We start from the raw sequence: 115,966 nt of genomic DNA, 5'->3' as shown, positions 1-115,966 counted from the left end.
GAATTCCAATTGCAGAGACCTCAACAAATGCACTTATTTTCTGTTGCTTAAGGAAGCAATGATCATGCTGAAACCAGAAATTGCATGTCAATAAATCAATGTCAATGCAAAAATTGAGTTGCACATTTGCAGTCTCAACTTTCACTTTCAAATAGGCCATTTTTACTTAACATAGATCAAGACATTTTCATGATTCACTGGTCTGAAAACATGTGGTAATAGAGGAAATTCTTCTCTATCACAAACCTAAACCAATATCGAAACCAATGCTATGTTTTCTACTTGTGAAATTATATTAGAACCAAATTCCATGCAGAGACCTCAGTGGCCCTGGAGGACAGAGATACTTCAGGGTAGTGAATGTACTCTGTTGTACTCTGTAAAAGGCTGTAGGGTTGGATCTACATTATGGTATACTTGCCCATAATCATGCACTGAATATCAAAAAATACTCATCACAGTAAAAAAAAAAGGACTGAACAACATGTTTACCTTAAAAATGCAGGAGGAAAACAATGGAATGAAGTTTTCACTGGTCTTTTATACTTCTAAACTCATTAAATTATGTAGAATTTTATCACTTAATTTTAAAAAAATCTTAGTAGCATATGTTAGCTGGACAGGGAGTTTGTTTAGACTTACATGTATGCATGCAACATGCCCCAATCTCACAAGGTGGGGGCACTGGTTCATATTACAAATTTATAGTTTCTTGAGGAACTTATATAACAATTTCCATAGTGGGTGCATGAAATCACATTCTCAAAAATCCTACGTAAGTGTTCCCTTACATTCTTACCAGCATTTGTTATTTGTCATCTTAATGATAGGCACTGTCGCTGGAGTAAGATAAAATTCAATATCCTTGTCTTTGCATTTCCTTTATGCCAAGGGTGTTGAGCATCTCTTTGTCTATTTTCATTAGCCATTTATACTTGTGATATTGAGAAGTGTCTGAGTTTATTTCCCATTTTGTTAATTGGCTTGTTCATTCTTTAGGAGTTTAGTGTCCAGAGCATCCTCTATATTCTGGTTACTAACCACTTACCAGATGTTTCATAAAATATTTCAAGAAATCAAGTCCCAGAGTCTGTAGTACTTAGTGTGCTAAGAAAGTATGTACCAGAAACATTCAAATTTCTTACATTTATGTTTTGTAAGAGAAAGTCAATTAACTATTCAATTTAGTGACTGAAATAGAACAAAAAGCATGACAGGTACAGAAAATAGAGATGAATGAGAAAGTTCAAGTTCTAAGTAAGAATTTATTTCAGTCATGGGGTCATGAAGGTAGATTGAGGGGAGGCTTAAGGAGAGCTCTTTGTGGGGCCTTTAGAAAAACAATTAGATAAAAATTTTGTCTTGCTACATTTTCCTTTTTCCCTTCCTCTCCTTGCCTATGTCCCTCATCCATTTAACCATGAACTCTCACTGCCATTAACCTTTTCCCTGCCTCCTATCTATCCATCCATCCATCCATCCATCCTTCCATCCTTACTTCCTTCAATGTATCCACCCACGCCTACCTTCTCTTCACCCCTATATTTCAGAGTGTAAATATTGTGTTAGTTCATTTAAAATTGCACAAAAGAAACTAGAAAGGAATGCAACTGAGTGGAACATTTAAACATTTTGCAAGAGCTGGTGGCTGGTGGCTCAGGCCTGTACTGCTATCTACTCAGGAGACTGAGAATTGAGAATCACAGTTTTGTGTTTGTGTGTGTGTGTGTGTGTGTGTGTGTGTGTGTGTGTGTGTGTTTTGTCGGTCATGGGGCCTGAACTCTGGGCCTGGGTGCTGTTTATCAGCTCTTCAATTCAAGGCTAGAACTCTACAACTTGAGCCATAGTGCCACTTCTGGATTTTTCTGCTTATGTGGTGCTGAGGAATTGAACCCAGGACCTCATGCAGGCAAGGCAAGCACTCTACCACTGAGCCACCTTCCTAGCCCTGAGAATCACTGTTTAAAGCCAGCCTGGGCAGGAAGGTCCATGATAGTCTCATCTCCAGGTAACAACTAAAAATCTGCAAGTAGAGCTGTGGCTCAAATGGAAAACTGCTAGCCTTAAGACACAACATCAGTGACAGTACCTAGGCCCAGTTTTCAAGACACAGAACTGGTAGAAAAAAACGATACATGGGAACCAGGTGCCAGTGGCTCACACCTAATCTTACCTACTCAGGAGGCTGAGATCTGAGGATCACAGTTTAAAGCCAGCCCGGGCAGGAAAGTGTGTGAGAATCTTATCTCCAGTAAACCACTAGAAAAATGGACGTTCAAGTCCCAAGACCCACCATAAAAAATATACATAGGACTAAAATAAAATATTCTCCCAGTAGCCTCATAAAGTAAATCAAAAAATGAGGATTCGGTGTTTTACAGAGCAATACACATTCAACTGTATTAATAAAATTTCTAAAATCAAGAAGAAATATAAAAAATAAATTCATTAGAAACAGTTTAGTCATATCATCATAAAAATATTGAAGATGTTTCAAATATAAGGATTTCTTATACTAAAAATAAATAAATGCTAAATAAAACCACCTCAAAAGGCAACATTCACACATCTTTTTGGCTAAATAATAGTTATATTCCCATATGAGTAAAAGTAATAAAAACTCACAATTGCATATTTAATCATAGTATAAGCAATATAAAACAGAAGAAAGAGGAAATGATGAATAGGAGAGAATAGAAAGAATTGCCATATGTGACCGTATGTGATAGTTATGTAATTCTATAAACTAGAATCCAATAAGTTGTTTGAAATATATTTTTCTTAATAATTTATTTGAATTGTTGGAGATAAAATTTCAGGCTGTCTATCTTAATACATTATAATATAACAAGGAGATGTTATATATGTATATTTAATAAATGTAATATTTATAATTTAATGGTTAATTAAGGAAGTATAAATTGAAAAATATTTCCAATCATGGTTGAGAAAATCATTACTATTTTGCCTCTATACTTTCATCAAATATTAGTCAATAAATTCAATTCATTGTGAGACTAAATTTAGGAGAATTTTCATAGAATGCAACCAGCCATTCCTAGAATTCTAAGGACAGTGGGGAGAAAGGGAAAGATGAAACCAAAGAGACTCAAGACTATTGTAAAAGGCAATTTTGTAAATAGTAATGTATAACTATTGAACAGAACATACTCCATTAGCATATTAACATACTGAACTTTGTTAAGAACAAAAATATTAATGAATTACAATGGTAGAAAGGCAGACATTTATTTAAACATATGGAAAAGAAATTGGAGATGACATTAGAACAAAGCTACTATATTAATTAGAAATGGTAATATTAAATGCAGACTGAGGCTAAATTTCAAATATAGATGATTTACCCAAACTAGAGTGCCCCCTAGGCTGCCTGGGATCTGGACCAGTGCTCCTAGTGGCACCGATCAGGAATACAAGATTGCAGCATCCAGATGCAGAAATCTTCCACAATCCCAGGACCCTAATCAGTACACACAGTGACACAGATCAACTTGAGTCTGCAGCACCCAGATGCACAAAACTTTCATAGCTCTGAGGTCCTCAACAAGTGCACACAGTGATACAGATCAACAACATGAGACTGCAGAAACCAGAGGCAGAAAACTTTTATAGCACTGCTGGTCAGCCCAGAATAAAGATCAGTAACTGTGAGTATATCCTGGAGGGTCCCCTCCCATGGGAGACCAACACTGCTGGTTATCCAGAACTCTCCCTTTCCCCAGAGAAGGGACACTATACTTGAAGAAGGAAAAGAGACAAGAAGCCTTCCTTATCATCCCCTCCCCTGTCTGCTTCCACCTGAAGACCACTGGGACTGATACTTGTTGGGCACTAGGACCTTACATACTCTTCAACCTTGACTGCCAGTGGAAAAACCTGAGCTTCCTGAAAGCCAGCAAGGATAATGTCCCCCCATATCCATTGGGATCACATCCCTTCTGAAGCCCATCCCCACTCTGTAGGCCTGAATTTAGCTTTTTGCCATTAAGTGTAATGCTAGTTGTAGGTTTGTCATAACAGCCTTTATTAAATTGAGGAATGTTCATCATTCTTTAATAGAGAAAGCAATTCAAAAATTCATATGAAATAATAAAAGACCCTGAAAAGCAAAAACAATTCTTAATAGAAAGAACAGTGCTGGAGGAATATCAATATCAAACTTCAAACTCTATTACAAAGCTATAGTAATAAAAATTACTTGGTACTGGCACAAGGACAGGCCTGAAGACTAACGGACTAGACTGAAGACTCAGAAATGAACCTGCAGACCTATGACCACCTAATCTTCAATAAGGGAGCCAAAAAATAGGATGGAAGAAAGACAGCCTCTTCAACAAATGGTGCTAAAATTAGTTACACACTTGTAGAAAACTAAAGCTAGATTCTTATATATAACCCTGCACCAGAATCAATTCCAAATTCCAAGGACTAAAGACCTTGAGGTAAAAGCAAATACCCTGAAAACAATACAGGGAGGAATAGGAGAAACTCTAGGGCTCCTTGGCACAGGTCGAAATTTTCTTAATAAAGACCCAGAAACACAACAAATCAAAGGAAAAGTTGGACAAATGGGATTGCATTAAACTGCAGAACTTCTGCATGGCCAAGGACATAGAAAGTCCACAGATTGGGAAAGGATCTTCACTATACATACAACAGACAAGTATCTAAAATATACTTAGAACCCAAAAAATTAAACCCCACAAAAACAAATTTTCAAGGAAACAATCAGCCCATTAATAAATGGGCTAAAGGCTTAAAGAGTGACTTCCCTGAAGAGGAAATAAGAATGGCCAAAAGACACATGAAGAAATGCTGAACATCTCCAGCTGCAATGTTTATTGCAGAATTATTTACCATAGCTAAGATATGGAACCAACCCAGATGCCCTTCAGTAGATGAATGGATCAAGAAAATGTGATATGTATACACAGTGGAATTCTATGCCTCCATCAGAAAGAATGACATTGTCCCATTTGTTAGGAAATGGAAAGACTTGGAAAAAAATATATTAAGTGAAGTAAGCCAAGCCCAAAGAAAAATAGGTCCCATGGTTTCCCTTATTTGCAATAACTAGTATATGTCTGAGACAAGCAGAAATGGTCAGATAAGTTGATGTTATGTGAAATGAACCCCAAGATAAGGACTCAAATGTTTTTTCTTTCTTGCTATTGTTTCTAACATATTTATAAGATGATTTGTTTGTTGCTTTGTATGTCCCTCCTCCATGGCATAACTTCATAACTCCATAACTCCATGGCATAACTTTCACTGTATTTGATGTAGGTATAATTTGTGGAGGGGAAGGGAAAAAACAAATTGTTTAAATAGGGATACAGGTTGACCCATTGCAACAATAAGATGTACAAGATGCTATGTTGAAAAACGAACTTTAAAATTTAGGGTTGGGGGGTGTGTAGTTGTGGAGATAGGAGAGAAAGAATGGTAGGGGTAAAACAAAGGAGGAGACAACAATGCTTGATAAGAAATGTACTCATTACCTTGTTCATGTAATTGTAACCCCTCTGTGCAATATTTTCACAATAAAAAACTTACTTAAAAATAAAGAAAAAAAAGAAATAAATGCAAGTCTAAACAACATTGAGATTTCACCTAACCTCAGTTAGAATGTCCATAATCAGTAAATCTTATAACAACAGATGCTGAAGGGGATGTGACTAAAATGGAATGCTACTACACTGTTGGTGGGAGGGTAAACTTGTTCAACCACTCTGAAAGCAGTGTGGAGGGTCCTCAAAAGACTAAATATGGAGCTCACCTATGACCCAGCAATCCCACTTCTAGACATTTACCCAAATGATCACAAACAAAGCCATATGGAAGCTACGGTTACAGCCACCTTTATTGTAGCATTACTACCACAGCTAAGATATGGAACCAACCCAGATGCTCCTCAGTATTACCATGTTCACTGTAGCATTATTTACCATAGTTAAGATATGGAACCAACCTAGATGTCCCTCAATAGAGAAATGGATCAAGAAGATGTGATACACACACACACACACACACACACACACACATACACACAAAATGGAATTTTATGCTTCTATCAGGAAGAATGATATCACCCCATTCGTAAGAAAATGGAGAGACTTGGAAAAATCATATTAAGTGAAGCCAGACCCAAAGAAACATAGATTCTATGGTTTCCCTCATTTGTAATTATTAGTATATGTCTAGGATAGTCCTAGCAGAGGATCACAATAACTCAAAATCTGTATACATATGATCATATAATATGATGCTAGTGAAATGAACTCCAAGATATGAAAACAAGAGGTTTTACTTTATTGCTGCATTCTTAAATGTATTATGTGAAGCTACTTCTTTTTTCTTTAGTTGTTTTTTTCTCTTTATGGTTTATCCCCTGTTGTCATTGTATTTGATTTTGGTACCCTGGGTATTGTACATACGTTTATCTGAATTACAGAAGGGAAGGGGAACAACAAACACAGTGAGACAAAGGACAAAGGGTGAACCAACACAACAGTGATACTCACAGGACAATATGTTGGAAATGAACTGTACCACTTGGCGGGGACTGAGGGGGAGGGAAAGTGGGAGAAAAATGAGGGAAGAGGCAACAAGTTCGACAAGAAATCTATGTATGTAATTGTAACCCTTCTGTACATCACCTTGAAAATAAAATTAAGTAAAAAAGTATATAATAAAGGTATGGCAAAAAATATTTCCATTCCAAAGTGAAAATATTGGGTCACCTAAAGCCCAAATCAGAAAACGCTCATTTTCTGTCACCCTAAGAAGAAGGTTGTCGCAGAGAAAACATTCATACTTGTGTATTAATAAGTATCCTGTTAAAAATGTCTCTTGGAGTGTCCATGGCTTACAGTTGTAATCAATGCTAGCTACTCTGGAGGCTGATATCTGAGGACTGCACTTCAAAGTCAGCAATGGCAGCAAAGTCCATGACACTCATATCTTCCATTAAACACCAAAACAACCAGAAGTGGAGCTGTGGCTGAAGTGGTAGAGCACCAGCCTATTGTGAAAAACTTCAGAGACAGCAACCAAGGCCTCAGTTCAAGCTCAGGACCCACAACAAAACAACACAAAAACAAGCAAATACACATCTACAAAGTCTGAGTATCTGAAGACAGCAATATGTTAGGGCAGAGAACGCATCCGCCCATACCATTCTCAACATTCTGCACAGCTGGATCCCCATTTCTGAGGAATTCTGAAATGTGGGGTTACTAATTGGTAGCTCTAAGCTGCAAGAGCTGAGAGGAAAACCTGAGACTGAAATACAGATCCCATATACTCGTTTATTCCCCTCAGCAAGTCCAAAGGCAAGAGCAAGCTTCCTCTGAGAAACCCATCGATCACCATCACTGCTTTAAGGAGATGCACTCTACGTTCATGGAACTTAGGGGTGAGGGCTGCAGTCAGCTAGGAAGTTGCTTCACAGACACAAGACAGTCTGCTAGACTCCTGGCTCAAACTTGTAAGTCTTCAAACTTGCAGGCTCAAGAGGATCATGGCCCTGCTGGGACAACTGAGCTCTTATCTCACTTGACCCCGCACCCCAGTGAAGAGACCAAGGGGCATCACAACCATTTCTGGTTCCCAGAGCCTGTCCTCCATGATCCCAGTTTCCTATCCATACTTGCCACTGCCTTCTTAGCAGTTGATGTATTCCACCCCAGGGCTCCTGAAGTCAAGGCTGAAACTGAATATCCAGGCTGCACCATCTCAGCCTTCTTTAAGCCATAGAGATAAGGCCCAAACATGGCAGCAGATGCCCATCCTTACATCAGCACTCCTCATTGGACAGTTTTGAAGTCAAGAAGAGTGCTCCTGATTGGTTTCTAAATTTAGTCCCATAGGCTAACCATTCCTACCCAGGCCAAGAATTCTATAAGATTCCAGCCACAGCTCTTCCTCCTCTAGGCAACCTGGACCATAGTTTTACGTGTTTTTTTTTTTTCTCTTGTAAGTAGAGCCTTATGTTCCTGTACCACAATCTTCATAATCCTCATGTAGTACAGATGACACATCTTCATGCTTAGTGTACTATTTCAGATGGAGCCCTCCTAAATTTTGTCCACATCAGCCTCAAAGTGATTTTTCCCCCTACATGCATCTCCTCTGTAGGTGTTACAGTGTATCACAACAGCCTAATAACATAGTTTGAAGAGCCTGATATTATCAAGGACAATATCTGGAATGAAATTAAAAAGTTTCTGGAACAAACCATACACTATGGGAAACAGACAAAGCAGAAACAAGAAGAAAGCTTAGAGTGATCAGTGTCACATCAGAGAGTAGGAAGATCTCAAAAGCAAAAACAAAAACATACTACTGCAGAGCTAGGGACTAAAAAGAAAGAAATGGTAAGCCTAAAATAAGTGGAAGGAATGAAATAAACATTAGAGAGGAAATGAACCTCTCCTCTGTTTCCCTCACTTTCCCTCTCGCCTCCTCTGGCCTCTCCAGCTCATTTGTCATCAAGAACCAGGGATAAGGGGAAGAAGGAATCCTACTCCATTATTGGTAGGAATGTAAGCTAGTACACTTTTGACAGTAGTTTAGAGGTTCCTCAAGACACTAAACATAGACCTTCCCTAATATCTAGCCATACCACTCCTGGGCATCCATCTTGAACATCATGAGCCAGGGTAGAATAAAGACACCTGCATATCCATGTTCATTGTTGCACTATTCACAATAGCCAAGATATGGAAACAGCCCAGATGCCCCACAATAGATGAGCAGAATAGAAAAAAAATGTATCTATAAACAATGGAATTTTACACAGCCATTAGAATAAATAAAATAATGTCATTTACAGGGAAATGGATGGAACTAGAATAAATCATGTTAAATGTGATAAGCCAAGTTCAGAGAGAAAAACAGTGCGTGCTATATCTGATATGTGGAAAATAGAGCTAAAAGACAGTAAGATATGATAAATTATACAGGATTCTAGATACAGTGAAAACAAAAGAGAATATTGTTGAGATAAACACAAAGTCACAATACCTATGTGTCTTTTCATATTAACATATAATTGTATATATTATGTTATATACATTATTTTACTTATAAATATATATAATATATGTAAAATATATACATTATATATTGTATTTATAAATTATATGTAATCTGTAAGTTATGTTTTCTCTATACATTACATATAATGTGTGTATATATATATATATACATATACATATATATATATGTATATGTGTATATATATATCCAAACAAATGAAGATATGGAAACGAGACTTACACAGTGAAATTTTTAGAAGCTGCATTTTGGAAGATGGAATATTGGAATCTTTATTACACAGCAGTCTGTAAACAGCCCGTTGTTACAAAGGCCAGAAGCTCCCAAATACACATAACACAGTTAGGAAATAGACCAGAGAGGAAAAAAAGAACAAAAACAATACCAACAAATCAATTCAACTCTAATGGAGAGCTGAATTGGGATGCCATGATGAACCAAGATGAGTCAGGAGACAGGCATAGGACATGCTCATGGAGAAGCACGTGGCATGGTATCCCAGTGCCTATGCTGTTCCATGCCTAAATAGGGTCAGGCCAGAGGGCCAGGTCACAAGACACTTCCAGTCCCAGGCACTGGACTGACAGGTTCAGCAACCTCTCAACCAAGTGTCTGCACCTGTCTCCAGGGTTCCAGGTATACCTATCACCTGACTGGTTTGGGGAGTGTCACCCTCCTCCACCATGAAAACAAGATAACATCTGCATTTTTCTGAAGCAGAGCCCTTCTAGCTCACCTTGAGCTAGGCATCTGCATTTCAAAGGATGGCTTGCTCACCTCTGGACCTTGCAGTAGGGTGGACATCTCCCCATCTTCTGCCTAGGCACCAAGATGGTTGTAATGAATTTATTTAGGTTCAGTCTCCTTACTGCAAGACCTCTCTCCTATTTCTAAATTTGTTTTTTAATATACATTTTTATTGTAAAGATACTGTACAGAGGGGTTACAGTTACATGATTAAAGAAATGAGTACACTTCCTATGAAGCATTTTTACCCCCTCCTTTGTTTTTCCTCTTCCCTCCCCACCTCCCAAACTTCTCCTCCCCCCCACTAAAGCTGTAAAATTTATTTTCAACATAGCATCTTGTACATCTCATTGTTACAATTGGTCAACCTGTATCCTTATTTCAACATTTTACTGTAGTAGGAAGACCCCTACTCAGGCAGGCAAGCCCACCTAGTCATCCGGAGTGACAGAGCCCACCACAACAAAGTTGTTAATAAAGAAGCAACTTTATTGAGAAGGTACCTACACTGACCAGCCAGGGCCGCAGCACAGGTTCGGGAGCTGATACTGTGACCCTGAGCGGCCCCCATTATTTGTTTTTTAAAGGCAAAATCCATAAGTTTGAGCCTGGTCATGCACAGGTGACCAATGGGATCATAACACACACAAAGGATTGAACAGTCAAACCAGACCACACACCAATGTTGGCCAATAGGTGGAGTTTACAGTAAGCATGTGCAAAAGGCAGGGTTTACCATAAGCACGTGGTGTCACCAGTTGGAGCCAGATTACAACCTGTTTTATGGGTCAGTCCTTAACTAAACAATCAAGATGGGTTAGGTTGTTAAGGGGAGGGGGACCTAGAGGCATTCTTTCCATTCCAAGAACTGGGCTGGTTGGAGCCAAGGTTGAGTTAACCTTGTTTAGAGGTTCTTTCCCCCCTAAAATCCCTACAACAAAGGCAAAGCCTGGAAAGAAGCTGTACTAGCTTGAGTCTCCTCTCAGGACCTACTTCACTCCCCACTTTGATTTGTTCCTGAGTCGAATCATTGACTCAGTTTTTCCATTGGGATGGAATCATATGGAGTTCTCATTACCATTAATTTTATGGCTCCAATCCTCTTTTGTATGAATGACATTAATGCATTAATTACACAAGGGCCACTTTAAAGCATCAGGAGAATAAGAATCAAGGAGGACAGCAATAGCTGAAATCAGGGTCATCATCCATGAAGACCAACAGTTAATGTCAGAAGCAAGAGGAGAACTATGCCAGCGAGGGCAGTTATTAGGGCTGTCGCCCATGGGGACCATGAGAAGAGAGACTGATAACATGATTCAGTCCCTCAGACTCTTCTAAGCGAGGCCAAACTTTCCCTAATACAAAGGCTACTTTGCTTCATGAGAAGTCCAATCCCTGGCGATTTCAGAGAACTACCTCTGCCAATGAGTCTACCTGGTGGCTCTAACTAAACCAGCATCTAGATTGCAGTAAGGCATACAGATAAGACAAAGAATGTTCCGCATCAGTGCACCAATCCTGGCTCTATGTATAGCACAGCTAACAATTTTATACCAGCTTTACTCATAAGCTCCAATTTTAAAACACACTCATACCATTTGCTACATACTTAAACTTACAAACATTTTAAGACAACCCTTACTTTTTAAACCCTTTTTTATCCAGATTGTGCCTAGAGTTTAAAACTGTCCAATTTTTCCTGTGACTCATGGAATCAAGTTATCTCAGAACAGCCTCAAGGCAACACTGGGGTGGAGAAGCTTGCTAGATTTTAAGGCTAAGAGCAGGGCTGGGTCCCATTCCCTTTGTTACCTACATTGATAGCACACACCCAGTTGGAACCAGGTTATTACCATACCAGAGCCAAACTAGTCTGTGATCCTGAAGTACCTAAGGCAGGCCAGTGATATCCTTGCCTCCAATATCCACTGTGGGAGTAGAGAAGGTTACTGGATATCACTAAAAGAATGCCCCCCAAGATCTTAGTTTTAGCAGTTTTCAACCAGGAAGCAGTCTTGGGTGGTGGAATCAGGCAAGAGTTCAGTCTACTTTTACCACGGTGGAGGTGGTCTGAGTGACTGTAGATTTCCTTCAGATGACTGTCAGGCTGTTGTCGAACTTTCCCCATTTGGGTGTGCAGTAGCAGCAGCAGCAGCAGCAGGGTCTCTCAGTGGCTCCAAGGGACTGTCACACCTTGTGCTGGGCTGCAAATTCCTACACAGACTGGTTAAGGATACATTGCATAGGCTTGGCAGGCTTTGACCCCGTTGGTTTTTAAGACTGTTTAGACAATAGCCCAGGACAATTTACCAAAATGACAACTTTTTTACTAACCAGATATTTTTGTAAACAGACACAGAAACCTTAGTCTTGTAACCATCTCCCACAGATGCAGTCTCCACACTTGCACACCTGTTAATACTATTCTTTATGCCTTTTAAAAAAAGAAATTATTTTATCTATTTTACATTTCTCCAAAACTGACTCTGGACCCTTGATCTTAAAAAGGGTTGATGGGCAAAGGTCCATCTTCTGTAACTTCTTCAAGCTGAATTCAGCGGCGTTGATCCTACCTAGCCAGGAACCTATAACCTTAGCCTAATTTACAAAGAGGCTATTAGGGTTAGATGTCATTAAGAACAATATTTTGACAATTGCATAGACCTTTCCTCCAGCTACAGCAGTGTTGTAGCTTGTTTAGCACTTTGGTTTGCAAAAGCATCTTTCTGGATGGCTTAGGAATGTGATCTCTAGTGACCCTAACAATGCCTAAGTTACCTGTGCAGGCCTTCAGACAGATGTCAATAGAAACACACTCTCAGGTTTACAAACTTTTTCTTGAGCAGATGAATTTCATGTAGCTGGTGTCAGCTCAAAAGTTACTGTCAATTAGAGCTTTTGACACATATAGGGGTTGAGATTTAAACTATCCCTCACATTTTATAACTTTAGCTTTTTACTACTACCACAGAGGATGGCAAGTTCCTGTCCCCTACAATGTAGATTTTCATGGACATTAGGCATGCTTACAAACTATCTTCCCATGACCTCCTGGCTCTGACCAATTTTTGAAGGGCCACACACAAATGACTCTAGGATCTGACATTATTTCTGCCATCCATGCAGTGGCTTACTGCCTCTGGATGTTCCACCATTGCTTTCGTCCCAGTAGTGTCTTCTCCACACTGGGATAAATGCCTCATTGGCATTTCCCTTAGCTGGTCGCTGGACTTGAACTTGGGGCCTGAGTGCTGTCCCTCAGCTCTCCAGCTCAAGGCTAGCACTCTGCCACTTTGAGTCCCAAAACAGCTCTGCTCACTCTTTCATCACTCTGCTGGCTGATTAGAGGTGACAGTCTCACAAGGACCTTTATGTGCCCGGGCTGGTTTTGAACCAGTTTGCAGATCAGTGAGTCTCATAAAAGGCCACTTGACTCCAATTAAAAGCAACAAGGTGGTCAATATATAAGTAGCTTTTAAGCATGCTCTTATCTGGAACTTAAGAGCCAAAGTTACATCTGACAAACTTGAAAGAATCCTTTGTGCTTTGCTCTGGGCTTGCTGGAAACTGTTAAACAAACATATAAGAACAAACTGGAATAGCAATTATTTTGGTAATCCTAATTTTTCCTTTGTGCACTTTGAGGCAAATGTTAAGAACAATTTTACTTTTAAAACTTTATATCCAGAAATCCATTCCTAATTTTTAAGTTTCTGATTAATCTCTGTGAATATTTTATACTTTAGTTTTCATTTGCATTTTGAAAAGATCCCTTGAAATTTTGAGGCCAAGTGTCACTCATTGTCTCTTGGCTGCTTGTTTTAAAACAGATACACTTTAAAAACTTTTAAACTCAAGTGACAACTTTTCCTTAATGCAAGAATTACAATCACCATCACTGTACCAAGAAGCTAGACTTAATACCTTTATGGATTTTAAAAACATATTCTAATTGTAGAACATCATTGAAAGCAAGTCACATTATACAAAAACTTTTTTTGGGGGGGGGTCCGGTTGTGGAACCTGAACCCTGAGCCTGGGCGCTGTCCCTCAGCTATTCAGCTCAAGGCTAGCACTCTACCACTTGAGCCACAGCGCCACTTCCGGCTTTTTTCTTTTTGCTTATGTGGTGCTGGGGAATCGAACCCAGGGCCTCATGCATTGCAAGGCAAGCGCTCTACCACTGAGCCACCTTCCTAGCCCTATACAAAAACTTTTTAACCCTCTTTTTCAGGCCTTTTTAATGTTAATTTTAACACATCCAAGGGGCAGTTTTAGCAATACTAATCAGATCATCACATCACTAATTTTAACCATCATGTTTCCAGTATTTATCTGCAGGAAAAAGGGATAGCCACTCAGCCCCTCCTATGGAATGGGCAGGCACCCAATCTGACTCTTTAGGGTAAGATGAAGTGCGTTTGTGCCAGCTTGCCTTCTTTCACCATGTGTGGGCTCTTTCCAGGGCCCATCCCACCATGCATGACCAGCTGAACTGCACTTCTGCCTGTTCATCCCTTACCTCTAAAGACAGGTCTTCTGTTGGTTCTTGAATGAAATACAGTTTTAAACAGACAGAACAGTTAATGTCTTTGATAGTATTAAACTAACCTTTACATTTAAATTTCTAATATTTATCCCCAAGTTTTAGCTTAGGGAACTAAATCCCAAGCAGCCAATGCATTTTTGTTAAGCCAGATAACTTGATTGTAGTGTAAACAGCCTTATGTATTTTAAAATATTAGATTTTAAAATATTAGATTTTCTAATTTTCAAGTTAAAGAATCCTTAATAAGCCTTTTAAAACAATGAAGATTCTTTAAAATATTTGGTAATGTCCAAACCTCATAACCTTTTGAATTCTAAACTTAAATTCACCCAATTATTACAGCATGCTGACAATTCTTATCTTGAACATGTTCACACTCATACAAAACACTCACACAGATCTTAAAGGGCGCAAAAATCAAAATCAGTTGTACATATGTTTTCTAAAATTTTTAAACAAAAATTAAGACAATAAATTCAGCCTGAGGCTTGAAAGGGACCAAACTAGTCCAGCAACCCTCTACGCCTCACAGGGAGGGGAGCATAGCAGGTCATGACCAAGCTTAGCTGGAGGCTGTAACTTTTATTCCCCCAGAGATGTTCAAATAAATAACAAAAACATAAATAAACACAAAAACCAAGGATCCACACTTAAAACTGGTACCAATTTTAAAACAAAACTAGACAACAAACAAAGGCTGAGTTGGGGACTAATGGGCCCCCAGTTCATCCCTACCAGAACTCTGTGCTGTTCTCACTCAGCAAGCTGAATCCAGAGTCTGCTAAGTGAGCTGGCCATCCTCACCCAGAACTTCCCCACCTCAGAAAACAGTATAAAAAACACACCGAAGTAAACAAGACAGACAAGTGGCCACAAAGACAAAATCAGGTCTCAGTGAATGAGGCAACATCTCACCACCATTCACAAGTGGGACTCAAACCCCCTCTACTCATTCCAGAGGATTTTTCTTTTAGATTCTTGCAAACGTTGACCCAGTGGACTTCCAAGGCAGAGGAGAATTCCCAGTCATCTTGGGGCAAGGGAAAGAAATCCCTAGTGGCCGTCCCCTCAGACTGACAGGTTCTCCCCATGCTCAGAGCCCCTGAGCCAAGGCCTGAGGCTGAGATCTAACTGGGCCACTTGCAGGTGGTCAGTGGCAGTTTCACAATTGACAAACAAGATACAAAAGCAGAACCAGCAGTTTTTGTTTTTGTTTTAAATGAACTAGGACAAGGTCTAAGGGTGTCCCAGGAGTGGACTCACTTTGTCCCATATTTTTCCTGTAAAGTCAATCCAATTACAAACATGGCAAGCAAAAGCAAAAGCACAATGAGACACAGACAGACACGATTATACACAGAATGAGGAGGGATCCCAAAACCAAAAGTTACTTTTTTTTCTCAACCTATTTTCTCCACAAGCAAGCCCCCGTCCAACTAGGACTGCTAGGACTGGTGGAATTGGGTCCAGGCATCCTTGGACCTCCTCAGCCATAGGAGACTCTGCTGTGTCCAGCCTGGCCCTACTTTTGGCCTCACTCTGGTGCCTTCTCTACCTAGGTCTACAGCGCTTACTTCGAGGCTTTTCTGCCCACACACTGTCCTCCCAGCCAGGGACTTCAATCCTCCTCAGGGGAGTGGCTAAGAGCTCTATCCCGGACGAGCCCCCATTAAATGTAGTAGGAAGACCCCTACTCAGGCAGGCAAGCCCACCTAGTTGTATGGAGTGACAGAGCCCACTGCAACAAAGTTGTTAATAAAGAAGTAATTTTATTCATAAGGTTCCTACACTGACCAACCCTGGTCACAGCACAGGCTCGGGAGAACTGGGCTGGTTGGAGTCAAGGTCGAGTTAAACTTGTTTAGAGGTTTTTTCCCTCTAAAATCCCTAAAACAAAGGCAAAGCTTGGAAAGAAGCTGTACCAGTTCGAGTCTCCTCTCAGGGCCTACTTCATTTATATTTCCCTTCTCCTCCCCAAATTAGAAAAATGCATATACAAGATGCAGGGTACTGGAATCAAATACAGTGAAAAACAGGGGTTATACCATGAGGGAAAGAACATAGAATCAAAAAAGTAATCACACAGAACATTATAAGTACATCTCATAAGCATCATCTTATATGGTCATGTGTGCATAGCTTTTGACTTTGTCTGCTTTCCTAGACATATACTAGTTTCTGCAAATAAGGGAAACCATGGGACCTATGTTTCTTTGGACCTGGCTTACTTCACTTAATATGATTTTTTTCCCAAGTCTTTCTATTTCCTAACAAATAGGACAGGGTCATTCTTCATGATAGAAGCACAGGATTCACAGAAAATATGGTATACATATATATATATACACCATATTTTCTTGATCCATTTTATCCACTGAAGGGCATCTGGGTTGGTTCCATATTTTAGCTATGGTGCATAATGGTGCAATAAACAGTTATGCCGGTCTCTTTAGTATGCCCTAGTTTGTGATTGTTTGTGTAAATACCCAAAAGTCGGATTGCTGGGTCATAGGGAAGCTTTATGTGGAGTCTTTTGAGGAACCTCCATACTGCTTTCCAAAGTGGTTGAACAAGTATACACTCCCACCAACAATGCAGTAAGGTTCCCTTTTGTCCACATGTTCTCCAGCGTCTGTTGTTATTAGATTTCTTGATTATAGCCATTCTAACTGGGGTGAGGTCGAATCTCAATGTTGTTTTGATTTGCATTTATTTCTTTTATGGCCAGAGATGTTGAGCATTTCTTTATGTGTCGATTGGCCATTCTTATTTCTTCTTCAGAGAAGTCTCTTTAAGTCTTTAGCCCACTTATTAATTGGGCAATTGTTTCTTTGAGGATTTGTTGTAGGAGGAGTTAATATTTTTGAGTTCTAAATATGTTTTAGATATGAGAACCTTATCTGTTATATGGCTACTAGTGAAGATCTCTCAATCTGTGAGCTTTCCGTTAATCTTGCTAGATATGTCCTTTGCCATGCAGAAGCTCTGCAGTTTAATACAAACTGATTTGTCCAACCTTTCTTTGACTTGTGTTTCTGAGTCTTTATTAAGAAAGTTTCTGCCTGCGCCAAGGGGACCTAGAGTTTCTCCTGTTTCTTCCTGTAATGTTTTCAGGGTGTCTGCTTTTACTTCAAGGTCTTTAATCCATTTGGAACTTATTAACCCAAAGGTTTGATAAGTATTCCCTTATAATGTTCTGGATCTTGGTTGTTTCTGTGGTGATGTTTCTATTCTCATCTCTAGTTTGTTTATTTGGGTGTGTTCTCTTCTTTTTCTGATAAGATTTGCTAAGGGTCTGTCAATTTTGCTATTTTTTTCGAAGAACCAACTCTTTATTTTGTTGATTTTTTCTATATTGTTTTTAGACCCCAATAAATTTGGTTATTTTTATTTTTTTATTTTTTTCTGGTTCTGTCTCCTTTTCCTTATGTATGATGTGTTCAAATGTATAGGAGGGTTGTGGAGAGGTACACAACTCAAGGGGAAAAGGGTGAAAAACTACAGCACTGGAACTCATTGGATACTCGTGAAAGTGAACTAAACAAGTAGTGAGTGGAGACAAGAGGGAGGGACTGGGAGCAAGTGGGTGAAGAGAAGTAACTTTATGAAAGAAAATGTACTCAATACTTCATGTAATTACTCATGTAATTGTAATCACTCTATACCTAAAATTAATAAATTAACTTTAGAAAAGAAGAACTCAATATTAATCTAGGTGCCAGTTTATCATACCTGTAATTCTAGCTCTTCAGGAGGCTGAGATCTGAGTTTCACAGCTCCCAGCTATCCCAGGTAGGGGAGGGAAAACTCATCTCCAATAAGCCACCAAAAACACAGCCTTGGCTCAAGTGGTACAGCCACTGAAAAAACGAGACTGGGTGTAAGTAACATAGCTTTGTTCTCACACCCATCCTAATGCCTTGCTGGATGGAGGAAGCTATCCATACAGCTCTGAAAAGCCTAGAGGAGAGTGAGCCCATTTGGTTTAGCCTTTGGTAAGAAAGCTTTGCTATGGAGTATGCTGTGATTTTGCCATGATAATCTCCCTAAATGGACTATTTCCCTATATGGAAACTGTAAAGCATAACTCCTTATGTGGAAAAGGTTAAGCTGACCATTGAACTACTTCCCTAGATGGAAAGTTCTTCTGGTACCTGATCATTTCGATGTATGTTCTGTTTCTGTTGGATTTGGATCTCCACCCCAAACATGTAGATTTTGTCTTTTTTTTCCTTTTCTTTTATCATAAGGGTGATGTGAAAAGGGGTTAGAATTACATAAGTAAAGTAATGAGTACAGTTCTTATAGAACATTGTTCCCTTCTCCCTCATTTTCTCCCACTTTCCCTCCTGTCCAAGTTGTAAAGTTTATTTCCAAAACATTGGTTTGTGAGTATTGCTGTTGTATTGGATTACCCTTTGTCCTTTGTCTCACCAATTTATTAGTCCTTTTTCCTTCCCCAAATCAGATAAATAAATAAATACATATATAATGTATATATATATATATATATATATATATATATATATATATATATATATGACATAGGATACCAAAATTTAAAAAAAAATCAGGGACCACAGGGAATAAAAATAGGAAAGAAAAAATGAAGGAAAAAGAAATAACTTCACACAGTACATCTAAAAAAATGAAAAAAATCCCTCTTGTTACCATATCCTGGAACTATATCTTCATTTCAGTAAGCATAATTTTATATGGTGATGTGTACATAACTATTGAGCTATTGTGTTCCTCCCCAGCTTGGGGTTCATTTCACTTAACATCATCTTATGTGGTCATATGTACATAGCTTTTGACCTTTCAAGGAAATAAAATTTTTAAAAATGTGGCTTCTTTGTTTCTCACAGATTTAGTTCATGTACAACACCACAAATTTAGCAAAAAGTGAAGAGTCAGTGCCAAGACCTTGAGTTCAAGCTCTAGAACCAGCACAAACACACACGTGACCCCCAACTATCCAAAAATAGATACAAAGGGTGTCCTTCCAAAGCCTTGAGATGGTCTTCAAGGCCTGTAATAAATGAAATAAACCAATAACGTAGAAATACAGATGGGCTGAAAAAGAAGAAAATGTAGGCTAATGAATAAGGCTGGATGAAACAAATGGAAAACATTGAACATCAGAAATCCACAAAAAGTGTTTTAGAGAAAAATTATGCAAGTTCCACAGCAGCTGATATTACATTGATATAAAAATTTTGATGAATATGTTCATGGTGATTAATTATGTGTTGAAAATAAACTAAAGGACTTAGAATAATTTACTTTTAAACATGTGTTCATACTTTTACACAACAATGTAGAAGACATGGTAAGTAAATGATAAAAGCTCTTTTATACTGATGAATACATGAATTTAGGTGCCTCTTCTAAATAATCAAATGGTACCTTGCAAAAGTCCATGAGAAAATATATATTAGTAGGGATATATATACATATGTGTATACACATCTCAAAGTTACCTTTTAAATTTTTCATTGGATAGGATTTAGAATATTCTGAAGAGATGGTAACCTGCTTTTCCATTAAATAAATTATCATAGAGGAGAAGCTCACATGATGAGGATGTTTCCTTTATGAACCTTGAAGGTTCACAGCACATTTTCTTCAGCATTTAAGAAATCTATGGAATATATTTCATACTAGGTGAGACATATTTGGGTACTCAACAATCTCCACAAGTGAAGTTCACTTATGAAACACTAGGTAAAAACTCTCAGGGATCCCCTGGTTAAAATGCCAATGTTGTGTTCTCTGATACTCAAAATGGCCTCGAGGATTTTAAAGTATAGATGGAATGATGCTGGGAAAATTTAATTCCTTCCATGTGTTACTGAGATCATATGTAAATTTCTTTTCTGTTTTTTTTTCTCATTACTTAACAGGGAGGTACTAGATTACATATCAGTGATTGTGAAGAATTTGTAAACTTTGTTTAATATACTATTAATTCTTAAATACATGTAATGGATAACTAGTATATGTCTGAGACAAACAGAAACTGTCAGACAAGTTGATATTAGGTGAAATGAACCCCAAGATAAGGATTTCAATGTATTTTTTCTTTCTTGTGATTGTTTCCAACATATTTATAAGGTAATTTCTTTGTTGCTTTGTATGTACCTCCCTCAGGGTATAAGCCCTACTTTCACTGTATTTGATGTTGATATAATTTGTGGAGGGGAAGGGAAAAAACAAACTATTTAAATAGGGTTACAGGTGGACCCATTACAACAATGAGATGTACAAGATGTTATGTCGAAAAATGAACTTTACAACTTTGGCAGGGTGAGGGTGGGGGTGGGGGGTGGGAGTGGTGGTAGGGGGTGTGGAGGTGAGGGGTGGAGAGGGGAAGGGATGGTATGGGGAAACAAAGGAGGAGGTAACAATGCTTGATAAGAAATTTACTCACTATCTTGCCCATGTAATTGTAACCCCTCTGTATGATATTTTCACAATAATAATAATAATATAGCCAATGGCTCACACTTGTGATCCTAGCTACTCAGGAGACTGAGATCTGAGGATCTTGATTGGAAGCCTGCTTGGGCAAGAAAGTCCATGAGACTCTTCTCTCCAATTAACTAGAAAAAATTTAATAAAAAATAAAAATAATAAGCTGGAAAAAATGTTTCTAACTTAGAAATTTCTCTTCTGGGAATAGTGGAAGTCATTGCTGGCTGTATGGAGCCTTCTAGTCTGGACAAGGCATGTATGTCTGCCTGCAAAGATCCCACATGCATGTCCACAAATGGATCACATGTGCTTATCCAACTTCTTCACTTATTGACATCAAACCTTCTCTCCCTATGGCCACAGTTATGGCTAGCTTCTCTTGGACACTATAGATAGCTCTCTTACGATATATTAAATTGTGACTTTTTCTTGTTTGTCCATCTCCAGGTCTTAATTTCAACATGACATATTCAAACTACATATTGAAACAATATTAGAGATGAAGGAAAAATAGAACCTTTGGTAGGTAGTAACTTCTTGAATAGAAATTCAGTAGTTCAGCAAATAAGAACAAGAATTGACAGATAGGGTTGCATCAACCGAGAACTCTTCACACTGTAAATAAAAAGTCATCAACTAAAAAGATGCCAACTATTTAGCTCAAATGCAATTAATACCCTAAATAAATAGGAAGCTCAGAAAACTACATTCCTAAAGAATAAATGACCCAATCAACAATTTGAGAAATTAATTTAAAGATTCTTTTCAAAACAAGAAGTCAAAGGGCCAATAAGCACATGAAAAAATGCTCGATATCTGTGGCCATGAAGGAAAGGCAAATCCAAATTACCCTGAATTTTATCTCACTCTAGTCAGAATGACTAGCATGAAGAATACTCATAACAGCAAATGCTAGTTAGAATGTGTGGGAAGCGAACACTTATACACTGTTCATGGAAATGTAAATTCATGCTACCATTATATCAATCAATATGGAGTTTTCTCAAAGAACTAAAAGTAGACCTCCTATGCAGGTCAGTTATATTACACTAAACTGTATATTCAAAAGAATGTAAGTGAAGGTACAATAGTCACACTTGGACACCCAAGTATACTGCAGAAATATTCACAATAGTCAAATAATGGAAATAGTTCAATGCTTTCCAGAATATTATTAAAGAATATGTGATTTATATACACATTGCTTAATGACAATGAAAAAGGAAGTCATTTTATTGGTATATTAATCAACAGAACTTAAAATTGTCATGCTAAGTGAAGTGAACCAGGTTTAGAAAGGCAAAAGTTTTGTGTTTTTTCTCAAATGTGGAAGCTAGATCTAAAGACAGACATATATGTATATAGGGCCCCCACACCCAAACATTTGTATAATTATGAGAATATTATGATGAAGGGAAGAGGAAGATAGAATTTAAAGAGTGAGTAATAACAAAATACATGACAGAGATGCTGAAGATGGCACAACTATACTCACTGTAATCTCTTGGATAACAGGTGGTAGGGGAGGTGAGGAAAGAGGGAGGAATACGTGGAAATAATGAGATTGAAGTATAATCAGGTGTGAAATATACATCAGATCCCTTCTTTTTTTGGGGGGGGGGTCCAGTCGTGGGGCCTGAACTCTGGGCCTAGGCGCTGTCCCTCAGCTCTTCAGCTCAAGGCTAGCGCTCTACCACTTGAGTCACAGCGCCACTTCTGGCTTTTTTTTCCTTTTGCTTATGTGGTGCTGAGGAATCGAACCCAGGGCCTTGAGCATGCAAGGCAAGAGCTCTACCACTGAGCCACCTTCTCAGACCGACATCAGATCCCTTCTAACAGTTATTACACATTAAAATGAAGGACAGACGTGTAATTGAGATTGTATCCAATTGTGGGCATTATGTAGAGGTGGGGGATAGTGAATGGAGACAGTGAAGGAAGTGGACCAAAGTCAATGCACTTAATATACATGTATGAAAATGGAAAAATGAAACGCGCTGATGTTTTTTTTTTTTTTTCCGTCGGGCATGGGGCCTGAACTCTGGGCCTAGGCAGTGTCCCTCAGCTCTTCAGCTCTAGGCTAACACTCTTCCACTTGAGCCTCAGCGCCACTTCTGGCTTTTTCTGCTTATGTGATGCTGAGGAATAGAACCCAGGGCTTCATATATGCAAGACAAGAACTCTACCAATGAGTCACCTTCCCAGCCCTAAAATTGTTTTAATATGAGAAGTGGATGACAGTATCATGGAGGGTTTGAAGCTCATCAGAGCAAATTGCATGTAGTGTAGAAATGTCCAAATGAAAACTTCTACAATGAGTAGATATTACTAAAGAGTATTAAACTAAGTGTTAAAATTCTATTTATTGTCACAAATATTAAGATGATCAAGACCAGAAGCAACCTCATTAGCAAATTGGGTATTCTCACTAGAGTGACAAGTTTGCTCAGATCCCCATTAATTTTTCAAAAGAATTGAATAGAAAGTTTGGAAAGTTTCTGTGAATCCCATAAACTACATTTCCATAGTTTGCCCTAAAAGTGGCTTGTTGAACGAATGTGGTCCATGGCAGAAAACATATCAACATCAACAAACCATGACATTATTCTGACCTTAATTTATGTTCACATGCAATTTCTGTTCTGCCCCATATGTTAGGATTACAGACAAGTGTATACAGGAATACGTTCAACAGAATAGCCTGGAATAGAATAAATTTATTGCACTTTAGAGCCATTGCTATAGTGCTATTGAGAGCTTTGCTTAGATTCTATGTCTAATATATTTGGGTGGTAAGAAGTATAGTATATATGGTTTTTAGGGGAGTAAGAGTTTTTTGAACAGCCATATTTCTCAGAAAAGCATAAATAAAACACCCAAGATGGTGGGTGTGTCAAAGCTTCATGGCAGTATATTGATCCATGTACTCAGCAAGTCCAGTGGTATTGCTAATTATGAAGGTCAAAGTTCAGGATAAAATTCTGCAGCTCAATTTCTGCGCTGACCATGGGCCATTACTAAATTCAACAAGATCATTCATTCTCCAGGCAATCACAGATTAATGCATTTGTGGAGACTTCTGCGTGGGATTCTTATTGAAATGGGCCTGGGTCAATCAGCAGTGTTCTGTGGCTGTTTTGGAAATTGGGAGTGTGAGATATCTTCTGAGTGTGATGCCCTAAAGAGCTGGGTTGATATCTCCTTGGCATGAACCTTTGTGAAACATCTCACCTTTCATGTGACATGGCATCTATTGATGCTTTCCAGTTGCATCATATCTAATAGATTTCATACAAATCATTTGCTACTCCAGGCTTGTGACCAAATCTAACGAGAAAACTTTATCCCAGGGGTCTCAATCTCTGTGGTCTTGGATGAAATCATAGCACCTGGAGTGGAGAGGACAACTGGAAAACATGTTTTCCAACTTGTGTTTATTTCCTGGTTGCTGGGCCTTAGATGCAGAACCTCAGGGCTGAGAGTTCTCCAAATTCCTACTGGGAAATGCTGAAGGTTGCAATGACAGCTGAGTAGACATCCCTGCTAACAAAAAGGCACATATACACATAGACACAAATACAAGCTATATATCTCCTCCTGATTCCATGGGCTTCACTTCCAGCCAGAATTCCAGTGTGGCAAATGCTTCAATGATGTTTCCTTTGATTTCCACACTCCTTCTGCTCCAGCTTCCACTCCTTGTCAGCTCCTTAGAAGGCACTGCCTGCTTTTCTAGAATGAAGCGCAGGGCACACATGGATGGAGATGTGATGATTGCTGGGTTCTTCCCTCTCTACACTTTGGGAACAGATCACAGTAACAGTGATTCTTCCCTTGATGAAGCAAAGAAGCAGTAAGTAATACCTCCATAGTTTTAGTTCCACTTAATCTTTTGTTCTTAGGTTGGGAATGTTCGAGGAAACTCTGGGGCTCACAATCATGCTTTCTGTATCCTCTTCCCCAAAGAGAGGACTCTGCTTTCTTTCCATGTAGTTTCTCCTTTCCAAGGTCATAAGCTCTCCACTTTATTCCATAATCACTGTATCTCCTGCATCACAGCTGTCTCTGCAAAGGATAAAGTGATGTTATTACAAACAACCTGAGGTAGTGGCACGAGTTCTGCAGTGAAAGGAGGCAGATACACTTCCTTGTCCACAGGCCAGTGGTCTGAGAAGTTTTCTTTTGTACATATGGGTTGACATATTTTGATGACTTTGTAGACATGCATTTTATTGTTTTAAAACCAAGCACTGTGTAATAATTAAATAAGTAAACATCAGATTCAGAGCATGATCCAGGTGGTGCCGGGCAAGGCACCAGTTGGATTACCCTCAGTGAGAGAATTATATCTGCTCAACAAGAGTTTTGCTTTCCTTGTGCACCCGTGTGCACACTCAGGTTTCGGATTGCGGGGGAGGGTCTCAGTAATAAATGACTAAGGAGAAATTCTAGCAGGCAATTTGATTCCTATTGCAACAGAATGTCACTGCCTATAGCAATAGCTCCCACCTCTTTTCCAGTGCTGATACAAGAGTAGATTGTCAGGTGGCTGGATGCATTTGGAGGCAGAGATGATAGGATCAAGAATTCTTTCACTGCTTTAGAATATAGTTGTAAATGTCTTTATCCTTCATGCCATCCCTAGATATTTGTCTTTCTTATGGGCAGCTTTTTTTTTCTGTGGTGCTTGGGGCCTTGTGCTTGCCAGGATGGTATTCTGCTGCTGAGCTACACACCCTTGTTTTTCTTATGTTCCACTACTTTTCCATGTTCAGTTGTTTTTCATTCCCTTAATACCTTTAAAATAGGGACACAGAGGTTTTATCTTTGTTGCTGTTGTTTTTAATGTACTTACAATGTGCTCTGTGATTTTTGGTTCTTCCCCCATGTTATTACCCCTGTTTTCACTGTTCCAGTGTCCTGCGTCTTGTATACATATTGGTCTAATTTGGGGAGTGGAAAGGAAATAACAAAATATTGAAACAAGGATACAGATAGACCCATTGTAACAATGAGATGTACAAGACAATATGTTGAAAGTGAACTTTACAACTTCGGTGGGGAGGAGATGGGGTGGTGGGGAGAGGATAGTAGGGGACAAAGGAGGGGGTAACAATGTTTGATAGTAAATGTACTCATTACCTTAACCATGTAACTGTAACCCCTGTGTACAGTATCTTTACAATAAAAATATAAAAAATATATTTAGTGTCTTTTTAGTGCACTTATACAGACACATCCAATCTTAAGGTTGAAGCTGATGGATGTTTCTCAGCTACTTAAAGATATGCAAGGGCTCCTGTGGAAATCAGAGAAATCTGGCCTTATTATCCTATGATCCAGTTTATCAAATAAATGTTTGTTACTAGTTAGAGGTCTTTATGTGTCATATATGAAGTCCTTGATACAGATAAATGCAGCAAGGCAATTGGATGTCACTGTGAGAAAGAGATTAACTCAATGCCACACCAGTAGATGTTATGGCAATATTTTTCAATTTTTATTACAATATGGTACTTTCAATAACTGTCTGTTTTCTTTGTTTCTATACAGTATGTCATGTATTTTGATTGTCATCACCCCCATTATTTGTAACCATATATTGTCTCATCAAACATCCTGTTTCTCCTCCCATATCTGTAATTTACTCACTTTTTATCTATTTTTCTCAGTCTTTGCAGAACATTTTACTTCTGAAGACTTTTTTTTGAAAGAGAAATCCAAGAAAATAAATTGGTACATGCATAATTATCCTACAGTTACTCTGGTTATCTCTACAGGTATCTTTGGGCTAGTTTCTTTTTTTCTCTTTTTTTTTTGGGTCCGGTTGTGGGGCCTGAACTCTGGGCCTGGGCACTGTCCCTCAGCTCTTCAGCTCAAGGCTAGTGCTCTACCACTTGAGCCACAGCGCCACTTCTGGCTTTTTTCTTTTTGCTTATGTGGTGCTGAGGAATCGAACCCAGGGCTTCATGCATTGCAAGGCAAGCGCTCTACCACTGAGCCACCTTCCCAGCCCTGGGCTAGTTTCTTTAAGAATGTTTCTTACTGAGATGTTTCTTTTTTAATATTATTGTAACTATGCTTTACAGAGAGTTAAAATCACATGAGTAAGGTAATGAGTATATTTCTTATAGAACATTATTATCCACTCCTTTGTCTCCCACTATCCCTTCCCTCCCCCACTTTTCTCCATACCCCCAAAGTTGTAAAGTTTCTGACATAGTGTCTTGTGAGTATCATTGTTGAAATGGGTCATCCTGCGTCCTTGTTTCAGCATTTTGTTATTCTCCTTCCTTTCCCCAAATCAGATAAATGTATATACAAGACACAGGGTACCAAAATCAAATACAATGACAACAACAATAAACCAATAGAAAAATAAAAATGAAATAAAATAAGAAGAAAGAACTGATACAGTACATTGGTGACAACAAAGTCAACAACTAAAAAAAGTCCTGTTGTTTACTTGCCTTGGAATTAATTTCAATTATCATCATTTTGTATGGTCATAAGTACGTAGCTATTGAGCTATTATGATAGTCTGCCAGGACTATCCTGGACTTATTATTACAAACGAGGGAAACCGTGGAGCCTATGTTTCTTTGGGTCTGGCTTATCTCATTTAATATGATAGGAAACAAAATATGGTATTTGTACTCATTATTTGTTTACTTTGCCTGACAGAATGATCTCCATTTCCATATATTTTCTAGCAAATATTGTGATTCCATTCTTCATTGGGGCTGAGGAAATCTCAACTTCATATATATAACACTTATATTATCCATTCATCTCTTCTTGGACATCCTGAGTTATTCCATAAATTGGATAGTTTGTATACAATAACATCCATGTTTACACATATATTCATATAGATACCTGAGCTTGATATGTTGGGGTAGATAGCTAGAAGTGATATAGCTGTGTCAAATATCAGCTCTATTTTTAATATCCCCTGGCATCTTCATTGCTTCTTATTTCTACACATCTTCACAAAAATTTGTAATTTTATGTTTTGATGATAGCCATTCTGAGTTACATGATAAGACAATTCAGAATACCTTTGGTTTGAATTGTGCTGATTGGTATAATGGTTTGATATCTTTTCTGTATTGATTTCCTATTTGTCTTTTTTCATTTGAAAAAAGTCTTTCACTTCATGTTCCTATTTCATGGTAGGATTCTTTGTTGTCCTGGTGTTTAAATTTCAGTGTCATTTTGTTAATAAAGCCCCATCATATGAATAGGTAACATAGGTTTTCAGCCATTTATTTGGCTGTGTTTTCACCTCATGAAAATATTTCTTTTGTTGCACTGATTCCTTAAAACTTTAATTTCTTTTAAATTTTGGGGCCAGTACTCTTGATATGTTTGCTCAAGGTTGGTGCTTTACCAATAGAATCATAGCTGCACTTTCACTGTGCTGCTGGTTCATTGGAGATGTCTCACATTACTTTTCTGTCCAGGCTGGGTTTAAACTGTAATAATTGCAGGTGTACATCTCAATGCCAGGCTGTCTGAAACTTCAATTTCATGAAATCACATTTGTAAACTGTGCTGAGGATGGGATTCTTTGCCTTGTGAGTGAAACAAATGATTCCACCATCATGCCCAGTCAAGAGCATAACTTTTTCTATTATTTTATGAAGTATTTGTATCTTACCAGCAAGCATTCCTGTGTCTATATCTTGAAGTATTTATATTATGATGTTATCTGCAATTTTCCAATCCTCAAATTTCCTATTAAGAATTGTGATGAATTTTGACTTTTATCCTTTTGTAAAATCTGAAAGGTAAGATCTAGCCTAAGCATTTTTCATATGGATACTCATTTTTCACAGTGCCACCCTTACTAAGGGTGTTATCTTCCAACAATGTAGGATTGGACAATGTCTGTATGAATTAGATGAATGTACTTAATTGGGAGTATTTGTAGGTCTCCTATTTCTTTGGTGTCTGTATTTATGAATGTGCAGTTTTTATGTTATTATGGCTCTCAAGTATAATTGGAAGCTAGTGACACATTAGTTCAGCATTTGGTTGTTTGCCTGTGGAAAGCTTTGAAAAATAGGAGATTCTCTTTTTTTCTGTGAGTTATGGGATTGTCTTTCTTGTTTCTGTGCTGAATGTGGTAGGAATTTGGATGAAGATTGTTTAGGTCATTTCAGGAATACATTCAAATTCCCTTTCAAAAAATCACAAACTTGGGCTGGGAAGGTGGCTCAGTGGTAGAGTGCTTGCCTTGTATGCATGAGGCCCTGGGGATTCCTCAGCCCCACATAAGCAAAAAGAAAAAAGCTGGAAGTGGCGCTGTGGCTCAAGTGGTAGAGCGCTAGCCTTGAGCTGAAGAGCTGAGGGACAGCGCCCAGGCCCAGAGTACAGGCCTCACCACCGGACCCCCCCCCCCCCCCAAAAAAAATCACAAACTCCAAAAGGGCTGGGTGGATTGTTGGCGTGGTGTTACTGCTGCATACCAATTGCAAGCCTCTGACTTCAAACAACAGCAGTGCTAAGGAAAAGTTTAAGATATATATGCACACATACATAATATGTATATCTGTTATAGTACATTATATATAATATTGTATGTAAAAAGCATAGTATATATATTACTCCATATATTATATACAAGATAATATATAATGTGAATGAATATATACATATGTGTATATATTCATATTGTAATACATGTGTACAAATATATAATATTTTGTATATACATTTATATTATATGTATACAAATATATAATATATACATATAAACCTGTATAGCAGTGATGGATGTTTGGGTTGTTTCTTTTTCTCAGATATTTTCAATGATGATATAGAGAACACAGGAGTGCAGATGCCCCTTTGCCATACTGATTCTAAACAGCTATGACTAACATTACTGAATCATGTAGGAGTTCTGATTTCTATTGAAGAAATCACCACAGTTTTCCACAATGGCTGTATCAATATATTTTCTTGTCACTAGAGGGCAGGCACGTACATTTCCTTAACTCTTCACTAGGCTCTTAAGTACCTGTCTGACATACATTAGCTATTCCTACTCTTTTTTTGTGTGTGTGAAAATAACGTACAGAGGGGTTACAATTACTTGAGCAAGGAAATGAGTACATTTCTTATCAAGCATTGTTGCTTCCTCCTTTCTTTCCCCTTACCATCCTATCCTATCTCCACCCACCCCCGTCTCTCCTGACCCCTTCCCTCCATTCCCCAGTGATCCCCCCACCCCCGCCAAAGTAGTAAAGTTCGTTTTTCGACATAACTGTCTTGTACGTCTCATTGTTGCAATGGATCCACCTGTATCCCTATTTAAACAATTTGTTTTTACCCTTCCCTTCCACAAATTACACCAACATCAAATACAGTGTTTTTATGGTTTTTTTTTTGTTGTTATTTATTTATTGGTTGTAGGGCTTGAACTCTGGTTCTGGGAACTGTCCCTCAGCTCAAGACTTGAGGCTAATACTCTACCAGTGAGTCACAGTGCCACTTGCAGGGTGACTCTTGAAGGCAGCAGATAGAAGCATCTTGCCAGACAGTTTATGTTGCTTACTTGGAGAGTAAAGACCATTAATATTGAGAGTAAGGACTGAGAGATGTTTGGGAGTTCCTGCCACGATATCCACCTTCTTAAGGGCTTCGACAAGTGGATTCTTCCTATGGTTCTTGGATTCTTAGTTTGGGTGCAGTTTTTTGGCCTTTATTGTGGTCTTGTTGGTTTTCTATGTGTAGGACATCTTGAAGTATCTTTTGTAGGACTGGTTTGGTGGAGATATATTGTTTCAGTGTTTCTTTGCTATGGAAGATTTTATTTGATCTTGGGTTATGAAAGAGTTTAGTTGGGTACAGTATTCTTGGTTGATAGTTGTTTGTCTTTAGGGCACAGCATACATCATTCCAGGCTCTTCTTGCTTTAATTGTCTCTGCTGAGAAATCTGAGGTGATTCTAATTGGTTTCTCTTTACAGATGATTGATCTTTCCTCCTTGACAGCTTTAAGGATCCTTTCCTTGGACTGAATTGATCCTGTGTGGATTATGTGATGGTGACATGTCCTGTTCTGACCTGGTATATTTGGGGTTCTAAAAGCTTCTAGTATCTGAATAGGCCTATCTTTTTGTATGTTTGGCAAGTTCTCTGCTAGGATCCTGTTAAATATATTTCCTAGGCCACTAACTTCTCTCTCTAGGTGCTCCTCTATTCCCATTATCCTCAGATTAGGCCTTTTGATGGTATCTTCCAAATATTGAATAGATCTATCATATTCCTTGGATTTGTCTTGGATAGTTGTATGGTTTTTCTCTATAATATCTAGGCTGTCTTCAATCCCCGAAATTCGATCTTCTGCATGGTCTAACCTATTATCAAGACTTTCTACTTTGATTTTTATTTCTTTTCCTTCTAATTGGTTGGCTTTGATTACTTCAAATTCTTTGTGGAGCTTTGTTTTAGATCTTGTATAAACTTCTTTACTTAATTTGGTGTTCAGTGTTTATTCTCAAATCACTTAGTTGATTGGTTATGATTTCCTTGGACTCCTATTCCTTCTGTCGGGCTCCATTCAGCATTCCCTTTGTGGTCTCCATGAATTCTTTCAGCTATGTGTTTATGGATGCCATGAATGCCTCTATTGATCTTTGTCTATTCTCATCCCTCTCTCGCAATTCCTGTATTACCCTTTGATTAGCTTCCTCACGTTCAAGCAATTCCTGTCTTTCTCTTTGACTGTTCTCACTCTGCTCTTGCAATTCTTTTATTTTTCTTTGACTGTTTTCCACCTGCTCATGCAAGTCCTGCATTAATCTTTGAGTAGCTTCCTCATATTTAAGAGGTTCCTGTATTAACCTTTGGTTTGCCTCCTCTCACTCCCTATCATGCTCACACTGAGTCCTTTGCAGGTTTTCAATCTTCATTCACCATGTTTATCAGTAGTGTTTGTAGAGCTTTTTGAGAACTCTCCCTGGATTATTCATGAACTGTTCTGTCACCTGATTAACATGAGTGGGACTTGAGATACCTGGACTTGCCATTTTTCTTGTTTACTTTTCAGCTTGTTCTGCCTTTTGTATGAAAGTAACTCCAATTTTGTGTTAGAATACTACTTTAAGGCAAGCATCAACCAGAATCTTGTAGTTGCACAGTCAAAATGGCTGCAGATACAATCTAGTTCAACAGATACAATTTATTCAATGTCAACTATGCATTAATGGGCTAAGAATAGCAAAGAAGGATTTGGAAAGCCAGAAATTATTAGGTTTAGGGAGAAATGTGGGGAAAAATAGGATTAGAGGGATGTGTGGAGGTAAGAGTGAATTTAACCAGGTCCTAATCTCAAAGAGGAAAATGGATTGTGCAGAATGATAGGAGAGAGATTAAAAAAAATAAGAAAAATGGAAAAACAAAAATTTAAATTTAAAAAGTGAAGCATTTTAAAATTATGTAAATATAAAGAAATGATAATGAGAGAAGAAAAAGGAAAAGAAGTATGGAGCAGAGGGATAGATAGGAAACATGAAAACCTAAAAACTAAAAATTCTTAAAATTGGTTACTTTAAAATTATATAAGTATAAAGAGACAATACTGTTATGAAAGAAGTTAAGCCTAAAAGTAGGTGAATTGAGTAATAAATTTCTGGATTAAGTATGTACACAACGGGGGATAAGGTCTAATAATGGATGATGAGGATGGGCAGAACAGTAATTAAGACACCCAAAAAAGTAGGAAACAGAAAAAAATGACAAGAATAATAAAAAGTACCAAAAAGTCAAAAGAGATTTTAAAAAAAGCACGCACGTGCGCGCGCACACACACACACACACACAAAATAAAAATTATGAGAGAAAAAAAAGCATAGTAGAAAACAATTTTAAAATTTTTTATAAAAAGGTAGAAAAGAGAGTTCTTTGATTTTTTTTGGGGGGGGGAGGGGGAATGGGAAGATCCTGTATCTCCCCTGTGTCCCTAACCAGTTTCTTGGTGGAGTCTCTGGTCTGCTTGTGGTGTTTGCTTTTCTTGTGGCTTGATTGGTTTCTTCAGTCAGTTTGTTTGAGCAGGCAGAAAAATGCCCTGTGTTACTCAGGGTTTTGTGATCTTCCTCCTGTGCTAGTTCAGTTGGAGGGAGATCTGCTTTGAGTATCACAAAAGAGGGGGATGGTTGTTTCCTCTAGTTTGGAGATGCTGTGATGAGGCTAGGTTCTGGGTAGGGGTGAGGCCTTTCAGCAAACAGTAGCTTTTCCTTGAGGAGCTAGCTCCTGAGACATTCTCAGAGCCCAGCCTGGAGCCATTCTCAGGGGTTATGTTTACTGAATTTCAATTGATTGTCTAGGCTGCTGTAGGGAGGGGCAGCCTCTGGCTCTGTTAACCCAGTGAAGAAAGCCCCTCCTCTGGGGGCAGATCTTTCTCTGCCTGGGCGGGATGACTTTCCCCTGGGTGAAGCTGAGCCTGGCAGATCAGGCCAGGTTCCTGTGACCTGCTAAATGATTCTTTTGTTTTCCTCCTAGGCCTATGTTGGAGCTAGCTGCTCAGCAGGGCCTTTGTCAGTATCAAAGATGGAGATTTCCAGTGGTAGGAGAGGGGTGGTCTTCGCTCCTCAGCTCCCTGAGGAGTAAGGATGTCAGGGCTCTACTCAAGCCAGAGTCTTGCTTCCTGGACCGTCTCTGGTCTGCGATCTGCAGGATAAAGCTATCTGCTCCTTGTCAGTTCTTGCTGGTGTTGAGTAGAATTCACTCGCCTGCCCAGTCTGGTGCTTTTGTCCTGGACTCTCTCTGTTGGTATGGTGTCTATGTCCCCTGCCGCAGCCACTGCTGCTGCCATATTGGCAGCTACCAGCAAGTGCTCAGATATGTCTCCTTGCCTGGATTTTCCCACTCTGGCCAAACTCTCTATACTATGATGGCACACATGGTGTGATTCTCTAGCCTAGGATTGTTCACTGGAACACTAAAATTGCTTTCTATACAAGAGCTTGTTTAGCTCCAGCTTCTCCTCTGCCATCTTCCTCCCTTGATATATATTTTTTTAACCTTATTTGACAGGAAATATCTTGATTTCTCTGCTCTTACAGGATAACTTTGCTAAATACAGTACACTTGGTGGATATTTTATATTGTGACCTGCAGCACTGTAAAGATCTCCTGTCCTAACATCCTTGTTTGTGTGAATTTTATTGAGAAGTAAGTTGTTAGGGAAACAGGGGCACACATATTTTATGAGTTCCTTTTCATTTATAGATGATAAACTTCTATGTGTATTTTCCAGAACTTTGTTGAATATGAGATGGTGGAGAGTTCAATTAACTTTTGATCTTCCTAAGTTTTTTTTTTGTCTGTCATGGGACTTGAACTCAGAGCTTGGATGCTGTCCCTGAGATAGTTTGCACAATGATAGTACTCTACCATTAGAGTCACAACTCCACTACCAGTGGTTTGCTAGTTAATTGGAGATAAAAATCTCGGGGCTGGGAAGATGGCTCAGTGATTGAGTGCTTGCCTTGCATGCATGAGGCCCTGGGTTCGATTCCACATAAGCAAAAAAAAAGCTGGAAGTGGTGCTGTGGCTCAAGTGGTAGAGCGCTAGCCTTTAGCTAAAGAGCTGAGGACAGCGACCTGGCCCAGAGTTCAAGTCCCACAAATGGACCCCCCCCAAAAAAAATCTCATGCACTTTTCTACTAAGGCTGGCTTTGAAATCTAATCCTGATATCTCAGCCTCCTGAAGCTTAAACAAGTGAGGCATTAATGCCAAGGATATTTGGATAAACATGGCTATTTGTATTTTTGTCTATATTAAGAATTTATATTCTGTATTATTTACTTGAACAAGAATTTTACTGTACTCAACCATTTGTTGATCACTTGCGGAACTAATATTTGCTTTTTAAATACTTCAGTCTTTCTCTCTTTCTTTTTGGGTCCTGGTGCTTAAACTTGGGGCTTGAGGGCTGTTCTTGAGTCTCTTTGTCTCAAAGCTAGCATTCTACCACAAGAGCATCAGCTCTTCATCTGCCTTTTTTGGTAGATAAAGAGTCACAGGGATTTCCTGCCCAGCCTGGCTTTGAAAGCACTCTTCAGATCTCAGCCTTCAGACTGGCTAGGATTACACTCAAGGCTACTGCTCTTACCATTGAGCATCAGCTCCACTTGGGAGTTTTAGTTGTTAACTGAAGATAAGAGTCTCTTGGCTTTACTGTCCTGGGCTTGCTTCCAACTGTGATTCTCAAATCTCAGCCTTCTGAGTAATAGCATTATAGATGTGTCCAGAGACATAATTGCCAATTTCTAATATCCTTCATAGATTCTTTCTTGCTTTCACACTTACATTTTTACTTTTGATTTATTCTTTCACATAAGAGCTATTAATATTTGTGCCTGAATTTGAACTCAGGGCCTTAGTTTTTTTTTGCTGAAGGTTGGTACTTTATCACTTGAGCCATATCTCCACATCTTTTTTGTGTTTGTAGGTTAATTGAAGATAAGGGTGTCCTAGTCTTTCCTACCAGGACTGAGAAGGGGAGATATCTTTGATTCTTTTACTTCCAGTAACCTTTCCTTTTCAATATCTCAATCACCATGTTTTGTGAAGAAAGTAGTCATCATCAAGGCATTTCCCAGCACTGAATTTCACCATGGTGGCTTTGAAGCAGTGATTTCAGCCTACGGCTATATTTTGTTACAACTTTCTTCCCATCCCCCAATTTGGAGGCTTATCTCTACCTGAGGAGTTTCTTGGAGTGTAGTGGAGGAGAGAATAACATGGGAAACCACTTTCTGTTGCATTTTTAAAGCATTGCATTTGCTTTTTAACATACCTCAGAATCAGGATCTCTTCTGAGGTTTCCGCTTTTTTTTTGGTAGCTAATGTAGAAAGAGTGTGTCTGAAAGGAAAACCATACAACACCTAATATAACACCTTGCTCTGCTTCTGAAAGTTAATCTTAAACTGAGACATTATTTAAATTATAATGGTCTTTCAGAAAACTATATAAAAAAGACTTATTATTTTTTTTACAGATGGTGCTAGTTACCCAAACATTAAAACCAAAGAATATTTGGTATCTCAAGAAGATGGTTAATGTATGATATCCTTTTTTGGTATGGTAACTATGAAAGACAGAAAAATCAAGCTCTGTGGAATTTTATATGCACATCAAATTACTAATACCTCATAAAAGGTGTAACTTTTCAACATATTTAATTTGTAGAGAAATAAACATTGACTCCACCAACGTCATTGCATTGATTTGAAGAAGTTTTGGATTATTCTTGATGAATTTCTTATGTCTCCTGTGCAGGTTTGTTTTCAAGTACTATCAGCTTGTCCTGGCCTTGGCTTTTGCTGTTGAGGAAATCAATAAGAACTCCGATTTTTTACACAACATGACTTTGGGATTTGATATTTATAATGCTGATTTGAAAGCTTGGTCTGCCTTTGAGAATCCTTTTATTTGGCTTTCTGGCCACAAGAAGATCCCTAACTACACCTGCATGGCAGAAAGAAATTTTGTAGCAGTACTTGCAGGAACATCAGGAATGACATCTGCGGAAATTGGAACATTGCTGGAACTCTACAGATTTCCACAGGTGAAGAAGGGAGGAATGTGTAAAGATGTCTGCTTTGGTTCCATTTTGAGATGTTATAAGAGAAGGATAGGAAAGACATAACATAACAGCCTATCCAATTTTATAATATCAAAAGCTAAGTACTCCAACATACTGTGTTACCCAGACTCTCATTGTTCAAGAGAGGATGGAGAAGTAGGAGAAATCCAAAGGATGACTATGAGCCTAGGGCTTGTTGAATAATTTTGTAGAAAGCAATCAGGAAGTGGGAAATAACTAAAACATGTGACGTTATTGAGTGAATAAAGTCAAGCATATTAAAGCAAAAAGGATGCATTTTCTCTCCTTTGTGGAAGTTGGTTTTAAAATTAAAAAATATAATACAAAGGATATATGAAAATGCATAGGTGACCTAAGCACTCATACATGATTAACCTGACAAAATTATGGTATACATAAAAGTGAATTTCCATGGTGTAACTACTCTGGACTTTACAACTAGGAAATTAAAGATGTCATGTGTGAGGTGTTATGATGTTAAAAGGATGGTGGAGTGTTAGAAAAATAGAGGAATGATGGCAAATACAGACAGAATATTGAAGAATATATGTAAAAATCAAACAAAGAAACAAGGGAATGTGTTGTATTGCTATACAGATGGAAAGAATAATAGAAATGATGGTACTGATCAGTAGGCATTGTAGATATAATTGACATGTTGAATTGAAAAATCTTTGTACATTGGTTTAAAAATAGTTTACAATCTAATTTTTAAAAAAACTTCCAAAACTTGGACCAATCCTACCACTCAATTCAACCTGTTCCTTTTTTTCCACTTTATTTTAAATTGTTAAAATGTCGTACACAGGGGATACAATTACATGAGCAAGGTAATGAGTACATTTCTTATCAAGCATTGTTGCCTCCATTTATGTTTCCCCTTACCATTCCTTCCCATTTCCCCCTCACTCCCCCACCCCTCTGTGTGAAAGTTGTAAAGTTCATTTTTTTGACATATATAAATCAAGACTGAGGTTGTGATGTATAGGAAATTTCTTACATGTGAGCCTACAATTTTCTTTCCCATTAGCTTACCTTTGGGGCTTTTGATCATGTCCTGAGTGATCATGGCAAGTTTCCTTCTCTCTATCAAATGCCCCCAAAAGACACATCACTAGCTATTGCCATGGTCTCCTTACTGCTTCATTTCAGCTGGAACTGGGTGGGGCTATTGATCTCAGAAGATGAGAATGGTTTATGGATCCTTGCAGAACTGAGAGAAAAGATGTACAAGAACAGAATCTGTATAGCCTTTGAGTATGTGATCCCAGGCAGTAGTCTGGCACAAGTATTTGATATGATGGCAATTCAGAACCAGATTAATAAATCATCAGCAAATGTACTTATCATTTATGGTAATAAAGAATATCTGCTAATCTTAATGATATTTCTTGGGCAATTTTTAATGACAAGCAAAGTTTGGCTCTTGAACTCAAAGTGTGATTTATCCATTGGAAGGAAGTATTTCATGTCAGGTTCATTCCATGTACCTCTTATGTTGTCACGTCACCATGGAGATATATCTGGATTCACAGATTTTATCAGGGAAGTCAATCCTTCCAAGTACCCAGAAGACTTTTATCTTGCTAGGCTATGGTTTCTCTTTTTTAACTGCTCCCATTTTGAGTCTGACTGTGTACTGTGGAAGAACTGTCCAGATGATTCTTCCTTGGAATGGTTGCCTGGGCAAATTTTTGACATGTCCATGTCTGAAGAGAGTTATAATACATACAATGCTGTATATGCTGTGGCCCATGCTCTTCATGAGATGCTTCTTCATCAAACAGAAGAAGCAACAATGGTTAATGGGAGATGGATGGTGCCTTCTCCTGCACAGGTAATGCCTTCTCTCTTGGATTAGACAGATCAAAATGAGAGTAAATCTGAACAGGTTCAATTTTTTTCCAAAGGCCCATCATAAAGTACTTTCTAAAATATTTGTAAGGTTACTCCAGGCCTCCGTTCATTTGTTTTTTTAAACATATTATTATTATTATTATCCTTAAGTAGTTGTACAAAGAAATTCCCATTCTACAAAATTGCATATGAATACAAGCTGTCTCACAACATTGTCACCCATCGTTCCTAACCCATCCTTTCTCTCACATTTTTTAAAATTGAGATTAGATGATTACATAACTTTCACATATTTCACAGTATTGTGGAATAGTAATATTTGTTAACATCACAAACACATGTTCATGTGTTCTTAAAGAAAAGATTAAAAGTTGAAAGAGGAAATGTGTTTTATACTGCCATCAATTCCTGTATTACAAATTACCACAATAAGCTCACAGTTAATAATTTTACTATCAACTTTTTCACTAGAAGTTTCTTAATAGCAAAGGATGATCTGTTCTTTATGTACCCAGTTATTCAAATGACATTGTTTCTAAGACAGTAACTTAAGGGATGGGTGATGTTGGGGAAGATGAGGAATAATGATGAAGGGGTGGCATTGAAATGCTTTGTTCTTACAAACTGACTTGTAAAATTTTAAGACCTTTTTATGATACATAAAGATAATAGTAAAAACTTCATAGATAAATTCCACATATTAAACATTAATAACTTAACTAAACTGAGTGCCAATGTTTCCTGCCTATACTCCTAGCTGCGCAGGAGGTTGAGATCTGAGAATCACTGTTGGAAACCAGTCTGTGCAGGAAAGTCCCTGAGATTTTTTTTGTCAGTCGTGGGTTTTGAACTCTGGGCTTGGAAGCTGTCCCTGCACTCTTCAGCTCAAGGCTGGCTCTCTACTGCTTGAGCCACAGCTTCTGGTTTTCTAGTGTTTTATTGGAGATAAGAGTCTCACAGAATTTCCTATAGGGGCTGGCTTTGAACCGTGATCCTCAGATCTCAGCCTTCTGAGTAGCTAGGATTACAAGGGTGTCTCTGAGACTCCTATCTCCAATTCACCACCAGAAAACCAGAAGTGGCTTTATGGCTCAAAGTGGTAGAGTGGTAGCCTTCATCGAACAAGCTCAGGAACAGCACTCTGAGTTTCAATCTCACAACTGACAAAAATTTTAAAAAAGCAATGTCATTAAATGTGCACAAAAATAAATGACCTGATTTATTCCATTTTAGTATCATCTATTTAGCTAACAAAAATTTCTAGGATATTCATAAAATTCTCAGTCCTGCCAAACTCCTAGGCGTTTGAGATTTGTCTCATTCATGACTGTTTATGTGGAGTGGTTTCTCTTGAAAAAATTCATTGTAGTAATCAGAATTCAGAAACATGATATTTTGTTCCCCTATTCTTTTATTCTCCTAAAGTATTCTTCTGTTAAACTTCATTGGATATGTGTGTTGATATTGAATTATGAAGTAAGGATTAAAGAGATTGAGAGACTTGGCTGAATTCAGGATTTCTGTTTCAGCTCTTAGATTCTGTTCACCATGGGATAATGTATCTCTTTTAGATGCACCATTTTCTGAAGAACATCCAATTTTACAATCTCGCTGGAGACCAAGTGATTTTGGATGAGGAAAGGAAATTAGAGGCAGAGTATGACATTTTAAATATTTGGAATTTTCCAGAAGGTCTTGAACTCAAGGTGAAAATTGGGAAGTTTTCTCCATATGCTCCTTATGATCATCAACTGTCTGTATCTAAAGATATGATAGAGTGGGCCATAGGAGCTACTGAGGTGGGTTCAAGGGAACACAAACATTAGAACTCAATATAGTAAGCAAAAAGAACCCCTAGATATTATGTCCATTGTGCTCTCTAATGATCTAATAATGTGAACTCCTGACAGTTGGAAAACAAATAGGAAGATATGATGGTCCTGGGGCCTAGCATGTTGTTAAACTTTTCAAGAGTATTTTATTCTTGTTTCCATATTTCTATATTTCACAAAGCAGTAGGAGAAAATTTATGCTATGAATTCAAGGAAGTTTCTGGAAGTTGGCTATGGATGTCTTACAATTAGGAACCACAATTGCTAAAGGTTCCACAATTCTCAGTAGTGGCATAGGCTGAAGGTCAAAGCTATAGCTCAAAAGTTTTTGGGATTGTGTTATAAAATGTCAAATACTATCCAATCAATGGATTGGCTTTAAGCATGTAAAATAATTATGGTTAATATTCAAATTATTAAGAACACTGGTTTTTTTAATGTCAGGTATTATTCTGAATAATGACGAAGTAATATTTGCTTTTCCTTAGACTCCTCACTCTGTTTGCAGTGAGAGTTGTGTTCCTGGATTCAGGAAATCATTTCAGGGAGGAAAGACTGTCTGTTGCTTTGATTGTACCCCTTGCCTAGACAATGAGATTTCTAATAGAACAGGTAAGTCTCTGATTAATGATGAAATTCTCTATCTTCCCAGTATTCTGTAATGTATCCAAGTCCCTGGAAAGGTTTTGTATTTGTATTAGAGACCCAAAATCTTCCTTCTTTGAATAATTTAATGATAGCAATTGATATTGTTCCTTGAAATAATACAACTAGTGGACCTTAAATTATGCATCAGATTTAATTTTTCTGGGACATTTTACACGTTTATCTCGAGAAATGAGTTTTGATAAGTTAATGTTAGACAAAAAGAACTCTAAGATAAGGATTCAAATGGTTTTTCTTTCTTGCAATTGTTTCTAACATATTTATAAGATGATTTCTTTGTTGCTTTATATGTCCCTCCCCCACGATATAACTTCTGTTTTCACTGTATTTGATGTTAGTATAATTCATGGATGGGAAGGGAAAAAACAAATTGTTTAAATAGGGATACAGGTTGACCCATTGCAACAATTAGATGTACAAGATGTTATGTTGAAAAACAAACTTTACAACTTTGGCAGAGGGTGGGGCTGTGTGGGCAGCTCACTGAGGGTACGGGAAATGGGAAGGGATCAGAAGGGGAAACAAGAGGGGAGGCAACAATGCTTGATAAGAAATGTACTCTTAGCCTGGGAAGGTGGCTCAATGGTAGAGCACTTGCCTTGCATGCATGAGGCCCTGGGTTCAATTCCTCAGCACCACATAAGCAAAAAGAAAAAAGCCAGAGGTGGCGCTGTTGCTCAAGTGGTAGAATGCTAGCCTTGAGCTGAAGAGCTGAGGGACAACACCTAGTCCCAGAGTTCAGGCCCCACGAACGGACTCCTTCCCCCCCCCCCCACCAAAAAAAAAAAAAAAGAAATGTATTCATTACCTTGCCCATGTAATTGTAACCCCTCTGTACGGTATTTTCATAAAAAAAAATAGAAATGGATTTTGAAAATTTTTTATTGTTATTGTAGAGTAGATTTACAGAAGGGTTACAGATACATGAATTAGGTAATGAGTACAACACTTTTTGAACCATGTCTCACCTTCTCGCACTCTCTCCCAGTTTTTTCTATCCCATCCCCCATCAACAAGTTGTACAGTTCATTTCTATATAGTATCTAGTAAGTACCACTGTTCAATTTGTTCACTCTTTTTTTACCTTTTCTGTGTCCCCTGTTACCTATCCAAATTCAGACTAAAAAATCCAAAAGGAAAAGAAAGCAAAAACAGCCACAATGGCAAATAAACAATAACTCTTTTTTTATTTTTTGGAGTTCATTTCATAAGATATGGTTTTATAGATCATATGCATATAGTTCTGAGCCTTTTTCAGCCACTCTATGCATATTCTCCTTTGTATTCAGTGAATGTGTAGAGTCCATGAAACTTCTCCATTAAGGTTAAGTATAAATTCTTATTAAATGCCGAATGTCCATGATCTTCCAAATTACATTTGTGGCACAAAGGATGCATAAATCCTGTACATCTTAATTTATCTTCCCAGAACTGTTATTGCTATAGAGAAAGTGCTTAGAAAACTGAGTTTTGTTTAACTATTATACACAAGTGTTGTGCATATCATGACTTTAGAGCTTTAAAGAGGGCCTTGATTGTCTGGTCCCACTGCGTCATAAGATGAATTCAAGAATGTACCACTGGGTTCCTATTAATGTTTCAAACAAACACATGGTGAAATGCAAGCTATATTAGTCACAATTTTGAATGGCAGTTGCAGACTTGTGTGCACATTGCTGAGAATTTATATTACAGACAGATGAGGAAGTCAGAAAATTATTGTTAGTTCATTAAAATGAACAAAAATGTCTTATTTCTAATATGTGTGGAAATCAGTCAGAACAAAAGAAAATGTCATATGAATTAATTGTGTTTTCAGGTTTTTGGCCAGAATATTAGAATACTATAACAGATGTTGCTTAGATTTTATGATAAATAAATGAACTTTTAGAAACATATAATTAATTTATTTCCCACCTAAGAAGCAGTGAATAAGAAAATAAGACTGAAAAAAGGGAATATGAGAATGATGATGGAGTTACGGAAAAGAGACAAAAAGCAGTTTCTTATATTATTTGATAGTATGTACCTTTATGATACTAAGAACTCATATGTTTGATTTACCTCTAAGCAGAGATTTCTTAATTTCCATTGAGTAAAAGGAAGTGCTGAAAAGAGAAAAATGGTAATTCTGCATTCTCACTAGATATGGAGCAGTGTATGAAGTGTCCAGATCATCAGTATGCCAACAAAAAGAGAACCCAGTGCCTTCCAAAAGCTGCAAGTTTCCTGGCTCATGATGAACCCTTGGGCATGGGCCTGGTCTGCATGGCCCTTTGCTTGTCCACATTCACTGCTCTTATTCTTGGGGTTTTTGTGAAATATCAAGACACTCCCATTGTTAAAGCCAATAACCTGGCTCTCAGTTACATCCTGCTTATCTCCCTCATCTTCTGTTTCCTCTGTTCCTTGCTCTTTATTGGCCATCCCAATACTGTCAGTTGTATCCTGCAGCAGATCACATTTGGAGTTGTGTTCACTGTGGCTGTTTCCACAGTGCTGGCCAAAACGGTGACTGTGGTTCTGGCCTTCAAGGCCACTTCTCCAGGGAAAAGGATGAGATGGCTGCTGGTTTCAGGGGCTCCTAACTTCATCATTCCCATCTGCACCCTCATCCAGGTGACTCTCTGTGGACTCTGGCTTGGAACCTCTCCTCCCTTTGTTGACACAGATGCACACTCTGAACATGGCCATGTCATCATTCTGTGCAACAAGGGCTCCCTTACTGCTTTCTACTGTGTCTTGGGATACCTGGTTTTCCTTGCCTTGACCAGCTTTACTGTAGCTTACCTAGCCAGAAACCTGCCTGACACATTCAATGAGGCCAAGTTCCTGACCTTCAGCATGTTGGTGTTCTGTAGTGTCTGGGTCACTTTCTTGCCTGTCTACCACAGTGCCAAGGGGAAGATCATGGTGGCTGTGGAGGTCTTCTCCATCTTGTCCTCCAGTGCAGGGTTCCTGGGCTGTATTTTTGCCCCCAAGTGTTACATCATCCTGTTAAGGCCAGATAGAAATTCTCTCCATAGCTTCAAGGGCAAAATGCATACTGGGAGAAATGAGCCTTCTTAAAATAAAACTCAGGGGTTTGCACTTTTGGGCATTTACCCAAATGACCACAAACAAGGCCACACTAAAGCTACCACCACAACTATGTTTATTGCAGCATTATTTACCATAGCTAAGATATGGAACCAACCCAGATGCCCCTCAGTAGATGAATGGATCAAGAAGATGTGGTATATATACACAATGGAATTCTATGCCTCCATCAGAAAGAATGACATTGCCCCATTTGTTAGGAAATGGAAAGGCTTGGAAAAAATTATATTAAGTGAAGTAAGCCAGGCCCAAAGAAACATAGGTCCCATGGTTTCCCTTATTTGCAATATCTAGTATAGGTATGAGTCAAGCGGAAAAAGTCAGAGAATGTGATGTTAGGAAAACGAACCCTCAAATATGTATTTTAATGTTTTTGTTTCATTCATGCATGTGTTTCTAACGCATTTATAATATTATTTCTTTGTTGCTTTGTATGTCCCTCCCCCACAGTGTAACCCCCGCTTTCACTATATTTGATGTCAGTATAACATGTGGAGGAGACGGGGACAAACAAGTCGTTTAAGGATTCAGGTGGACCTGTTGCAACAATGAGAAGTACAAAATGTCATGTCAAAACCAGCTTTACAATGTCGGTGGGGGGGAGGGAGGGGGGGGTATGATTGGGTGGGGGGGAGGGGGGAGGCTGGGAAGGGAGGTGAAGGGTAAACAAAGGAGGAGGCTGCAATGCTTGGTAAGAAATGTATGCATTTTCCTGCCCATGTAATTGTAACCCCTCTGTACAGTATGTTTTCAAATAAAAAAAAAAAAACAAAAACTCAGGGGTTTGGTCAAATGCCTAGAAGATCTAAACTAAAGCCACACTTCTTTTCTAATCTTTTATTAGTTTATGTTGTGAGACTCATTTCAATGAATATGTGAATCTTACTCATTTCTATAGTGGTAGTAAAGCCCAAAATTATAGCTGTTCTTCACTTAATATAATTTTTTCCAAGTCTTTCCATTTCCTAACAAATGGGGCAATGTCATTCTTTCTGATGGAGGCATAGATTTCCATTGTGTATATATGTCACATTTTCTTCATCCTTTCATCTACTGAGGGGCATCTGTGTTGGTTCCATATCTGAGCTATGGTAAATAATGCTGCAGTAAACATAGTTGTGTTAGAGCTTTAAGATGGTTCTTGTTTGTGATCATTCAGGTAAATGCCCAAAAGTGAGATTGCTGGGTCATAGGGGAGCTCTATGAGGAGTCTTTTGAGGAACCTCCATACTACTTTCCAAAGTGTTTGAACAAGTTTACGCTCCCACCAACAATGTAGTAGGGCTCCCTTCTGTCCACATCCCATCCATCATGGTTTCCCTTATTTGAAATAACTAGTATATGTCTGAGACAAGCAGAAATGGTCAGATAAGTTAGTGTTAGGCAAAATGAACCCCAAAATAAGGACTCAAATGGTTTTTCTTGCTTGCTTTTGTTTTTAACATATTTATAAGATGATTTCTTTGTTGCTTTGTATGTCCCTCCCCCCATGGTATAACCCCTATTTTCACTGTATTTGATGTTGGTATTTGATTTGATTTGTGGAGGGGAAGGGAAAAAACAAATTGTTTAAATAGAGATACAGGTGGACCCATTGCAACAATGAGATGTGCAAGACCTTATGTAAAAAAACAAAATTTATAACTTTGGTGGGGTGTGGGGTGGAAGGTGGTGGGCATTTAGGGCAGGGATGGTAGGGGGAAACAAAGGAGGAGGCAACAATGCTGGATAAGAAATGGACTCATGGGATGGGAAGGGGCAACAAAGGAGGAGGCTACAATGCTTGATAAGAAATGTACTCATTATCTTGCCAATGTAATTGTAACCCTTCTGTACAGTATTTTCACAATAAAAAATAAAAATTAAAAAAGAAATGTACTCATTACCTTGCCTATGTAATTGTAAATTCTCAGGACAGTGTTCTCATAATAAAAAAAATTTAAAAAAAGAATTGTACTCATTACCTTGCTTATGTAATTGTAACCCCTCTGTACAGTATTTTCACATTAAAAATTATTTTAAAATGAAGCACATTTTTCATAAGCATATAAGAAATGTGTGGAATATATTTTATACTAAGTGAGAAAATTTCAGGGACTCTACAATTCCCACAAGACAATTTCACTTATGGAATGCCTGGATACAACTCTCAGGGATCTTTAGGTCAAACAGGCAGTCTTTTGTTCTGCAAACTATGGGTGGAATGATGCTAGGAAATGCAATTCTCTCCACAGGTTATTGAGATCATATATAAATTTATTCCCTGTTTCTTCTCATTACTTGACAGACATGTACTCGATTGCATATCAGTGTATGTGAAGAATGTGTCAACTCTAGTTCTGTTAATATACTATTAATTCTTCAATACATGGAATGGAAAAATGTTTCTACCTTAGAAGCTTCCATTTGTGGAATAGTGAAAGGTGCTGAGGGCTACATGGAGCTTGCCTTGATCCCAATGCCTGCAAAGACCCAACAAGTGTGTCCACAAGGGCATCATCTCCACTCAGTGGCATCAAAACTTCTCCCTTTATGACCACAATTATGCCATCTTCTTCTGGACATTATAGGCAGCTCTCTTAGGATTACTACAATGTGACTTTTCATTCTTTTTCCATCTCCAGATCTTAATTCAAACATGAAGTGTTGAAACTAGTAAAGATGAAGGAAAAATTGAACCTTTGATAGTAACTTCTTGAATAAAACATCAGTAGTTCAATAAATAAGAACAAAATTTGACAGATGGGATTGTATCAACCTAGAAGTCTTCACACTGGAAAGTTAAAAGGTATTAACTAAAAAGTTGGCCTACACAGTACATTCAAAATACAATGAATAAATTGAATAAATAGGAAGCTTGGGAAACTAAACTCCTAAAGAATAAAAAACCCAATTAACAATTTGGCAAACAAATTTAAAGATTCTTTTCAATAAGAAATCAAAAGGGCCAATAAATACATGAAGAAATACTCTACATCTGTGGCCATGAAGCAAAGGCAAACCAAAATGACCTTGAATTTTATCTCACTCCAGTCAGAATGACTATCATGAAGAAACACATAACAGAAAATGCTGGTTAAAATGTGTGGGAAGCAAATCCTTATTCACTATTTATGGGAATGTAAATACATGCCACCATTATGGAAATCAGAATGGAGTTTCCCCAAAGAACTAAAAGTAGATCTCCTATGCCAGCCAGTTATATCATCCTAAATTGTATATACGAAATAATTTAAGTGGAGGTACAGTTGTCACATTGCACACTCAAGTATACTACAGAAATATTCACAAAATATGGAAACAATTCAAATGCTTTCTAAAATATTCACAATCAGAACAAAATATTTTTTGGTATTGTAATGCAGAAAATTGTTGAGTATCATGTTAAGTGAAGTAAGCCAGGTTTAGAAAGACAAAGGTCAGCCAGGCATTAGTAGCTCACGCCTGTAATCCTAGCTATTCAGGAGGCTGAGATCTGAAGATCGCGGTTCGAAGGCAGCCAGGGCAGGAAAGTCGGTGAGACTCTTATCTCCAATAAACCAATAGAAAACCAGAAGTGGCGCTGTGGCTCAAGCGGTAGAGCACTATTCTTGAGCTGAAGAGAACAGGGACAACGTCCACACCCAGAGTTCAAGCCCCGCGACTGACAAAAAAACAAAAACAAAAGACAGAGGTCACATGCATTTTCTAAAATGTGGACAACAGACCTAAAGACAACATATATATTTACTTAAGGAACACATACACATAAATAGACATTTGTGTAATTACGGGACTCTTTGAAACGTTTACGAGGAAGGGGAGGAGATGATCAAATTATAAAAGATGTGTAATAACAAAGTGCATATGTGGCTGAAGGTAGCTGGAGAGATGAGGAAAGAGGAAGTAATATGTAGAAATAATTAGGTGTGAAATACACAGTGACTCCATTCTAACAGTTATTATACATTAAAATGAAGGACAGGAGTGTAATTGACATCCTATCCAGTTCTGGGCATTATGTACAGATGCAAGGGCAGTGAATCGAGACACTGAAGGCAGTGAACCAAAAGCAATGTACTTACTATATGTGTATGAAAATGGAAACTGAAATCTGCTGAAATTCATTTAATAAGGAAAGGAGTGGGTGAGACTGTCACGAAGAGTTTAAATCAGATCAGAGCAAATTGCATATACATGTAGAATTGTCCAAATGTAACTTCTACAATTAATAGACACTGATAGAGTATAAAAATAAGTGATAATATTCTATGTATTTCCCTGACTACTAAAATAAATAAACCAGGGTCAACCTCATTAGCAAATTTGATATTCTCACCACAAAGACACATTTTTTCATATCTCCATTAGCTTTTCAAAAGTATTGAATAGAAAGTACAGACAGTTTCTGTGAATCCTGTAATCCACACTTTCATTGTTTGCCTTACTAAAAGTATGCTGTACTATATGAATCAGCACATCATTAGATTGTTCTGTCATTTGTTTATGCTCACATGCAATTTCTGTTCTATTCCATATGTTATTCCCGGCAAGTGTATCACAGCATGTATTCAACAGAATAGCCTAGTATAGAATAAATTCACTGCACTTCAGGGCCATTGCTATCAGGCTATTGAGATCTTTGCATGGATTCTATGTCCAATATATTTGAGTGTTAGGAAATATACAGGTGGTTTTGATAGTGGAGAAAGGCTTATTTTCACAGGCACAGGTTTTCAGAAAAGCATAAATAGGAACAAGCAAGGTGGTGGATGTATCAATGCTTCATGACAGTATATTGAACCATGTACTCAGGATGTCCAGTGACATTGCCAGTTGTGAAGGTCAAAGTTCAGAATACAATTCTGCAGTTCAACTTCTGCACTGACCATGGGCCATTGCTGAATTCAGCATGGTCATTCGTTCTGCAGGCAATCACAGATGGACACATTTGTGGAGTCTCCTGCATAGGATTTTCATTGGATGGACCTGGGTCAACCAGCAATGCTCTGTGACTGTTTTGGACATTGGATGTGTGAGATGTCCACTGAGTGTGATGCCCTAAAGAGTTGGGTTGACATCTCCTTGGCATGAACCCTTGCCAACCATCTCACTTTTCATGTGACAGGGCATCTATTGATGCTTTCTAGTTGCATTATATCTAATAGACTTCATACAAGTAATTTTATAATTCAGTCTTACAACCAAATCTAACAAGAAAACTTTATCCCAGAGGTCTCACTCTCTGTAGTCCTGGATGAAATCATAGCCCTTGGGGTGGAGAGGACAACTGGAAAACATGTTTTCCAGCTTGTGTTTATTTCCCTGATACTGGGCCTCAGCTGCAGAACCACAGGGCTGAGAGTTTTCCATGTTCCTACCAGGAAATGCTGAAGGTTTCAATGACAGAAGCTGAGTAGACATCCTAGTCAATAAAAGAGGCATATATACACATAGACCCAAATACAAATATATCTTCACCTGAAGCCACGTGCTTCACATCCAGCCAGCATTTAAACTTGGCAGATGCTTCAGTAATGTTCCCTTTAATTTTCACCCTCCTTCTTCTCCTGCTTCCACACCTTGTCAGCTCCTTAGAAGGCACTGCCTGCTTTTCTAGAATGAAGCGCAGGGCACACATGGATGGAGATGTGATGATTGCTGGCTTCTTCCCTCTCTACACTTTGGGAACAGATCACAGTAACAGTGATTCTTCCCTTGATGAAGCAAAGAAACTGTAAGTAATACCTCAATAATTGTAGTTCCACTTAATCTTTTGTTCTTAGGTGGGGGAATGCTCGAGGAAACCCTGGGGCTCATGACCATGCTTTCTATATCCTCTACACCAACCTCTGATCAGGAGATGAGATGCACTAGAAGTATGTTTTAATTTGTATGTACTATGGAATGATTTTCTGCTTCCAAGGTGGAAGAGAGGACTCTGTTTTCCTTCCATGTAGCTTCTCCTTTCAAAGGTCCCTTTATTCCATCATCACTGTATCTCCTGCATCCCAGCTGTCTCTGCAAAGGATAAAGTGATATTATTACAAACATCCTGAGACAGTGGCATGAGTTCTGCAGTGAGAGGAGGCAGATACACTTACTTGCCCACAGGCCAGTGATCTGAGAAGTTTTCTTTTGTACATATGGGTTGACATATATTTTGGTGACTTTTTAGACATACAGTTACTGTTTTAAACTAAGCATTGTGTAATTATTAAATTACTTCACATCAGATTTAGAGCTTGATCCAGGAAGTGACTGGCAAGGCAGCAGTTGGACTACCCTCAATGAGAGAATTGTATCTGCCCAAGAAGAGTTTTGCTTTTCTTTTGCACCTGTGTGTACGCTCAGGTTTTGGTTTGCTGGCGAGAGTTTCAGTAATGAATGACTAAGGAGAAATTCTAGCAGACAATTTGATTACTATTGCAACAGATGGTCATTGTCTATAGCAATGTCTCCCACCTCTTTTCCAGTGCTGGTCTGAGAAGGGTAGACTGTCAGTTGGCTGGACATATTTAGAAGCAGATATGATAGGATCAGGAATTCTTTCACTGCTTTCAAATAGATTTGTAAGTGTCCTTCTCCTTCATGCCATTCCTAGATATCAGTCTATTTTATGCTTAGCTGTTTTTCTATCGTGCTGGGTTTGAACTTTGGGCCTTGTGCTTGCCAGGATGGTTACTCTGCTGTTGAGTTTTCACCCAGTCCCTTGTTTTTCTTATGTTCCACTGCTTTTTCACATTCAACTGTTTTTCCTTCCCTTAATACCTGTAAAATATGTTTAAGTGTCTTTGTTAGTGCACTTATACAGACACATTGAATCTTAGGTTACAGTGGATGGGTGTTTCTCAGCTACGTGCAGATATGCAAGGGCTCCTGGTGGAAATTATAGAAGTCTGGCCTTATTATTCTATGATCCAGTTTGTCAGATTTATGTGTATTACTAGATAAAGGTCATTATGTGTCATCTATGAAGCCCTTGATATAGATAAATGCAGCAAGGCAATTGAATATCACTGGGAGAAAGAGATTAACTCAATGCCACACCAGTAGATGTCATGGCAATATTTTTCAATTTTTGCTACAATATGGTACTTTCAGTAACTATCTGGTTTCTTACTGTGTATCTTTATTACATGTCATAAACTTTGATTGTCGTCACCCCCACTATTTGTAAACATATATTATGTCTCACCAAATATCCTGTTTCTCCTTCCATATCTGAAATTTCCTTTTTCTTTTTTAATGTATTTTTTCCAGTCTTTGCAGAACATTTTATTTCTTTTGATTTTTTTATTGTGAAAATACTGTACAGAGGGGTTACAATTACATGGGCGTGATAATGAGTACATTTCTTATCAAGCATTGTAGCCTAGAGAAAAACCAAGAAAACAAATTGGTAGATGCATAGCTTTCTTACAGTTATTTCGGTTATCTCTACAGATATCGTTGGGCTAGTTTCTTTGAGAAAGTTGCTTTGTGAAATTTTTAAAAAATGTTTTTATTGTAAAGATGTTGTATTGATGATTACAGTTACATGAGTAAGGTAATGGGTACTTTACTTGTAGAATATTGTTACCCTCTCCCTTGTTTTTCTCCCACTGTTGCTTCCCTCCCCCACATCTCATCCCCTCCCAGACTGTAAAGTTCATTTCCCACATAGTGTCTTGTGAGTATCATTGTTGCAATGTGTCATCATTTGTCCTTGTTTCAGCATGTTGTCATTCTGCTTCCCTTCCCCAATTCAGATAAATGTTTATAAAAGATGCAGGGTACAAACATCAAATACTGTGACAACAGGGATAAACTAATGGAAAAAGAAAAATGAAATAACATAAGAAAGAACTAGATTCAGTACAGGGGTGACAACGAAGTCAACAACTGAAAAGAGACCTGTTGTTTCCATGTTTTAGAGTTCATTTCATATTAGCATCATTTTGTCATATGTACATAGCTATTGAGCTATTATAATTCTCTGCCAGGAGTATGCTAGACATATACTAATTATTACAAATGACAGTAAACATGGAGCCTGTGTTTCTTTGTATTTGGCTTACCTCACTTAATATGCTACAAAACAAAATATGGTACTTGTACTCAATACTTGCTTACTTAGCCTAACAGAATGATCTCCATTTCCATATATTTTCTAGCAAATGTTGTGATTCCATTCTTCATTGCAGCTAAGGAAAACTCAGCTCCATATATAGAACACTTACTCTATCCATTCTTCTCTTGTTGGACATCCTGAGCAATTCCATAAATCAGAAATTTTGTATAAAATGACATGCCTGTTTACCCTTGCATCCATGTAGAAAACTGAGCTTAATATGTTCTGATAGATTGCTAAAAGTGATATAGCTGAGTCAAATATGAGTTCTATTTTTAATATCCTGCAATATCTTCATTGTTTCTTATTTCTACATATCTTCATCAAAATTTGTAATTTTGAGTTATGATGATAACCATTCTGGTTACACAATAAGGTAACTCAGAATAACTTTAGTTTGCATTGAGCTGATTGCTATAATGGGTTGATATTGTTTCCTGTATGGATTTCTTATTTATCCTTTTTCATTTGAAAAAAGTCTTCCACTTCATGTGCCTGTTTTCTAGTAGAATTTTTTGTTGTACTGCTGTTTAAATTTCAGTGTTGTTTTATACTATGATATTAAGCTCTAATAGATGAATAGCTCACAATGGTTGACAACCATCTTCTTGTATGTGTCTTCACTTCATTAAATATTTCTTTTGTTGTACTGAAACTTTAAAACTTTAAATTTTTTATTTTGGTGACCGTACTCTGTCTCCAACAAGATGCTTCTTCCCCTTGCTTGATATATTTGCTCAAGGTTGGTGCTTTACCAATAGTTGCATAACTGCACTTTCACCACACTGCTGGTTCATTGGAGATAAGTCTAACAGTACTGTTCTGTCCAGGCTGGCATTAAACTGTGATAATTGCACGTGTGCGTCTCACTGCCAGGCTGGCTGAAACTTTTCAATTCCGTAATATCACATTTATAAACTGTGCTGAGGATGAAATTCTTCGCCTTGTGAGTGAAACAAATGATTGTACTGCTGTGCCCAATCCAGAGCATAGCTTTTGCTATTATTTTATGAAGTATTTGTATACTATCAGGAAGTATTCCTGTGCCTATATGTTGAAGTGTTTCCACTATGACTCTATCTGCATTTTCCAATCCTCAAGTTTCCTATTAAGAACTGTGATGATTTTTGACTTTTATCCTTTTGGAGAATATGAAAGGTAAGATCTATCCTAAAGTCATATGGATATTCAGCTTTCACAGCACCACTACTTACTAAGGGCGCCAACTTCCAACAATGTAGGACTGGACATCATCTCTAAGAATGAGATGAATGTAGTTGATTGGAAGTATTTCTAGGTCTATTTTATTGGTGTCTGAGTTTATGAAGTACAATTTTTATATTATTATGGCTATCTACTACAATTTGAAGCTGGTGTTACACTATTTAAGCATAGGTTTTTTGCTTCTGGATAGCTTTGGAAAATTGGAAATTTTCTTTTTTTTGATGAGTTGAGGGATTGTCTTTTTTGTTACTGTGCTGAATGTGGTATGAATTTGGATGAAGATTATTTAGGTCATTTCTAGAATACATTCAAGGTCCCTTTCAAAAAATCACAAACTCAAAAGGAGTGGGTGGAATATTGACGTGGTGGAGCTGCTGCATACCAATTACAAGGCTCTGACTTCAAAGTAAAGTAGTGATAAGGAAAAATTTAAAATATATATGCACACATAAAAATGTTTGTCTATTATATATATTATATATTTTATTGTTTATAAAATACATAGTATATGTACATTACAACATATGTTATATACTAGATAATATATAATGTGAATTTATGCATTTATACATATATGTTTATAAATATATAATATATACACATAAATGTGTATATATAAGTCTGATGGACATTTAGGTTGTTTCTTTTTCGCAGATATTTTTCAGTGATGATATAGAGAACACAGCAGTGCAGATGCCTCTTTTCCATACTGATTTTATTCTGTTGGCTAAACAGCCACCACTAACAGTATTGAATCATGTAGGAGTTCTGATTTGTGTTCCAGGAAGTACCACACTATTTCCCACAATGTCTGAACCAGTGTGCATTTTTGTTACTAGAGGAGAGGGCAGACATGTACATTTCCTTAACTCCTCACCAGGCCCTTAAGTGTTTAAGTCTCATGTACATTAGCTATTTCTATCCTTGTGAGATAATATCTTTCTGTGGTTTTATTTGCCTTTTGCTGATGGTTAAGAACTTAAAGGCTGTCATCCACACTTTTGGCCATCTATGCCTCTTTTCTTGTACGTATATGTATGTGTGTACTGTGACTTGAACTCAGGGCATTTCACTGTCCCTCTGCTTGTTTACTTAGCAGGTGTTCTGCCAGCGAGGTATGTCTATGGTCCTGCTTTTGCTGGTAAACTAGAGATAGAGACTTCCAGATTCTTCTCCCTGGGATGGTTTTGAACTAAAATCCTCTGAGCTCAAATGTATGCAGAACAATGTGACAGGGTGGGATTGTAATGTGACTTTTCAGAAGACACCTCATACTAATGTCCATGTTGGTTGCACTGATTCACAATCCCACCCACAGTGGGACCCTTTCCCCTGTGTCTTCACCAGTATCTGACATTTTTTCTTCATGATTTCCCATATAACCCTGTTGAGATGGAATTTCAGTGTGGTTAGGATTTGCATATTATTTATGTTTTAAGGATGCCGAGCATGCATTTCTATACCAATTGAAATGAGTCTTGCTTCCACTAAGACTTTACTGTTGAAATCATTAGTCATTTTAAAGTGGGTCTTTTTGTCTATTGTTATTCACATTTTGAGCTCTCTAGCAAATCTGAATATTTATCTTTTGTTGACTAGTGAAGATTTTCCCCCATTGTATGGGTTGCCTCTCGATTCTGGTAATTATATCTTCTGAGGAGTAGAACCATAAATTCCACGTATCAACTTTGCTCATGAGAAATGAGAAATATTCTTTTGTTGTTGTTGTTGTTGTTGTTGTTGGTCATGGGGCTTTAACTCTGGGAATGGGTGCTGTCCCTGAGCTCTTCAGCTCAAGGCTAGCACTCTACCACTTGAGCCATGGTGCCACTTCCAGTTTTCTGCGTGGTTTATTGGCAATAAGAGTCTCTCAGACTTTTCCTTCCCTGGCTGGCTTTAAAGTGTGATCCTCAGACTTTAGCCTTCTGAGTAGCTAGGATTAAAGTGTGAACCACCAGTGCCTGGCTTCATGAGAAATACCCTTATCAGTTTTGTTGCCGCCAATATTTTGATAGGATCTTTGTTGCTATATTTATCTTAGACATTGCATATAATTTTCATTGCTGATTTCCTTATTTGTTTTTGTGTCAGGATAATGTTGATATAATTGGATGTCCTCTAAGAATTCCTTCAGCTTGTATATTTTCAAAAATAAAGTGAGGGTAATGGGCATTAGGTAATGTTTAAATTTTTTGAAGCATTTTCACAATGAAGTCACATTGAAGGTTTTTCCGTTGATAGGAAACCTTTATTACTGATTTAATTTCATACAATTTATAGTTTTTAGTTTTATTGCCTTCTTATTTCAATTATGGAATAGTCTCTAAGTCATTACTTCCACTTGATCAAACTTACTGTTTTCTTATTGGTATTTTTTGTTTCTGTGTTTTCATGCCTGATGTTATTTAGTTCAGTCTTCTCTTCAAGATAAGGATTTATTCCATTTGTTTTTGAAGAAGGTTTTATGTTTCCTTGATTATAATTATTGGCTTTATGGAAATGTCCTTTAATTCTTTTACTTCTACTCAGTTTTCTCACTCTTTCTACTAATGTTTGCTTTGATACTTTGTTTTTCTACTTCCTAGAGATGTAATGTTGGTTCTATAGTACTGATCTGTTGACCATGGTTGTTAAGAGAGATAGACATGAGCAATGGATGGGATGACTGCAGTCAAGAAGCATTATATTAGAAAATACAGTTGTGAAATTGAAGGCATTTTTTAATGTTTCCTATTAGGCCACCTTTGGCCATAGCCCTTGATTTGAATATTGCTGTTTTCCATTTTCATTTGTACCAAAGATCATCTTATATACTGAAATTTCTCTTGATCCCACTGGTAGTTATAATAATTTAATTTCCATGTATGTATTTATTTTCCCATTTGTTATATTAATTTCTTGGCTTACTACAAGGAGGTCGGAGTGTGTGCTCAGTTTTTTATTTGAATGTATTGTGTCTTATCATTTGACCTGTCCTAGAGGATGTAGAATATATGAATATGTTATTCATAAGAATTTGGGGGGCATGTTCTTTAGGTGTTTGCGAAGATTATTTTGTCTAGGGTGAAGTTTAACTCTTGATGCCTCCTTGTTGATTCTGTCTGGATGACTTCTCCATTGCTGAAAGTGGTGTGGTAAAATCTGAAATTATTCTTGTATTGCAAATTATCTCACTCCCTCAAAATCTGCGAATATTTCCTTTATATAGTGAAATGCTTAGCAGATAGTTCCTAAATATACACTTACAATTATTATGTTTACTTGCTGTTTTACTCCTCCATCACGGATTATGGACTTCTTTGTCATTGCTTTGATTAATATCTATTTGAAAAGATATATTATAGATACTCATGCTCTCTTCTGGCTTTCACTGCATCCTTTCCCTTGCAGTTTATGTGTATCCTAATTGGGGAAGTAAACAGTTTGGCCTTTTATTTTTATGAATCTGGCCACATAATGTCTGCTTTTGTTGTTTTTGGTTGTGGGGCTTTGTCTTTTATAGCTTTTTTCCCCCAGAGCTTAGGACTGAACTCAGGGCCTTGCACTTGCCAGGCAAGTGCTCTTCCACTGAGCTAAATCCCAAACCCCTGGTTGTGGGGCTTGAACACAGGGCTTGAGTGCTGTCCCTGAGCTTTCCCCCTCCTGGCTAGTTCTCTACTATGAGCCACAGAGAAATTTCAGTTTTCTGGTGCTTAATTTGAGATAAGAGTCTCATGGGCTTTCCTGCCCTGACTGGCTTCAAACTGAAATCCTCAGATCTCCATCTCTTGGGTTGCTAAGATTACAGGTGTGAGCCACTGGCACATGGCTTACTTTCTGTCTTTTAAATAAATTATTTCAGGTATTTCCATTCCTAGTCACTGTTGACAGATGACTCTCATTACACCATTATGTGACTTATTCTCTAGCTTCACTGAAGCTCCTTCTATAATCTTTCCCTTTCACAGCCCTCAGTGGTTAATAAATGGATTCACTACGTGTTTTGCTCTGGTATATTACTTTTCATTTATCCATTATAGGTTTATATTTTTGATTCATAGGGGCCTTTAAATGTATTTAATTATAGTAAGTAAAGATGGCAACAATACAAAAATTAGACACAAACGAAAAACAAGAGAAGGGCTGGGAATGCGGTTTAGTGGTAGAGTGCTTGCCTAGCATGCATGAAGCCCTGGATATGATTCCTTAGTACCAAATAAACAGAAAAAATTGGAGGTAGGCCTCTAGCTCAAGTAGTTGAGTGCTAGTCTTGAGCAAAAGAAGCTCAGGGACAGTGCCCAGGCTCTAATTTCAAGACCCAGGACTGGAAAATAACCACAAGAGAATAAGAGAAATTGAAAACAAAAACTTGAGGACAGATTATGATCCAAGTCCATTAAGAGAATGTAAATAAATGTCATTAGAAAACTCACAAAAATGAAAACTTTCACTGAATTATATTTTTCTCATCATTTCAAAGATGATATGTACAGTTTTATGTTGTCTTGTATGTAATATTGGAAATATAATTGTGAATTGATAATATTTTTCTATTCCCAAGAAATATGTGCATGGGTTAGCTAGCATACATGTGATATGAGAACATTCTCAATTTGTTGGTATAATCACTTTCAATTAGTAACTTTTATACATCCTGTATAATCTCCGTTGTCATTAGCCTTTTTTTCATAGAAAACAATTGCTTTCCTATTTCTTATAGAATACGTGTATTTCCTTCTCTTTTTTTATTGTGACAATACAGTACAGAGGGGATATTATTAAATGGGCAAGGTAATGATTACATTTCTTATCAACCACTGTTGTTCATCAGTAAAGATCTTTTTTTTTAACTGTATTTTTTTGTCTTTTCTTTTTTGGTATTGGAGATCAAACCCAGGACATTGTACTTGCTATGCAAGTGCTTTGCCACTGAGCTACATCCCAGCCCGACGGGAAAGATCCTGATCTCTCCTTTACTACTACAGGATGTCTTTGCTAAATGCATTATATTTGGTGGATACTTTTCATTGTTTCCTGCAGCACTGTAAAGATCTCCTGCCCCTCTATCCTGGTTTGTGTGGATTTCATTGAGAAGTCAGCTGTTAGGGACACACTTATTTATTAAGAGTTCCTTTTCATTTTTAGACTTGAGAAACTTGTATTTCACATGCCAGACCTTGTTGAAGATGAGATGGTGAGGAGTTCAATTAACTTTTTATCTTCCCAAATTTGGGTTCATTTTTTAAATGTTTTATTGTGATTAGGTGATTACATAAATTTCACAAATTTCGTAGTATTGTGAGGTTGTGATACTTAGTTAAATTCACAAACACATTCTAACCTTCATGAGGCAGATTGTCATTATTGTGGTCTATAAGGTTTGTATTAATTTTATGAGCTTTGACTTTACAGTTTTATCTTCCACATTAGGTGATATGAACATTTATTTCCTTTTGCTTGGTGTTAGCTGTTCGCTGTATCCCTCTCATTCCTTCCCTCGCATCACTGCCCTTGAGTTGCTTAGTTTGCTTTCATCAATGTCCAGTGCAGCTGATGGGTCCTGCTGTTGTGTGTTTTCCCCTGTTGCCCTCTGATTCTGTGTCCTCCCCCTAATTTCCCTTAGATGTGTACATATATACCATCTATGTGGTCAGAACAGGGAGTCATTTTGTAATGATACAACAAGATGAGTGGAAGTTCTTTGTTTCTTGAGTCCAGTTTACATTGTTGTATCTTCTTATATTTTGTATTTAACAAATACAAATGTACCATTTGTCTCTTTGCTCTTGGCTTTCACTCAAAATGATTTTTTCTAGTTCCATCCATTTCCCTGTGAATGCCATTATTTTGTCCTTTCTAATGGCTGCATAATATTCCATTTTACATAGGTACCACAATTTTTGGATCCTTTTATCTGTAGTGGGGTATCTGGATTGTTTCCATATCTTGGCAGCCTGGGTGCTGTCCTTGAGATGTTTTGCTCAAGGATAACACTCTACCATTAGAGCCACAGCTCCAATGCCAGTGGTTTGCTACTTAATTAGAAATAAGAATCACATGCACTTTTCTACTGGGGCTGGCTTTAAACTCTGATCCTGATATCTCAGCCTCCTGATAGCTAGGCTTACATGAGTGAGCAATTAATGCCCAGAATATTTGGATAAACGTGGTTATGTGTATTTTTATCTCTATTAGGAATTTATATTCTGTTATTATTTACTTGAATAAGGATTTTACTGTACTCAACCATTTTGTTGAACACACATGAAACTAATATTTGCTTTTTGAACACTTCATTTTTTCTCTCTTTCCTTTCATGTCCTGGGTTTTAAACTTGGGACCTGAGTGTTGTTCTTGAGCCTCTTTGTCTTAAGCTTAGCATTCTACCATTAGAGCCACAGCTCCGTATCTGCCTTTTTTGGTAATTTATTGGAGATAAAAACCAGCCTGGCTTTGAAAGCACTTCTAAGATCTCAGTCTCCAGAGTAGCTAGGATTACACTCAAGGCTACTGCTCTTACCATTGAGAATCAGCTCCCCTTGGGATTTTTAGTGGTTAACTGTATATAAGGTTCTGTGCCTTAACTGCTCTGGGCTTGCTTTCAACTCTTATCCTCAAATCTCATAACATCATTGATGTGCCCAGTGACACATTTGCCAATTTCTAATAACCACACACATTCTTTCTTGCTTTCACACTTATATTTTTACTTTGATTTACTATTTCACATTAGAGCTATTAGTATTAGTGCCTGAATTTGGACTCAGGGCGTGAGCTTTTTTGCTGAAGGTTGGTGATCTATCAATTGAACCATACCTGCACTTCCCTTTTTAAAAAAAAATTGTGAAAAAACTGTATAGAGGAGTTACAATTACATGGGTAAGATGAGTGCATTTCTTATCAAGCATTGTTGCCTCCTCCTTTATTTCCCCTTCCCATCCCTTTCCAACACCCTCACCCTCCCTGCCCCCGCCCCCTGGCCAAAGTCTGTAGCCATAAAAGAAATCAAATCAAAACAACATTGAGACACTACCTCACCCTAATTAGAATGGCTATAATCAAGAACTGTAATAACAACAGATGCAGGAGGGGATTTGGACAGAAGAGAACCTTACTGCATTGTTGGTGGGAGTGTAAACTTTTTCAACCACTTTGGAAAATAGTATGGAGGTTCAGAAAAAGACTCCACATAGAGCTCCCCTATGACCCAGCAATCCCACTTTTGGGCAGTTACCTGAATGATCACAAACAGGACCATACTAATGCTACTAGCACAACTATGTTTATTGCAGCATTATTTACTATATCTAAGATATGGGACTAACCTTGATGTCCCTCAGTAGATGAATTCATCACTTCCCTTTTTTTGTAGGTTAATTGAAGTTAAGGGAATCCTAGTCTTTCCTACTAGGACTGGCTTTTTGAGAAGGGGAGATATCTTTGATTCTCTTACTCCTAGTACCCTTTCCTTTTCAATGTCTCAATCTATATGTTTTGTGAAGGAAATCCTGATGATCAAGGCATTTCCAAGTATTTAATTTCACTGTGGTGGCCTTGAACCAGGGATTTCGGCCTAAGGCTTTATTTTGTTAAAACTCTTTTCATTCCCCAATTTGGATGCTCATCTGTTTTCTAAGGAGTTTCTTGGAGTGTAGTGGAGGAGAGTGTAACATGGGAAACCACATCCTAGTGCATTTTTAAAGCATCTCATTTGCTTTTTTTACATACATTAGAATTAGAGTCTCCTCTGAGTCTTCATCTATTTTTTTTTTCCTAGTAGCTATTGCAGAAAGAGTGTTCTATATGGTATGTCTGCAAGGAAAACCATATAATACCTCCTATAACACCTTGTTCTGCTTCTGAAATTTAATCTTAAACTGAGACATTATTTAAATTAGTCTTTCAGGAAACCATATAAAATAAAGACTTATTTTTCACACATGTAGTGCTAGTTATGCCAACATTAAAACCAAAGGATATTTGGTGTCTCATGAAGTCCCACTCCAAGGTTAATGATGTGTTACCTACGTAACACAGAAAAATCAAGTTTTTTCGGATTTCATATGAACATCACATTACTAATATCATAAAAGGTGTAACTTTTCAACATATTTAATTTGTAGATAAACAAATATTGAATCCACCAATGTCATTGCATTGATTTTAAGAAAAGTTTTGGATTACTCTTGATGAATTTCTTATGTCTCCTGTGCAGGTGTGTTTTCAAGTATTATCAGCTTGTCCTGGCCTTGGCTTTTGCTGTTGAGGAAATCAATAAGAACTCCGATTTTTTACACAACATGACTTTGGGATTTGATGTCTATAATGCTGATCTCAGAGGTTGGTCTGCCTTTGAGAATCCTTTTATTTGGCTTTCTGGCCACAAGACAATCCCTAACTACACCTGCATGGCAGAGAGTAAGTTTGTAGCAGTGCTTGCAGGAACGTCAGGAATGACATCTGCTGAAATTGGAACATTGTTGGAACTCTACAGATTTCCACAGGTGAAGGAGGGAGGGATGTGTAAAGATGTCTGCTTTGGTTCCATGTTGAGATGTTATAAGAGAATCATAGGAAAATACATAATATAACAACCTATTCAATTTTATAATATCAAAAGCTAAGTATTCCAATATACTGTGTTATCCAGACTCTTATTGTTTAAGATAGGATGGAAAAGTTGGAGAAAAGCAGGGATGAATGACCATAAGCCTAGGGTTTACTGAATAATTTTGTAGAAAGCAATCAGGAAGTGGGAAACAACTTTAAAAATGTGAAGTTATTAAGTGAATAAAGTCAACCATATTAAGACAAAAGGGATGCATTTTTCTCTTGTCTGTGGAAGTTGTATTTAAACTATAAACATGAAATACAAAGAATATATGAAAACGCATAGGTGGTCCTAAGCACTTATATGTGATTGAACTGGCTAAATTATGGTATGGATTTCCATGGTGTAGTTACTCTGGACTTCACGACTAGGAAATTAAAGCTGTCATGTGTGTGATGTTATAATGTTAAAAGGATGGTGGAGTGTTAGAAAATAGAGGCATAATGGCAAATACAGATAGACTAATGAAGAATATATGTAAAAACCAAACTAAACAAGGGAATGTGTTGTATTGCTATACAGATGGAAAGAATAATAGAAATTATATTAGTGGTCAATATGCATTATAGATATAATTGACATGTCCAATTGAAAAATCATTGTACAATGACTTTAAATTAACTTACAATTTTAATTTTAAAAATCTGAAAATAACCAAATCCTTTCTTCAGCCACTTTCAACCTACTGTTTGACATAAATCGACTGAGGTTATGATATGCAGAAATTTTCTCACTTGTGAGCCTCCAATTTTCTTTCCCTTTAGCTTACCTTTGGGGCTTTTGATCCTGCCCTGAGTGATCATGGCAAGTTTCCTTCTCTCTATCAAATGGCCCCAAAAGACACATCACTAGCCATTGCCATGGTCTCCTTACTGCTTCATTTCAGCTGGAACTGGGTGGGGCTATTGATCTCAGAAGATGAGAATGGTTTATGGATCCTTGCAGAACTAAGAGAAAAGATGTACAAGAGCAGAATTTGTATAGCCTTTGAGCATGTGATCCCAGGCAGCAGTATGACACAAGTATTTAATATGATGTCAATTCAGAACCAGATTAATAAATCATCAGCCAATGTACTTATCATTTATGGTAATAAAGAATATCTGCTAAGCTTAATGATATTTCTTGGGCAATTTTTAATGACAAGCAAAGTTTGGCTCTTGAACTCAAAGTGTGATTTATTCATCGGAAGGAAGTATTTCATGTCAGGTTCATTCCATGTACCTCTTATGTTTTCACATCACCATGGAGACATTTCTGGATTCACAGATTTTATCAGGGAAGTTAACCCTTCCAAGTACCCAGAAGACTTTTATCTTGCTAGATTATGGTTTCTGTCTTTTAATTGCTCCCATTCTGAGTCTGACTGCGTAATGTGGAAGAACTGTCCAGATGATACTTCCTTAGAATGGTTGCCTGGGCAAATTTTTGATATGGCCATGTCTGAAGAGAGTTATAATACATACAATGCTGTGTATGCTGTGGCCCATGCCCTCCATGAGATGCTTCTTCATCGAACAGAAGAGGCAACAATGGATAATGGAAGATGGATAGTGCCCTCTCCTGCACAGGTAATGCCTTCTCTCTTGGATTAGACACATCAAAATCAGAGTAAATCTGAACAGGTTCAATTTTTTCCAAAGGCCCATCAGAAAGCACTTTCTAAAATATTTGTAAGGTTACTCCAGATCTTTGTTTATGCGTTTTTTCCTCCTCCTCCTCCTCCTCCTCCTCCTCCTCCTCCTCCTCCTCCTCCTCCTCCTCCTCCTCCTCCTCCTCCTCCTCCTCCTCCTCCTCCTCCTCCTCCTCTTCTTCTTCTTCTTCTTCTTCTTTTTCTTTCTTCTTTTTATTTTTAAATAATTGTACAAAGAAGTTCCCATTGTACAAAGTAGCATATGATTACAAGGTGTCTGACAATATTGTTACCCATCGCTCCTAACCCATCCTTTCTCTCACATTTTTTAAAAATTGAGATTAGGTGATTACATAAATTTCACATATTTCACAGTATTGTGGAATAGTAATATTTGTTAACATCACAAACACATGTTCATGTGTTCTTAAAAAAAAAGCTTAACAGTAGAAAGGGGAAATGTGTTTTATATTGCCATCAATTCATGTATTACAAATTGCTGCAATAAGCTCACAGTTAATGTTTTTACTATCAACCTTTTCACTAGAAGTTTCTTTATAGCAAAAGATGATCTGTTCTTTAAGTACCTAATTATTCAAATGATGTTGTTTCTAAGAAAGTTATTTAAGGGATGAGTGAGATTGGGGAAATGAGGAAGAATGATGAAGGGGTGGCATTGAGATGCCTTGCTCTTACAAACTGACTTGTGAAATTTTAAGACCTTTTTATGATACATAAAGATAATAATAAAAAATTCATAGATAAATTCTACATATTAAAAATTAATAACTAAACAGTGCCGATGTTTCATGCCTATACTCCTAGCTACTCAGGAGATTGAGATCTGAGAATCACTGTTAATATTGAATTATGAAGTATGGATTAAAGAGATTGAGAGACTTGGCTGAATTCAGGATTTCTGTTTCAGCTCTCAGATTCTTTTCACCATGAGATAATGTCTCTTTTAGATGCACCCTTTTCTGAAGAACATCCAATTTCACAATCTTGCTGGAGACCAAGTGATTTTGGATGAGGAAAGGAAATTAGAGGCAGAGTATGACATTTTAAATATTTGGAATTTTCCAGAAGGTCTTGAAATCAAGATGAAAATTGGGAAGTTTTCTACCTATACTCCTTATGGTCATCAACTGTCGGTATCTAAAGATATGATAGAGTGGGCCATAGGAGCTACTGAGGTGGGTTCAAGAGAACACAAATGATTAGAACTCAATATAGTAAGCAAAAAGAACCCCTAGATATTATGTCCCTAGTACTCACTAATAATCTAATATAGTACATTTAATTAGTTGTAACTGGAGAAATTGTCTGATTTACTGCCTCTTAGATGGAAAAGAAACATACTATTTGCATATTTGTAAGTGTTCATTTATCATAAAATATAAATTTTTCTGTTATAATAGCATTCATACTTTTTTATTTTTTATTGTGAAACTACTGTACAGAGGGGTTACAATTACACGGGCAAGATAATGAGTACATTTTTTATCAAGCATTGTAGCCTCCTCCTTTGTTTCCCCTTCCCTTCCCTTCCCTTCCTCCCTCCACCCCCCACCAAATCTTCCCCGCTCCCCCCACCAAAGTTGTAAAGTTCGTTTTCCACATAACAACTTGTACTTCTCATTGTTGCAACGGCTGCACCTGTATCCTTATTTAAGCGACTTGTTTTTCCTCTTCCTCTCCACAAATTATACTGATAAAAAAAAAAGAAAGAAAGAAAAGTACTCATTATCTTGCCCATGTAATTGTAACCCCTCTGTACAGTATCTTCACAATAAAAAATAAATAAAAATTTAAAAAAAACTGAAGAAACAGTGCTCTTCAGACAAAAACTGTTAGAATTTATTGCTAATTGAACTATTATATAAGAAAGTTAAAGATCATCAAGCAGAAATAATATATCAGACTGAAAACTTGACCTACAAAACTATAAGAAATAAAAGAAATGAAGGTAAAATTAAAAAAAATAATAGCATTCATATATAGGAACAAAATGCATCAGAAAGCAATCATTTCATTAGATTGAAAGGTTTTATTTGCTCCCCTCAATGGATGCTCAGTGTACCCTTAGTTGACCTGTTATTCTCTGAAGAACCTGTTCCAAGGATGATTGTGAACTCCTGGCAACTGGAAAACAAATAGGAAGATATGATGGACCTCGGGCCTAGATTGTTGTTCAACCTTTCAAGGGTATTTTATTCTTGTTTCCATATTTCCATATTTCACAAAGCAGTAGGAGAAAATTTATGCTATGAATTCAAGGAAGTTTCTGGAAGTTGGCTATGGATGCCTTACCATTAAGAGAGAAATTGTTAAAGGTTCAACAATTCTCAGTAGTGGCATAGGCTGAAGGTCAAAGCTATAGCTCAAAAGTTTTTGGGAACTGTGTTATAAAATGTCAAATACTATCCAAACAATGGATTGGCTTTGAGTATGTAAAATAATTATGGTTAATGGTAAAAATTTTAAGAAGACCTGTTTTTTTTTGAATGTCACGTATTATTCTGCATAATGACAAACTCATATTTGCTTTTCCTCAGACTCCTCACTCTGTTTGCAGTGAGAGTTGTGTTCCTGGATTCAGGAAATCATTTCAGGGAGGAAAGGATATCTGTTGCTTTGATTGTACCCCTTGCCTAGACAATGAGATTTCTAATAGAACAGGTAAGACTACGATTAAAGATGAAATTCTCTATTTTCATAGTATTCTCTAATGTACCCATGGAAAGGTTTCGTAGTTGGATTACAGACCCAAAATCTTACTTCTTTGAGTATTTTAATTATAAATTTATATTGTTCCTTGAAATAATACAACTTGTGGATCTTAAATTATGTTTTGGATTTAATTTTTCTGGGACATTTTAAACAAGTTTATCTCAAGAAATGGATTTTGAAAATTTTTTATTGTTATTGCAGAGTTGATATACAGAGGGGTTACAGATATGTGAGTTAGGTAATGAGTAAAACACTTTTTCATTTTTTATTGTGAAAATACTATACAGAGGGGTTACAATTAGAGGGGCAAGATAACGAGTACATTTCTTATCAAGCATTGTAGCCTCCTCCTTTGGTTCCTCTTCTCATCCCTTCCCAACCTCCCCCCATCCCCCCACGCAATCCTCCGTCTCCACACCAAAGTTGTAAAGTTCGTTTTCGACATGACAACTTGTACTTTTCATTGTTGCAACGGGTCCACATGTATCCTTATTTAACGACTTGTTTTTCCCCTTCACCTCCACAAATTATACTGACATCAAATACAGTGAAATCAGGAGTTATATTGTGGGGGAGGGACATACAAAGCAGCAAAGAAATAATCTTACAAATGCGTTAGGAACAAATGCATGAAAGAAAATAAAACATTTGAATACATATCTTAGGGTTCATTTTCCTAACATCACCTTATCTGATCTTTTCTACTTGACTCATAGGCATACGAGATATTGCAAATAAGGGAAACCAGGGGACCTATGTTTCTTTGGGCTTGGCTTACTTCACTTAATATAATTTTTTCCAAGTTTTTCCATTTCCTAACAAATGGGTAAATGTCATTCTATCTGATGGAGGCATAGAATTCCATTGTGTATATATACCACATTTTCTTGATCCATTCATCTACTGAGGGGCATCTGGGTTGGTTCCATATCTGAGCTATAGTAAAGAATGCTGCAATAAACATAGTTGGGCTGGTAGCTTTAGTGTGGTCTTGTTTGAAAACATTTGGGTAAATGCCCAAAAGTGGGATTGTTGGGTCATAGGGGAGCTCTATGTGGGGTCTTTTGAGGAACCTCCATACTATTTTCCAAAGTGGTTGAACAAGTTTACACTTCCACCAACAATGAAGTAAGGTTCCCTTCTGTCCACATCCGCTCCAGCATCTGTTGTTGTTAGAGTTCTTGATTTTTGCCATTCTAACTGCAGTGAGGTGGTATCTCAATGTTGTTTTGATTTGCATTTCTTTTATGGCTAGGGAGATTGAGCATTTCTTCATGTGTTTATTGGCCATCCTTCTTTCTTCTTCAAGGAAGTTTCTCTTTAAGTCTTTAGCCCACTTATTTATTGGGCAGTTGTTTCTTTGAGGATTTATTGTTGGAGGATTTAGTATTTTGAGTTCCAAGTATATTTTAGATATGAGACTCTTGTCCATTGTATGGCTAGTTAAGATTTCTCCCAATCCAAGGGCTTTCTATTAATCTTGTTAGCTATGACCTTTGCCATGCAGAAGCTCTGCAACTTCATGCAATCCCATTTGTCCAACCTTTCTTTGATTTGTTTCCGGGTCTCTATTAAGAAAATTTCGGCCTGCGCCAAAGAGACCTACGGTTTCTCCTATTCCATCCTGTAATGTTTTCAGAGTGTCTGCTTTGACTTGGAGGTCTTTGATCCATTTGGAGTTGATTCTGGTTCAGGGTGATAGATAGGGATCTAGCTTTAGTTTTCTACAAGTAGTTAACCAATTTTGCCAGCACCATTTACTGAAGAGGCTGTATTTCTTCCATTTTATTGTTTTTAGCTCCCTTATTGAAGATTAGATGGCTATAGGTCTGTAGGTTCATTTCTGGGTTTTCAATTCTATTCCATTCGTCCTGAGGTCTGTGCTTGTGCCAGTACCAAGCTGTTCTGATTACTATGGCTTTATAGTACAGTTTGAAATTTGGTATTGATATTCCTCCAGCAGTGTTCTTTCCGTTGAGGAGCGTTTTTGATATTCAGGGTCTTTTTATTGTTCCATATGAATTTTTGGATTGCCTCTTCTATTTCCTTGAAGAATGAGGTTGGAATTTTGATAGGTATCACATTGAATTTGTAGATAGCCTTGGGAAGTATTGCCATTTTCACGATGTTAATCTTTCCAATCCAGGAGCATGGGAGTTTTTGCCACTTTCTAAGTTCTGTTTTGATTTCCTTTTTCAAGTTTTTAAAGTTTTCATCATAGGGGTCCTTCACTTCTTTGGTTAAGTTAATTCCTAGGTATTTTATTATTTGTGGGGCTATTACAAATGGAGTTGTTTTCCTGATTTCAGCCACACTGTTCTCATTGTTGGCATACAAAAAAGCCATTGACTTTGGAGGGTTAATTTTATACCCTGCTACTTTGCCAAAATTTTCAATCAGCTTGAGTAATTTGGGAGCAGAGTCTATGGGATTCTTTAAATACAAGATCATGTCATCTGCAAAGAGGGAGAGTTTTATTTCTTCTTTCCCTATTTGGATCCCCTTTATGTTTCCATCTTGTCTTATTGCTGTAGCTAGGCATTCTAATACTAGATTGAAGAGAAGAGGAGAGAGTGGACATCCTTGTCTTGTTCCTGAGTTAAGAGGAAATGGCTTTAGTTTTTCATCATTAAGTATAATGCTGGCTGTAGGTGTGTCATATACAGCCTTTATTGTATTGAGGAATGTTCCATGGATTCCTAATTTTTTCAAAACCTTCATCATAAAGGGGTGTTGGATCTTTTCGAATGCTTTTTCTGCATCTATTGAGATAACCATGTGGTTCGTATCCTTGCTTCTGTTGATGTAGTGAATAATATTAATTGATTTGCGTATATTGAACCAGCTTTGCATCCCTGAAATGAATCCTGTTTGATTGTGGTGTATGATTTTTTGGATGAATTGTTGAAGTTGATTGGCCAAAATTTTGTTGAGAAGTTTTGCATCAATGTTCATCAAAGAAATGGGTCTATAGTTGTCTTTCTTTGATGAGTCCCTGCCTGGTTTTGGGATGAGGGTTATGATGGCTTCATAGAATGTGTTAGGTAGTGAACTTTCTCTTTCAATGTAATTGAAGAGTTGGAGAAGTATTGGTGTGAGCTCTGCTTTGAAGGCCTTGTAGAATTCTGCTGAAACCATCTGGTCCTGGACTTTTCTTAGCTGGGAGGTCTCTTATTGCGGTGTCTATTTCAATATTTGATATTGGCCTGTTAAGATGGTTTAACTCATCTTGGTTTAGTTTTGGCATGTCAATATTTGCTAGGAAAAGGTCCATTTCTGCCAAGTTCTCAAACTTATTAGCATAAAGTTTTGAGAAGTTTTCCCTTATAATGTTCTGAATATTGTGTTGTTTCTGTGGTGATGTTTCCATTCTCATCTCTGAGTTTACTTATTTGGGCATGTTTTCTTCTTTTTGGAAGAACCAACCCTTTCTTTTGTTGATTCTTTCTGTAGTTTTTTTGGATTCTAATTCATTTATTTCTGACTTAAAATTAATTATTTCTTTCTGTCTACTGGATTGGAGTTTATCTTGCTGCTCTTTTTCAAGGAGATTCAGATGTGTCATTTAATTGTTGGTTTCAGATCTCTCCAATGTGTTGATGTAGGAACTCAGAGCTATAAACTTGCCTCTGAGTACTGCCTTTGCTGTGTCCCAGAGGAGCTGGTAATTTGTTTGTTCATTTTTGTTGAATAGCATGAACAGTTGAATTTCCTTTCTAATCTCTTCCATGACCCACTCATGATTCAGCAGTGTGTTGTTCAGCCTACATGTGTTACCAGACTTTCTTTAGTGGCTTTTGGTATTGAGTTCTAATTTTATTCCCTTGTGGTCAGAGAGAAAGCAAGGTATAACTTCAATGTTCCTGAATTTGGACACGTATGCTTTGTGACCAAAAATGTGATCTATTTTAGAAAATGTTCCATGTGCTGCTGAGAAAAATGTGTATTCTGATGCTGCTGGGTGAAATATTCGGTAGATTTCTGTTAAATCTAGTTGATCTATGCAGTTGTTTAGATCTGCGTTTTCTCTGTAGAGTTTTTGCCGAGTTGATCTATCTAGTAGGGAGAGTGGTGTGTTAAAATCCCCAACAATTAATGTCTTTGGATCTATGTGGGATTTGAGGGAAAGTAGTGTTTCTTGGATAAATTTGGGTACTCACTTGTTTGGTGAATAGATGTTTAGAATTGTATTATCCTCCTGCAGGATAGATCCTTTAATAAGTATGTAGTGACCTTCTTTACCTCTTCTCATGAATTTTAATTTGATGTGTATTTCATCTGATATTAGGAGTGCAACTCTTGCCTGTTTATGGGGGAGTTTGCTTGGTAACTTTTGTTCCAGCCTGTAAACCTGAAAATGTGTTTTTTTTATGGGCAAGATGTGACTCCTGAAGGCAGCAGATAGAAGGATCTTGATTTTTAATCCAACTAGACAGTGTATTTCGCTTAATTGAAGAATTAAGTCCGTTAATGTTGAGAGATAGGACTGAGAGCTATTTGGGAGTTCCTGCCATTTTATCCACCTTCTTGGGGGCTGCGAAAACTGGGTTCTTCCTATGGTTCTTGGATTCTCAGTTTGGGTGCAGTTTCTTGGCATTTATTGTGGTCTTGTTGGTTTTCTATGTGCCGGGCATCTTTAAGAACCTTTTGTAGGGCTGGTTTGGTGGAGATGTATTGTTTCAATTTTTCTTTGCAATGGAAGGTTTTTATTTGGCCTTCAATTATGAAGGAGAGTTTAGCTGGGTACAGTATTCTTGGTTGATAGTTGTTTGTTTTTAGGTCATGGCATACATCATTCCAGGCTCTTCTTGCTCTGATTGTCTCTGCTGAGAAATCTGAGGTGATTGTAATTGGTTTCCCTTTATAGGTGATTAATCTTTTCTCCTTGACAGCTTTAAGGATCTTTTCCTTGGTCTGAGTTGATCCTGTGTGGATTATAATGTGACGGTGGGATGTCCTATTCTGGTCTGTTCTATTTGGGGTTCTAAATGCTTCTTGTATCTGAATAGGCCTATCTTTTTGCATGTTTGGGAAGTTCTCTGCTAGGATCCTGTTAAACAAATTTCCTAGACCATTAACTTCTGTCTCTAAGTGCTCCTCTACATCCATTATCCTTAGATAAGGCCTTCTGATGGTGTCTTCCATGTATTCGATAAATCTATCATATTTCTTGGATGTGTCTTGGATGGTTGTATGTTCTTTCTCTATAATATCTAGGCGGTCTTCAATCCCCGAGATTCGATCTTCTGCATGGTCTATCCTGTTGTCAAGACTTTCTACTTTGTTTTTTATTTCTTTTCCTTCTAATTGGTCAGCTTTGATGGCTTCAAATTCTTTGTTGAAGCTCTTGTATGAACTTTACTTTCTTAATTTGGTGTTCAGTGTTTATTCTCAAATCACTTAGTTGATTGGTTATGGTTTCCTTGGACTCCCATTCCTTCTGTTGGGTTCCATTCAGCATTCCCTTTGTGGTCTCCCTGACTTCCTTCAGCTCTTTGTTAATGGATTCCATGAATGCCTTTAGTGATCTTTGTGTATTCTTATACTGCTCTCTCAATTTTATTACTCTTTCTTTAGCTTCCTCACTTTTGTGATATTCCTGTAGTTCTCTTTTACTGTTCTCAGCCTACCCACGCCATTCCTGCCTTTCTCCGAGTATTCTCAAGCTGCTAACCCAAATCCTGTATCAGTTTTTGAGTAGTTTCCTCATGCTCATGATATTCCTGTATAAACCTTTGGATTGCCTCCTCTCTCTCCCTATCACGCTCATAATGAGTCCTTTGTAGGTTTTCAATCTTTTCCTGCATTGACCTTTTGTTTGCCTCCATTGGCCTTTTGTTTTCCTCCTCTCTCTCCCTATCACACTTATACAGAGTCCTTTGTAGGTTTTCAGACTTTTCATTTATCATGTTTGCCAGCAGTGTTTGTAGAGCTATTTGTGAACTCTCCTCTGGATTATTCATTATCTGTTCTGTCCCCTGATTATCATGAGTAGGAGTTGAGATACCCGGACATGCCATTTTTCTTGTGTTTTTCCGGCTTACTCTACCCATTTGGGATGAAAATAACACCAGTTTTATACTAGAACAATGTCTTAAGGCAAGCATCAACCAAAATCTGTATTTGCACAGTCAATAGTCTGCAGATACAATCTTGTTCAACAGACACATCTATTCAACATGAAACTACTATATATTAATGGGCTACGAACCGCAAAGAAGAATTTGGTAAACCAGAAATTATTAGGTTTAGGAGAGACGTAGGTAAAAAAATAGGAATAGAGTGGTGTGGGAAGACACAGGGAGAGTTAACTTAACTAAGTCTTAATCTCAAAGCAGAAAATAGGTTGGATAGGATGAAAGTAGAGAGAGAAAAAAAAGAAGAAAGAGAAAGAGAAAAAAAAGAGACCAGAAAAAATAAAAAAGTAAAAATAAAAATATCATGCAGATTCGAAAACAAACTATTCAGAGAAGAACGTGGGTATAATGAGAGAAGGGGAGGGATATAAAGGAGATATGAAAAACTTAAAAATAAAAATACTTAAAATATTATATAGGTATAAAGAGGTAGTACTGCTAGTAAGGAATTTAAGTCTAAGAGGTTTTGAATTGAGTAATAAATTTGTGGATTAAGTGTGTACACAATGGGGGATAAGGTCTAATAATCGACAATGGGTTTATCTGAGGATGTGCAGAACAACAATTAAGTCACATAAAGAAGAACGAAAGAGAAGAAAAGGTGAAAAGGATAAGAAAGAAAGAAAAAAAGATCAGAAGTTCTGTAGAGCCAAACAAAAAACAAAAAAAAATTTTAAACAAAAAAAGAAAGAAAAATGTACCCACACATGTACCCCTAAAATAAAAATTAGAAGAGGAAAAAAAAGTTACTAGAAAACAATTTTTTTCAAAAAAGGTAAAAATTAAAAATTAAAAAAAAAATTTTATAAAAGGTACAAAAAAGAAGAAAAAAAGTTCTTTGATTTTTTTAGGAGGGGTGGGAAAAATCCTGTATCTCCCTTGTGTCCATAACCAGCCTCTTGTTGGAGTCTCTTGTCTGCTTGTGGTGTTTGATTTTCCCGTGGCTTAGATGGTTTCTTAAGTCAGTTTGTTTTAACAGGCAGAAAAATGCTCTGCTTTACCCAGGATTTTGTGATCCTCCTTCCAGGTTAGTTCAATGGGAGAGAGATCTGCTTTGAGTATCACAAAAAAGGGAGATGGCTGTTTCCTCAACTTTGGAGATGCTGTGATGAGGCTAGGTTCTGGGTAGAGTTGAGGCCTTTCAGCAAACAGTAGCTTTTCCCGGGGGCTAGTTTGTGAGAAATGCACAGAGCCCAGCCTGGAGCCACTCTCAGAGTTTATGTTTACTGAATTTCAATTGATTGTCGATACTGCTAAAGGGAGGGGCAGCCTCTGGCTCTGGTTACCCAATGAAAAAAGCCCCTCCTGGGGCTGTTGCCCGAGCTGGGTGACTTTTCCCTGGGTGGAGCTGAGTCTGGCAGGTCAGCTTAGGTTCTTGTGACCTGCTAAATGACTCTAGTTTTCTTCCAAGGCCTGAGTTAGAGCTAGCAGGTCCGCTGAGCTTTGTCAGTATCCAAGATGGAGATCTCCGGTACTGGGGGAGGGGGAGAGATGTGGCCTTCCCTCCTCTGCTCCCTGAGAAGGAGTGAGGATGTTAGGCTTCTACTCATGCCGGGTCTTGGTTCCTGGGTCGTCTCTGGTCTGTGAACTGCAGGATGAAGATTTCCGCTCCTTGTTGGTTCTTGCTGGTGTTGAGTAGAATAAGCTCGACCGCCGTGTCTGGCTCCTTCATCCTTGACTCTCTGTGTTGCAGGTATGGCGGGTATGGCCGCCGCTGCCACCACTGCCACCACAGCGGTGGAGGCTGGCAAGTGCTCAGATCTGTCTCCTTGCCTGGATTTTCCATCTCTGGCCTAACTCTCTGTCCTGTGAAGGCACACTTGGTGTGATTCTGGCTTAGGACTATTCATTGGAACTCTAAAACTGCTTTCTGTGTGAGAGCTTGTTTAGCCTCCAGCTTCTCCTCCACCATCTTCCTATGTGTTTCGAGTACAAAACTTTTTTAACTATATCTCACCTTCCCTCACTCTCTCCCAGAATTTTCTCTCTCATCCCCATTCGACAAGATGTACAGTTCATTCCTATATAGTATGTAGTAAGTGCCATTGTTCAATTTGTTCATCTTTGTTTCACCTTGTCTGTGTGCCCTCTTACTTTTCCAAATACAAACTTACAATGCAAAAGGAAAACAAAAGTAAAACAGTCAAAATGGCAAATAAAAATAGCTCTTGTTATTTTTTGGAGTTCATTTCATAAGATATTGTTTTATAGATCATATGCATATAGCTATGAGCCTTTTTTGGCCACTTCAATGCATATTCTCCTTTGGATTCGGTGAATGTTTAGAGCCCATGTAACTTCTCCATTAAGGTTAAGTATGAATCCTTATTAAATACAGAATGTCCATGATCTTCCAAATTGAATTCATGACACAAAGGACACATAAAACCTGCACATCTTTATTTATCTTCCCAGAACTCTTATTGCTAGAAAGAAAGTGCTTAGAAAACTGAGTTTGGTTTAACTATTAGACACAAGTGTTGTGCATGTCATGACTTTAGAGCTTTAAAGAAGGCCTTGATTCTCTGTTCCCACTGCCTCATAAGATGAATTCAAGGATGTACCACTGGGTTCCTATAATGTTTCAAACAAACACATGGAGTAATGTAAGCTATATTATTAAACAAATTTGAATGGTAGTTGAGGACTTTGTGCACATTGCTGAGAATTTATATTACAGAAAGATGAGGAAGTCAAAAAATTACACTTAGTTCATTAATATTAACAAAAATGTCCTATTTGTAATATGTGTGGAAGTAAGTCTGAACAAAACAAAATGTTATATGAATTAATTGTGTTTTCAGGTATTTTGCCCGAATATTAGAATACTATTATAACAGATGTTACTTAGATTTTTATGATAAATAAATGAACTTTTAGAAATATATAATTAATTTCCCAACGAAGAAGCAGTGCATAAAAAATAACACTGAAAAAAAGGAATATGAGAATGATAACGGAGTTATGGAAAAGAGACAAAAGCAGTTTCTTATATTATTTGATAGTATGTACCTTTATGATACTAAGAAGTCATATGTTTGATTTACCTCTAAGCAGGGATTTCTTAATTTCCATTGAGTAAAAGGAAATGCTGAAAAGAGACAAATGGTAATTCTGCATTCTCACTAGATATGGAGCAGTGTATGAAGTGTCCAGATGACCAGTATGCCAACAAAAAGAGAACCCAGTGCTTTCCAAAAGCTGCAAGTTTCTTGGCTCATGATGAACCCTTGGGCATGGGCCTGGTCTGCATGGCCCTTTGCTTGTCCACATTCACTGCTCTTATTCTTGGGGTCTTTGTGAAATATCAAGACACTCCCATTGTTAAAGCCAACAACCTGGCTCTCAGTTACATCCTGCTTATCTCCCTCATCTTCTGTTTCCTCTGTTCCTTGCTCTTTATTGGCCGCCCAAACATAGTCACCTGTATCCTGCAGCAGATCACATTTGGAGTTGTGTTCACTGTGGCTGTTTCCACAGTGCTGGCCAAAACTGTGACTGTGGTTCTGGCCTTCAAGGCAACTTCTCCAGGGAAAAGGATGAGATGGCTGCTGGTTTCAGGGGCTCCTAACTTCATCATTCCCATCTGCACCCTCATCCAGGTGACTCTCTGTGGACTCTGGCTTGGAACCTCTCCTCCCTTTATTGACACAGATGCACACTCTGAACATGGCCATGTCATCATTCTGTGCAACAAGGGCTCCCTTACTGCTTTCTACTGTGTCTTGGGATACCTAGTTTTCCTTGCCCTGACCAGCTTTACTGTGGCTTATCTAGCCAGAAACCTGCCTGACACATTCAATGAGGCCAAGTTCCTGACCTTCAGCATGTTGGTGTTCTGTAGTGTCTGGGTCACTTTCTTGCCTGTCTACCACAGTGCCAAGGGAAAGGTGATGGTGGCTGTGGAGGTCTTCTCCATCTTGGCCTCCAGTGCAGGATTCCTGGGCTGTATTTTTGTCCCCAAGTGTTACATCATCTTGTTAAGGCCAGAGAGAAATTCTCTCCATGGCTTCAAGGGAAAAATGCATACTGGTAGAAATGAGTCTTCTTAAAATAAAATTCATGTGACTGAAAAATGCATAAAAGGTCTAAAATAAATACAAACTTCTTTTCTTTTACTTTTATTAGTTTATATTGTGAGAATCATTTCAATTAATATGTGAATCTTACTCATTTCTATAATGGTAGTAGAGTCAAAAATTATAGCTGTTCTTCACTTAATATAATATTTTGCAAGTCTTTCCTTTTCCTAACAAATGGGGCATTGTCATTCCTTTATTTATTTTATTTATTTTTAATTGTGAAAATACTGTACAGAGGGGTTACATGGGCAAGATAATGAGTACATTTCTTAAAAAGCATTTTAGCCTCCTCCATTGTTTCCCCTTCTCATCCCTTCCCATCCTCCCCCCGCCCTCCCACCCAATCTTCCCCGCCCCCCAAAGCCCCCACCCCTGCACCAAAGTTGTAAAGTTCGTTTTCGACATAACGACTAGTACATCTGATTGTTGCAATGGATCCACCTGTATCCCTATTTAAACGATTTCTTTTTCTCCTTCCCTTCCACAAATTATACCGACATTAAATACAGTGAAAGCAGGGGTTACACTGTGTGGGAGGGACATACAAAGCAACAAAGAAATAATCTTATAAATTTGTTAGAAACAATCGCATGAAAGAAAAAACATTTGAATACATATCTTAGGGTTCATTTCACTAACATCACCTTATCTGACCTTTTCTGCTTGACTTAGACATATACTAGATAGTGCAAATAAGGGAAACCATGGGACCTATGTTTCTTTGGGCCTGGCTTACTTCACTTAATATAATTTTTTCCAAGCCTTTCCATTTCCTAACAAATGGGGCAATGTCATTCCTTTGGAGGAGGCATAGAATTCCATTTGTATATATATCACATTTTCTTGATCCATTAATCTACTGAGGGGAATCTAGGTTGGTTCCATATCTTTGCTCTGGAAAATAATGCTGCAATAAACATAGTTGTGCTGGTAGCTTTAGTATGGTCTTGTTTGTGATCATTCAGGTAAATGCCCAAAAGGGGGATTGCTGGGTCCTAGGGGAGCTCTATGTGGAGTCTTTTGAGGAACCTCCATACTACTTTCCAAAGTGGTTGAACAAGTTTACACTCCCACTAACAATAGTGTAGGGTTCCCTTCTGTCCACATCCTCTCCACCATGTTTTCCCTTATTTGCAATAACTAGTATATGTCTGAGAGAAGCAGAAATGGTTAGGTAAATTTTTGTTAGGCAAAATGATCCCCAAGATAAGGACTCAAATGTTTTTTCTTTCTTGCTTTTGTTTCTAACATATTTATACAGTGACTTCTTTGTTGCTTTGTATGTCCCTCCCCCATGGTATAACCCCTGTATTAACTGTGTTTGATGTTGGTATACTTTGTGGAGGGAAGGGAAAAAACAAATTTTTTAAAAGTGATACAGATTGACCCATTGCAACAATGAGATGTAGAAGACATTATGTCAAAAAACGAACCTTACAACTTTGGTGGTGGCAGAAGGGTATTGCGGATGGGGGGGGGGTGGAGATGGGAGGACAGGGATGGTAAGGGAAAACAAAGGAGGAGGCAACAATGCTTGATAAGAAATGTACTCATTACCTTGCTCATGTAATTGTAACCCCTCTGTACAGTATTTTCACAAAAAGAAAACCAAAAAATTATAGTTCTAGGTAGCTAATTTCATTTTCATTCAGAATATTTTGTTTCTTACTTAATCAGTACTGAATACTGTCGTTTTTCACTTTTTCATTTTTTTAGTTTGTATTTCTTTCTTTTACTTTCACTGTCACATTGGGATATTTTTAATTACACTAAGTTCTTTTATATTACTAATGTTTTGTCCTCTAATGAATTTCATTAGATTTTCTTCATAGTTAAATTCCTGTGTGTGTGTGTGTTTGTGTGTGTGTGTGCATGTGTGTGTGTGTTTGTCCTCATCCTTTGGCTTGAACTTGGCCTAGGTACTGAATAGTTCTTACAAATCATATGACTTACCCTTTTTCAAAATCCACAAAAGCTTTTGTATATCAGGTAGAAATCCATCTCACCCTTTCTCTATTAGAACAAATTATACTGTCTGGACCAACTACCTAAGGCAAAACCAGATGGGTGACATGGTCTTTCCAAGTGCGGCAACCCATGTGGATAAGTAGCTGTGAGTATAAAACTGGCTTCCAGCCTTTCTGTTTAGAAGTTTCATGGAGCTAGCAAATATCCTTCCAATAAAGTTACCTCCCACTCTCTATTATTCAAATAGACTCCCCAAATATTTAATGTTTGCCTTAAAAATGATAGGATCATCAGAAACAAAATGCTTTGAAACTAAGTTAAAAAAAAATAAAACAAAAACAAAGCAAAGGGTCTCTACCTCTATATCTGTGAATGTTGGCACACCTAAATCACAGGGAATGCCATTTCATGGACTGGGATCTGATCTTTCCACACTTTGTCATCAAATATGATTTTAAAAAAGGAAACATACCTAATCTGTGCACCAGTGACTCCTGCCTGTAATCCTAGATAATCAGAAGGCTATGATCTGAGGATCGAGGTTTGAAGCCAGCCCAGTTAGGAAAAGTCCCTGAGATTCTTATCTCTAATAAAGTTCTCAGACAAAGCTAGAAGTGACCATATGGCTCAAGTGGTAGAGTACTAGCCTTGAGAAACCAAGCCCTGAGATCTAAACCTTAAGACAGTTTTAATTAATGCTAGAAAAGCTGAGGACAGTTAACAGATCAGAGAGGACATGGTCTCCTCATACTCCAACCCTAATCAACTACACATGTGTCTGCCTATTTCCAATAGTTTGGGGAAACCTTGTCAGCACTCAGAAACTGTATGGGAAGAGAATCTACAAATTACAGATCTGAGAAGTGATAGATAATAGGATGTAATAAAGCTCTGAAAACTCAACGCCTAAGGAATGAACAATCAATTAACACACTGGCAAAAAGAACTTAATTTTTTTTCCTAAACAAGAAGAATAATGACCAATAAATACACGAAGAAACAGTCATCTTCCCTGGACATGAAGGAAATACAAGCCAAAATGCATTGAATTTTATCTCACGCCCTACAGAATTTCCAGCAAAAAGAACACAAATAGCATATGCTTGTCAGGGAAAGGGAACACTAATACACTGTTTTGCAATATAAATTTGTACAACCAGTGTGGAGGTCAGTAGAGAGGTTCCTTAAAAACTAAAATTGGATCTGTGATATTATCTAGAGAAATCACTGTTGATATATTCAAAGGAATATAAGTCAAGCTCTCATAGAGATGCTTGTACACTAGTGGCTACTTTGGTGCTACTCAAAATGAGCAACCAATGGAAATATTTCAGATACCAGATGAAAAATTAATGCTATAAAATGCAGTTTATCATTACAGGAAGGAATAGGAGAAACTCTAGGTCTTCTTGTCACAGGCTGAAGCTTTCTTAATAAAGACCCAGAAACAACAAGTAAATGAAAGGTTGAAAAAATGGGATTTCATGAAACTGCAGAGCTTATGCATGGCAAAGGATATAGCTAGCAAGATCAATAGAAAGCCCACAGATTGGGAGAAGATCTTCATTAGCTATACAACAGACTAGGGCCTCATATTTAAAATACAATTACAAGTCAAATAATTAAATTCCCCAACAACAAATCCTCAAAGAAACAACTTCCCTATTAGTAAGTGGGATACATACTTTAAGAGAGACTTCTCTGAAGAGGAAATAAGAATGGCCAATAGACACATGAAGAAATGCTCAACTTCTCTAGCCATAAAAACAATGCAAATCAAGACAACATTAAGATTCCACCTCATCCCAGTTAAAATGGTCATAGTCAAGAATTCTAATAACAGCAGATCCTTGGGAGATGTAGCCAAAGGAAACCCTACTGCACTGTTGGTGAGTGTAAATTTGTTCGAGCACTCTGCAAAGCTCCATGGAGGTTCCTCAAAAAACTCCACATAGAGCTCCCCGATGACCCAGCAATCCCACTTCTGGCCATTTACTGAAATGATCACAAACGAGACCATACTAAAGCTACCAGCACAACTATGTTTATCCCAGCCTTATTTACCATAGGTATGATATGAGACCAACCCAAATGCCCCTCGGTATATGAATGGATTGAGAAAATGTCACACACACATACACACACAAAAGAATTATATGCCTCCATCAGAAAGAACGACACTGCCCCATTTGTTAGGAAATGGAAATATTTGGGAAAAAAGTGAATTAACCCAGACCCAAAGAAATATAGGTCCCATGGTTTCCCTTATTTTCAATAATTAATATGCTCTAGGATAATTTCAGCAGATGAGTAGAAAATCTCAAATCCATATATATTTATATTGACCATATAAGAAGATGTAAGCAAAATGGACCCCAAGATGTGGACACTAGAGGTTTTTCTTTGTCATTGTTGTGTTTAATGTACTAAGTGATTTTATTTTTTTCTTTTGAATGTTCTTCCCCCAATGGTATATCCCCTGTTGTTCCTGTATTTTATTTTAGTACCCTGCACTTTGTATATATATTTATCTAATTTGCAGGGGGAGAAGGCCTAACAAAGCGCTGAAAAAAGAACACAGAATGATCCATTGGAGCAATGAAACTCACAAGACACTGTGTTGGAAACAAACTTTACAGTATTGAGTGGGGGGGGGGAAGATTGAGGTGCGAAGGGATAGTAGGAGAAAAACAAAGGAGGGTGTAAAATTTTTCAACAAGAAATGTACTCATTCCCTTACTCATGTAACTGTAACCCCTGTGTACAGATTCCTTACAATTAAATAAATATAAAAATTTTTACATGCAATTGATATGCAAAACAGAGCATTGTTTATACAAAACATGAATCTGATATGTTTGGTGACAAGTTAATTGTAGCACTGAAGATCATTATGTTAAGTAGGTCGATTTCAGAAAGACAAATGCCTACATGTTTTGTTTTATTCTTGTATATGGAACCTGGAACGAAAGATGAATATATATAAACATTTACTGTGAATATACAAACAGACATGTATAAAAGTTGCATAGAGCATATGGGAAGACAAGATAGAAAAGAGAATAACAAAGATGAATATTTTCAAAGGACAACATACATTTATAAGAAGTTGACTTCACTACACTTACTGAAAGTAGATTTTAAAAACTAAGTAGGGGAGAAAAGCAAAGAGAAGAATCGTATAAGGACTGTATATAAGGGTGTAGTTAGCTTAAACTATAACCTACTAAGATAAAAAAATCATACTGAATTTTTTTTTTTGTCAGTCATAGGGCTTGACCTCTGGGCTTGGGCGCTGTCCCTGCTCTCTTCAGATCAAGGCAAGTGCTGTACCGCTTGAGCTACAGCACGACTTCCAGTTTTCTAGTTGTTTATTGGAGATAAGACTCTCACGGATTTTCCTGCCTGGGCTGGCTTTGAACAGTGATCCTCAGATCTCAGCCTCCTGAGTAGCTAAGATTAAAGGCATGAGCCATTAGCACCCAGCTCTGATTCATTTTTTAAACAATTCATTGTATAATTAAAGTGAATGAATAAATGAAATACAATTCAGGAGTTGTCAATTTGTGGACACTAGTTTATGGGGACCCTGATTAGAGAGGGAAACAAAGACCGAAATGTACTTAATATATGAGTGAAAATATTTGATATATATGTATAAAAGTAGAGCAATGAAACTTGCTCATATGGTTTTAAGAAAGTGGAAAGTGGATGATAGTCTTATGGAGGGTGTGACTCTTACAGAACCACAAGCAAACAGAAATGTCCAAATGTAACATTCTTGTACAAATAGTAGGTGCTGTTAAATGCATTAAGTAAACAATAAAATCCTATAAATGTAGTAAATATTAAAAATGATATCAATGGTAATCTGATTAGAAAGTGTGATTTTCTAACAACTACTACACTATCTTTTCACACCTATATTAGCTTTAAAGAAAAACTAAGACCTCAGGACCAATGGAATAGAATTGAAAACCCAGAAATGAACCTAAAGACATATAGCCATCTAATCTTTGATAAGGGAGCTCAAAAAATAGGATGGAAGAAAGACAGCCTCTTCAGTAAATGGTGCTGGCAAAATTGGTTAATCACGTGTAGAAAACTAAAGCTAGACCTTTATATATCTTCCTGAACCAGAGTCAACTCTAAATGGATCAAAGTCCTCAGAGTCAAAGCAGAACTCTGAGAACATTACAGGATGGAATAGGAGAAACCCTAGGTCTCTCTGGCAAAGGCTAAAATTTTCTTAATAGAGATCTAGAAACACAACAAATCAAAGAAAGGTTGGACAAATGGGATTGCATGAAATTGCAGAGCTTCTGCATGGCAAAGGACATAGCTAGCACGATCAATAGAAAGCCCACAGATTGGGAAAAGGTCTTCACAAGCTATACAATGGACAAGGGTCTCATATCTAAAATATATCTGGAACTCAAAAAATTAAATCTCTCAACAACAAATCCTCAAAGAAACAACTGCCCAAGAAATAAGTGGGCTAAAGACTTACAGAGAAACTTCTCTGAAGAGGAAAGAAGGATGGCCAATAGACATATGAAGAAATGCTCAACCTAATTTGAGATAAAAGAAATGTAAATCAAAACAACATTGAGATACCATCTCACCCCTGTTAGAATGGTTAGAATCAAGAAATCTAATAACAACAGATGCTTCAAGGGATGTGGCCAGAAGGGAACCTTACTGCATTGTTGGTGGGAGTGTAAACTTGTTCAACCACTATGGAAAGTAGTATGGAGGTTCCTCAAAAGACTCCACATAGAGCTCCCCTATGACCCAGCAATCCCACTTTTGGGCATTTACCCAAATGATCACAAACAAGACCATACTAAAGCTACCAGCACAACTATGTTTATGGCAACATTATTTACCATAGCTAAGATATGGAACCAACCCAGGTGCCCCTCAGTAGATGAATGGATCAAGAAAATGTGGTATATATACACAATGGAATTCTATGCCTCCATCAGAAAGAATGACATTGCCCATTTGTTAGGAAATGGAAAGATTTGGAAAAAATTATATTAAGTGAAGTAAGCCAGGCCCAAAGACGAATAGGTCCCATGGTTTCCCGTATTTCCAATTACTAGTATATGTCTGAGACAAACACAAATTGTCAGACAAGTTGATGTTAGGCGAAATGAACCCCAAGATAAGGATTCAAATGTTTTTTTTTTTTCTTTTTCTTTCTTGCAATTGTTTCTAACATATTTATAAGATGATTTCTTTGTTGCTTTTGTATCTCCCCATGGTATAAGCCCTGCTTTCACTGTATTTGATGTTGGTATAATTTGTGGAGGGGAAAGGAAAATACAAATTGTTTAAATAGGGTTAGAGGTGGACCCATTACAACAATGAGATGTACAAGATGTTATGTCGAAAAATGAACTTTACAACTTTCTTGGGGATGAGGGTAGGAGGATGTTGTATTGATGGTGGTGGTGGGTGTGGGAGTTGGGGCCTGGCGAGAGGAAGGGTTGGGAAGGAGAAACAAAGGGGGAGTCAACAATGCTTGATAAGAAATGTACACACTATCTTGCCCACGTAATTGAAACCCCTCTGTATGGTATTTTCACAATGAAAGAAAAAGGAAAATTGAGCAGAAGCTTGGTACTAGTTCACATATGTTATCCTAACTGTGTGCTTAGAGCCTTACATCAAACATGGCAGTTAAAAGCCACTGTGTGCAGGAGAGTCAAATTAACCACCATAAAAACCCAATATGGATCTGTGACTCAAGTAATAGAGCAGTAGTCTTGGGAAAAAAGGCAAAGGAGCAGTTCTCAGGTTCTGAATTCAAGCCCGAGCATCAGTAGAAATCAACTGAGCAGAAAGCAGAGAGAGCTTGTATGAATCCCACATTCCTCATCTTCATCTTATCCCCTACAAATAACATGTTGCATTAGTGTCATGTAGCAGAATGTATTAGCCAATGTCAAGATGTCATTATTTTTTCAGTCTTTGACTTACCCTATGATTCACATTTGTGTCTGGCATTGCTTGATTATGGCAAATTAATCAAGAACTACAGGCTTGTACAGAGTAAGTTCACTGTTCTGAAACATCTCTAAGGTAAGGAAGATCTTTCCATGAATTCTGAGTCTCATGTATTTTGGAGGATAGTAAAATATGGAGTTATTTTTACACTATTTTTTAGAGTTCTTTTGGGGGGAGTGTGGGAGAGAGAATGATTTCCTGCATAGCCACTTGATCTCAGAAAACCATAAATAGAAAACCACAAAAAGTTGCATGAATCAACAAGTCAACAAGTAACAATATAGTTACAATCCACAGCAGAATTCATCAAGTCCAGTGATTTGATATACAGACATGTGGGGCCAACCACTGTAACAATCTATTCAAACAGCCTAATACATTCACCAAGATAGGCGATACCTCTGACTATACCTTAACAAATCTAAATTTTCGTAAATGTTATACACTTTCAAGATATAATGGAAAAAAAGATATAATGGAACCATTCTAGAAAACAATAGGAGATAAATAGTAAAACTTCAGAGTACCAGATATTTAATCAAAAGTTTAAGTGATATATGCTAAGGGGAAATTTTCAAAGAAATGTAAGCAATCTCACAGTAAACATTGGTAATGTCTTGTGTCTCTAGATTGCCAATGTAGTAGCTAAAATCCATAAGAATGCAGTCAACTGAGAATACAACAAAACTTGTTTCAAAATATATAAACACAGTTTGAGAGGAAAAAATATGGCATTATTGACCATGTAAAAATATCCCTGCTCAAGTAGCAGGGTATAAAATTACCTCTCAAAAATCCATGGCTTTTCTATATGCCAACAATGAGAAAAGTGTGGTTGAAATCAGGAAAGCAACTCCATTCATAATAGCCCCACAAAAAATAACATACCTAGGAATTAACTTAACCAAAGAAGTGAAGGACCTCTATGAAGAAAACTTTAAAAACCTGAAAAGGGAAATCAAAACAGAACTTAGTAAGTGGCAAAATCTCCTATGCTCCTGGATTGGAAGGATCAACATCATGAAAATAGCAATACTTCTCAAGGCTCTCTACAAATTCAATGTAATACCTATCAATATTCCAACCTCATTTTCAAGGAAAGAGAAGAGGCAATCCAAAAATTAAAAGGGAACAATAAAAGACCCTGAACAGCAAGAACGATTCTTAACAGAAAGAACAATGTTGGAGGAATATCAATACCAATTTTCAAACTCTACTACAAAGCCATAGTAATCAAAACAGCTTGGTACGGGCACACTAATAGAACTAAAGACAAATGGAACAGAATTGAAGATGTAGAAATGAACCCAGAGACCTATAGCCACCTAATCTTTGATAAGGGAGCTCAAAAAATAGAATGGAAGAAAGACAGCCTCTTCAGTAAATGCTGCTGGCAAATTTGGTAATCACTTGTAGAAAACTAAAGATAGGAGGAGTTCCGGGAAGATGGCGGAGGAGAAGCTGGAGTCTAAACAAGCTCTCGCATAGAAAGCAGTTTTAGAGTTCCAGTGAACAGTCCTAAGCCAGAGAATCACACCAAGTGTGCCATCACAGGACAGAGAGTCAGGCCAGAGAGGGAAAATCCAGGCAAGGAGACACATCTGAGCTCTTGCCAACAGCTGCCGCGGTGGAGGCAGTGGTAGAGGTGGCAATTGCAGGCGCCATACCTGAGCCACAGAGAGTCCGGGATGAAGGAGCCAGATGTAGCGGGCGAGCGGATTCCACTCAACACCAGCAAAAACTGACAAGGAGCGGACATCTTCATCCTGCAGTTTGCAGACCAAAGACGACCCAGGAACCAAGACTTGGCATGAGTAGAAGCCCGACGTCCTCACTCCTTCTCAGGGAACAGAGGAGGGAAGGCCACTCCTCCCCCCCCCCCCCCCCAGTACTGGAGAGCTCCATCTTGGATACCGACAAAGCTCAGCGGAGCTGCTAGCTCCAACTCAAGCCTTGGAATAAAATGAGTCATTTAGCAGGTCACAAGAACTTAATGGCGGCGTGACCTGCCAGACTCAGCTCCACCCAGGGAAAAGTCACCCAGCTCGGGCTCCAACCCTAGGAGTGGCTTTCTTCACTGGGTAATCAGAGCCAGAGGCTGCCTCTCCCTCTAGCAGCCTTGACAATCAATTGAAATTCAGTAAACAGAAACCCTGAGAATGGCTCCAGGCTGGGCTCTGTGAGTTTTTCACAAACTAGCCCCAGCGAAAAGCTACTGTTTGTTGAAAGGCCTCAACTCTACCCAGAACCTAGCCTCATCACTGCATCCCCCTCTTTTGTGATTTTCAAAGTAGATCTGCCTCCCATTGAACTAACCTGGGAGGAGGATCGCAAAACCCTGGGTAAAACAGAGCATTTTTCTGCCTGTTCGAACAAACTGAATTAAGAAACCAACCAAGCCACAGGATCACAAGCAGACCACAGACTCCAACAAGAGGCTGGTTACGGACACAAGGGAGATACAGGATTTTTCCCACCACTCCCAAAAAAATCAAAGAACTTTTTTTTTTTTTTTTTTACTTCTTCTTCTTCTTCTTTTTTTTCCTTTTTTGGTACCTTATATATATAAAAAATTTTTTTCTTTTCTAAAACTTTTTTAATCTTTAATTTTTGCCTGTCTTGAAAAAAATTTGTTTTCCAGTAACTTTTTTTTCCTCTTATAATTTTCATTTTAGGGATACGTGAGTGTGCGTTTTTCTTTCTTTTTTTGTTTTCTTTCTCTTCATTTTTTTTTAATTATTTTTTGTTTTTTCTTTAGCTCTATTGAACTTCTGATCTTTTATTCTTCCTTTCATATCCTTTTCACCTTTTCCTCTCTTTCGTTCTTCTTTATGTGACTTAACTCTTGTCCTGCACATCCTCAGATAAACCCGTAGTTGAATATTAGACCCTATCTCACATTGTGTACACACTTAATCCACAAATTTATTACTCGATTCAAAACCTCTGAGACTTAAATTCCTTAATAGCAGTACTACCTCTTTATACCTATATAATATTTTAAGCATTTTCATTTTTAAGTTTTTCACATCTCCTTTATATACCTCCCCTTTTCTCGATATATTCACGTTCTTCTCTAAATAGATTGTTTTCGTTTCTCTATAGTATTATTAATTTTTATTTTTCTATTTTTTACGGTCTCTTTCCTTTTCCCTTTCTCTTTCTTCTTCTTTTTTCTCTCTCTACTTTCATCCTTCCCAACCTATTTCCTGCTTTGAGATTAGGACTTAGTTAACTTTCCCTGTGCCTCCCCACATCAATCTATTCCTATTTTTTACCCACATCTCTCCCTAACCCTAATAATTTCTGGTTTTCCAAATTCTTCTTTGCAGTTCATAGCCTATTAACATATAGCTGTTTGATGTTGAATAGATGTATCAGTTGAACTAGATTGTATCTGTAGACTACAGACTGTGCAAATTCAGACTTTGGTTGATGCTTGCCTTAAGATAGTGTTCTAGCACAAAACTGGTGCTATTTTCATCTCAAATGGGCAGAGTAAGCTGGAAAAACACAAGAAAAATGGCAAATCCGGGTATCTCAATTCCCAATCTCGATAATCAGGGGAGAGAACAGATAATGAATAATCCAGAGGAGAGTTCCCAAATAGTTCTACAAACACTGCTGGCAAGCATGATAAATGAAAAGATGGAAAACACACAAAGGACTCTGTATGAGCATGATAGGGAGAGAGAGGAGGCAATCCAAAAGTTTATACAGGAATATCATAAGCGTGAGGAAGCTACTCAAAAACTGATACAGGATTTGTGTGAGCAGCTTGAGAATACTCAAAGAGAAAGGCAGGAATGGCGTGAGCAGGCTGAGAACACTCAAAGAGAACTACAGGAATCCCATGAACTGGAGGAAGCTAATCAAAGAGTAATACAGGAATTAAGAGAGCAGGAAGAGAATACACAAAGATCACTAAAGGCACTCATGGAATACATTAACAAAGAGCTGAAGGAAGTCAGGGAGACCACAAAGGGAATGCTGAATGGAACCCAACAGAAGGAATGGGAGTCCAGGGAAACCATAACCAATCAACTAAGTGATTTGAGAATAAACACTGAACACCAAATTAAGGAAGTAAAGAAGTTCATACAAGATCTAAAACATAGCTTTAACAAAGAATTTGAAGCCATTAAAGCAGACCAATTAGAAGGAAAACAGATAAAAAACAAAGTAGAAAGCCTTGACAGCAGGTTAGACCATGCAGAAGATCGAATCTCGGGGATTGAAGACAGCCTAGATATTATAGAGAAAGAACATACAGCCATCCAAGACAAGTTCAAGATATATGATAGATTTATCCAAAACTTGGAAGACACCATCAGAAGGCCTAATCTAAGGATAATGGGTGTAGAGGAGCACCTAGAAACACAAGTTAATGGTCTAGGAAATTTGTTTAACAGGATCCTAGCAGAGAACTTCCCAAACATACAAAAAGATAGGCCTGTTCAGATACAAGAAGCATTTAGAACCCCAAATAGAACAGACCAGAATAGGACATTCCACCGTCACATTATAATCCACACAGGATCAACTCAGAACAAGGAAAAGATCCTTAAAGCTGTCAAGGAGAAAAGATTAATCACCTATAAAGGGAAAACAATTGAATCACCTCAGATTTCTCAGCAGAGACAATCAGAGCAAGAAGAGCCTGGAATGATGTATGCCATGACCTAAAAACAAACAACTATCAACCAAGAATACTGTACCCAGCTAAACTCTCCTTCATAACTGAAGGCCAAATAAAAACCTTCTATAGCAAAGAAAAATTGAAACAATACATTTCTACCAAACTAGCCCTACAAAAGATTCTTAAAGATGTCCTACACACAGAAAACCAACAAGACCAAAATAAAGGCCAAGAAACTGTACCCAAACTGAGAATCCAAGAACCACAGGAAGAACCCAGTTTTCGCAGCCCTCAACAAGATGGATAACATGGCAGGAACTCCCAAATACCTCTCAGTCCTATCTCTTAACGTTAACTGACTTAACTCTCCAATTAAGTGACATAGACTGTCTAGTTGGATTAAAAAACAAGACACTTCTATCTGCTGCCTTCAAGAGTCACACCTTGCTCATGAAAACAAACACATTTTCAATGTTAAAGGCTGGAACAAAATCTACCAAGCAAACGGCCCCCGTAAACAGGCGGGAGTTGCAGTCCTAATATCAGATAAAATAGACTTCAAATTAAAATTCGTGAGAAGAGATAAAGAAGGTCGCTACATACGAATTAAGGGATCTCTCCTTCAGGAGGGTATTACAATTCTAAATATCTATTTGCCAAAAAATGGAGCACCCAAATTTATCCAAGAAACACTACTTTCCCTCAAATCCCATATAGATCCAAAGACATTAATCGTTGGGGATTTTAACACACCACTCTCCCCACTAGATAGATCAACTCGGCAAAAACTCAACAGAGAAACCGCAGATCTAAACAGCTGCATAGATCAACCAGACTTAACAGACATTTACCGAACATTTCACCCAGCAGCATCAGAATACACGTTTTTCTCAGCAGCACATGGAACGTTTTCTAAAATAGACCACATTTTAGGCCACAAAGCAAACTTGTCTAAATTCAGAAACATTGAAGTTATACCTTGCATTCTCTCTGACCACAAGGGAATAAAGTTAGAACTCAACACCAAAAGCCACCAAAGAAAGTCCGGTATCACATGGAGGCTGAACAACACACTGCTGAATCATGAGTGGGTCATCGAAGAGATTAGAAAGGAAATTCAAATGTTCACGCTATTCAACAAAAATGAACACACAAAATACCAGCTCCTCTGGGACACAGCAAAGGCAGTACTCAGAGGCAAGTTTATAGCTCTGAGCTCCTACATCAACAAATTGGAGAGATCTGAAACTAGCAATTTAATGACGCATCTAAACCTCCTTGAAAAAGAGCAGCAAGATAAACCCCAATCCAGTAGACGGAAAGAAATAATCAAAATTAAATCAGAATTAAATGAATTAGAATCCAAAAAATCTATAGAAAGAATCAACAAAACAAAGAGTTGGTTCTTCGAAAAACTTAACAAAATTGACAGACCCTTAGCAAATCTTATCAGAAAAAGAAGAGAACACACCCAAATTAATAAACTCAGAGATGAGAATGGAAACATCACCACGGAAACATTCAGAACATTATAAGGGAATACTTCTCAAAACTGTATGCTAATAAGTTTGAGAACTTGACAGAAATGGACCTCTTCCTAGCAAATATTGACATGCCAAAACTAAACCAAGATGAGTTAAACTATCTTAACAGGCCCATATCAAGCATTGAAATAGAAACAGCAATAAGAGAACTCCCAGCTAAGAAAAGTCCAGGACCAGATGGTTTTACAGCGGAATTTTACAAGGCCTTCAAAGCAGAGCTCACACCAATTCTCCTCCAACTCTTCAATGAAATTGAAAGAGAAAGCTCACTACCGAACACATTCTATGAAGCCATCATAACCCTCATCCCAAAACCAGGCAGGGACTCATCAAAGAAAGAGAACTATAGACCCATTTCTTTGATGAACATTGATGCGAAACTTCTCAACAAAATTTTGGCCAACCGACTTCAACAATTCATCCAAAAAATCATACACCACGATCAAACAGGATTCATTTCAGGGATGCAAAGCTGGTTCAATATACGCAAATCAATTAATATTATTCATCACATCAACAGGAGCAAGAATAAGAACCACATGGTTATCTCAATAGACGCAGAAAAAGCATTCGACAAGATCCAACACCCCTTTATGATGAAGGTTTTGGAAAAATTAGGAATCCATGGAACATTCCTCAATACAATAAAGGCTGTATATGACAAACTTACAGCCAGCATTATACTCAATGGTGAAAAACTAAAGCCATTTCCTCTTAACTCAGGAACAAGACAAGGATGCCCACTCTCTCCACTTCTCTTCAATCTAGTATTAGAATGACTAGCTACAGCAATAAGACAAGATGCAGACATAAAGGGGATCCAAATAGGGAAAGAAGAAATAAAACTCTCCCTCTTTGCAGATGACATGATCTTGTATTTAAAGAATCCCATAGACTCCACTCCCAAATTACTCAAGCTGATTCAAAACTTTGGCAAAGTAGCAGGTTATAAAATTAACCCCCAAAAATCAATGGCTTTTCTGTATGCCAACAATGAGAAAAGTGTGGCTGAAATTAGGAAAGCAACTCCATTTGTAATAGCCCCACAAAAAATGAAATACCTCGGAATTAACTTAACTAAAGAAGTGAAGGACCTCTATGATGAAAACTTTAAAATCTTGAAAAAGGAAATCAACACAGAACTTAAAAAATGGCAAAACCTCCCATGCTCCTGGATTGGAAAGATTAACATCGTGAAAATGGCAATACTTCCCAAGGCTATCTACAAATTCAACGCAATACCTATCAAAATTCCACCCTCATTCTTCAAGGAAATAGAAGAGGCAATCCAAAAATTCATATGGAACAATAAAAGACCCCGAATAGCAAAAACGCTCCTCAACGGAAAGAACACTGCTGGAGGAATATCAATACCAAATTTCAAACTCTACTATAAAGCCATAGTAATCAAAACAGCTTGGTATTGGCATAAGAACAGACCTCAGGACCAATGGAATAGAATTGAAAACCCAGAAATGAACCTACAGACCTATAGCCATCTAATCTTCGATAAGGGAGCTAAAACAATAGAATGGAAGACAGACAGCCTCTTCAGTAAATGGTGCTGGCAAAACTGGTTAACTACATGTAGAAAACTAAAGCTAGATCCTTATATATCACCCTGCACCAGAATCAACTCCAAATGGATCAAAGACCTTGAACTCAAAGCAGACACTCTGAAAACATTACAGGATGGAATAGGAGAAACCCTGGGTCTCCTTGGCTCAGGTCGAAATTTTCTGAATAGAGACCCGGAAACACAACAAATCAAAGAAAGGCTGGACAAATGGGATTGTATAAGGTTGCAGAGCTTCTGCAGGGCAAATGACATAGCTAGCAAGATCAATAGAAAGCCCATGGACTGGGAGAAGATCTTTACTAGCCATACACCGGACAAGGGTCTCATATCTAAAATATACTTGGAACTCAAAAAATTAAACCACCCAACAACAAATCCTCAACGAAACAACTGCCCAATAAGTATGTGGGCAAAAGACTTAAAGAGAAGCTTCTCTGAAGAAGAAAGAATGATGGCCAATAGACACATGAAGAAATGTTCAACATCCCTAGCCATAAAAGAAATGCAAATCAAAACAACATTGAGATATCACCTCACTCCAGTTAGAACAGCAAAAATCAAGAACTCTAACAACAACAGATGCTGGAGGGGATGTGGACAGAAAGGAACCTTACTTCATTGTTGGTGGGAATGTAAACTTGTTCAACCACTTTGGAAAGCAGTATGGAGGTTCCTCAAAAGACTCCACATAGAGCTCCCCAACGACCCAGCAATCCCACTTTTGGGCATTTACCCAAATGATCACAAACAAGGCCACACTAAAGCTACCAGCACAACTATGTTTATTGCAGCATTATTTACCATAGCTAAGACATGGAACCAACCCAGATGCCCCTCAGTAGATGAATGGATCAAGAAGATGTGGTATATATACACAGTGGAATTCTATGCCTCCATCAGAAAGAATGACATTTCCCCATTTGTTAGGAAATGGAAAGGCTTGGAAAAAATTATATTAAGTGAAGTAAGCCAGGCCCAAAGAAACATAGGTCCCATGGTTTCCCTTATTTGCAATATCTAGTATAGGTATGAGTCAAGCGGAAAAAGTCAGATAATGTGATGTTAGGAAAACAAAACCTCAAATATGTATTTTAATGTTTTTGTTTCTTTCATGCATGTGTTTCTAACGCATTTATAAGATTATTTCTTTGTTGCTTTGTATGTCCCTCCCCCACAGTATAACCCCCGCTTTCACTATATTTGATGTCAGTATAACATGTGGAGGAGATGGGGACAAACAAGTCGTTTAAGGATTCAGGTGGACCTGTTGCAACAATGAGAAGTACAAAATGTCATGTCAAAACCAGCTTTACAATGTCGGTGGGGGGGCGAGGGGGGGTATGATTGGTTGGGAGGGAGGGGGGAGGCTGGGAAGGGAGGTGAAGGGTAAACAAAGGAGGAGGCTGCAATGCTTGGTAAGAAATGTATGCATTATCCTGCCCATGTAATTGTAACCCCTCTGTACAGTATGTTCTCAAATAAAATAAAATAAAATTAAAAAAAAAAAAAGAAATGACAAAAAAAACAAACTTTATGCTAATAAGTTTGAGAACTTGACAGAAATGGACCTCTTCCTAGCAAATATTGACATGCCAAAACTAAACCAAGATGAGTTAAACCATGGTAACAGGCCCATATCAAGCATTGAAATAGAAACAGCAATAAGAGACCTCCCAGCTAAGAAAAATCAAGGACCAGATGGTTTTACAGCGGAATTTTCAAGGCCTTCAAAGCAGAGCTCACACCAATACTCCTCCAACTCTTCAATGAATTTGAAAGAGAAAGCCACTACCGAAAACATTCTATGAAGCCATCATAACCCTCATCCCAAAACCAGGCAGGGACTCATCAAAGAAAGACAACTATAGACCCATTTCTTTGATGAACATTGATGCAAAACTTCTCAACAAAATTTTGGCCTATCGACTTCAGCAATCATCCAAAAAATCATACACCACAATCAAACAGGATTCATTTCAGGGATGCAAAGCTGGTTCAATATACGCAAATCAATTAATATTATTCATCACATCAACAGGAGCAAGGATAAGAACCACATGGTTATCTCAATAGATGCAGAAAAAGCATTCGACAAGATCCAACACCCCTTTATGATGAAGGTTTTGAAAAAATTAGGAATCCATGGAACATTCCTCAATACAATAAAGGCTGTATATGACACACCTACAGCCAGCATTATACTTAATGGTGAAAAACTAAAGCCATTTCCTCTTAACTCAGGAACAAGACAAGGATGTCCACTCTCTCCACTTCTCTTCAATCTAGTATTAGAATGCCTAGCTACAGCAATAAGACAAGATGCAGACATAAAGGGGATCCAAATAGGGAAAGAAGAAATAAAACTCTCCCTTTTTGCAGACGAAATGATCTTGTATTTAAAGAATCCCATAGACTCCACTCCCAAATTACTCAAGCTGATTCAAAACTTTGGCAAAGTAGCAGGGTATAAAATTAACCCCCCAAAATCAATGGCTTATGCCAACAATGAGAAAAGTGTAGGTGAAAGCTACTCCATTTGTAATAGCCCCACAAAAAATAAAATACCTTGGAATTAACTTAACCAAAGAAGTGAAGGACTTCTATGATGAAAACTTTAAAATCTTGAAAAAGAAAATCAAAACAGAACTTAGAAAATGGCAAAACCTCCCATGCTCCTGGATTGGAAAGATTAACATCGTGAAAATGGCAATACTTCCCAAGGCTATCTACAAATTCAACGCGATACCTATCAAAATTCCACCCTCATTCTTCAAGGAAATAGAAGAGGCAATCCAAAAATTCATATGGAACAATAAAAGGCCCCAAACAGCAAAAGCGATTCTCAACAGAAAGAACACTGTTGGAGCAATAGCAATATCAAATTTCAAACTCTACTCTAAAGCCATAGTAATCAAAACAGCTTGGTATTGGCATAAGAACAGACCTCAGGACCAATGGAATAGAATTGAAAACCCAGAAATGAACCTACAGACGTATAGCCATCTAAACTTCGATAAGGGAGCTAAAACAATAGAATGGAAGAAAGACAGCCTCTCCAGTAAATGGTGCTGGCAAAATTGGTTAACTACTTGTAGAAAACTAAATCTAGATCCTTATATATCACCCTGCACTAGAATCAACTCCAAATGGATCAAAGACCTTGAAGTCAAAGCAGACACTCTGAAAACATTACAGGATGGAATAGGAGAAACCCTAGGTCTCCTTGGCTCAGGCCAAAATTTTCTGAATAGAGACCCGGAAACACAACAAATCAAAGAAAGGTTGGACAAATGGGATTGCATGAAGTTGCAGAGCTTTTGGATGACAAAGGACATAGCTAACAAGATCAATAGAAAGCCCACGGATTGGGAGAAGATCTTCACTAGCCATACAACAGACAAGGGTCTCATAACTAAAATATACTTGGAACTCAAAAAATTTAATCCCCCAACAACAAATCCTCAAAGAAACTATTGCCCAATAAATAAGTGGGCTAAAGACTTAAAGAGAAACTTCTCTGAAGAAGAAAGAAGGATGGCCAATAGACAATGAAGAAATGCTCAACATCCCTAGCCATAAAAGAAATGCAAATCAAAACAACATTGAGAAAATACCTCATCCCAGTTAGAATGGCAAAAATCAAGAACTCTAACTACAGCAGATGCTGGAGGGGTTGTGGACAGAAGGGAACCTTACTTCATTGTTGGTGGGAATGTAAAATTGTTCAACCACTTTGGAAAACTGTATGGAGGTTCCTCAAAAGACTTCCCATAGAGCTCCCCTATGACTCAGAAATCCCACTTTTGGGCATTTACCCTAATGTTTATAAACAAGACCACACTAAAGCTACCAGCACAACTATGTTTATTGCAGCATTATTTACCATAGCTAAGATATGGAACCAACCCAGATGCCCCTTAGTAGATGAATGGATCAAGAAAATATGGTATACATACTCAATGGAATTCTATGCCTCCATCAGAAAAAATGGCATTGCCCCATTTGTTAGGAAATGGAAAAACTTGGAAAAAATTATATTAAATGAAGTAAGCCAGGCCCAAAGAAACATAGGTCCCAGGGTTTCCTTTATTTGCAATATCAAGTATATGTATGAGTCATGGGGAAAAGGTCAGATAATGTGATGTTAGGAAAATAACCCCTTAGATATGTATTTTAATGTTTTTTTCTTCCATGCATTTGTTTCTAACGCATTTATAAGATTATCTCTTTGTTGCTTTGTATGTCCCCCCCCCCACACCCACAGTATAACTCCTGCTTTCACTATATTTGACATCACTATAACTTGTGGAGGAGATGGGGAAAAACAAGTCGTTTAAGGATACAGGTGGACCTGTTGCAACAATGAGAAATACAAGTTGTCAGGTCAAAAACGAGCTTTACAATGTTGGTGTGGGGGGAAGTGGGGGAGGAGAATTAGGGATGGTGGGGGAGAGGCTGGGAAGGGATGTTAAGGGTAAACAAAGGAGGAGGCTGCAACGCTTGATTAGAAATGTACGCATTATCCTGCCCATGTAATTGTAACCCCTCTGCACAGGATGTTCACAAAAAAATATGATTAAATTAAAAAGAAAGAAAGAAAATTAAAGTTAGGTCGTTATATATCACCCTCAAACAGAATCAACTCCAAATGGATCAAAGACCTCAGAGTCAAAACAGACACCCTGAAAACATGACAGGAAGGAATAGGAGAAACCTTAGGTCTCCTTGGCACAGGCTGAAATTTTCTTAATAGAGACCCAGAAACACAACAAATCAAAGAAAGGTTGGACAAATAGGATTGCATGAATTTGCAGAGCTTCTTCATGGAAAAGGACATAGTTAGCAAGGTCATTAGATAGCCCACAGATTAGAAGAAGATCTTCACTAGCCAAACAATGGACCAGGATCTCATATCTAAAATATACCTGGAACTAAAAAAAAATACTCCAACAAATCCTGAAACTGCCCTATAAATAAGTGGACTAAAGACTTACAGAGGAACTTCTCTGAAGAGGAAATAAAATGGCCAATAAACAGATGAAGAAATGGTCAACCTCTCTAGCGATAAAAGAAACTCAAATCAAAACAACATTGAGATACCATCGTATCGCAGTTAGAATGGCTATAAACAAGAACTCTAATAACAACAGATGCTGGAAGGGATGTGTTCAGATGGGAACCTTACTGCATTGTTGTTGAGAGTGTAAACTTGTTCAACCACTTTGGAAAGTAGTATGGAGGTTCCTCAAAAGACTCCACATAGAGCTCCCCTAGGACCCAGCAATCCCAGTTTTGGGCATTTACTGGAATGATCACAAACAAGACCATACTAAAGCTACCAGCACAACTATGTTTATTGCAGCTTTATTTACCATAGCTAACATATGGAACCAACCCAAATTCCCCTCAGTAGATGAATGCATCAAGAAAATGTCTATGCCTCCATCAGAAAGAATGGCATTGCCTCATTTGTTAGGAAATGGAAAGACTTGGAGAAGATTATATGAAGAGAAGTAAGCCAGGCCCAAAGAAACATAGGTCTCATGGTTTCCCGTATTTGCCATAACTAGTATAAGTCTGGGACAAGCAGAAAAGCTCAGCTAAGTTGATGTTAGGTGAAATGAATCCCAAGATAGGGACATGAGTGTTTTTTCTTCCTTGCTATTGTTTCTAATGTATGTATAAGGTACCATGTGATCTTTTTTGTTTGTTTGTATGTCCCTCCTCCATGGTACAACCCCTGTTTTCACTCTATTTGATGTTGGTATAATTTGGGTAGGGGAAGGGAAAAAACAAAATGTTTAAATAGGGATACATATTGACCCATTGCAACAATGAGATGTACAAGACGCTATGTGGAAAAACAAACTTTACAGTTAGGTGGAGGGCTAGGGGGTGCATGATTGAGGGTGTAGTTGAGGAGGTGGGAGGGACAGGATGGTACGGGAAAACAAAGATGGAGGCAACAATGCTGGATAAGAAATGTACTCATTACCTTGCTCATGTAATTTTAACTCCTGTGTACAGTACTTTCACATTAAAAAAGTTATTTCAAAAATGAAGCACATTTTTATTAACATTTAAGAAATGTGTGGAATATATTTTATACTAAGTGAGACATTTTCAGGGACTTCACAATTCTCAGAAGTCAATTTCACTTACGGAATGCCTGGTTACAACTCTCAGTGATCTTCAGGTCAAAAAGGCAGTGCTTTGTTCTGTGACACTCAAATGGCCTCAAGGATTATAAACTATGGATGGAATGATGCTGAAAAATGTAATTCTCTCCACGTGTTACTGAGATCATATATAAATTTCTTTCCTGTTTTTTCTCATTACTTGACAGACATGTACTAGATTGCATATGTAGTGCATATGCAGTGTATATGTGAAGAATTTGTCAACTTTAGTTCTGTTAATATACTATTAATTCTTTATTTTTTAACGATTGTTCAAACACTTTAATATCTTTGATTCAGACATTTTACATTTGTGTAAATACTTTAGCAGGAGGATGGATAGCAAAGGTTCTACCTAAATTTTAATCAGTACAGTGCTTTTTGCTGTAAAATATTACTTAAAATCCATAAACAGTGAATTACTTTATCTTTATTTTCATGAAACAATATAAAATCCAACCAGTTTGAAAAAAATACATTAACTATTAATACTTTAAAACATGGAATGGAAAAATGTTTCTACCTTAGAAGCTTCCATTTGTGGAATAGTGAAAGGTGTTGCGGGCTACATAGAGCTTGCCATGATCCCAATGCTTGCAAATACCCAACAAGTGTATCCACAAGGGAATCATCTCCACTCATTGGTATCAAAGCCTCTTCCTTTATGACCACAATTATGCCATCTTCTCCTGGACACTATAGGCAGCTCTCTTAGGATTACTACAATATGACTTTTCTTTCTTTTTCCATCTCCAGATCTTAATTCAAACATGAAGGGTTGAAACTAGTAAAGATGAAGGAAAAATTGAACCTTTGATAGTAACTTCTTGAATAAAACATCAGTAGTTCAATAAATAAGAACAAAATTTGACAGATGGGATTGCATCAACCTAGAAGTCTTCACACTGGAAAGTTAAAAAGTATTAACTAAAAAGTTGGCCTACACAGTACATTCAAAATACAATGAATAAATTGAATAAATAGGAAGTTTGGGAAACTAAACTCCTAAAGAATAAAAAACCCAATTAACAATTTGGCAAACAAATTTAAAGATTCTTTTCAATAAGAAATCAAAAGGGCCAATAAATACATGAAGAAATACTCCTCATCTGTGGCCATGAAGCAAAGGCAAACCAAAATGACCTTGAATTTTATCTCATTCCAGTCAGAATGACTATCATGAAGAAACACATAACAGAAAATGCTAGTTAAAATGTGTGGGCAGCGAATCCTTATCCACTATTTATGAAAATGTAAATACATGCCACCATTATGGAAATCAGTATGAAGTTTCCCCAAAGAACTAAAAGTAGATCTCCTATGACATCCAGTAAAATTGTCCTAAGTTATATATTCAAAAGAATATTAAGTGGAGATACAGTAGTCACACTTGGACACTCAAGTATACTACCGAAATATTCACCATAGCCAAAATATGGAAACAGTTCAAATGTTTACTAAATTATTATTCACAATCAGAACAAAAATATTTTATTGGTAATGCAGAAAATTGTTGAATATCATGTTAAGTGAAGTAAGCCAGGTTTAGAAAGACAAAGGTTAGCCGGGTGTCAGTGGCTCATGCCTGTAATCCTAGCTACTCAGGAGGCTGAGTTCTGAGGATCACATCAGCCAGGGCAGGAAAGTCCTTGAGGCTCTTATATCCAATAAATCACTAGAAAACCGGAAGTGGCACTGTGGCTCAAGCGGTAGAGCACTATCCTTGAGCTGAAGAGAACAGGAACAACGTCCACGCCCAGAGTTCAAGCTCCGCGACTGACAAAAAAACAAAAACAAAGACACAGGTCACATGCATTTTCTAAAATGTGGACACCAGACCTAAAGACAACATATATATTTACTTAAGGAACACATACACATAAATAGACATTTGTGCAATTACGGGAATCTTTGAAACTTTTAAAAAGAAGGGGAGGAGAAGCTCAAATTATGAAAGATATGTAATAACAAAGTGCATATGTGGCTGAAGATGGAGTAACTATACTCGCTGTAAGCTATTGTTTAATAGCTGGCTAGAGAGGAGAAAAAGGGAGTAATATGTAGAAATAATTAGGTTGAAATATCATATTCAGGTGTGAAATACACAGTGACTCCCTCCTAACAGTTATTATACATTAAAATGAAGGACAGAAGTATAATTGAGATAATATCCAGTTTTGGGCATTATGTATAGGTGCAGGGGCAGTGAATGGAGACAGTGAAGGAAGTGGACCAAAAACAATGTACTTACTATATGTGTATGAAAATGGAAACTAAAATCTGCTGAAATTCATTTAATAAGGAAAGGAGTGGGTGAGACTGTCATGGAGAGTTTGAATCAGATCAGAGCAAATTGCATGTACATGTAGAACTGTCCAAATGTAACTTCTACAACTAATAGACACAGATAAAGAGTATAAAAAATAAGTGAGGATATTCTACTTATTTTCCTGACTACTAAAATGATTAAGACCAGGGGCAACCTCATTAGCAAATTTGATATTCTCACCACAAAGACGCATTTTTTCATATCTCCATTAGCTTTTCAATAGTAGTGAATAGAAAGTACAGACAGTTTCTGTGAATCAGGTAATCCACACTTTCATTGTTTGCCCTACTAATAGTATGCTGTACTAGTGTGGCCCATAATACAATACCAATAAGCACATCATTAGATTGTTCAGTCCTTGGTTTATGCTCACATGCAATTTCTGTTCTGTCCATATGTTATTCCAGGCAAGTGTATCACAGCATGTATTCAACAGAATAGCCTAGTATAGAATAAATTCACTGCACTTCAGGGCCATTGCTATCAGGCTATTGAGATCTTTGCATGGATTCTATGTCCAATATATTTGAGTGTTAGGAAATAAACACGTGGTTTTGATAGTGGAGAAAGGGTTATTTGCACAGGCACAGGTTTTCAGAAAAGCATAAATAGGAACAAGCAAGGTGGTGGATGTATCAATGCTTCATGACAGTATATTGAACCATGTACTCAGGATGTCCAGTGACATTGCCCGTTGTGAAGGTCAAAGTTCAGAATACAATTCTGCAGTTCAACTTCTGCACTGACCATGGGCCATTGCTGAATTCAGCATGGTCATTCGTTCTGCAGGCAATCACAGATGGACACATTTGTGGAGTCTCCTGCATAGGATTTTTATTGGATGGACCTGGGTCAACCAGCAATGTTCTGTGGCTGTTTTGGACATTTGGTATATGAGATGTCCACTGAGTGTGATGCCCTAAAGAGTTGGGTTGACATCTCCTTGGAATGAGCCCTTGCCAACCATCTCACATTTCATGTGACAGGGCATCTATTGATGCTTTCTAGTTGCATTATATCTAATAGACTTCATACAAGTAATTTGATAATTCAGTCTTACAACCAAATCTAACAAAAAAACTTCATCCCAGAGGTCTCACTCTCTGTAGTCCTGGATGAAATCATAGGCCCTGGGGTGGAGAGGACAACTGGAAAACATGTTTTCCAGCTTGTGTTTATTTCCCAGATACTGGGCCTCAGATGCAGAACCACAGGGCTGAGAGTTTTCCATGTTCCTACCAGGAAATGCTGAAGGTTTCAATGACAGAAGCTGAGTAGACATCCTAGTCAATAAAAGAGGCATATATACAAATAGACACAAATACAAATATATCTTCACCTGAACCTACGTGCTTCACATCCAGCCAGCATTTAAACTTAGCAGATGCTTCCGTGATGTTCCCTTTGATTTTCCCCCTCCTTCTTCTCCTGCTTCCACACCGTGTCAGCTCCTTAGAAGGCACTGCTTGCTTTTCTAGAATGAAGCACAGGGCACACATGGATGGAGATGTGATGATTGCTGGCTTCTTCCCTCTCTACACTTTGGGAACAGATCACAGTAACAGTGATTCTTCCCTTGATGAAGCAAAGAAACTGTAAGTAATACCTCTGAATGCTCTAGGAAAACCTGGGGCTCATGACCATGCTTTCTATATCCTCTATACCAACCTCTGATCAGGAGATGAGATTCACTAGAAGTATGTTTTAATTCGTGTGTACTATGGAGTGATTTTCTGCTTCCAAGGTGGAAGAGAGGACTCTGTTTTCTTTCCTTGTAGCCTCTCCATTCCAAGGTCCCTTTATTCCATCATCACTGTATGTCCTGCATCCCAGCTGTCTCTGCAAAGGATAAAGTAATATTATTACAAACAACCTGAGGCAGTGGCATGAGTTCTCCAGTGAGAGGAGGCAGATACACTTCCTTGCCCACAGGCCAGTGGTCTGAGAAGTTTTCTTTTGTACATATGGGTTGACATATATTTTGGTGACATTTTAGACATACAGTTACTGTTTTAAACTAAGCACTGTGTAATTATTAAATTACTACATGTCAGATTTAGAGCATGATCCAGGAAGTGACCAGCAAGGCAGCAGTTGGACTACCATCAAGAAGAGAATTGTATCTGCCCAACAGGAGTTTTGCTTTTCTTTTGCACCTGTGTGTACGCTCAGCTTTTGGTTTGCAGGCGAGGGTCTCAGTAATGAATGACTAAGGAGAAATTCTAGCAGACAATTTGATTCCTATTGCAACAGTAGGTCATTGTCTATAGCGATGGCTCCAACATCTTTTCCAGTGCTGGTCTGAGAAGGGTAGACTGTCAGTTGGCTGGACATATTTAGAAGCAGATATGATAGGATCAGGAATTCTTTCACTGCTTTCAAATAGATTTGTAAATGTCCTTCTCCTTCATGCCATTCCTAGAAATCAGTCTATTTTATGCTTAGCTGTTTTTCTATCCTGCTGGGTTTGAACATCGGGCCTTGTGCTTGCCAGGATGGTTACTCTGCTGTTGAGTTTCACACCCATGCCCTTGTTTTTCTTATGTTCCACTGCTTTTTCACATTCAACTGTTTTTCCTTCCCTTAATACCTGTAAAATATGTTTAAGTGTCTTTGTTAGTGCACTTATACAGACACATTGAATCTTAGGTTACAGTGGATGGGTGTTTCTCAGCTACGTACAGATATGCAAGGGCTCTTGGTGGAAATGATGGAAGTCTGGCCCTATTATCCTATGATCCAGTTTGTCAGATTTATGTGTATTACTAGTTAAAGGTCATTATGTGTCATCTATGAAGTCCTGGATATAGATAAATGTAGCAAGGCAATTGAATATCACTGGAAGAAAGAGATTAACTCAATGCCACACCAGTAGATGTTATGGCAATATTTTTCAATTTTTGCTACAATATGGTACTTTCAATAACTATCTGGTTTCTTACTGTGTATCTTTATTACATGTCATAAATTTGATTGTCGTCATCCCCACTATTTGTAACCATACATTATGTCTCATCAAATATCCTGTTTCTCCTCCCATATCTGTAATTTCCTCTTTCTCTTTTAATGTATTTTTTCCAATCTTTGCAGAACATTTCACTTCTTTTGATTTTTTTTGAAAGAGAGAAACCAAGAAAACAAATTGGTAGATGCATAGTTTTCTTACAGTTATTTCGGTTATCTCTACAGATATCGTTGGGCTAGTTTCTTTGAGAAAGTTGCTTTGTGAAATTTTTAAAAAATGTTTTTATTGTAAAGATGCTGTATTGATGATTACAGTTACATGAGTAAGGTAATGGGTACTTTACTTGTAGAATATTGTTACCCTCTCCCTTGTTTTTCTCCCACTGTTGCTTCCCTCCCCCACATCTCATCCCCTCCCAGGCTGTAAAGTTCATTTCCCACATAGTGTCTTGTGAGTATCATTGTTGCAATGTGTCATCATTTGTCCTTGTTTCAGCATGTTGTCATTCTGCTTCCCTTCCCCAATTCAGATAAATGTTTATAAAAGATGCAGGGTACAAACATCAAATACTGTGACAACAGGGATAAACTAATGGAAAAAGAAAAATGAAATAACATAAGAAAGAACTAGATTCAGTACAGGGGTGACAACGAAGTCAACAACTGAAAAAAGACCTGTTGTTTCCATGTTTTAGAGTTCATTTCATATTAGCATCATTTTGTCATATGTACATAGCTATTGAGCTATTATAGTTCTCTGCCAGGAGTATGCTAGACATATACTAATTATTACAAATGACAGAAACCATGGAGCCTGTGTTTCTTTGCGTTTGGCTTACTTCACTTAATATGCTACAAAACAAAATATGGTACTTGTACTCAATACTTGCTTACTTAGCCTAACAGAATGATCTCCATTTCCATATATTTTCTAGCAAATGTTGTGATTCCATTCTTCATTTCAGCTAAGGAAAACTCAGCTCCACATATAGAACACTTACTGTATCCATTGTTCTCTTGTTGGACATCCTGAGCAATTCCATAAATCAGAAAGTTTGTATAAAATGACATGCCTGTTGTACCCTTGAATCTGTATAGAAAACTGAGCTTGATATGTTGGGATAGATTGCTAGAAGTGATATAGCTGAGTCAAATATGAGCTCTATTTTTAATATTCTGCAGTATCTTCATTGTTTCTTATTTCTACATATCTTCATCAAAATTTGTAATTTTGAGTTACGATGATAGCCATTCTGGTTACACAATATGGTAACTCAGAATACCTTTAGTTTGCTTTGAGCTGATTGCTATAATGATTCAATATTTTTCCTGTAAGGATTTCCTATTTAGCCTTTTTCATTTGAAAAAAGTCTTTCACTTCATGTGCCTGTTTCAGAATAGAATATTTTGTTGTACTAGTGTTTAAATTTCAGTGTTGTTTTATACTATTATACTATTTATATTATTAAGCCCTAACAGATGAATAGCTAACAGCAGTTGACAACCATCTTTTGGTATGTGTGTTCAGTTCATTAAATATTTGTTTTGTTGTACTGAAACTTTAAAACTTTAAATTTTTATTTTGGTGACAGTACTCTGGCTCCTACATGATGCTCCTACCCCTTGCTTGATATATTTGCTCAATGTTTGTGCTTTACTAACAGTTGCATAGCTGCATTTTCACCACACTGCTGGTTCATTGGAGATAAGTCTCACAGTACTTTTCTGTCCAGGCTGGCTTTAAACTGTGATAATTGCAGGTGTGCGTCTCATTGCCAGGCTGGCTTAAACTTTTCAATTCCATAAAAATCACATTTGTAAACTGTGCTGAGGATGAGATTCTTTGCCTTCTAAGTGAAACAAATGATTGTACTGCTGTGCCCACTGCAGAGCATAACTTTTGCTATTATTTTATGAAGTATTTGTATACTATCAGGAAGTATTCCTGTGCCTATATGTTGAAGTGTTTCCACTATGACTCTATCTGCATTTTCCAATCCTCAAGTTTCCTATTAAGAACTGTGATGATTTTTGACTTTTATCCTTTTGGAGAATATGAAGGTAAGATCTATCCTAAAGTCATATGGATATTCAGCTTTCACAGCACCACTACTTACTAAGGGCGCCAACTTCCAACAATGTAGGACTGGACATCATCTCTAAGGATGAATGTAGTTGATTGGAAGTATTTCTAGGTCTATTTTATTGGTGTCTGAGTTTATGAAGTACAATTTTTATATTATTATGGCTCTCTACTACAATTCGAAGCTGGTGTTACACTATTTAAGCATAGGTCTTTTGCTTCTGGATAACTTTAGAAAATTGGAAATTTTCTTTTTCGTTTGAGTTTTTTTTAACTATATTTTTTTGTCTTTTTTTTTTCTTTTTTGGTACTGGGGATCGAACCCAGGACGTTGCACTTGCTAGGCAAGCGCTTTGCCACTGAGCTACATCCCAGCCCGAAATTTTCTTTTCCTATAGGAGTTATGGGATTGTCTTTCTTGTTTCTGTGCTGAATGTGGTAGGAATTTGGATGAAGATTATTTAGGTCATTTCTAGAATACATTCAAGGTCCCTTTCAAAAAATCACATACTCAAAAGCGTTGGGTGGAATGTTGGCATGGTGGAGCTGCTGCATACCAATTACAAGACTCTGACTTCAAAGAAAAGCAGTGATAAGGAAAAGGTTAAGATACATATGCACACATAAAATGTTTGTCTATTATATGTATGTTATATGTTTTATTTTTATAAAATACATAGAATGTGTACATTACTCCATGTTATGTCATAGATAATATATAATGTGAATTTATGCATTTATACATATATGTTTATAAATATATAATATATACACATAAATGTGTATATATAAGTCTGATGGACATTTAGGTTGTTTCTTTTTCTCTGATATATTCAATGATGATATAGAGAACACAGAAGTGCAGATGCCTCTTTTCCATACTGATTTTATTCTATTGGCTAAACAGCCACCACTAACAGTATTGAATCATGTAGGAGTTCTGATTTGTATTCCAAGAAGTAACACACTATTACCCACAATGGCTGAACCAGTGTGCATTTTTGTTACTAGAGGAGAGGGCTGGCATGTACATTTCCTTAACTCCTCACCAGGCCCTTAAGTATTTAAGTCTCATGTACATTAGCTATTCCTACCCCTGTGAGATGATATCTTTCTGTGGTTTTATTTGCCTTTTGCTGATGGTTAAGAACTTAAAGGCTGTCATTCACACTTTTTGGCCATCTATGCCCCTTTTCTTGTATGTATATGTATGTAGGTACTGTGACTTGAACTCAGGGCATTGCACTGTCCCTCTGCTTGTTTGTTCAGCTGGTGCTCTGCCAGATGAGGTATGTCTATGGTCCTGCTTTTGCTGGTAAACTAGAGATAGAGACTTCCAGATTCTTCTCCCTGGGATGGTTTTGAACTAAAATCCTCTGAGCTAAATGTATGCAGAGCAATGTGACAGGGTGGGATTGTAATGTGACTTTTCAGAAGACACCTCATACTAATGTCCATGTTGGTTTCACTGATTCACAGTCCCACCCACAGTGGGACCCTTTCTCCTGTGTCTTCACCAGTATCTGACATTATTTTTCTCCATGATTTCCCATGTACCTCTGTTAAGATAGATTTTTAATGTAGGTAGTATTTGCATATGCATATTATTTGTGTTTTAAGGACATCGAGCATGCATTTCCATACCAATTGAAATGAGTCTTGCTTCCACTAAGACTTTACTGTTGAAATCATTAGTCATTTTAAAGTGGTTCTTTTTGTCTATTGTTATTCACATTTTGAGCTCTCTAACAAATCTGAATATTTATCTTTTGTTGACTAGCTAGTGAAGATTTTCCCCCATTGTATGGGTTGCCTCTCTATTCTGGTAATTATATCTTCTGAGGAGTAGAACCATAAATTCCACGTAGTCAACTTTGCTCATGAGAAATATTCTTTTGTTGTTGTTGTTGTTGTTGTTGGTCATGGGGCTTAAACTCTGGGAATGGGTGCTGTCCCTGAGCTCTTCAGCTCAAGGCTAGCACTCTACCACTTGAGCCATAGTGCCACTTCAGTTTTCCAAGTGGTTTTTTGGAAATAAGAGTCTCTCAGACTTTTTCTGCTCGGGCTGGCTTTAAAATGTGATCCTCAGACCTCAGCCTCCTGGGTAGCTAGGATTATAGGTCTGAGCTACCAGCACCAGGCTTCATGAGAAATATTCTTAACAGTTTTGTTGCAACCAATATTTTCATAGAATCTTTGTTACTATATTTATCGTAGACATTGAATATAATTTTCATTCCTTATTTCCTTCTTTGGTTTTGTGTAGGATAATGTTGATATAATTGGATGTCCTCTATGGAATTCCTTCAACTTGTATATTTTCAAAAATAAACTAAGGGTAATGGGCATTAGATAAAGTTTAAATTTTTGGAGCAATTTATCAATAAAGTCACATTGAAGGTTTTTCCGTTGATAGGAAACCTTTATTACTGACTTAATTTCATACAATTTATTGACTTTAGTTTTATTGCCTTCTTATTTCAATTATGGAATAGTCTCTAAGTCATTACTTCCACTTGATCAAACTTACTGTTTTCTAATTGGTGTTTTTTTGTTTCTGTGTTTCCATGCCTGATGTTATTTAGTTCAGTCTTCTCTTCAAGATAAGGATTTATTCCATTTGTTTTTGAAGAAGGTTTTACGTTTTCCTGAATATAATTATTGGCTTTATGGAAATATCCTTTAATTCTTTTACTTCTACTCAATTTTCTCACTCTTTCTATTAATGTTTGCTTTGATATTTTGCTTTTCTACTTCCTTGAGATGTAATGTTGGTTCTATAGTACTGATTTGTTGACAATGGTTTTTAAATGCTTCCTCTCAAACTATCAAGGCTGAGGGGATTGATGGGGTTGGGAGAGATAAACATGACCATTGGATGGGGTGACTGCAGTCAAGATGCATTATATTAGTAAATTCAGTTGTTAAATTGAAACCCCAACTGTCCAGCTACTTAAAGGCATTTTTTAATGTTTCATTTTAGGCCACCTTTCACAATAGCCATTGATTTGAGTATTGCTGATTTCCATTTTCATTTGTACCAAAAATGATCTTATATACAGAAATTTCTCTTGATCCCACTGGTAGTCCAAATAATTTAATTTTCATGTATGCATTTATTTTCCCATTTGTTACATTAATTTCTTGGCTTACTACAAGGAAGTCGGAGTGTGTGCTCAGTTTTTTATTTGAATGTATTGTGTCTTATTCTGTGATCTGTCCTAGAGAATGTAGAATATATGAAGATGTTTTATTTATAAGAATTTGGGGGGCATGTTCTTTAGGTATATGTGAAGATTATTTTGTCTAGTGTGAAGTTTAACTCTTGATGCCTCCTTGTTGATTCTGTCTGGATGACTTCTCCATTGCTGAAAGTGGTGTAGTAAAATCTGAAATTATTCTTGTATTGAGAATTATCCCACTCCCTCAAAATCTGTGAATATTTCCTTTATATAGTGAAATGCTTAGCAGAGAGTGTCTAAATATACACTTACAATTATTATGTTTACTTGCTGGCTTACCCCTCCATCACTGATTATGGACTTCTTTGTCATTGCTTTGATTAATATCTATATGAAAAGATATATTATAGATACTCATGCTTTCTTCTGGCTTTCACTGCATCCTTTCCCTTGCAGTCTATGTGTATCCAAATAGGGGAAGTAAAGAGTTTGTCCTTTCATTTTTATGACTCTGGCCACGCAATGTCTGCTTTTGTTGTTTTTGGTTGTGGGGCTTTGTCTTTTATAGCTTTTTTTCACTTGAGCCATACTTCCACTTCCCTTTTTTGTAGGTTAATTGAAGTTGAGGGAGTCCTAGTCTTTTCTACTAGGACTGGCTTTTTGAGAAGGGGAGATAACTTTGATTCTCTTACTCCCAGTATCCTTTCCTTTTTAATGTGTGAATCTATATGTTTTGTGAAGGAAATAGTGATCATCAAGGCATATTCCAGTATTTAATTTCACCATGGTAGCCTTGAAACAGGGATTTCAGTCTAAGGCTTTGTTTTGTTAAAACTCTCTTCCCATTCCCCAATTTGGATGCTCATATGTTTCTGAGGAGTTTCTTGGAGTGTAGTGGAGGAGAAAGTAACATCGAAAACCACTTCCTTCTGCATTTTTAAAGCATCTCATTGGCTTTTTTACATACATCATAATTGGAGTCTCTTCTGAGGCTTCAGCTATTTTTTTCCTGGTAGCTATTACAGAAAGAGTGTTCTATATGGTATGTCTGCAAGGAAAACCATACAACACCACCTATAACACCTTGTTCTGCTTCTGAAAGTTAATCTAAAACAGAGACATTATTTAAATTAGTCTTTTAAGAAACCATATAAAATAAAAACTTATTTTTCACACATGTAGTGCTAGTTACCCCAACATTAAACCCAAAGAATATTTGGTGTCTCATGAAGACCCACTCCGTGGTTAATGTATAATATCCTTTTTTGTTGTGTTACCTATGTAACACAGAAAAATTAAGCTCTGTGGAATTTTATATGCACGTCACATTATTAATATCTCATAAAAGGTGAAACTTTTCAACATATTTAATTTGTAGAGAAATAAACATTGATTCCACCAAAGTCATTGCATTGATTTGAAGAAAAGTTTTGGATTATTCTTGATGAATTTCTTATGTCTCCTGTGCAGGTTTGTTTTCAAGTACTATCAGCTTGTCCTAGCCTTGGCTTTTGCTGTTGAGGAAATCAATAAGAACTCCGATTTTTTACACAACATGACTTTGGGATTTGATGTCTATAATGCTGATCTCAGAGGTTGGTCTGCCTTTGAGAATCCTTTTATTTGGCTTTCTGGCCACAAGACAATCCCTAACTACACCTGCATGGCAGAGAGTAAGTTTGTAGCAGTGCTTGTAGGAACGTCAGGAATGACATCTGCTGAAATTGGAACACTGCTGGAACTCTACAGATTTCCACAGGTGAAGGAGGGAGGGATGTGTAAAGATTTCTGCTTTGGTTCCATGTTGAGATGTTATAAGAGAATCATAGGAAAATACATAATATAACAACCTATCCAACAACCTATCCAATTTTATAATATCAAAAGCTAAGCACTACAATATACTGTATTATCCAGACTCTTATTGTTTAAGATAGGATGGAAAAGTTGGAGAAAACCAGGGATGAATGACCATGAGCCTAGGGTTTATTGAATAATTTAGTAGAAAGCAATCAGGAAGTGGGAAATGACTTTGAAAATGTGAAGTTATTAAGTGAATAAAGTCAATCATATTAAGAAAAAAGGGATGCATTTTTCTCTTGTCTGTGGAAGTTGTATTTAAATATAAACATGAAATACAAAGAATGTATGAAAACCCATAGGTGGCCCTAAGCATTTATATGTGATTAAACTGGCTAAATTACATTATAAATAACAGTGGATTTCCTTGGTGTAACTACTCTGGAGACTTCACGACTAGGAAATTAAAGCTGTCATGTGTGAGGTGTTATAATGTTAAAAGGATGGTGGAGTGTTAGAAAATAGAGGCATAATGGCAAATACAGACAGACTAATGAAGAATCTGTGCAAAAATCAAACAAAGAAACAAGGGAATGTGTTGTATTGCTATACAGATGGAAAGAATAATAGAAATGACGTTAGTGATCACTATGTATTATAGATATAATTGACATGTCCAATTGAAAAGTCATTGTACAATGACTTTAAATTAACTTACAATTTTAATTTTAAAAAATCTGGAAATAACCAAATTCTTTCTTCCACCAATTTCAACCTGTTGTTTAACATAAATCAAGACTGAGGTTATGATATGCAGAAATTTTCTCACTTGTGAGCCTCCAATTTTCTTTCCCTTTAGCTTACCTTTGGGGCTTTTGATCCTGCCCTGAGTGATCATGGCAAGTTTCCTTCTCTCTATCAAATGGCCCCAAAAGACACATCACTAGCCATTGCCATGGTCTCCTTACTGCTTCATTTCAGCTGGAACTGGGTGGGGCTATTGATCTCAGAAGATGAGAATGGTTTATGGATCCTTGCAGAACTAAGAGAAAAGATGTACAAGAGCAGAATTTGTATAGCCTTTGAGCATGTGATCCCAGGCAGTAGTATGACACAAGTATTTAATATGATGTCAATTCAGAACCAGATTAATAAATCATCAGCCAATGTACTTATCATTTATGGTAATAAAGAATATCTGCTAAGCTTAATGATATTTCTTGGGCAATTTTTAATGACAAGCAAAGTTTGGCTTTTGAACTCAAAGTGTGATTTATTCATCGGAAGGAAGTATTTCATGTCAGGCTCATTCCATGTACCTCTTATGTTTTCACATCACCATGGAGACATTTCTGGATTCACAGATTTTATCAGTAAAGTCAATCCTTCCAAATATCCAGAAGACTTTTATCTTGCTAGATTATGGTTTCTGTCTTTTAATTGCTCCCATTCTGAGTCTGACTGTGTAATGTGGAAGAACTGTCCAGATGATACTTCCTTGGAATTGTTACCTGGGCAAATTTTTGACATGTCCATGTCTGAAGAGAGTTACAATACATACAATGCTGTGTATGCTGTGGCACATGCCCTCTATGAGATGCTTCTTCATAAAATAGAAGAGGCAACAATGGGTAATGGAAGATGGATGATGCCTTCTCCTGCACAGGTAATGCCTTCTCTCTTGTATTCCACACATCAAAATCAAAGTAAATCTGAATAGGTTCAAATCTTTTTCCAGAGGCCCATGAGAAACTGTGCTTTCTAAACTGTAATTTGTAAGGTTACTCTAGACCTCTGTGCAGATGTTCTAAAAGAAAAGCTTACCAGTAGAAAGAGGAAACGTGTTGTATACTGCCATCAATTCCTGTATTATAAATTACTTGCCCCATTTTTAGGAAATGGAAAGACTTGGAAAAAATTATATTAAGTGAAGTAAGCCAAGCCCAAAGAAACATAGGTCCCATGATTTCCCTTATTTGCAATATCTAGTATATGTATGAGTCAATCAGAAAAGGTCAGATAAGGTGATGTTAGGAAAATGAACCCTAAGATATGTATTTTAAATTTTTTTTCTTTCATGCATTTGTTTCTAATGCAATTATAAGATTATTTCTTTGTTGCTTTGTATGTCCCTCCCCCAAAGTATAACCCCTGCTTTCACTGTATTTGATGTCGTTATAATTTGTGGAGGGGAAGGCGAAAAACAAGTCGTTTAAATAAGGATACAGGTGGACCAGTTGCAACAATGAGAAGTACAAGTTGTCATGTCGAAAACGAACTTTACAACTTGGGGGAGGAGAATTGGGGGGGGAGGAGGATGGGAAGGGATGGGAAGGGTAAACAAAGGAGGAGGCTACAATGCTCGATAAGAAATGTACTCATTATCTTCTTCATGTAATTGTAACCCCTCTGTAAAGTATTTTTACAATAAAAAAATTAAAAAAAAAAGAAATGAAATGTGTTAAATAGGAAACAGATTCTGAATAGACTAAAAATATTTCTAAGAAAAAAATAAAGTTTTATTTTTATTGTTTCTAAAAACAAGTAACATGTATGTTAACAATAGTTTGCCAATATTTTCAAATAAATAAATTTTTTGTGTTCAAAAAAAATAAAATAAATGACTTGAATATGCTCACAGCTAATGTTTTTACTATCCACCTTTTCACTAGCAATTTCTTAATAACAAAGGATGATCTGTTCTTTAAGTACCTAATTATTCAAATGATGCTGTTTCTAAGAAAGTAACTTAAGGGATGGCTGAGATTGGGGAAGATGAGGAAGAATGATGAAAGGGTGGCATTAAGATGACTTGTACTCACAAACTGACTTGTGAAATTTTGATACCTTTGTGTGATACATAAGGTAATAATAAACTCACAGTCAGCTTACACATGTAACACATTAATAACTTAACTGAACTGCTTATACTCCTAGCTACTCATGAGGTTGAGATCTGAGGATGACTGTTGGAAGCCAGTATGTTCAGGAAGGTTTCTTAGACTCTTATCTCCAATTCACCACCAGGAAACCAGAAGTAGCTTTGTGGCTCAAAGTGGTAGAGTGCTAGCCTTGAGTGAACAAGCACAAGGAACAGAACCCAGGCTATGAGTTCAGGACCTATAACCAACAAAAAGAAAAAAAAGAAAAAGAGTAATTAATTAAATGTGCACCGAAATAAATGCCTGGTTTATTCCACTTTAGGTATCACCTATGTAGCCAACTAAATTCCTTGGATATTCATAAAATTATCAGTCCTGCAAAATTCTTAGGCAAGCAAGCTGAAATTTTTCTCATTCATGACTATTTATATGGAGGTGGTTTCTCTTTAAAAAATTCCTTATAGTAGCCAGAATTCAGAAACTTGATATTTTGTTCCCCTCTAGACATTCTTTAAACTTCATTTGATAGTTGTGTTAATATTGAATTATGAAGTAAGGATTAAAGATAATGAGGGGTTTGGCTGAATTCAGGATTTCGGTTTCAACTCTTAGATTCTCTTCACCATGAGATGATGTATCTCTTTTAGCTGCACCCTTTTCTGAAGAACATCCAATTTCACAATCTTGCTGGAGAACAAGTGATTTTGGATGAAGAAAGAAAATTAGAGGCAGAGTATGACATCTTAAATATTTGGAATTTTCCAGAAGGTCTTGAACTCAAGGTGAAAATTGGGAAGTTTTCTCCATATGCTCCTTATGATCATCAACTGTCTGTGTCTAAAGATATGATAGAGTGGGCCATAGGAGCTACTGAGGTGGGTTCAAGAGAACACAAACTCAACATAAGTAAGCAAAATGAACTCCTAGATATTATGTCCCTGTGTTCACTAGTGACCAGTATTATACATTTAATTAGTTGTAACTGGAGAAATTGTCTGATTCACTGACTCTTAGATGGGAAAGAAGTATACTAGTTGAATATTTCTAAATGTTCACTTATCATAAAATATAATAGCATTATAATAGCATTCAAATATTGGAACAAAATACCTTAAAAAGCAATCATTTCATAAGATTGAAAGATTTTTTTTTTTTACCTTAACTTAGGGGATGTTTCAGTGAACCCTTAGTTCACCTGTTATTTTGGCATCATCTAAAGAACCTGTTCCAGAGGATGATTGTGAATTTATGGCAAGTGGAAAAGAAACAGGAAGATCTGATGGGCCTGGGGTCTAGCATGCTATTAACAATTTCAATGTATATTGTAGTCCTTGTTTCCATATTTCCATATTTCACAAATCAGTAGGAGAAAAATTATGCTATGAATTCAAGGAAATTTTTGGCAGTTGGGTAGGAATATCTTAGCCTTAAGAACCACATCTTAAAGGTTCCACAATTCTCAGTCATAGCATGCTCTGAAGGTCAAGGCTGTAGCTCAAAACTTTAGGGGATTGTGTTATGAAATATAAAATAGTATCCAATCGACTTATTGGCCTTGAGTATGTAAAATAATTATGGTTAATGGTCCAATTTTTTAAGAACACCTGCTTCTGGAATGTCAGGTAGTAGTCTAAATAGTTACCAACACATACCTGCTTTTCCTCAGACTCCTCACTCTATTTGTAGTCAGAGTTGTGTTCCTGGATTCAGGAAATCTTCTCATGGAGGAGAGGCTGTCTGTTGCTTTGGTTGTATCCCTTGCTTAGAGAATGAGATTGCTAATGGGACAGGTAAGTCAATGATGAAAGAGAAAATTTCCTATCTCTTCCTAGCATTGCACAATGTATCCAAGTCCATGGGAAAGGTTTTGTATTTGGATTACAGACCCCAAATCTTCCTACTTTCCGTAATTTAATTATAACAATTGATATTGCTCCTTGAAATAACACAACTCATGGACCTTAAATTATGTATGGAATTAAATTTGTCTAGGACATTTTACACATGATTACCTCAAGAAATGGATTTTTGAAAAATTTTTATTGTTGTTGTGGAGTTGATACACAGAGAGGTTACAATTACATGGATCAGATAATGAGAATAACTCTTTCGAACCATGTCTCACATTCCCTCATTGTCTCCCAGTTTTTTCCTTCCCATTCCCTACCGACAAAATGTACAGTTCATTTTCCATATAGTATCTAGTAAGTACCACTGTTGTATTTGTTCACTCTTTGTTTTACCTGTTCAGTGTCCCCTCTTACCTTTCCAAATACAAATTAACAATGCAAAAGGAAAAGAAAACAAAAACAGCCACCGTGGCAAATAAAATATCTCGTTTCCTTTTTTGGAGTCCATTTCATAAAATAGTTTTCT

At 37.4% G+C, this 115,966-nt stretch overlaps 3 protein-coding genes across 3 annotated transcripts in view; all 3 read left to right on the top strand.

Annotated features, from left to right (window-relative positions):
- Positions 1–24,462: 24,462 nt before the first annotated feature.
- On the top strand, positions 24,463–43,905 carry LOC122119898 (vomeronasal type-2 receptor 116-like). The gene is made up of 6 exons (XM_042693957.1): positions 24,463–24,710; positions 36,154–36,442; positions 37,512–38,318; positions 39,910–40,137; positions 40,659–40,782; positions 42,983–43,905. The coding sequence occupies exons 1-6, from the start codon at positions 24,463–24,465 to the stop codon at positions 43,903–43,905; spliced, it is 2,619 nt and encodes an 872-aa protein (XP_042549891.1).
- Positions 43,906–49,553: 5,648 nt separating this feature from the next.
- On the top strand, positions 49,554–76,396 carry LOC122119896 (vomeronasal type-2 receptor 116-like). Its single transcript, XM_042693956.1, has 6 exons — positions 49,554–49,651; positions 61,446–61,734; positions 62,606–63,412; positions 64,443–64,670; positions 66,033–66,156; positions 75,474–76,396. The coding sequence occupies exons 1-6, from the start codon at positions 49,554–49,556 to the stop codon at positions 76,394–76,396; spliced, it is 2,469 nt and encodes an 822-aa protein (XP_042549890.1).
- Positions 76,397–102,176: 25,780 nt separating this feature from the next.
- The window catches only part of LOC122119895 (vomeronasal type-2 receptor 116-like), a 15,594-nt gene continuing 1,804 nt past the window's right edge, over positions 102,177–115,966 (top strand). Inside the window, exons 1-5 of the mRNA XM_042693955.1 lie at positions 102,177–102,274; positions 110,379–110,667; positions 111,568–112,374; positions 114,238–114,465; positions 115,257–115,380. Coding sequence (XP_042549889.1) covers positions 102,177–102,274; positions 110,379–110,667; positions 111,568–112,374; positions 114,238–114,465; positions 115,257–115,380 — 1,546 coding nt within the window. The remainder of the gene's footprint in view (positions 102,275–110,378; positions 110,668–111,567; positions 112,375–114,237; positions 114,466–115,256; positions 115,381–115,966) is intronic.

The sequence above is a fragment of the Dipodomys spectabilis genome, unplaced genomic scaffold, assembly GCF_019054845.1.
Source record: "Dipodomys spectabilis isolate Male_0828 unplaced genomic scaffold, ASM1905484v1 ptg000173l, whole genome shotgun sequence".
Taxonomy (NCBI): Eukaryota; Metazoa; Chordata; class Mammalia; order Rodentia; family Heteromyidae; genus Dipodomys; species Dipodomys spectabilis.
The sequence above is the reverse complement of the archived record's forward strand: the minus strand, read 5'-3'. Positions and strand labels throughout refer to the sequence as shown.

Coding starts and splice junctions, on each gene's coding strand:
- LOC122119896 (XM_042693956.1), top strand. CDS start 49,554: ATGGATGGAGATGTGATGATTGCTGGCTTCTTCCCTCTCTACACTTTG. Junction 61,735..62,605: donor AACTCTACAGATTTCCACAG/GTGAAGGAGGGA, acceptor CTTTCCCTTTAG/CTTACCTTTGGGGCTTTTGA. Junction 64,671..66,032: donor GGGCCATAGGAGCTACTGAG/GTGGGTTCAAGA, acceptor GCTTTTCCTCAG/ACTCCTCACTCTGTTTGCAG.
- LOC122119898 (XM_042693957.1), top strand. CDS start 24,463: ATGGGCTTCACTTCCAGCCAGAATTCCAGTGTGGCAAATGCTTCAATG. Junction 38,319..39,909: donor TGGTGCCTTCTCCTGCACAG/GTAATGCCTTCT, acceptor TATCTCTTTTAG/ATGCACCATTTTCTGAAGAA. Junction 40,138..40,658: donor GGGCCATAGGAGCTACTGAG/GTGGGTTCAAGG, acceptor GCTTTTCCTTAG/ACTCCTCACTCTGTTTGCAG.